The sequence below is a fragment of the Xiphophorus hellerii genome, chromosome 15, assembly GCF_003331165.1.
Source record: "Xiphophorus hellerii strain 12219 chromosome 15, Xiphophorus_hellerii-4.1, whole genome shotgun sequence".
NCBI classification, from domain to species: Eukaryota; Metazoa; Chordata; class Actinopteri; order Cyprinodontiformes; family Poeciliidae; genus Xiphophorus; species Xiphophorus hellerii.
This window is the reverse complement of record NC_045686.1, coordinates 21,364,327-21,495,939: the sequence shown is the minus strand read 5'-3', so window position 1 is coordinate 21,495,939 and position 131,613 is coordinate 21,364,327. Positions and strand designations below refer to the sequence as shown.

The window sequence follows — 131,613 nt, the reverse complement described above, 5'->3', positions numbered from 1 at the left end:
CCATAACACGGAGCTCAAATAAGTTCCTCGGCAACAAACTGGAAATAACGTCCCACTCATGTTGGATACGTATATGTCAATGGCTCATTATTCTGTAATTCTGAATTGTGACTGTTATGTAATAACGCATATGTGCCCTCCCCTGCCCCAGCGTGCTTCAAGTGAACTGTTACTAAAACTAGAGCATTACCGGCTCACGTAATCAATAAGGTCAGATGAAATACCAGGAAGTGGGGCGGGGAATGTTTTCCAATTAAAGGGGGGAAAAAAATTAAACCTGAACTTTTGATTAGAGATAGGAAATGATCTATTTTGAAGGTATAAAAGAGAAAGGTGATAATAATAAACCAACCAACCAGCCTGTGCTGACATGTTCAATCCTGGAAAAGTCTTTGTAAATCATTTCTCCCAGAATTGACCGACGATGCCCCATTAAGAGGCAGATGGAATGCACAGCGGCAGAATTGAATTATTCTTGGAGAGCCGTCCCCCTTTTTCCTCGTTTCATTCTGATTTGTGACTCCGCCGTCTGCCAGCTGAGGCACCCATCCCGCAGAAACAAAATGCCACCCCAAGCTCCATTTGCTGACAGGAAAGCCCGACTGTTTCCATTTAGAGCCATGATTAGGACCTGGAAGCGGCGTGGGGGTGGAGGGTGATTCTCCAACATCCCGCTGCTCAAAATGGCTCCAAATTCAAACAACAACAAAAAAAAACAACGCACTCAACAACATGTACCGTTTCATCCCCATATCATTCCTATTAATTATAATAAAATCTCAAAGAAAGAACTGGTCAATCCTACTTGCTCATTTTTTTCAATATTTGTTGTTCATCGCAAAATGTACAGCAGAACAAGAATATCCCACCTTTTCAGGTACAGTGAATGCAGCAGGATTTCAAGTTCAACTTAAGAGGACAGAAAGCTAGAGAGGCTGGAATGGTGTTAGCGAAGACAGAACAACTCAAACAATTTTTGTCTGTAGATTTAAATGACTCACCAAACAAATGAATTTCAGGCCTTTTTGTGCAGCAAAAACCTGCCTTTGTTTTTTCTTTTTCAATAAATTCCTGAATTAATGATTAAATAAGGGGTTTTTTTCTAGCAAACTAGTTGAAAATGATCAACCAGTACAATTCTGGCAGGTCATGAAGTATCTTGCAAAAGTATTGAAGCCCTTTGAGGTTTTTCACACTTTGTCACACAGGAGCCACAAACTTTGATGTTATATTTAGATTTAAGAAGAAAAGTAGGTTACCATTTTAAAGGGGAAGGAAAATAATACAAGATGTTTAACCAATGACAATATAAAAAAAGAGAATGATTTTTGGAGGCAAATTAAATGAATATTAAAATCTAATTTCAGCATTTTGCCTGCCTTACAGACCACAGAGGAACCCTGGAGATCTTGTTAACTAGCTTATTCAAACACTATACTCTTCCTACAGACAAAACAAAAGAAAGAATTTGATTACGGTTTGTGTTATGTTAGACACATCAATGCTCATTTAATGGTTAAAAAGTAACAGAACACACTAAGAACATCATCACTCTAATGAAAACTGTCTGAATACACCCACACATAACAGGAACAATATACACCTACAGCAAATATGCCTACAGTAATGGAAACTGCGTTAATACAATAAAATATGTTAAAAATACAATGTAAACATTACAACATTAAAGATTTAAATAGTTAAATATTACATATAAATAAATAAATAAATAAATAAATAAGCAGATTTTACTTCAAGTAACACCAAGCTGCTGCTGCTGCTGCTTTACTCAGCTGGTAACACACGCCCAACCACCACAGCTGCTAAATGTGACAAACGCCACATTGTGACAGAAGGAAACCAGAACCAACAACAGAACCCTGTTCAATAACCAGAGACAACAACATCACACCTCTTGAACGTTGAAACCAAAACAGAACCCTGACAACATCATTTGGTCAAACAACACCCTCCGGGTCTCCGTATTTATTTGTATGGATGTGCGTGGTGGAGCTGTTTGGTCTTGGCTCGTTTTGAAAGTCCAACCCTGATTGGCCGCGTGCACGTTCTCAAAGGCTCCAGCCTCCTGGGTAGATCTGGTGGTCCTGCACACAAAGGGAGTGCTGGGGTTGAACTTTGTGTACACAGTGTTCCTGCTGCTTTTAAAGGTGTTTTCACAACTAACAGGGGATCAAGATTGCAACGCTTGCTTCAGTTTCAGCTGGTACAGTTTGTTTTCACGCTGCGCTGTGTCAAACGAACCAAACTCTTTGAAAAACCTGTTCCACTCCTCGCCTGTGGTGGTGCTGCATCAAGAACTACTGAAGGAAACGACACAAAAACCTCAGAAGAAGACACTGAGCGCAACATTCTTATTCAACTTCCTTCTTCATGAAATGTAAACGAAAATGGAGTGGCATCAGATTTTAACGGTTGTAGGATTTCACTTTTGTGTTTGGCGAAAGACCACGAGCCATTTCTCACAGTAGCGCCAGGCTCCTATGTTTTGTTTTGGCTGTACTTACCCAGAACCGCACGTAATGCAGTTCTGGGTAAGTACAGTTCTGGGTAAGCTTTACGTGCTTCAAAAACGCGTCCAACGCTTCGAGTTCGACGCGTATGCACTTTGAATGCAGACGCTTGACATTTTGCTCTACACCTAGCGTTTCACGCGTCTGGTTTATGGTCAAAGTCTATGTAGAGGCGCGTCGAGGGCATGTCAGACGCATCAGCTCTAGCCATTTTTTCCATTGGACGCTCGGGAGGCTTCAAATGCCTCCACATAGACTTTGAATTTAAACCAGACACGCCTGACACTTTTGGTGTGAACGCACCATTAGCTATTTTGGCTAGCATCAGAGTTCAATAGCGCATTCACACCTCTCCAGACTGTGTAGGCAAACGGACTGGAGTTGGATTAAAGCGGATTAAACAGGGCTGCTGTGAATCCACCTAAAGAGCGTATGTTTGTTGGAACATTTTCTTATACAGTGTAAAATATGCATTCGATTTGAAAAGATTTTCAAACTTCACTTTGACGATTTTAAATATTTAAAGGCAGCTTTACTTTGAGCAGATGCCATCAGACTGGTAATGAAGAAGAGGATTTGTTTCTACTACATTTCCTACATGCTGCTGTTAATGGGGATTTTCATATATAAAACCTTAATCTATGTTGTTTCAACAGGGTTTTGATGCACCTCATTTGCACCAGACTATTTGTAATGAAGATGTGATATTTTTCTACACCTGCCAATTTCATTTTGACAACTTTCCTCTCTGATGTGAAAATCTCCCACACCTCCTGTGATAAGCCATCCCGGTTTTGGCAAATATATAAATGGCATGAGTCACAGTTTAAAAATGAAACTCACTGTGGCTCAGCTGCTCCGAGTCAGGCAGACGCATGAAGGATGGAGACCAAACTTTAACTTTCTGCTCCGCCTTCTGGGACTCTGAAAACAACATGATCACAAGTCAGGACTGGTCAATGCTTACATTCTGACACATTTTTATTTTCTCATTTCAAAACTTATCAGAACTTTACAAAGTTTTCAGTGATTTTGAACCTGTAATTATAGAGTTAAAGACCTCTATGAAATAATGATAGATATTTCTACAGCTGTCAGGGTCTAAACATAGAATCTGTTAAAATCAGGCAATGAATGAATGAATGAATGAATGGATGGATGGATGGATGGATGGATGGAAAAATACAAGCAGTATCTGGAAATGTTCTTTTATAAATTTTGTACATGAGTCAGAAAACTCACATGTACATCTTTAAATCTAACCTTTGCTCTTCTCTGTGGTGTCCATCGATGGTTTCTGCTCCAGGTTTCTGTTGAGAGGTACTTCCTGTTCGCCATCACTCCTGATAACCGGACAGGAAACGGCTGGATCAAGTCCACACATCACCAGGCCGTGGTCTTCAATAGCTTCATCAAAAAATGGACATAAGACAGCTGACCTCTCTGGAGTCCAATAAATAATCACTGTATGGCTGAATCTAAATGTTATTCTATGGCTCAGATGATTTACATATTATTTACCCTTTCTACATAAATTATCGTTTTTCTTTATACCTCTAGAGTTTAAATATTACCACATTATACCTGATGGGGGAATAGCTATAGATGCATGTGTTCTTCATATAGATATTAAAATATATACCATCTAACCTAGTGAAAGTATTCACATCATATTGAATCTAATCACATTAAGCCATGTCATAACGACAAACTTTAAATGTTTTATTGGGATTTTATGAGACCAATGTGGTGAATAAATGTAAAGTGGAAAGAAAACAAACAAGAATCCGACAAGTGTGCGTTTGTGTTCAACCCTATGAGTCAATACTTTATAGAAGCACCATCTGGAGCCCAGTGTTTTGGAGCAAATCTCTACCAGCTTTGCACCTGAAAGTGTTTTTATACCTGACACTTCGCTGTTTGCTTTCACTGCACTGAGTCAAACGGACCAAACACTTTGAAAAATCTGTCACCTTCCTCACCTGTGGTGGCGCTGCACCAAGAACCACCGAAGGAAAAGACACAAAAACCTCAGAAGAAGACACTGAGCGCATTCTTATTCATTAAGTGTAAACAAACATGGAGTGCTGTCAGATTTTCGCAGTTGTAGGTTTTCGCTTTTATCTTTGGTAAAATACCATGTGCCACTTATTCCACTAGCACTAGACTAGCACATTTGTTTTAATTGTATTTACCCGGAATACCGATCCGCTCAGCGTTCACATATGCATTCGAACCTCGTCAGAGTTCTCTTCAACCGAACTGAGACCTAGGTTTTCAGGCAGACCAGAGTTCGCTTTTTTGGTTTGCATTAAAGTTCAATTGCGAATTCACACCTCCCCAAATCAACTGGACTCTTTAGGCAGCTAGAGTTTGATTAAAGCTGACCAAACAAGGCCAGTGTGAATACACCTTGAGACTTTTGCCCATTTTTCTTTGCAAAATACCTCAAATTCATTCAGGCTGGATGGAGAGAGTCAGTGAACATTCATTTTAAAGTCTCGCCACAGATTCCAGTCCACTCTACATCCTGTGATCTATGAAACATTGAAATCTGGCTGTCCTGTTGGAAGAGAAACTTCTGTACCAGGCTTATGACATTTGCGACCTGAAACAGGCTTTGGCTTTTATGCAACTTTGCATTTAAAGTGTCATTATTTATAGAATAATGCAAAGTTGGTCATTTTAATGGACTTTTAATGCAACATTTAGTACAACTTTGCATTAAAAATGTCATTATTTACCGAATGAGACTTCATGACAAAAGTCATAGCCATTCATGTAGACTCCTTCATGTTCATAACAGGTGTTATGTCATGTTTCCATAACATGTCATAAACACGCATATATCAGTCTTATGCATATGTCAGTCTTATGCACACCCCTTCAAATAAAGTATTACCCAGGCTTTATTCCAGGATTGTCCAAGATTTATCTCTACCCAACTTCCCATAATCTACAACCAGCTTCCCTGTTGCCTGTGTGGGCCTACTGTCTAAAATCGCAATAAAATATCTTGAAAAGATCCAAGGGAATGCAAGGAATGGTACAATGTACAAACATATTCAATAAAATAATAACAAATCTACAAACACACTTATCTTTCAACACAGCTACCTGTTGACGTGTGAACGTAGCATTCCAGTCCAGGGCTACTCAGCACTTTGGTAGAGTGGTCCTCCGAGGATTCGGGTAAATCAGGCGAGGGCGGCCTTGTGAATTCGTTTCTACTGATATCAAAGAATAAGTTGAGCTCCTGTAAGACCCTGCCAAAGTGTTCCTTCATTACAAAGTCAAAACTGGTGCTTAGATCACAAGAGGGCCCATCAGAGTCAGTAGGAACAGCAGAAGACGCTGACTGCAGGTTCAATTCATCATGTGAGCAGAGAGAGGAATCATTGGTTGATCCGCTGTTTGGCTCTTTTTCCAGGTATGGGGTGAAGTTTGGGACATCATTAGAACTGGAATCACTGGAGTCAAACCCATTCTCTGTGCACTCCTTCTTATCTTCAAGTGTCTTTTCATTGATCTCGCTTTCTGCCACTTGCATGTGGTGTTCTTGTTCTTCCTGGGGTGTGTTCAGGAGCTCTGTGGCACCATCATCATCATCTGGAAAGAGTTTGATCTTTTCAAACGTGTCAAACCCACCGAGCACATCCTTGCCAGGAGTGAAGGCAGATGGGAAATATCTGACGCCATGGAGAGCGTTTTGAGATGGGCACGGAACGACTGCGTCAGTCGTAGGAGGAACGGTGTGGAGCGTGGACACATCAGGCATGTGTTGATCGTGAGCCAAGCAACCTAGACTTTGTTCTGGATCTTCTCCGTTATAAAAACTCAACCTGGTCTCTGCCCATTCACTGACATCTTGAATGGGAGACTCTTCCCTAATGTCGTCTTCAAACTCACTTTGCTTCTGCATGCGCTCCCCAGTTTCCCGCTCGTCTATATTTATTTCTCCGCCAACTTTTACCTTTTGGTTTTGTTCCTTGCCTTCAGTCGTCACATAGGTTACGCAAATATTGCCCTCAAAAGATTCACCGAGCTCATTTTCTTGTTTGTCGTCAATACTATTGAGATTTCTGCCATGTTTTTGTGTTTTTCCTTCTTTCTGGTAACTGTTGCAGTCTCCTTGTTTATTTTGCCGCTCCGATTCTAAATTCCTCAATTCGTCGGTTTCTGTTTCTTTTGGAGAATTACTTTGTATGAACCCAGCAACCTCTTCCACTTTGTCAGTTTTGCCGTGCGAGTATTCCAGCTCAGGCATCTCCATGTGGTCAGGGCTGACAGCAACTTTCAGCCGACTTCCCGTCGTAATGCAGATCTCTCCAGTTCCATCATCTCCAGCAAATGCAGGACTGTATTTGCCCTCATTGTCGGTCTGGTCTTGCATCAAGTTGCTTGTTTTGCCAATCTTATTTTCGTCTCTCTGAAGCTGCTCAGAGTCTGGAATTGAATCCAGTGACGCTCTGACTTCAGAACAAAGTGGAGAAGTTGCTTCAGTGTTGCAGACTTCAACTAATGGAGATAATTCTCCACCTGCAGCGCCGTCTGAGTTACAGAGCAGTCGTTCAACCTCCTCATCAATTTCACTCCAGATTACAGGGTCAATTACACAGAATGCGTCGGCCTCATTATCTTCTTCGGCAGCCTCTTGACTGATTCTAACAGCTGCTGGAATCTCTGCCTCTACCACATAGTTGTGATCCTTGAAACTCACATTTTCAGCTGATATGGTTGTGCCTGACACAAACTCACAGCAAGTAATCAATCCCTCAGAAGATTTGACAAAGGTATTGCTTCCTTGACCTTTTGTTTCTACGTCTGAGACATTTTCAGGAATCCGATGGTCAGATTTCTGACAATGATCCGCTTCAGCGTTTGAGCAGAGTGGGAGAGCATCTTGGAAGGAGGATGTGGGACTCCTCAGAGGTGCCTTCTCTCTCTTCAGATCACCCTCTACAGCATCCGCCAGTTGGCTGAAAGCATGACATAAATCTGTGTCAGCCGTCTGATGTGAACAGAAGGTGACTGCCTGAACGAGACTGGGTTGAGTTTGAGCCCAAGTCCCAAGATTCCCATCATTCTCGTCATTCTGAAGACAGACACCAGGATTTTCACCCTCGAGCGACTTCTCCAGCAGTTTACAGTCGGGAAGTCTGGGTGTGCTGTTGCTGGCGGGACTTAGCTCGTCTGTTTCGATAACAAAAGACTTCTCCTCTCTCTCGACACTCACACACACCTCATTTGACTCTGAAGTCACATGAGTAGCAGGAGTAACATCTGAAGGAAGTCCTGTAGGGTTTTCATCATGATACTGCCCACTCTCTGCTGTTATAAGGCCGTCGGTCTCCTGGAGGTTATTCGTCAATAGGTTGCTAATCGCATCCTGAGATGTCCGAAGCTGTGAAGAGTCGAACCCGCTGTTCCCGTGGAGGTCTTCTGTCGCAGCGCAGTCTGTCCTCGCTCGTTTTGGAGAAGGTGGTGGGAAAGTGGGCTCTGTTTGCAGACTGATTCCTAGGGGGATTGTTTCCATTTTCTTCCTGTAAGAATACCTAAAAAACAAACAGATAAGCAGCATTAACACTACCTTCGAGAACGGCAACACATGATTATTTTCTGTTAATGAAAGTACAGGAAAACTTTCTTTTTTTAGGAAAAGCGTTCAAACTTAAATGTATTAAAGGTTCTTCTTTTGCTTTGAACTTGTATATCTAGCACATTTGTTAACTTATCAGATGCCAAAGTTATTCTAAGAATCTCCTTGTGTTATTGTGTGCATTGTATCAGTTAAACATCAGTAAGTAACAGCCTTGGCTGAACCAGGGACAGGCTAATCTTACGTGGACCTCAAGTTAGTCTATAACCAGCAGTAAAATAACTGATGGCCATCATTTAAATACATAAATGATATAACCTTCCATCTCCTTTTTCCTCCCTCCCATTTCTTCAATAGTTTTCCTTCTACAGAGGCCTTACAGTGACACAAATCAGTCATATCAATAAGGTTTTTTTGTGTTTTTTTTAATACAATGCTATGCTTAATTATTTGAATAAATTGAAAATACCTATATCAAATTAATAAATCAATATTTTTAAATACATGATAAAGTTCTCAATATATTGCATTATAAAGTAACTATATTGGGGAATCCAATTAAAATTTAAATCAGGCATAAAAAATATTCTAAGTAATTTTTAATTACTTATAATAATAAAAATGTATTTTTCTGTCATTTTTAACTTTTCCTTACATAAGTCAAAAAGAAAAAACATGATACTGAAAAACATACTTTTTGCTTCCTATTTCAAAGTCAAAACTGGTGCTTAGATCACAAGAGGGCCCGTCAGAGTCAGTAGGAACAGCAGCTGTAAAAACTACAGCATGAAAATACAGTAAGGTGGCTGGGTTTTGAAAATACAGCTTTTTACTGTGATCTGAAATGCGTATGGAAAGTATATGGGACGTGATTGGACCGCTGGATCATGTGCGGAATTTACAGCTGTACTGTAAACTTTTAATGTACAGTTGCATTGTGGGATTTTTACCGGCTGGAGGCGAACTTTCATGGGCTAGAGGGCGGGGCCAACAATGACTTTCACCGGGTAAGTGTTGCAGTTTTGTGTTTGTTTGTGTAAGAAAATATATTCTATGTGGTTATATTGAGCTACTCTCACTTGTTTGCTAAAGCTAACTTCGGTTATTTCTCAGCTAGCATTATGTGCAACACAAGTGCTTTTTAGTTCAGTTCACCTAGAATAATATGCAAATGGCTATTTTTTGCGGAAGTTGTTTGAGGATAAGATGCCTCAACTGTTTTCTTTTCTCGCACACAGGACTGTCAACGGTAACGCGTTAGCGCACGTGATTAACCTGGACATTTTAATGCGTTAATGCAGTGGTCCCCAACCACCGGGCCGCGCAAGAAATAATGAACTACTTCCGGATCTTTTATTTTGAAAATCTTAAACCGGATTTTACCGGTTACGTGTTGCGCGTCAAAATTGAGCCAACTTGCGGCAGAATGAGTAACAAAACAACATCGGAGTACTGCGCGTACTGTTTGGCTGTTCACTAAGCCTTAAACTTGCCCAAATGTTTACAATGTACTGTTGGGGTTCCAATAAAATTTTGAAAAATATGTAACTTCAATATTTGACATTGATGGATCCCTTCCTTCCTTCAAAGGCATTTAGAATTTTGACTGCAAGCTTTACATGGAAAAGCTGGTAAAACATTGTTTTTATGACTTTGACATGCAGTTTGCTTGGAAACTTTGACGTTTGGGCCATTTTGTTTTAGTAAAGATTATTTAATTCATTGTATTCAATGTAATATTACCATGATTGTAAATGTATCAGTTATGTTTTTAGATCAAAGTATTTTTCACTTTGGTTGCAATGCTTTGACTTCTATGTAACAAGCAAATATTGCTGCTGCAAAATACTATATTTTGTTTTGCTTCAGTTTGTCAGATTTAAATTGACAGTAAAATAAAGCGATTTTAAAATATACATGTATATTTTTTAAATTAGAAAAATAAAACAGTTTTTGAGAGTTTGGTAAATTATGTTGCAAGTTCACATTTAAACTTTTAAAAGCTAGCAAAGTATGCAGTTTTATGAACTACTGTAAAATGACAACTTTTTGTAATTCTACTACAGGACCACTGTAATTTTATTTTTGATAAAAATGTGATGAAATCACAGTAACCATGTTATATAATTACTGTGCTATTTTAAAGAAATTACAGTAACACTAATTAAATTACAGTAATATAATAATAAAAATCACAGTAAAACTAATAAAATTACAGTAAAATTGTAATAAAATTACAGTAAAACTGTAATAGAATTACAGTAAGGCTACTCCAACCTTAATGTTATATGATAAATGTATTGACTAAAGGTGGTTGTAGAAAGCGTTGACAGCAACAATTGCACCACCTGTGATTTTGAATAGAATTACGGTAACTTGACTTCGGACATCTGCTTTCAAAGGATATTTCTGATTTTAAAATAATTTCACTTATCTTTGCTCACATAGAGTCATGGTAAAAAAAATAATAATAAAGAGACAACCTCCTGTTCAGATTTTTTGGGTATCAGGAAGATTCGGGCTGAACTTTATTGTTATACAATTTTAGACATACAGTATATATATATATATATATATATATATATATATATATATATATATATATATATATATATATATATATATATATATATAATATACCTTTGTTAAAATCCTGGAATAGACAGAATACTGTTTTTCGCACTATGATACTTTTTTGTTTTGAAAAAAAAAATTTAAAATTAGCTATCAATTTTAGCAAACCTTACAAGGAAACTCTGGCTTCATGCTAACCTAAATTATTTTTTTTAAAAATAAATGTCTGTGATATTAGTTTACATTTAAAGTTGTAATGATTTTATGCCCTTTATTCGGCAGTTAGACAGCTCAAAGTACTCACCTACTAAATGAGCAGTTTAATCTTGTCGCTAACCCCAGTTAGCTTCCTGGCTAACGCTCTTTTTGAGCTTTGCTGTCAGTGGCGGGAAACTGTTGCGGCTGCTAAAGAAACAACTACTGAATAATAAGCGGTCTAATTAGGCGCTGCTCCTCCGCCATTACTTTGACCCCGTTTCTAATACAAGCAGCGCGTGACAGTTGAGAAAATACGCTTATGTGGAGCAGAGAAAGGGCGAGTTCATTGTTAGTTCTTGTCCAGTGTTGTTGACAGCCTGTTTCCCGCTGTGTGCGGAGCCTATCAGGCTGATAACACACACACACCCCTACACACACCCCCACACACACACACCCGCTGAGCGCCTGTCTCCTCCTCTCTGTGCATCAGCAGCACTTCGTGTTCAGCAGCATCTTTCTGCGGATCTGCACCCCGTACTTTCTGACTCTCCTCCTCCAAACAGTGGAACAAATAGCAAAATTGGAAAAAAAAAAAAAAAGAAGCAGACATTAAAGCCGTGAGCTTCTTGTTTCGCGGTAGGAGCATTTCATACGTCTGAGGTGCTTGTTTTGTTTCTTTCCCCCCAACCCCCTCGTCCTCGGAGGGTTTTTGAGACCACTCCAGACACCAGACCGCCGGACTTCTCTCGTTGACTTCACATTCTCACAAGGTAAGAAAATGAGCGCTTTGCGTTTCTCGCATTTTTCTCCTCAAATTATTCTCTTGAGTGCTTCATGTATGCTGACATGATGCAACGCGGTGCGTCATCCTTTCTAATTTCCTGAGTGATTCATTGATTTATTGAGCACATAATTGCAAATAAGCACGCATCCACGTTTTATCAATAAAACCGCCATATTATACCTGCGACATTAAATCTGGAGGATATTTTTTGTGCAGACATCAAATAAGCATGACACGTCTTGTTTGCTTTACTCTTGCAGCCCACGCTCGCGCGCGCACGCCCACACACACACACACACCCCTGCGCACGGGAGTATTTTTGAATTAGCATCCAAAGTGAACAGGTAATAAGCATAGAGGTGCTTGAAGATGTGTGGATTCTCTTGGTTTATAATTGGCACTTGCATGGGGTGGCTTGGCGTGACATGGCACTGGATGGGGTGTGATGTGTGCTTGTGGAGCTGGTTTGTCACTGATGTTGCAATAGTGTGTGTGTGTGAAAGAGAGACACAGAGAGACAGAGAGATAGAGAGGCATGGGGGTGGAGGGTAGGGGGTGTCTCCTTAACCCACCCTCAGTAGGAAGCTACATTTCCAGACAAAAAGGCCTTCAGGATATTATAGCCTATCAAATTTGCCTGGAGTAAAACCTCAGACTGGTTCGTTGACATCTGATGTTGGATCTCTCTCTCTCTCTGTCTCTCTGTCTCTCTCCACCAGCACTCTGCACTCCTCTCAAGGTCAGCTCCTGTTGGCAAATGATGGGAAATGGGGTGGTGTTATGTAATGGCCCACTGCCCCAGCTCAAGGGCCGCTCTGCTGGCTGTAAAGCCTCCCCTCTTTTACGCTGCAGATATGTCATCGTCAGTTTTGCACCTGTCGCCTTATTCGTCCCATCTGCTTTCCTTCCAAAAAGGGTTCAAAAGGACCTGAACCCTCCAGTTACTCAGGTTTAGAGTCAGTGCAGGGTGTGATCGGCAACTGCAAAGTGCTGCAAAGTGAACTGGTGCGCTTCGTCACCCCAGCTTCCCCCCCCCATCCCTGTCCTTTCCGGGTCTGGCCCCATACTCAGGTCTCGTCCTGAAGCGGGCGCACTGGCATTTGCTGATGATGCACCAGCTGGTTCTATGTTTGTTTCCTTCGTCTCTTTCCTGTGGCATTCGTGAGTAAGTGGCGCAGAACATCACAAACGCATAGATCGAGACAACAGACGCCCAGGCCGGGGTGTGTTCACTGTTATTCAACAGGAGCGTCATGCCTCTGCATTTCTCTCGGATCGCACCCATCCCCACCTTCACTGCCTCTCTCCCCCCCACCTCCCGATTACTTTTGCATCACTCTTTATTCCACTGCGCGTACCCACTAGTGAGAATGCATCAGAAAACGCTCGGCGGAATGGAAAGAGGGAGTTTAGTCATCGTCGCATTTGCATGCAGCGCGTAGGGAGTTCAGTCATATAACATTTACAGGCTGTTTTCATCCCAGTGCTGGTTGATTGCATCACAAGGGTGGCGGTGGACGGTAACAAGACAGATGGGCGACTGACAGGGGTCGTAGGAAGCTTGGAAGAATAGCAATCAGCCGAGGTGCCAAATGAGAATGACAAGCAGCCCTATATGGAGGATGAGCGTCATCCATTTGATGGGTGTGGACGAAGATGATGTTTTAAAGTTGCCCTAGCTGTCCTGAATAAAATGTTTCAGTGTTCCCAAAAAATTATTTAAATCCCTTGAACCTTTTTTTTTACATTTTGTCACATTACAGCCACTAACCTCAATGAAGACAAAGTAACACATCATTATCACCACTGGTTCTCAATTGGATTTAGATCTGGACTTGGACGGGGCCATTCAGACACATGAATATGCTTTAATCTAAATCATTGCATTCTTGCTCTTGCTCTATGTCTTGCTTTGGGTCATTTTCCTTGCATGTCTTTTGCAGCCTCTAACAGGTCTTCTTCCAGGATTGCTCTAAATTTGACTCCATCCAGCTTCCCTTTAACTCTGCGTGTTTCGTTGTAACCTGAAAAAAAGGTGAAAAACTTGGTGCAAATCCCCTTGCAAAGAACTCAAAAAATACATACCTACGACTAATTCAAATCAAATATCCTGAGACAAATCCCCGTCTAAAGAGTGAAAAATAAGTACCTCAGCAGCACGAAAAATGTGATGCTGGGTCCATCGGCTGCACACTGATGCAGCACAGATGCGAAACCGTCTCTGCTGCTTGTTTGTTGAGCGAGTGACAAGCGATGGCGTGTTGAGTATTGCTCACATTACGATGTAGCGTGAGCGCTTTGTGAGGACATTGCGAACGTGATGCCACATGGCACCACATCAGACATCACAAGTCTGTATCTCCGACTAAAAATGCAACAGTTCTGCAAGAGGTTCACCTTATCTCTTGGCCGTTCTTGTGAGCCCTTAAAAGAAGATGTAAATTTTCCTACTGATAGGTGATCCGGGGAAAGGCCTCCGTGTACGAGTACAAAGAAAGACACGCACAGTGTCTACGTCATTTGTCCACATCTCTCTTAGGAGGTGTGCACACGTCCCGCTGCTGCTGCTTTCTTCATCCTGGACCTATTTTGAAACAAAGTGGTGTCTTGCACCTTCCTGTCAGAGGGCCTTGCATTTGCACATTCCCTGAAGGACTGACATTTGGTTATGAGATCACAGACTGACAAAGCAAAGGCAAAGGGTAGAGTTCAATCCACACTCATATTTGTGCAGTTCCAATGGTCTGGAGATATGGATGTAGACAAATCTATTGTCACCAAACCTAAATTTGAGTTCATCCATTGTATTTCGATGATCAAAGATGCGGTCCAGGAGGAAAACCCACATTTCCCTCCGTCTAGTGACATCCACCAGCTCATTCTAGGAGATCCCAAAGCGTTCCCAAACCAGATGGGATACATATGTTTCTGGGTTTTCATCGGGGTCTCTTCCTAGCGGGACATACCCTTAATCTCCAAAGGTAGATTCCCAAAAGGCATCCTTGTCGAATGCCTGAACTACCTTAACTGATTTCTTTCAACAGCCATCATCGTTTTTGATGTATCGCATTAGAAAAGGTTGATGGAAATGACAAACTTCAACATAACTTCCTCAATATTGCAAAAAAGGTTTTTTGCTTGTTTGAGGTAATTTTTGGCTTTTCTTAATGTGCTAGAGGGACATGGAATCATATTTCCCAAATAAGTTCTGTTGTGGTGAGCATTTAAGTCACATGACTCATCAGCTATTTCCATCGTTGGTGTGCATTAGATTTGCATTTCTTTCCATACATCTTCTACAGCATATAACATCGTCAGTACTTGTTGGCATGACAGAACAATTACAATTTGCCCGATAGCAGCACATTCTTGAAAACCTTTCTCTGTTTTTCTAAGACGTGTGGTCCATAGTAGGTTACAACCTCTATTTCCTGTTTATTACCGCCATGTGTAACTTCAACAGCTGATAAAAGTATGCTTTGCGTAGCCTGGTTGATTCGCTTCAAACCGGTAAATGGAAACATGGCTAATTTGCCTTTTCTTGCAACATTTTAAAAGTTCACTCAAAATATCCATGGCAATTGGACGGTAACAGCTAATACAGAGACTCCACCCTATCTCTAAGGCGGAGTCAAGCCAACTTATGACGGAAGCTCATTTTTGACTGGTTGTACCCAGGATCTCATTCTTTCTGCCATGATCCGTATCTCGTGATCACAGATGAGGGTCAGAAAGTAGACGGACCGGTAAATTCCAAGTTAACAGGCAAAATACTTTGTGCAACCCCCTTTTGCTAACAGCGTAGCATCCTCTAGGAAGAATCTCTCTAGATTAGTTATTACCAACGTTGTGGTTGGATTCGCACTGGGGTAGTTGTGATGTCTTAAGACCCTGTTTGCTATTTAAAGAATCACGTTGTGCCATGTATTCTTCAGAAGAACCTTCAGAAGAGAAACAGGGACACGTCATGACGGGTCCTCCACCATATTTAACAATGGGCATGAATAACTTTTCCACATATTCTACATGTATTTCACGTTAAATCCAGCTGGAGTGTTGTTGCGGAATAAAACGCTTACTAGTCTCGTCTGATACATGGTTCCCATTAAAAACCCAAAAGAGTTTGAGAAATGTTTACATTTGTGAAGGTAGGACAGATAGAGGTTATTCTGGCCTGTGGATGGCATGTTATTGGTATTATGGAGACCTGGATACAATCTTTTCCTCCTTCAACAGAGGCCAGTTGCAAAAGGAAACAGGATTTAAAAACATGGATTTCCAGCTGAATATTCCAAGATATGGGGCAGTGTGTGGAGTAGCGGTAGAGGTTATTGTTCTCCATGGTATGATTCCAGACCGTAGGACAATTTCTTCACGCATTTCCTTTGTAAGAAAAAAAGAGAACCAGTAGCAGTTCCATTAAAAACAAGTATTTCCTCATCCCATGAGGCTTCCATACATTTTGTTTTAACCTGGTAAACCTCGGTAGAAAGGTGTGTCTTTTATGCCATCATGAAGATGTTTAAGATACTATTAAAAATCTGTAAAAGTGGTCACTGAAAGAATGAATTTGCCTCTTCTACAATCCCCAAGCTCCAATTTAGGTGATTTTCACAGAGAAACCACAGCTAATGGATCGCAGGGTCAGTTATGAATGAGAAAATTGTACAACTTCCTCTGCTTTTTTATTAGCAACTGAATGCACATAGGATGCTCAGGGGGGTTGCATTAACACAAAGCTTCTTTGGCACCACTAAAAAACTGCACTTTTTAGAGGTTCAGTTTTTTTTCTTTCTTTGAAGGCGTGCACTTTTGTGTGTTTTTCTTATGTAATCTGTGCTTTAAGATGCATTGCATTCCCACGTAAAGGTCTTCTTCAAAAGGGTCACGTCTTGCCGAAGGACATAGCAGCATGCAGAGCAGGCTCAGATACCTCCATGCGGACCAGGGGCCTCATGCATAAAGTGTGCGTGCGCACAAAAATTGTGCAGTCCATATTTTACGCACAAGTCGGCATGTATAAAAATTAACTTTGCTTCAAAGTTTGCGTAACAATACACACACTTTTTTGCTTGTGTGAAAATGTGTGCCAGCCACGCAAACTTTTTCTGTGGACAATATCAAGCTACAAAGCGTCAAAATTCACCTAAATACACTGAAATCTGACGAGATTCAGTTATTTAGACCAGGAAGTTTCAAACCTGATGGTTTTTTTCATGGTTTTATTTATTTTATTTTTTTTTTACCCCTCCAGGGGGTCTTTTTGTGGGCTCTAGTGTCCCTTATATGAAAGTAGGCTGACAGGAAACGGGGAAGACATGCGGCAAATATCGTTGGGTCCGGGAGTCGAACCCGCGACGGCCTCGTCGGGGACTCAAGGCCTCCAAATACGGGTCGCGCTATTCCCTACGCCACCACGGCATGCCCCGGTTTTAATATTTTATTGTTTAAATGTAAACGATGAAACTGAACCTCATTCATCCTCAGACAATAACATAACACGCACACAAAATAATAAAAAATAAAAACACCTTGTGGTTTGTGGCTTGTGGCTCTGATGGAGAATATTGCCAATGGAAGGGTTCAGAGGGAGCGATTGATCAGAGGTCATATTGATCTGCTGGGAAATGTTGGTGATGGTTTATTAGCGTTTAGATTGCCTGCACTGATCATCCTGGAGCTCTGAGCAGAACTTAAAGAAGGAGCTGTGCGGTACCGGTACCAGTGCAGTCATCCTTCAGTCGAGCCGCCTGCTTTGTGAAAGTGGCTTTATGGACAGAAATCATCTCTATTCTGTAAATGTACAACTTCTGCACATGATTCTACTATTTAGAATAAACATCCACATTCCCACTCAAAGGACTTTCTGACACGCTGTCTGTCTTTAAATCCCTGCTGAACACGCTACTGTTCTAAAAGGCATTTGGACGATCTCTTTATTTATTGTTTTTTATTTAGATTTCTTTTTTCTTTAAAATGTGTTATTTTTGTTTTTGTGAGGTGACCGTGTGCCCTGAAAGCACATTTTACATAAAATATTGATTTTTTGTTATTATAAATACTTATACTACTACTACAAACAAGGACGTTGCCATGGTTATTGCGTCACATGGTGGCAGACTTCCGGGTATTTCTGCTATTTTACATATGTATTTATGGGAGGCGACAGGGCGGACCAGCAGCTGCGCTCTATTTCCCGCAAATTAGGATTTATAGAGGAAAGGTGCGCGGCCACGTGCGTGCGCACGCCTTTATGCATCCGATTTGTTTTGTGGGCCGCACTCTTCTAAATTTTTCCGTACGCCAAGTTTTACTGTGCACTCTTTCATTCATGAGGCCCCAGATGAGCCGAAGTTGAAAAAACGGCTTAACCCAGCCAGTTTGGTATTCCAAAGAAATCACATTAGTTATGCTTGTTTCACTGTGTACGATCAAAAAGATTTAAAAAAAATCTTTACCCCTAACAATTCAGCTATATTTATCGATATTTGTCCAAGTAAAGTATCAATTTTTCATTTGCGAGTATTGATACATTAAATCCTACTAAAATCCCTTGTGTTTCAACTTGCACATGTACATTAAAAATGACATGTAATGAAACCACTTGCTACAATTAATTGAATAATGAAATAGATAAATTCCATTATTAGTGAATTAGACAAAAAGGTTCCTTTTCTGCATAACCAAATACACAAAGACAGACAATTAACATTTAAACAAAGCAAATGTACAACAAAAACAACATTTATTACACCAGTATTATACCATCAGGTCAATTAATTTAATCCAAGTCTATGGAACAGTCACAGCGTGTCACCAAAATCACTCTGTCCCTCTAAAATCTTTCAGGAAGGGCATGCCGTGGTGGCGGAGGGGTTAGCGCGACCCACATTCAGAGGCAACGTAGCCTCGACGCGGCTGTCGCGGGTTCGACTCCTGGACCCGACGACGTTTACCGCATGTCTTCCCCCCTCTCCTTCCCCCTTTCCTGTCAGCCTACTTTGAAAAAGGGACACTAGAGCCCACAAAAAGACCCCTTGCGGGGCGATTAAAAATAAAAAAATAATAAAATCTTTCAGGAAATCTTAAAAGCGTACCGTTTGCTGAATTCCGTGATATATACCGTATCGTGAGCAGAATATCGGGTATCGTATTGTGAGGTTAGTGTGCCCTAATATATATATATAATTTTCAAATCAAAACACAGTACAGAACTGGTACTCTTGTCTATTACGAGTGGATTGTTCTCCATTTAAACTCCAGATTTATATGAATTTTATGGCCGTACAAAACACAAACCTGTAAAGGCTCTTGACATAACTTGTCACCAAAAAGCTACTGACTTTATTTCTCCAGCGGAGTTAAATTTTACGCCTCTATTTGCTGTGCTTGTAAACAGGGGGGGCTGTTTCTCATGATGCCTGGATGTTGTCATGAGAAACTGACAGGCAGGATGTAAAAGTCAGCCGAAAAGCGTTTCCAAAGCGGAGAAGCGGAGTCAACGCTTGATCAATAAAGGATCCCGGACACCTTGAAAGCGCCTGAGCGAAATGATTCATATCTCACAGTAACAGGTCTGCTGTTTGGCAGCCAACTTCTGAGTGGGCTGCTGTAGCGTCTCTGAAAGGTAGAGTCTTATTTAGGAAAAAAACCCGCAATTGTCCACAACGTATGAAACGATTTGTTATTCAGTGTACAGCACAATATAATGCCGCTATTGATTTAACCATTGGCTTACTGATGTGAAGGTGGTTCGCAACGATAAGCGTTAAAAAGAGCTTGATAATTTTCTTTCTGATGATTAACATTTTTTGAAGGGCAGTTTTGTTTACGGACACTTCATAATCTGTTTCATTTTGGGTTTAGGTCATTTCCAATTTACTTATTGTTTTTCTGGTTATTTAAAATATCTTCCACTTCCAGTCTGAAGTATTCTTCTCAAAGTTAAAGTTTATTGATTTTTGAGAGAGCAAACTTGCATTATTGCATAATAATTATCGTTGTACTACTAGAAAATGGTCTCAAAATAACAATATTATCGTTTATCGTAATCTCTTTTCTGGGACAATTTATTGTCCAACAAATGACAGGCCGATTCTTGCGGTTCATTGCCGCAGCAAGTTTTTACCACCATGCAGACAGATAACTGGCACCATCCATAAAGTGTTGGTCTTATCACGCAGAAGGAGGTCTGAAGGAGCGTCTCAGCAGAGATGGAGAGCGGGGATGTTCCAAAACTCTAACCGTATTTTGCAAATTTATGATAATTAGGGGTTGGGTAATGATCTAATGAAGGCCATAAAGTGGCAGGATGAGCACCAGGCAGATTGGAGCTGAGGCAGCTGCATGCAGCCGGCAGCAGAAGGAGGAATTAAGGAAGATAAACTGAAACATACTAGAGTTCTTCTGCAACTTCACAGTGGGGACACGCTACTTCAAAAGGTTGCTATTAAATCCGTTTGAACGGGTTCCATACACGGAGGGAGATATGTTGGACAAATAACTAGCTTTAAACAAAACTGGGAAATGAGAACGTGCCGTATTCTAAAAGTATTCACACCCCTGAAGTTTTGTTTTTGTCACTTTGCAACCATAAAGTATTAATTGTGAAGTGGAAGGAAAACGCTTTTGGACTTTTTTTTTTATATATACATACAGAAACCAGAAACATTTGGAGCTAAAGGATGAAGGATGGAGCCAAATACAAGGAGTCAATGGCAGAACTAGTATGAAATATGGCTGCAGCTCAGCGATTATTTTAGTCAAAAAAAACAAATTTGGCATATTCGATGGACTTTTCAGTTAATCACATAAGCTTATTTTATGCAATATGCCACTATCATTATATTACTAGAAAATAGTCTCAAAACTGCAAAATTATTGTTTTTCATAATAATTACTGGGACAATTTATCCTCCAGTAAAACTTGCTAAAGTTACAGGCCTACGTATGGCAAGACTTGAAAGGAGGCTTTTTGTTCAGTCTGAATATTAAATGCAAATCGTATTTTAAGTTATACTACATTGTGTTGCTCTAGCACATATAATCTAAACGAAACCATTTGACAAAATGTGCTCAAGTGGTGTGAATACTTTGGCAAGGTACTGTGAACAAAACACAGAAACTCAGTTTTGAACCAGTTCAAATAAAGTACAAAAATGAACAAATGAGGACCGGCAACTGCTCAAAGGCAGAAGCAGAAACTGAACGCTATGATGCAGGAAGGCCTAATTTACACCGTGTGACATTCAGCCATTCTGCCTCGTAATGCACTTCATTTGTTTAAAACGTATTTTTAGCGCTCTCGAGAAATCTCTGCTTGCAGCTTTGATGAATCGCTCTCCCAAAACCCTCGTACAGTAGCGCGGACTGTTAGCTCTTGGTCTTGCTCAACATTTGAATAATGCCTAACCTCAAACCTCTCTCTGTGTGTGTGTGTGTCTCTGTGTGTTTTTCTTGGGGCCTTCCCTTCTTCATTTTTTTGCTTTCCAGGGGGGAAAAAAATGGGGAAACAGAACAGCAAGCTGACCCCTGAAGTGATGGAGGACCTGGTGAAGAACACGGAGTTCAACGAGCACGAGCTGAAGCAGTGGTACAAGGGATTCCTGAAGGACTGCCCCACCGGCCGGCTAAACCTGGATGAGTTCCAGCAGCTCTACGTCAAGGTGCGGCTCCGCTCGATCCACCACGCCTCGCTTTGTCCACGTCCGTTATGCGCTCGCCGCAGAAGTGCCGAATTTGTGTTGCGTTTTAAACCCAGAGGCGTGAAAGCAAAAAAGATTTATTGAAAAACATATTTGACAGGAGTCTTGGTCTAGACAAGCAGTTCTTCAAGGAATGTCAAATTGGTTTGAGTGTCAGAGATAAGAGAGCTGTGGCGATGATAAGACGCAGTAGATGAATTGCGTGTTGAATCGAAAGCCTTGTAGTTGCAGGATGGCGTTTATAGCATAGAAGACTGCCAGCAGCTGGAGTGGGACGGCTGAGATGGCTTGTATGAAGATGAGGAGCAAAAAGGACGAAAGAGACTGAGTGGTGGAGCGGGGAACTCTGAGCACAACTTCTCTAAACTCGCTGTGTTTCCATGTGAGCAAAACTTTGTCAATATTCTGCTAACATTTTAAAAATATCATTTTGAAATCGCGGTATTTCCACTAAGTAAGAAGCGGAATTAAAATCACACGTGGATAGGTTTGTTCACGCTACCGGTCATTGAAAAACATGCTGCGCCATCATCCTCCTACCACTTCCTGTCGTCTTCTTCGTCTTTTCTGCCAGTAGTAACATCCGGTTGTTGATCACATGACTCGTGCGATACGAAAAAGGTGTTGCTGTTTTTGTGAAGTCTACAAATTTCGATATGGTTGGAAGCGCAACCATATCGAAGCGCAAAAATGTTTTATTGAAGAACTTTTTTTTTATTGCTGTGTTTCCAATTCTGAAATTGTGCAATTTTATGGTTGATAGAAACGCAGCTACTGACTCAATACTTTAGATCATATAGTTATGCAAATTTGAATTACAAAAATAATTTTGCTTAATGGAGACATGCTAGCTTCGAAAAAACTCATTTTTCGAGTAAAAGTTTTTGAGCTAGGATGAGGTGGTTTTTCAATCGTATCAATTTTAGTGTATTTTGCAAAATTGGAACAGAAACGCTTTTTCCACATCTTACGAGTCACGTGATCAACAACCAGCTGATGCTGGTGGAAATGATGAAGAAGACGATGACAGGAAGCAGTTGGAGGACGACGGCGCGGCATGTTTTTGACATATCGCGTGAACAAACTTATTTATGTGTGATTTTAATTGCGTTTCGTATTTAATGGAAACACAGCGATTGCGAAGTTGGGTTTGTTTGGCTTTAGTCGAGTATTGACAACGGAATATGCAACGGAAACACAGCCTGTGTCGAAGAATGGCTTTGACAGATTAAATGTAAACATTGGTTTGCAAATATGGCAAATATTATTGTTTATCGCAATAATTACTGGGACAGTTTATAAGAATTTGTATTGTGACAGGCCTTGTGACCAGCAGGAAGACTGCAATCGGTGCTCCTCTACTCGTATGGAATAAATTAGAAAATGGCCGCCGATTGTATACAGTGACTTAGATGGCTACTGAAGTTAATTTTTTTAACAGATTCCTAGGAGTTGCAGGAGTTATTTTTTTGAACTATTTGCTCTCACATTAAAGCTTTAAACACTTTCATAACGTGTTTTTGCACAGCTGGTTCATGCATGCCTGCTTTTAAGCTGCCCCCCCTCTACCTCCCCCTCTCCCTCTCTCCATGCTTCCACTCGCCCCCTCCTGTATCTGGGCAGAAATCCAACAGAGTCAGAAATCAGAGGCACTCCAACGATCATGCTCCCATGCTAATATGCATCCCACCGTATCTTATTCTATGGATTATTCATTTACACACACAAAAGGAGGAGAATCCTGTTCACTAAGATGACATAGGATTTAGACTAATATTAGGATAAGCATCCATGTGCGAAGCTATAGATTTACGCTGTAGGTGTTTACACATCTGGGACTAAGGCTGCTGCCAGATCTAAATAATGCGGTCATTATTCTTTCCTCCTGGCTAAAAGGATTATCACACCTGGGATCTTGTGTACCTTAATTTACTCTTTCACAGTCTAAAAGTACATTTGCATGCCAGGCATGTCTTTGAAAACCTTTATGCTATTGAAGGTAGCCTAGAGTTGACTTTAATCCACCCTTTGATTCTAAAAAAAAAAAAAAAAAAAAAACACTTAGAAAAGTGTAATAGGTTCGACAAAAAAGATCGATATTCTTATTTTTGTGATGCAAGAATCAATATCCCTGCAACAGAAATTGATTTGATTGAGAGTATAGGGCTCTTAGATTTCCCGGTCCAGGCTTTGTAACCTTGTGGCTTCCTAAAGGGTTGCTAAACAAGACAACTTAAACGTGTAGTCTGAAAAGAACTTTAAACCTGCAACTAGTTTTTATAAAAAAGTATGTTTTTTACATATTTTTATAAAACTGTCACCATGTCGTGACAGAATGTTATGAGACAGATCATTTCTGGAAAGATTGAGCTCCTCCGCCTCCTCACTGAGCTACTATTGCCATCTGAAGAAATGCGTCGCTCCTGACCAAAAACAACCAATCAGAAGCAGGAGGAGGGTCTTAGCGCTGTCAATCAAGCGTGTGTACTCACTGATGGCGGAGAAGCAACTCAGGAAAACCGTTCAAGGACAATTTTGTTTACAAGGACTTCAAAATTCATTGTATTTGTTGTTTATTTATTTTGGATATATAACGCGTCTTCCAGTTCCAGTGTTAAATGTTTATTAGAATTTAAAGCTTATTGATCTTTGAGAACATGGTCTTGCTTTATTATGCCAATATCATTCTATAACTTGAAAATGGTAACAAAACCACAATATTATCATTTATAGCAATAACTTCTGGGACAAGTTATTGTCCAGCAAAAATTTGTTATTGGAGCAGGTCTAGACATTATATATATCAGTAAATATTTGTGGCCTGTTAGTCCAGTAAGGAAAACATCCAGAATCAGTTGTTTTTTTAAATTATTTATTTTATTTTTTTCTTGTGCTTTATGTTTGAACTTCCTGAGAGTCCTCAAGGAAGAAAGCACTCACTGTAGTGTAAGAATGAGCATTAATCTTTTATCAGTGGGGCTGGGAAATGCATCGTTGCCGGAGGGGGGGTCTACCATTGCATAACACACACTTATGCATCCAGGTCACCTCTGCTAAATGGCAACTTTTTAGTAGAAAGTTTCAATCTGAGACAGTATTTACTTTAGAAGCATGGTGAACAGCACTTTTAGCAAACTGCAAATCCTTTAAAATTCCATTCAAATAGGAACAGTGGAAGAAAAATCACAAAAGAAGCAACACAGTTCAAATCTGTGAGAGGGCTGGGGGGGGTTACCGCCTATTTTTTGATTGCAGTTCATTTTGATGTTTCTAGACAACAATATATCAGTGATAGGGCTTTTTAAAATGTAAATAGCCAATAAATGGAAGAAGAAGAAGAAGAAAAAAAGTTTGCCTGCGACCTCACATCAGTGGGACAGATTGTTCCTGTGAAGAGTGACTGTGTGAGTGTGGAGTTGGGAATGCGAGAGGTGGGAGTGGGGGGGGGGGGGGGGGGGGGGGGGTCATATGTTTAGTGGGAGGGCGATGGAGGCGGAATCGCATCGGCAGAAAGTGAGAAGCAGAAAAAGGGGCAGAGGTGAGAAAAACTAAGCAAGTGAAGAAAAGTGTGGTTAAATTATTTATTAGTCATTAGAGCCACTGGAGTCAGAGAGCAGAGTGATGGCAAATGTAGAAATGAGTGCAAAGACACTTCCTGGATGAATATTTACAGCCCATCCACCGGTGACCAGAAGCTTACCACTCAGTGTTAGGTTGCAGATAGAAAAATAAAATAAAGGAGGAGTACATTTCTGCCAAAAGAATTCAGAAATTTTGAGATGAAATTTTTGACTTTTTGGGAATTTTCTGAGTTTGAAAAGATGAAAAATGTCTTTCCTAGAAAACATCTGGGATTAATCTTAAAATTTGTGAGATTTTTTTTCTTGCACATTTTTTTACTTTTAAATATTGAAATGTCCACGTTTTTTTTCTAGAAAACTTCTGAAATTAATCTTCACTTTTTTTTTTCTCTTGCAAATTTTCAACTTTTCAAACTGTGAAATTTCCAAGATTTTTATAGAAAATTTCTGGGATTTCTGTCAAAATTTCTGATTGCTTTCTAGCAAATTTTCTACTTCTCAAAGTAGAGCATTTTCTGAGATTAATCTCAAAATTTCAGGCGTTTTTTTTCCATGCAGATTTTCATCTTCTCAAACTCTAAAATTCCCCCCAGTTCTTTCTAGACAGTTTCTGGGATTAATATCACAATTTCAGATTTTTTTCTAGCTAATTTTTGACTTTTCAAATTAAGAAATTTCACAATGTTTTTCCAGAAAGTTTCTGAGGTTTTTTTCTTTTTTCTAACAAATTTCCAAATTTTCAAGCTCAGAAATGTCCACGTTTTCCCCAGGCAGGGTGATAGGAAGTGCTGCTTCCAGCCGGCGGTCTACCTGCAGTAAATGTAACTGTTTTGGGGATAAAAATAAAGCGGTAAAAGCAGGTGCAGCATGTCAGCTGGAAGTAATGGCCCTCTGTCTGAGAGCTTCCTTTGATGCGGTGCAACAAAACGTCACGTTTAGGCTTCAGTAGCTCCATGTGTTCCGTCATATTCAGCACTTTAAAACAGAAATGCCGTTTATTTCATGTGTGCTGAGAATCCGTACCGATAATGTTCACAAATTGCAGAAAGAACTCAAGCAGAGGACCAAAACAAAAAGAAAAACATGAGCACTTCAGAAAACCAGCAGTTAAAACACCCATCAGTTTGGTCAATTAAATGGAAATAGCACATTTAAATGCAAATTTCGTGGTTCAGAAGTCAGTACTCAGCTTTAATTTTCCACTTAGAACATTTCAGTATTTCAGTATGCCCGGCATAATCACCTAAAAGGTTGGCCATTAGAAAAATAATGATAGGAAAAGTGCATTCCTCATTTAAACAGATAGTGGTGGAAACTAGAATGGAGGCAGAGGTGATGGATGAAGGGAAGCTTTAGCTCTAAACCGCCATTCATCAAAGCGTCTTGGATCAATGGCCTGTGGAGGGCAAGCCCACTATGAAGGAGTTTGTCCTCGTTAGGCTTTATGGGATTTTGATGATTCTGTTTTACCACACGCTCAAAATGTGACATGAGTTTTCTATACCTTACCTTGAAGAATTTCAAAACATCCTGTTTTAGTTCATCTTATCTTAGAAGCCGCCTTGTATATTGTGCAGTGGTGGGACTCCGTGAACATTTTTCATGGAGTCAGTTTCAGAGTCTGTAACGGATGAATTCCATGGAGCGACAAAACAAACATTTTCAATTCCAAAACCCTTTTTGCTGCTATGTTTTTGAATGTGATAGGACACATTGCTGCTGCCATAAACAGAAACAGTTGACCAATAACAGGGATCGGAAATATTCAGGGAAAAAAAGCATCTTGGGAAAATGACATACCTAGTCACAGTGCTATTTGACATGCTAGTGGGTGGCTTTTGCAAAGCAGGAGCACTATTTATTTTCCTTTGCACTGATTGGCTCTACCTCCCAAGAGTAGAAATAAGGAAGGCTGTAAACATTAGCTTGTATTTTTAGTGGTAAGACAGGTTCCACTGCGCATATCGATGCACACTAGGGTATATTTTCTGTATGGACTATTAAAGGCACTATTAAAAAAGGCAATTATGAGAGTTTTTAGAACAGGTCTCAAAAGTTACGTAACACAGTTGTTTGTGAATAGCTAAAAAAACTCTGGGGTCGCGCTAAACTCCAATACCAGTCAATTGAACCAACTTAATATGGATTCTAATCAAAACAGCAAATCTAACTCTAGCAGAAATTGGATAATAATAGTGACTCTGGCCAACAGAAAGATGGTTTTCATGTTGTTACCTCAGCAGTCAGTTTTGGGGCTGTTCAACACTTATAGTTTAGTACTCGTTGGCAAAATGCCTAAGTTGTTTTTACTTCTGTTAGAGAATCCAGTTGCCAGTTTCACTGACATTATTAACTGAATCTAACCTCCAAAATCTAAAGGTTAAAGTTTGCTCAAAACGTTAGGTGCCACGATGTTTGTTGGTAGTTTTTCTAAGAGCAAGTTCTCTGCTCACAATTCCTGACCACACAGTCTCCAAATCATTGAAATGACCTGTTGCTCTTTCTGTTTCCCCTGTGGATTCCCACTTTTAGCGGTGTGGCTGGGCTCAAGCGGCGGCACAAAAATGGAAGTGAGCCTTCCGAGTTAATTCACACCCACCGTGTGAAACTTCGCCCTGAAACGCAAGCCTCCCTCTGAGCATTGACGCCTGAGAAGCTGTAGGTGATTGGATTGAGGCATATCTTAAGTAGAAATGTTATCCACATTGTGATTGTTGGGTTTTAAGGGTTTTACTAGAGAACGGAATGACTTTTGTTCCCCTGCGCTGCTAAAAAGGCGACAGCTGTAACCCTAAGCCCAAAGTAAACACATGCGCTGGCCTGAATAAAGATGTATGGATGGTTTCCGCTCCCATGCAAATCGCCTGCCGCGGCTTTTCATTGTTTATGGGTGCGGTGTGAGCGCCCATCTCTCCGCACGCCTGCCTCCCGAGTGTGAGACTCCCCGCGGCCCGCAGACAGACTGACAGACAGATCACAGGAAGGTAAATGGAGCGACAGAGAGACACTGACATCATCTGGCCAACAGCCACGTTTCTGCGAGGAAACATATGGGCCCTAATCACAGGAGACAAAGGGACAGACAGAAAAGTCAGAGATGCGCCGTCACACTGACATGGAACATTAATTATGAAAGAGGACTCGTTTGGAAACTCTTTGTGCATCATTAGGACAGATTTGGCAGAAGGTGTAGCGGGCCCCTGGGGGATCCGTTCAGTTTTACGGGAAGTAGAACTTTTTAAGCATCCTCTTATTTGCTAACTGTGTCGCTAAACACACAGATTAGAGCTAAATAACATCCATCCTGCAGGATTGATGTGAAAATTTAAAGGCACTGATGCACTGGGTGTCACTAATGGAATATGCAATGAAAAGAGACGAGGCGTGCATTGTGGGAAATTGGATTTATCAGCCTCAGACGGCATCAGGTGATCTGGAGTTTATATCATTTTTAAGGTGTTTTGCGCAAACTTCAGACTTGGTTAAAGCAGACATACACAAAGGGTTGATGAGTTCAACTGAAACAATACTTGGAAATTACTTGGTTATTGCTGTTTGCTTTCGAAGATTGCAGTTAGCACACGCAACACAAACCTGCAGACTCCTTAATATTGTGGTGTATTTATGTCTTTAATTTTTTAAAATTATAACTATTTATTACACCATTATTACAATTATCAAATTACCATTATGAACACAAATCTAAAAGAAAAAGTACGAGAGAAGGTAGTTTTTCTCAGTTTTCTTCATCTAAATTCTTCCTTTTTAGACTTTGAGCTAATCAAGAAAGAGTTAATTTTCAAACAGAGGAAACATGTAATGTCTAGCGAGATAGTTCGCAAGATAGACAGACAGATAACTAGCCCTATCTGGCAAGATTCATGGACAGCTAACAAGCTAGCAATATAGATAGATAGCTAAAAAGCTAACAAACACAACTAGCTAGCTAGCTAGCTAGCTAGCTAGCAAGATAGATAGATAGATAGATAGATAGATAGATAGATAGATAGATAGATAGATAGATAGATAGATAGATAGATAGATAGATAGATAGATAGATAGATGTGATTAACGCTTAATATTTTCACTGGATTTTATTTTTTAATATCAGAGTAAATGGGCTTTAGGGTTTGTGCATACCTGAGATTTCAGATTTTTGTTACAAAATGTAAAAACCATGTGTAATTTTACTTCTAAACCATTTGTGTTGGCCTATGCGATACAATCCCATTAAAATACCCTGCAGTTTGTAGTTGTGGGATGGTAAAATGTGAAAAGGTTGACTGGATATCGTAAGTCTAGAAACCATGTTGAGCTGTTATGAATGCGACAACGTTTAAAAAGGAGCCTCTGAAAGCCTCGATTACAAACATTCTTCCTCTGATTTTACCCCTCTGGCTGTCATCAGCCTCTCCGTGTCACTTTCTTACATTTTCCGTCTTTCATTTCCACACTTTTCCTCTTCTCTTTTTCCTCTTCTGCCCAAGTAAGCTCTTGGCTGGCATGCTCTAAAAATAGCTTTTGTCATCTCTGAAGCTGATGCCATTCTCCATCGTTGCCACAACTCAGGCACCCACCCCCACTCACACACACACAAGCAGCGCTGAAGGCTGAAGAATTGCTCCTGAAAGGCAAGAAACTGAATATTTTCTATTGACTTCAGAGGAAAGAAAATATTTGTGAGGTGCACAAGCGTACTAATTTAGCAACTAACCTGCCTCTGTTGCTGTTTGAACACGTAGAAAACTAACGGAGACAAATTGAATACATTCTGGACTAAATAGGAATTTGCAATGTTTACAGAGTACACAGGGAGGAGAATTTGACTCCGAATCAGAAGTCTGTCATTTTCCCATCATGAATATTCTCTGGTCTCTCAGACTGGATAATGGGTGTTAATTACTGAGCACCGCTGAGTTAGAGGTTGTAGATGAAATGGCCTCAAAATGGGCTGTAACAATGAACAGGGACACTCAAATGCAACCAGGGACAGACAGAAAGAGAGAGTTACAACGAAAAGAAAGGATTGCAACTTTGAGACAAAGAGGAAGCCAAAAGGCCAGATGGTTGGATTTATCAAAATTAATAGCTTTGAACCCTGTTGCTCTGCGGCCTCTTGAAAGTGCCTCCCTGTGGGCTGCCACGGCGTGATTCGATTATTCAGCAAGTTTCAGGGAGGCTCACTTCTGTCGTATGATTGCGTTCAGATGGACGGACTTTTTAGGTTTCGTTCTCAGGGGAAAGAGCAATGTCCATCATTCGATTGTCCATCATGACTAAGCAGAGAGTAGAGCTTCCAGTTGCACGAAACGGGTTTGGGATCCCGGGTTGCCGTTGGTGGTGGCAAGAATGATTGTCAAGCGGTTAGCATACATTCTGGTCAGCCATCCTCCACCCCATGAGAGCGGGACCTCTCAGCTTGCGTTAGTGGAGACAGTAAGAATAAATCTTGTTAGAATATCTGAGACACAAAATGTCTCAGATGTTCTTGCAATTTTTAGCTTCTTCCACCAGGTGTGCACATAAACAAGGCTTTTAAACTTTGAAGTTAGCATTCAACTTCTCTGCTTGAGTTCAACCCCTCACAATCCTGCGTTGCATCGCAATCTAATGCTTCCGTCTTCCTCTTTAGTCGTTTGCTTCTCAGCTCAGTATAAAGACGAGCTTTCCACGGGCTGCTCCGTTGGACTGATCCGTGATAATTGCATGTAATACCTCCCACACTTTTGCTAAGCCTTGAGCACCATTTAAGTTTGACAGTGTGGGTGATTAATCTGTTCAGATCTCACTTTTTCCTCCGCCTCCATTGCGGACCACTTTGTCCGTTCGCGTCACAACAGAGGGAGCTGCGACCAATTCCCTTTCTCTAATGAGGGATTTCTGGAGGGTCGACATCCTTATGCATGCTTTCCAAATGCAATTCCCTGCTTTAATTCAAAGAAATGTTGTTGTGTACTGTTCTTAACATGCTATTATCTGCATCAGCTTCCCCTGATCAACATACTGATTGATTTTGCAGATTAGACGAACGCTGTGGGATTAGACGATGTCTCCGTTCTGTGGCCTCCCACGGATTGGACAGCTGCTGCCGCTGACTTTGCTATGAATGAACCAACACTAGCTCCACAACCTCTTTTTACACTTTACAGCCAAGGTAGATCAGGGGCAAAAGTTTCAATTTCCGATTCTGTTGAGCGACATTTCACACAATCATGACGCGTGATGTAACAATTACAGAGCGAAAAGGATGAGAACGTAGCTATAGTAGCTCTTAATAGCAAATAGTGATACAAAATCCACAATGACAGATTTTGCTGGATGATAAATTGTCCCAGAAAGTTAACGTAAATGTTGTTGTTTTGAGACTTTTCAAGTAATGTAATCACTGTGGCATAATAATGGACGTACACCCTCTAAAAGATCAATAAACTTTCATTTCTAATAAACATTTAACACTGGAACTTGAAGACATTTTAAATACCCCAAATAAACAAACAAAACAACCAAATCAACAAATAAAATGGATGACAAAACTGTCATTTCAAAAAATGAGACTTATGAACCCGACTGAAGACTTTTGTCATCCAGTAATTAGTAGAAAGAGAAATCAAAATTATTGAGATTGTTTCAATTTATAATGTAATTAATTGATTTATTGCCTTTTGTGACAGGTTTATTGTGGGAAAAGCATCTTTCAAGCAATGAGTGCTTTTCAAACTTCGTGTATTACCTAGCTGTGCTGCCGACCTAGTGGAAGTTTGAATGCTACAGCTAGCATAATTTTTGCTAGCATCACATCTTATAGAAAAAGCACATTTTTAGCTGTTTCTTTAGATTTTTAAATATAAGTTTCTGTTTAGTAAATATAAGTTACTGTTTACAGTACAGGTGGAGTTTACATGTAGTGAAACCCTCTATCTACAGCAGTTTTCATCCCGATATACACATTCTAAATGGAGGTGCATCGTTCACAACAAATATTTGGCATGAATTCCTTCCCATATATTAATTGCTTTATTTCTTGACATTTATGGAAAGAAAGGAAACAGTTCGCCTTGCTCTGTGTTCGTCCCTCATGGGTGAGAGTAAATGTTTTTGTTAGGTCACTTTAGAATGGCTTTTAAATATGAAGGATAGTAGCCTGGCCATTGCTTACCTACACATTTCTGCTCAATTCTCATCTCCCTTCACTTGTTTTCTCCCATTGAAGTCAATTTCTTTGCTAGAACTTCTACCAGGCCAGTCAGTGTAAAGAAGAAGGAGAAGTTGTGAAGGATGGCAACAATTTTCTGTGGTGCTGCAGAATCGTAGTCTACCTGTGGTTTTAGCACTGGCAGCAGAGGAAGTGAATGAAGCCGCATTGGCTAAGCTTCCGAATATCAAATTATCATTAAAAGCCGTCTGGTTCGGCTCGGCACGTCTGTCTTCGCAGCGGGGGATAGTTTTTGACTGACAACCATCCTCTGTCAACAACCATCCTTGCCAAATAAACTTATGAAGTTTATCGGCAATTTCCGGTAAACTTCATAACGTCCAACTGGCGCATTATATACGTCACAGCCAAACATTAGCAGCTGGGTAAAATTTAAACCTTCAACAGCATCCATGCCTCCAGCAACCAACCAACCAATCAGATCCAACCAATCATTGGTTCTATAACCAATGATTGGTTGGAGCCCCATTTCTCAATAAGTGGTTGGATCTGGATCTGGTTCTGGACTCCAGATCCTCTGGATGAAGCAAAGCATAACAGGCTGGTTTTTACTAGGCTAGAGGGACAGGATATGAGACATCTTGATATCTTGATGGCGTGTGCTCCTGGTAAGACGTAATACAGTGACAATGGGAACACGCAAACATTTGCATACAGACTTATAGGTGAAATCTCTCCGATGCATGCAGAGACGCAGAAAGGATTGAGCAGTCATGATTAATAAATCCATGCCAAAGAGATTCGATGAGTCATGTGAAATGAAGGCACAATGTGAGTAATGAACCATCGTGTGGACACCCCGAGAAACGGAGGCTGTGTGTTGTGTTTTGTCCTGATGGTATTTCCTCACCGTCTCCCTTCCTCACACTCCTACATCTCGCTCTCACCTCCCTACCCTCGCCTCTTTCTTTCCTTCTCTCTATTTCTTTGTTTCTTCCTTTCTTCTGCCTCTCTTTTGGCCCAGGCTATGCCGGAGGGGCTCACATGCCTGATATCAGCTTTTTAAATAGGCCGTTTCAAACCGCGCGAGCTGCTGCCGTCTTTATCTGCCAAGCGCTCAAGAGACAAGCCGTTCCGGACACGCCGCTGGTGAGGGGAGATAAGCAAGCTGCTCTTCCTCTGTTGTTCTGCCTCACTTTGATTTGCGTCACTAAGACAGAGGGGTAGTCCTCAGGTCTACCTGCCAAACCCGACAGCCCAGCCGTGATTTATTTTCTGCTTGCTGTCATCTTGTGCATCTTTTTTTCTTACTGATTTACATCTCAGTCTGAAATGAGAACAACTAGAAATAAGCTCTGATGGAGAGTTGATTATTTTAAATCAATTTTTAGCACTAAATATAAAATTCTGTATCAGAATAAACAGTTCTCCACATTGCCCCATGTACAAATTAGTTGTATTTACTTCTCCATCGCTTATTCTCTCCCGCATGCCCACAACTGCTCTCCTCCCCATCCCCACACATGAAGCAAGAGTTCATACTCAACGCTGCCATCTGCTGGTGATTTGCCATTTGCTCTTTTCACACATGGTTATTGCTAGCAGATGGGCGTTTTGTAACCACAGATAACCGGGGTCAAAGAGGGGGCCAGGCCAAATTCCTCTTAAATCTCACGCTGAGTGACCAGCAGCTTTTCAGGAATCAGTGGTTCAGGCTCAATCCCATGTTCCGCAGTACAACACTGATGTCCAGGCGCATATCTCCAGGCACTGAAAGCAAATAATCAGTTATTATTTTGGGGGGCTCCTTGTGCAGACTTTGGTGTCAGAAGTGGGACTTTATATTTGCTATGTTTGACATGTGGAATACATGTAGAAACTATTCTTATCAAATAATATCTAAGAGGAAGGACTCTCTAAATCCAACCATTTCTTCATCTCAGATTACAGTGTCTTAGAAAAGGGAGGGATGAGCCTGGTTGCTTATGAAATTTTAATCTGCAGAGCTCCATAAGAGTATTAGGTACAGTTTGAGTCTGAGTCAGCGTGAAAGGCAGTGTACGTATTTTACATTTTAATTTGCACTTCAGCATTTTGCACATGTTCACACTAATATAGGACAACAAAATGAAGAGACACAATACAGCTGCCACTGCCAAGGATTGATGCAGCAAGCCACCTCCCTGACCAGAAACAAACCCCACAATGTTTAGTTATTTATAGTAAATTCATGCTTAAAGGAGTTTTTGAGCCAAACTTGTTCTTTGTGCTTCAAACCTCTGGCCTCTGACTATGAAAAAAAAACAGCGCTACTCCAGCACCAGTTTCCTGTTGGACCTTTTTCTCAGCTGCTAGGTGTGGGCTAATCAAACTTTGAAGTTTTGTTTCTTTCAAGAGAAACAAAATGAAAAAATGGTAAAAACTAATTTCAGGAGTTTGGTGTTGTTTGCAAAAATGTGTGCGTCAGATTTACTGGTGGCTCCAGAAACGCACGAAAACAAAGGTTCCGCCAGAAAACTTTTTTTTGTAGCTAAAAAAAAAAAAAAGAACAAGAAGAAGAAATGTATGTATTAACATATTGCTTTTCCCGGCAGGGACAACAATGCATTCTCAAGTGGGTTCGTCTGAAACCTTCTTCTCTTTTGGGATATGGCAAAAATGAACATAAATGAACATAATTCAACAATTATTCCCTGCTGTAAACCGTAATGGATTGAGTAGTAAAGGACAAAGACCTGAATGGTACAATTATCTCATCTCAAAACTGTGTGTCATTTCTCTCGTTTTATTTCCTTTATGCGTTCTTAAGGATGTGCGACAGACTTTTATCTCATTGTTGCATGTTTACTGTACACTGTTTAAAAAGAATACAACATTTCTATCAATGAGAAATTTCCTCAGTGACAAAGAACGGCTAAGTTCTTTGAGTTTGGTGTTTGGTGATAATCACATCATGACAAACACCCAGGCGAAAGTAACAAGAGGATGATTAAAAACGTATTTTCCAGGGCAAAAGGGGATTTGCGAGTGTGTGTGTGTGATTGTGTGTGTACCAGTGCAGACCCTACAGGCTTGGAAGCAGCCGCGGCTACAGATTTGCGCTGGCTCCGTTTCTGACGCTTTTTGGCTCGTCATTGCGGGTTTATGTAAGAGCTGACGTAGACAGACACTGTAAATGTGTCCCTGCCATGGATTATACGCATTTTCCCTCTCCCGTTCTCAACCCCTTCACCCTCCCCTCCCGCCATGCCCCTGCATTCTGCTCAATAAAGCAGCATCTGCAGAGTGCTCTTGACGAAGCAGTGTAAACACCCATATGCACAGGCAGCTCGCCCTGTCAGGAACAGCGCTGTATTTCTGCTAGCAGACTGCATTTCATCTGACAATATTGGAAAAAGGGTCCATGAAACATAAGGCGTTATTTACACCGCTCTCCGCCTTCACGGTGGGAATATGTCAGACGCGAAGTTCAACCTGCGGATGTTTGCTGTGAGGAAGAATAGTGCTGCTGCTTTGTATTGTAGGAGTTGTATTGTATTCTAAAATTTCTGAATAAAGCCCGACTAAAGCAATTACCATATTTTCTGGATCATAAGTTGTGTTGGAGTATAAAATGTTTAAAGCTGGTATGTTCTAATACTCCAGCTTTCAGATTGTTGAACATCAATCTGAAATTGGAAAAATATGACTCAACAAACCTACCAAGACATGGCCATACGCCTCAACTGCAAATGGAGCATTGAGCAGAAAACTCCACTTACCATAAATTAGTGCAAATTGGAATTACAGAAATAATTTAGGTTAATGGAAACCAGGTGATTTTGAAAAAACATGTTATTTGTTCAAACGTTTTCACGTTAGGAGGGGGTGGACTTTTCAGCCGTATCGAAATTGGTGTATCGCAAAACTGCAACGGAAACACATTTCACCTCATTTTGGTTTATGTACAGCAATAGCAACACGCTTGTGTCACTCCAGTGCCTCAATAAGACGTCAAAGTCTCCTCTGAAGGCTAATGGTATCGCTAGGTATTCCATCGCCACCATGATTTTTAATGACTCATCATGTAAACAAACTTATTCACCTGGGATTTTAATTTAGTTTCGTATTTAAAGGAAACACCACAGTTGTGAAATTGTATTTTTCCACATTAGCAGAATATCAAAAAAGTTTTGCGCACAGCAGTAATGGACACTCTGCTTGAATGGCAGCAAAAATCTGTCTTTCATTGAAAAGCGGCAAGAAGAAAGCTTGCCACTGTGATCTGGAATCACATTCAATCTGAATGACCTTGGTATTCTACAAAGAATGTGTGGCAACATGTGTCTTTAGATGTGCAAAGCCCTTAGAAACATAGGCTCACAAGACTTGGAACAGTACTTTCAGAGGACGATGATTCTACAAAGTATTGACTCAGTTGGGTGAATACAAATGCATGCAACAGTTTTTATTTGTAAAAAAAAAAAAAAAAAAAGAAAATTGGAAGAGTTTCATTTTCCTTCCAGTTCTAACACATGTGCTTAGTGCTGAACTACCACAAGCAATCCCAGTAAAACAGAATGATGTCTGTGGTTGCACTGTGACAAAATGTTATGGATATACCTATTTAACAATAGCATATTGCTTTTCCATTGCGTAACATTTATGTTTTTGTGACCAGTAAACAGTTAACAGCAGACAGCCCGTTTCCTATTTGGCACCACTCCTGCAACCATTTATCCGCTGGCCGAATGATATTGAACCATCCATTTAGTTTGGAAAGATAGCGGAGAGAGGCCATGCAATGTGTGGTGCTTGTCTGACCGTGTGTCTGCACACACTCGTGGTGTCTGCACGCACATGGAGGCAGCAGGTGGAACGACGTGGACAGGGACAGAATAGAGGCTCAATCCGTGAGCCTAAATCAGGAGCGTGGAATTGACATGGCGGCAGTCCAGAAAAGACATTATAGGACACTGACTGCATGGGTGATCACATATAAGGTCGCCCTGTTTGGCTGTCTGGCAGCTTGTTGAGCTTCCTTCTTTAAATTTTGTCATGTAAAGCAACAAAAGCATTTATTTTTATGTATTAATACTTTGCTTTATTTTGTATTTCCCTGTCTTTACATGTTAAGATTACATTTATATTGTTATCAGATCATCTTTTCATAAGAATGGTTAAAATCATTAGTGTTTTTTCATAAATTTAGAAAAGTAATTTGATGTAAGACTTTTGCGTGCTTTTGGTTAAAAGTACAATAAATGCTGTAGCTGATTACATAATCAAGACTTCTTTTGTCTTAAAAGATGACAAGTTAACTTTACCATTAACTTTACCAATATAATGGTAAAGTTCTTACCATTATATTGGAATTGTGGTGCTATTAGTGGCAGCATCCTGGAGTAGCGAGGCTACCTTAGCTCTGATTTGATCTTTCATGTTTTTTTGTTGACTCGTTGCACGTTTGGATAATTGTTCCCTCTGGTTTTGAACAATTAGCAGCTGAAAGTTTTTTTCTTCTCTTACTTTTTTTGTTTCAGACAGTTGTTGTAATTCATAACCGTGGCAACAAGGTAATCTTTTAGTCTCGATAGATCAAGAGAGTTGGAAAAAGCTGATGAGCAAGAGACGCCCCAAGTTGGCCAGTTGAACATCGACGACCCCTGACGTCAAAATTCTGTCTCGGAAAGTTGGAGGCTTGTCCTCGGCTCTGATCTGAAAAACAAATATGGCTGCCACTGTAATTAAATCAATCAATCAATCAAATTTTATTTGTATAGCACATTTCAGCAGCAAGGCATTTCAAAGTGCTTTACATCATTACAAACACAGAAACACAATGCAACATAGAATCAAAAACAAAGCATTAAGTCAAGTTCCATCAATAAATTTGTAATTGATTACATTTCAAATACAATTCTAAACAGGTGGGTTTTTAGTTGAGATTTAAAAGAAGTCAGTGTTTCAGCTGTTTTACAGTTTTCTGGAAGTTTGTTCCAAATTTGTGGTGCATAGAAGCTGAAAGCTGCTTCTCCTCGTTTGGTTCTGGTTCTGGGGATGCAGAGCAGACTAGAACCGGAAGACCTGAGAGGTCTGGAAGGTTGATACAACAACAGCAGATCTTTAATGTATTGTGGTGCTAAGCCGTTCAGTGATTTATAAACTAACAACAGTATTTTAAAGTCTATTCTTTGAGCTACAAGGAGCCAGTGGAGGGACTTTAAAACTGGTGTTATGTGCTCTATCTTCCTGGTTTTAGTGAGAACGCGAGCAGCAGCATTCTGGATCAGCTGCAGCTGTTTGATTGCGAGTGTTAGCAGAAAACCATTTCCTTCTGATGGTTTAAATCTCATCGGATCAGGTACATAGTGCTGTGGAGCTCATGTCAGAACATTTGCTAAGGTGATTGAATGTTCTAGATGTGGAGAAATATTTTCGGTTTGTTTGGCTGACTATAGTCAATAAACAAATCATAATTGTTCTGCGAATTAAAACTGAAGCACAGTTAAACTTTGAGATTCAACATTTAAGGTAGATGGAACACCCCATTATAAACACCCCATTTCTCAAAACAAGACATCAAGACATTTGAATTCCTCAAAATTCAAATGTCTTGATGTTGGAGATACTCCTAAAAATATCAGTGCATTTAGGCCTAAAAAGCTGGTACTTCAATGAACGCCGGCATTATGATACCAGGTCTTTACATACTTATAGAAGTGTTACAGTTGCACTAGTTAAAGTATCTGCAACAAGTAAGGATTTTACTTGCTGCCCCAAAAAAGTGGGGGCTCGAGAATGGTGGCTGTGTCCCAGAAGTCTTTTCCCGATGTTCCCAAATCAGCTCAGAGACTCTCAGCTCCTTTTTTTTACCTCAACATACCAGTTCAAGGAACATCAATCCCATTCCATCCTACCATCCCATTTCCACTAGATACCAAGATACCTAAAACCTCTGATGAAGGGGAAAGACTGAACCCCAACCTGAGCTTTGTTCCAGTTGAGAATCTTATTCCACCCTTTGTAAGCCAGCTGTTCAGAGATGCCATCAAGAGGAATACCTCATCCTTAGAAAGTGCAGGAAATGATAAGTGTACCGTTACATAACCGATCGATCTGATACTCAACATAATACAATCAGAAAAGTACCTCATATATGTCAGTGGGTGGGATGTTGCCTATAAATATGCATAAATGAGAGAGAGGGAGAACCAGAGGGAGTCATAACAAGGACCTGAAATAACTCATCGCTTTCAAAGTCACAAAATATCTCTTGGTTCTTAGATAACAGTAATCCAGTTAAACACAGTTCCCAAACTGAAACAGCATCTCGAGTGGGAAATATGCCCTCCTCACTTAGATCACAACCCACACACTCATCTCTTGAAGCCTTTAAGCCGTCACTAAGTCAGCTCAAGTGTTTAGCTCGACTTTCAAATGCAGATTTGGGAGGGTAGACTATGGAGATGGGCGTGAAAGAATAGACTTTTACGCAGATACGTTTTAATCAACCCCAGAGTCATTTGTCGCCATGATGGAGTTGAGGGTTTAGGTTGTAGCAGTAATCCAATCCATGGGAAGACTTGTGTCCTCTGTCTGTACCCTCCTTCCTCCACCCACCATGGCTTTTGGATCAGTGCCGACTTGCAGGCTGACTATAAAGGCTTCAATGTTCCAGTTAACTGCTGTTTGTTTTGGGGGGGGTGTATAAGAGTGTGTGGAGATTGGATGTTAAAGCAAATATTAGTTTCACAGAATATGTTTTGTCTACCCTCTCAATGACACACACAAACATGCCGAATGACATTAGCCATTGCTACACCCCGCCCCCTTGCATCTGGCGGTCTTGTTCCCTCCTAGAGTGGACAGAAGCGGTCTGGCATTTAGCCTGTCCTTTGATGGCCCGATCCAAACCACCACATTAAACAGCCATGAAAGCCAATAGGGGCCAGATGAGCAGAGGACAGAGACTTTCTGGAAGCATTAATCACCCGATATCCCTGGCTGTTTATTTGCAACTACATCAGGTTAGACGGTAAAGGGAAGTTGCGTGCCATGTAGTGTTTTTGTCTGTTTACTGTCCCTTTCTGAATCTTTTCTATGTTTTTCCTTAGTTGTCCATCCATTTGCTCCTCCTGGGCGGGGCTAATGAACCTATGTAGGGTCTGTACAGAGGATTGCGCCTGCAGGAAGAAAGCCACATTGCCTTTCTTCAGAGAGTGTCTCGTGTATTCTGGTGGCTTCCCGCTCAGTCCCAAAGGGGTTTTCTTGCTAAGATTAGTTCTTATTAGAGCGAACTTCGATCAGAGAGCCGCAAAGCTTCTTCTAATACTTGCTCCGTCACACTCGCTTTAGTTGGCTCCTCCGTCATTTCTTCACTGCCCTCTCTCCTCATCACTTTGCCATCCAGCACTGCCTCCCCCGCATTTCCCCTCCCCTACTGATGGTTTGGTTTGCTGCAGTAGCAACAAGTTGCATGGTTGATTCCCCCATCTGCAACGGGCGGCATCTCATTGAAGATGAGCGGTTTTGCATCTGTTTGAAACTGCCTAAGCCCCTTCAGCCTTGTCTTCCTCCCTTCTCTGGGATCCTTTGTTCTGACTGTTTTCAGTTATCTCCAACCCTCCGTACTTCTCTGCTGGGGGCGCCAGTTCTGCCCTCAGTCCTCAACCCGCCTGTTGTGACACCACACAATCTGTCAATGCTGTCGTTACTTTGGGGAGAAGAGATGGAAGTGTCGTCTTTGCCTTTTTTTCTCTGTGATTGGACTACTACAAACATAGGGAAGGACATAGTGTGGCATAGTGATGTGGAACCTATTGTTGTTTGTTTTTCCAACAATAAAGGCAGTAATGGCTGGTAAATCTACTTCACCAGTCATTGGCACACAAGAAACCAATTAGTGAACACAATATTTACTGTACTATTCTTGTTGAGAAAACATTTGTACAATAGCTTTACAACAACTCACCTTACTGAGTAGCTACTGTGTTTGGTCACATATTACCAAGATCATTTTGAAAAGTCATTCAAAATTAGGCCTGTCACAATAACAAATTCTCCTGAGCGATAAATAGTCCCAGACGTTATTGCGATAAACGATAATATTGTTGTTTTGATACCATTTCCAAGTAATGTAATGGAAATGTCATAATAATGCAAAAACGCATTCTGAAAGATCAATAAACTTTAAATTCTAATGAACATTTAACACTGGAACTGGAAGACATTTTAAATGTCCAAAATAAATAAACAAGAGCAAAAACAGAAACAACAAATAAACTTAATTACAAAGTCTCTGTAAACAAAACTGGCCTTCAAAAAAACTGGCTAGCTGAGACCAAAGCACCAGACTGAAGACCTTTGTCATGCAGTTTTTGGTAGAAAGAGAAAAGGTGAAAAATAATAAATAATGCAAATGGGAATTAGCAATCAGGAAGTAGCAGCACGACATAAAAAAAACTATTTTCGCCTCTTGAAACGTGTCTCTCTTCATATTTTCTGTCTTCTCCTGATGAAGGCCGAAGCAGCCGACCCTGATTTGTTTGCGTGAGACCTGTGAGAGCAGCCTCAGTCGGCTCAGATTGCCCATTGACTTTTTTTTACTAGAACGGTCAAGTGTTAGGTTATATCTAATGAATCGCTCAGCTTCACAGCGTTTATAGTTAGCAGCAGCTGAGCTGGGGCTCAGGGCTCTTTCACAGTCACTGTATTAACCTCTGACCCCATGTTCACAGTGCTGACATGCACTGATTGCACGGACAGCAGCACAAACAGGAAGTCTATTTTTTTTTTTTGCCAGCACTGAAACACGGCGAGCAGATCTACATTAAATATCTTTAAAAATTCGACTTGACTTTACACTTATTTCCACGAACAAACTGGAAGCCGTTTTAAACCATTTAAGGAGACAGCAGCGTAGGAGGTGGTGCTACCCGAAACAGGACTACAAAGATTTCTGTAGAATATGTGCTCAGTAATATATATATATGGAAAAAAATATAAGATGCTTGTACCAAATATGTGAAAAATGTATATTTTTTCTGTTTCGTTACCAGTTCTTCCCCTACGGCGACGCGTCCAAGTTCGCCCAGCACGCTTTCAGGACCTTCGATAAGAACGGCGACGGCACCATCGACTTCAGAGAGTTCATCTGCGCGCTGTCCATCACCTCGCGAGGCAGCTTCGAGCAGAAACTCAACTGGGCCTTCAACATGTACGACCTCGACGGAGACGGCAAAATCACACGGGTGGAGATGCTGGAGATCATCGAGGTATCCCTGCACGAAGGAACTAAAAAAAACTCTGCCGCATCTTAAGCTGAGTTCACGCACCACTTGTTCTGGACAGGATATTGGCGCGCTACAGGATCTGCTGATGTTTTACTTGCAAAGATAAATTAACTTACTGGTTCTGCTAAAAACTAGAACCCCAAATGGTTGTATCTGAAAGAAAACAACGTAACAAATTATAACTACAAATCCAATCAGGACGAAACAACAAGTCAATCTGGAAAACATGTCAATGTTTTCAGGCTGTCGATACAGATATTAGGGTTGGAATTAGGGTTGAAACAATAAATTGGATTAATCGTGATGAATTGTTTATTGAATTATACGTCAACCAATTGGATATTGATTGTCAACTATTTGCTGAAAGAACAACACAATCGGAGCGGTAATTAAGCTAAAACTGGAAATAAAAAATATATATTTTCTTTATTTTTGTGCTTTTGAAATATGTCTTTAATAGTTACGATGGCATAGTAGGGTCGTGGTAGAAGGAGAAAAAAGGAGTAAATTTCCTCCAAGCCTCCTCAAACATTTTTAGATTAATCTTAGAAATGATCTAGAATAAACAAGAACATTTCTGAGTTCCAAAGATCAAAAATGTGTTCTAAAAAAAAACCTTTGAAATTGTGAGATAAATCTATCAAAAACAGAGAAATTTTGCATTTCTCTGTTTCAAAAGTCAAAAGTTTTTTCTAGAAGGTTTCTGAGATTAGTCTAAAAATTTCAGAGGTTTTGGGCGGAAATTTACCAAAACCGCTCTAATAGCCTTCACTCACTAATAGGCTGTCGTACATTAATGACTGAGTGAATTAAATAAAACAATGAAAGGAATTCAAATCTGCCAGGTGTGTAAAATACTTTTAAACTTCCCCGTTTCTTCCCCCAGGCTTGACATGCTTGTTTTATCCACATGGGTTCGATAAACCCTCTTTCTCTTTGCCTTTTCCTTTCCTCTCGGCAGGCGATCTACAAGATGGTCGGCACGGTGATCATGATGAAAATGAACGAAGACGGCCTGACGCCCGAGCAGAGGGTGGACAAGATCTTCACCAAGATGGATAAGAACAACGACGACCAGATCACGCTGGAGGAGTTCAAAGAGGCGGCCAAGAGCGACCCGTCCATCGTACTACTGCTGCAGTGCGACCTCCAGAAATAGGCCTGGATGCGGCGGAGAGGGCGCCCCCCCCCCCCCCACCAGCCGCCACGGACTGCACAGAAAGAATTTCATGTTCCATTCAGTTTGCAGCTATTTCCACTGAAAAAAAAAAAAAAGAGAAAAAATTATATGCTTGGACTACCTTTCAATGGATCTGCTTCTTGTGTTTGAAACACTCGTGTGCATGAGAACGTTATTTGCTATGAAACAAAAAAACATCGACACACAGCATACAGTGGTGTGCGGGTGCACACACCAACGCCACAAAAACAACACCTGCAAACACACACACACACACATCTTTACATATAAACAACTTGCACAAATAATAACTATATATATATGAAGAAATATAAATATGAATATATACTAAATTATTTATAGATCAACTGCCAAAATGTGAAGTGTGCAAAAGTATTTTCCATTCAGTTTCATTCTACCAGAGCTTGCGCATCATGTGATGTGCTAACGTTGAATTTGCCGCTACTCTATTTATTGTTCCGAGTTTACCGATGCTAGCTGTGCGTGTTTCACCAAACCTGTCGACCGAACCGAACTCTTACGACGGCGTACCTTCTTCCAGTACCCCTCCCATCCGTCTTTTCAAATATTAGCTCTAGACGAGGCGGATTAGCCCGAGCTTTCCCACCGGAACGAGCCTGTACCGTCCACGAATACAGTCAATGTTGTTCATTTGCATGCCTTTAGGTTCTGCCTTAAAAGTCAAATTTCCCATCCGGTGATTGAAGACAGAAAGCCTTATCAACGCGACGCAGTGACTCTTGAGGGGAGACAGTTTGTTTTTGTTGTTGTTGTTGTTTTCGTTTTTTCTTTTTCAAAATAAATCAGCCTGCTGTACGTCCTCCTACGAGTATTCTTGTACGGGTTGTAAGCTCTGTGATCCGTTGAGACTTTTTCTTTGGATTGCTTTTAACTGTGGGAGCATGTTTCCTTGTAGATTAGCTGTGCTATATGTTGCTAAGACCTAAATATCCCCTGCCCGATGTGCATTTGAGCACACTTATCTCGTTACGAGTTGGCCGACGCCGAGCGATGAGGACTGTGTCGTTTTGGACGAGAGCTAAACTAGCAGAACTCCGAGGCAAACCCGATGAAGGCGACAGATTTAGGATTGAACAGGCTGGAGTTATATTAGGAAAACTACTCTGATTCAACTCTCTTTACTTATTTGTCACATTTAGTTCATTTTGGCTGACAGGTTGCATATCATTACAAGGAATTAAGAGTATTAAAGTAACCCAGAGGCGAGGTGTTTGTGGTGTTCCAAGAGGTCAGCTCTTAAGGTCGAGGTTTTCTGTTCAGTAGGTGTTTGCAACTTGTCCTCTTCGGCCCCTCAAAGTATTTCTCTTTTACCAATCAGTCTGATTTTTGTATGTTTTTTTACTCCCTTTGTTTCATACGTTCTACACATCGAAGTCCAGTGAAGTAGTACCTCCCAACGGTGACATTACTGACTTTGCTTGGCCCCAGTATATTCCAGACTTTATGTATTCGTTTAGTGGGACAACAGAAGAAAGAAGCAGATTTGGCAATAAAGATTTATCATGTTAGTCCATCTTCGTCCCTTCAGCAGTGTGGATTGTAACCCTGGTAAAGTGTCCAATCTAAACATCTTAGGCCTGATGATGTTTCTAACTACGACCCTGTTACTGCTGAGAGGTTTCCAAGTCAAAGGAATGGCAACAGTGTAAAAAAAAACAAAACAAAAAAAACAACTATTCTTTTGTAGCATGTATTGTGTCCCTGACGACATGGCTGCACTACTCCCTGTGTTGTGATTTAATCTAATAAAATAAACTCTATGGGCAGTTGTCTGGTCTGATAACTCAACCAACCATCCTTTCAGACAAACATCCACATCTGAAATATTTGGAATTTCCAGGAATGGAAAAGCCTAGTAATGCTTAATAAATGCATTAAACAGTTTTCACTTTGATTTATTGATTTGGTATGTATTTTCTTTGATGTTAACATTTTTTCTATCAGTATTTAGTTTTTAATTTAAGGCGATGCATAATCCTCAAGAACAGAAAATTGTGTTCTCATCACCTCGCATAAATGAACAAATTTATCCGTTCTTAAGGATTATGTATTGACCTTTATGGAATGAACTTATTCAGAAATAAAAATTTTTTTTAAAGTTCATTTTACGACCTGGTAAGTCTGTAGACAGCCTTAAATTTTGATTAAATTGCAATTGTTTCTTAAATTGGGTCTAAAACGCCAAACTAGCAATAAAGCTGCTATTTTTTTTTTAATCCAAGCGTCTCTAGAATTTGAACAAAAATTATGGATATATCACAAAAATATTATGTATTTTTGTGGTTGGTGAACTTGTAGCTAATAAAACATAACTATTCAAGAAGTACTGCAAGATTTTACACTCTAATAGTCAGAAATGTAACAAATAATGCTAAGTAAATTCCAACACTACTGTAAGCTAACTGAACATGAAATATATGTTATTTACATATTTCAACTTTTACTGTTACCGTTCCTTAATTCTTGCAGGAGGCAGTTTGTACTTCTATTTCACTTTTTAGACAATCTTTTTAAATTGAAATTCTTAATGTATAAATTTATTTGGTAAATTAGCCCACTTTTGGATTTCAGTTCTAATTTTATTGTAGATAAACTCAGGTGTCACTCATGTTATATGTCCTTTTTCCAAAAGGACATATAACATGACATATAACAATATGTCCTTTTTCCAAAAGGACATATAAACAATTATGTATTCTTGTGTAGAGTTTAATTTGAACTGATTTCTGGGTAAAAATATATAAACAAAAAAATCCTTCCCAAAATATATTAATTCTCATTTTGAGGATTTACATTTAGACGAGTCAAACACATAAGCAGAGTCCTCCTGGTTGCATAAAGCTCGCATTGAAGTGTATTGGTCTCACAGGCTTACTCGGAGGGCGACACGTTTACATAATTATATGAAGAGTGTGAGGAAAAGAAGGGAAACAGGCTTTTAGAAAAAGAAGCATTTATTTTACAGAAAAGTTTAACTCTACATGAGCGGTTCATGTTGACTCCAGCTTCCTGTTCAGAGAGATGACTAAAAAGATCAGAACCATTTCTGCTGAACTGGATGGATCAAAATAAAACAGTTAAATAGAAACTGTCTGGCTTCAATTTAAAGCAAGAGAAATAAAAGAAAATGTGTAAAATGGCATTATCCACAATTGTAATCACAAGCATAAACCAATCAAGGGGGGGAATAATTGTTTTTTTGTTTTTACAAAGAATGAAAACTGAAAGACGAGAGGCCTCGGAGACACTACTTCGGAGGGTCTGTGTTGATGCCATATTTCTCTTTTAAGAGCTTTAGTTGTTCCTCTTTCTTCTTCGTGTCCATTTTCTGGAACGCCTGCAAAAAACAATAACACGGAAATCCAAATTTAACTGGAACCAACGTGACGGATTAACCCTTTCCTGCACAAAGTGATTATTTGGCTTTGCTTGGGGACCAGACTGTGAAAGGCTGTGCCGCTGAGACGTACTCTGTTTGCATTGTAGTAGAGAACAACGAGGTAACGGTTGCAGACGTTGAAGCCCGACAGGTGGTCGCAGGCATTCTTGGCATCGAAGATGTCTTCGTACACGACATAAGCTGTTCCTCTGGTTTCAGGTGTGTTCCCTCTGAGAGGAGAAACAAACACAGTGAGCACCAGACCAACATGTGCAGTTTAATTTTTTTTTTTACAGCAAAACGTAACATGTGGAGAGGACGTCCTGGCTTAAACCAACAACGTTCTTTGTATAACAATATAACAGCAAAAGCAAAAATCTCGCAAGTAAAGCACGTGGGTGATTTGGTGATTTTTATCGTCAACGTAGGAAAACATTCCATCTTTACAAAAATATTAACAAAGTTCACTTTATTCCAAAAAAAATGTGTCTGAAACTGAGCTTACGTTCGGATTTGTCGTATTGGTCCGTATTTCCCAAAGATATCGTACATCTCCTCAGCTGTAATCTTGTAAGGAAGATTCCTGACATACAGGATTCTGTTCACCTCAGGAGGTAATCGGATCTGCAATGACAAGAATTTATTTATTTTTTTTCAGGAATCACAGAGGAAGCAACAACATTTAGACATCTCAGAGATTGTTTACAGCTTCTCAGGCCTGTACATTAGTTTAAAACAAAACACAAATGCATTCCAAACCATTTATTTGTACACTTTAAAGACTAGCAAAGAAACCAGTTTAAGTAAAATTGTAGCTCAAACAGATTATTACTAAATTTTTTAATTGTAGCTATCAGATTATTTCGTATTTTTAATGAACATTTAACGTTTTAAGGACTTGGTACCAACTTTGAGCAGCTCTGTTTCAAACTCTTAACATACTTAGAATTGATAGACTTTTGCCAAAATATTCCAAGCTTCTGAAACGTTTGTTTTACTGGTAAAAACACATAAAATTAAACACCTGTATGCGTAAACACCCATATGCTAATAATTAGCATTCATGTCTGACAGCATTTTTCGCCTCATATACAATTAGGAAAATACATCAAAGCTCTCACACACTAATAAAGTATTACACACTTCAACGTCAGTGGAACAAATATAGAAATCAGCACTGTAATAGTTTTAAATACAGTAACCGAGGCTCGTCTCGGGCGCTCTAGTTAGCGTGCTAACGGCTAACCGTGTGCTAATAATGAACCGGATATTAAGTATGTAAGGACTTAGCTAATAATTACATTAGTAGATTGGTTTTAACTTACGTTAGCGCGTTTCGCTGCTTGCATAGCCATGGTGGCGGGTTAATTTGAACAAAATACGTCGGTGAATAACAAGCACGCAGTGTTCTGGGTTTTTCTATCGTCGTCAAAATGGCAACAAGTCGCTGGTTTGTGACAAACTTCCGGTTACAAACTTAGAGGCGAACAACGCAGTGCTGCCCCCTGTGGTGCTGAAATGAATATACAGAATTCATCACACGGGGACTGTTGTTGCTCGTGGCCACCTTTTTGGACATACTACGTTGTCGAAACAGTTAGGTTTACACTCATTCTGACTTATATTGTAAAATATATGCAGATATATAAGTTAGCGACAATTATAGTATATTACTGTCCTAATGTAGTAATCCTAAATATGAGATATGTTTTTCATATCTTACTTTTTCCCCTATTGATGGGAAAGATGTTAAATTCCTATGAAAAATCCGAGCCACTGATTGAAACAGGTCATTAAATAAATCGTTAAACATGTCGTCTATTTATTTCTTTCGTTGTGTAATTAGTACATTGCTTAAACATTTCAATATTTATGTGAAAATGTATTTATATTTTATTTATTTACTTGCAGGTGTATATAATGAATTTCTTTCTATGTTAATTAAGATACGACACATACGGCCTCCAATGTACACAATCAAATTTTTAAATATAAAAATGTTATATCTGTAGCCAATTTTAAATTCTTTTTAAAAAAGAGTCATTTTCCACTTTTGCACTATCGTATCTTTTGCAGTTTAGGGGTTTTCGAACAACCAGACAAAAAGAAAACAACCCTGCAGTATGGCTGTGTTATTTCCCAAAATGTCCACTAGGTGTCTCTATATCTCATCAGCTTCACAAGCCATTACCTGGCCTTGAAAGGCTGTTTAGTACTCTGACCTCTGAATTAAAGAAATAAAACTGACACAAATGGTGACGTAGCCGAGGAATATATCATTATAATTTGGTTTGTATTAATAATAGGGAAGGAGCACAATAAACAGAAGCAGTACTTGATATATTTGTTTCCAACACTTTGGCAAATATTAGCTAATAGAAAGTATCAAAGCACTCTACAATAGACAGTGACAACTAACCTAGCTAAAGATGAGCTATGACAAAAAAATAAATAAAACTTCTAGATGGAATTAGGAGAAAACTAACAAGAATATTTATAAAATTACTGTATAATTGTGATAAGATGTGGAAATATCAAAGACTTTTGTGTGATAGGTGTAGAAAAACAAAATTAAATGTCAGTCAATGGAATAGTACATGCACATGACACTTTAACCCAATATAAAAGGGCATAAGCATTGGCAAGAAAAACATGCAAAGATGCCAATTTTAGAGGTAGTACTTCAATCATGCGTTGCCAGTGTTAAATATTGGTGACCGTAACCATTCACGAAAAAGCTAAACGTTTGGTTTTAGCATTTAAGAAAATACACAGCTCAGATATTCTCTCTGATGATGAAATATATTATTTCCTGTTTGAGAAAAACAGGAAATCCTTTAGCTCTGCCTCTAAACACATTTAAAGTGATAAAGAAAGATTAATAATGCTCGTCAGACCGCACCTGGGAAAGATGGTTTAGGCTATAAAGTGTTGCCACATATGGCAGATAAAACAGTTCATATTAAAATAGTGTAGAATGATTTGGGGAAAAGGGTAAATTTTCATCAGTATGAAAACAAGCAATAATTGTTCCAACCAGTGAAAGACAGCATTTTGTCACCTTGTTAAGGAAGGAAAACAAGATGGAATAAAAAAGAAGAAAATGTATTCACTCCACTCCAAATAGGAGATTTAGGTGTCACCGACACTACTACAACAGCCAAGCATCCAACAGGATACACACATTGTAACCAGACAAAGACAGTGGAACTTGTCCTGGTTCACTGCAATAAATACAACTTCCATACAGATCCTTTTTCAGTCACTATGAAGGAACCCAACTTCTGGGTTCTTGGAGGTTCAATCAGTTAACGTGTGCAATAAGGTTATTTCCTTTCTAAAGGCAATTAGATTAGTTAGATAAATCTAGTTTGGTTTTTTTTACTCCTTGACTATTTTCCACACTCCAGTCTGGCTGCACAGTGGTGCAATTGGTAGCACTGTTGCTTTGCAACAGGTCCTGGGTTCGATTCCCGGCCTGGGGGTCTTTCTGCACGGAGTTTACATGTTCTCCCTGTGCATGCGTGGGTTCTCTCTGGGTATTCTGGCTTCCTCCCACAGTCCAAAAGGTTAATTCTCCCTAGGTGTGAGTGTGTGTGTGTGCATGGTTGTTTGTCCTGTGTTGCCCTGCATACAGACTGGCGACCTGTCCAGGGTGTGCCCCGCCTCTCGCCCTTAACGATAGCTGGAGATAGGCACCAGCTTATTTTTTTTTTAAATAAGCGTTTGACATCTAACCATAAACTGATAAATGAAGGTAGTAAAGCTTAACACTAGGTTATATTTTTATAAAATTATTAATACTCACATTTGAGTAATAATGGTTTTTAAACTCATCGTTTATGTATATATACTGCTCAAAAAAATAAAGGGAACACTTTAAGTGTTAAACACCTGTTTAAGTGTTCCCTTTATTTTTTTGAGCAGTGTATATATATATATGTTTGTTTTTTTTACCTGAAAATTAAACAACGTATTGTTTTAGATTTTTGAACGCTATTTCATTTAACCTAATGGTATTTCCGGGTCACGCGAGGAGGAAAAAAGAGAGAGAGAAACGTTAGGCACGCGCTTGTGTGGGGTTTTAGGCTAGCGACCGTTAGCTAACGGCTGTGTGCAGTGAGGTTTGCTCATTAAACTAAATTCCTCTGGGAACAGCTAAACTTCTCACTGAGAACACAGAACATCGCAAGAGAAAAGCATCGTGACCGGACCGACTTTTAAAGCAGTAGAAAGTCCGGAAAGTTTCGACGTTGTTCACGTCAGCGCGGCTGCTCGTGGATCTGCTGGGCGGAGGTGGAAACGCCTAGGCGGCTTGTTGGTGAGCTACCGTCACTTCAGGTGTTAAGAGGATTGGACAGGTTCGCCAAAAATAAATAAACGGTGAGTTTATATATTGGAGCAGATACTTTTCGATTAATTGCGGCGAAGGCTTTGTGTGACAACTGGAAGACCGTTAATAATTAAGCGAACAACATGACCTGTTATGTTAACGGCCGTTTTATGTAGTAACTTAGCCAAGTTGCTACTGAAAGTAAAATTTGCTAACTGTATCGCATATGGCGTTTTTCTGACAAAAGGATAACGTCTTTGGGTAGTTCTCGCATTGATAGTTAGGAAAAACACAACGTGTTTCACACAGTTATCTGTTTGAAGCTCAAAATCATATATATTTGCATGGTAAACTAGTCTTGCTGTGGTCGGTAATAATGAACATGTGTCGGTGTTCTGTTGGTTTGGTATACCCTGTCAGAATAGCATACCGGAAGTCCACAATGCTATGCTCAAAGTAGCGTACCAAGGGTTATTAAGTTTTGATAGGTAGTTAGCATAGTCCTTCAAATACAATTACTTCAGTGTATCTCACTGAAACAAAATAATAATGAACAACAAATAAACGTTAAACAGTGGGGTTTATAATTTGACGCCTGCATCGTGTTGTTTTCTGTGCTGCGCATTAACACAGAGCGTGATATTTCTTGGGTATAGTGAATCATGGTAACACCCTGATCCAGTGAAAGAGGGGTTACGGAGGTCGACTAAGATGGCGATAAGACCAGACATATTAACATGAGAGCCATAGCTGTCTGAACAACTAATTCAAGAAATGATCATTATCAACAACTATCACAAAATATGACACTCATTTACATTCTATGAGGAGGAGACTTAAATGGCAACTAGAACTTGAACAAAACTTTTCCAAAAGGAAAAAAAGAGAGAGAGAATCCCAAATAATACCGTATATTAAATTACGAGAATATTGAAGAAAACCAAAGAAGTCGTCTCAAAGGAGCTTTCAACAACACAACTGGAATTTTATGAGCTTTCTGAGGGCAAAGCTAGGGGAGCATTTGTGAGGTGCTCCAAGTACTTCTTTAAATTGGAGAAGAGAAATTTTGAGCAATCATTTACTGGCTAACTTAAGACTAACAATGTGATTTTTGAATATCTGTATACAATTTTGAAGTATGTCTCAATTTTTTATGAAACATAATATTTGGCAGATGTAGAAAATGAAGACAGAACAAACACATTTCTAAGATAACAAACAAAACTGATATCGACTTTAAGGGAACTTATGATTGAGAAATTAATTTAAAAGAAGTTTGACATTCTATTTGCTCATTTAAGGATAATAAATTCTCTATTAAGGATGGCGTGAATTGTGAATTCTATTTTTTTTTTAATTGTAAAGAACTGAGCCCATTTTAAAAAAGTATGTTAAGAGTAGATACTGAGAGGTAAATTACTCCCAAGGATTGATTAAATTGTTCCCAAAATCTCTCAAAAATTGAGTAAGTAAAATATTGACACGAAAATATTTGCAAATATCTTTCTAAACAACTAAAATTACAATTAAAGGATATTAGTGAAGAGCAATTTAGATTTTTGCCTGGAAGAAGCATAAGCAACCATAGTTGACTAATTTTGATTAACAGTTTGTACTTGATGACTGCTACATTTTGTTTACTGATTTCAATAAAGCGTTTTATTCATAAGCCCCAAATTTATGTTAAAAAATATTATGATTTTTTGATTTGTAGATTATTTCTCATAGACTTCTAACACCTTTATATCAGAGCTGCCATAGCTCAGTCAATTTAGCGCACAGGGCAACTAAAATATTTAGTCAGGAAATTAGACAAGGTTATTCTTGTTAAGTCATATTTCTTCAGGTCACACAGATTATGCTTATACTTATTAAAAAAAGGGCATAATCAGTGTTAGAAACACTATAATGATATCTATAATGAAGTAGATATCACTAAAAAGATGTGTTACAATATATTTAAGAGAACTTGTTTACAGAAGATTACCTTTATATGAAATGTTTCTGGTCTTCTTTATTTGGAGAAGTTAACTAAATGCAGATTTGCTTAAATGGAGGAAAAAAGTTAGAGGTTACCTATCAAATTATGCACAATATATACTTCACAAAAAAACACTGGAAAGATTTAGACTTGATATCGACTATTATACATTCTGTGAACTAGACATGGAAACAGTTTCTCATTACATTGTCAATGTAAATATATAATTACATTTTGAAGAGGTGTACAAATTATAAGACAGAAAACTACACAGAGAAAGATGTTATACTATGCTTTGATGATAAGAGCATGGATAAAGACTTCATCTTCACCCAACTTCTACTGTGGTAACATTTCACAATTAAAAGAAGAAGTGGTCAACCCCCTGCAAGAAACTCAACACATAAATCTCCTCAGCCAAGATACTTGACTACAAAAGGGAATGAAAAGCATTTGTTCTCGACAAGATTAATGAGAATTTAATGTGTAATTTCTGTATTGATTTGATTTTGTTTTTCTTGTTATTCTTTTTTTATTCTTCAACACTGTTCCCTTTGTACTCATTGTACCCCCCGGCATTCAGATGTTTTTTGAATTTTTGATGAAAACAAATTATTTAAAAAGGGTGGGGGAGAAGTGAACAACGGTTAGTTCTCTCCGCTGTGGTCTCTCAGATAAAATTTAACTTTAAAAATTGAGTTTTAACGGTGGACAATGACTGCTCAAGTATTCGTAACAATTTTGGATAGTAATTAAATTTTCTTCTCATGAATAAAAAAATATAAAATGGAATTAAACGTTGAAAGTTAGATATTACCCTTTTAGATTGATTTAAACAATTTATAATTCCCAAATAAGTGAATTGTTTTTGACAGGAAAATATCCAATTATTTTATGAGAAGGAGCAGGACAATTACTTGTCCAATTTCTTGTGGGTTAACCATCTTTGTGGTTAACATTACGTTATCAAATCTAATCTGCTTTTGGCAGTCATGAGCTATTAATTTCAGATTAGCTCTTTGACCCATATGTAAAGATTCTGATTCAGTCTTGGTTTTGTCACCATGTGTTGTTTTGTTTTTTTGTTCACAGGTAATATTCAGTACCTGCACACCGGCACTGAGAAGGTGGCAAGTCATGAGCAGCTGCCGTCCAGGAAACTGCCACAATGTCTGCAATCCCTGGACTTCCTGCAAGAGGATCAGATGTAACAATGCTTGTAATCAGAGTTCACTTGCATCCCTTATGTGAGCTGGTGGCGTTCTGGGGAAAGTTTAGTCAGCAGAGATCAACAGATTATGAGATTCTGGCTGATGAAATTCAGTCTCATGGAGCTCTATTTAAAGACCTGGAAGGAAATCCTGGTGACCAGTGCTTAGTTCACATTGATACTACTTGGTACAGAGCACGCATTGTGTCCAGAAATGCTTCCAAATATAGTGTCTTCCTCATTGACAGAGGGATGACATACACTGGCACCACAAGCAAGCTAGCATGGGGTAAAAAAGAACATTTTCTTTTGCCCCCTGAAGTGGAGTTATGCATACTAGCAAATGTGTTACCACTTTCATCTGAGAACAGATGGTCTCCAGTGGCTCTTGAGTTTCTAAAATCTTTCACTGGAAAGTTAGTCAACGCACATGTGCAAGATGTGCTGGTGCCAGACAGAATGATTATCCTGAACATCCCTTGCATATCCAAGCAAATGTATGAGATGGGATTTGCAAAAAAGTTGTCTCCAGCAACCTTCCAGGACTTTCTCCACATGTCACTGAAATCGATCAATGGAGCTGAAGAATTGACAGAGGTGCAGCAGCTCTATTTGGGATCGGGTGAGCGACTACAGAAACAGGAACTATTCATGTATCCAGAGTTGCCAGGAGGAACTGTGGAGACCGTCACTGTAACAGAAGTGACAAATCCTCAACAGATTTTTTGTCAGTTGAAAGTTTTCTCTCACGAATTAAAGAAACTAACTGAGAAGGTTACGCAGAGCTGCGAGAGCAAAGTGTCCAGCTGCATGATAAGCCCAGACATGATTGGGTATCCATGTGCAGCAAGAGGAAGGGACGGTAGGTGGTACCGCTCTGTCATACAGCAGGTGTTCCCAACAAATAAAGTGGTGGAAGTGTTAAATGTAGATTATGGAACAAAGCAGTTTGTCCAGGTGGAAAATGTGAAACGACTTGCCACAGAGTTTACGAGGATGCCAGTTGTCACTTACGTTTGCTCCCTCCATGGTATCCTTGACAAAAAGGTAGGATGGACAACAAGTGAAATTGACTTCCTCAAGTCACTCCTGCTTCACAAGACTGTGATAGCCAAGGTTGAATACCGAAGCATCTCTGACCAAGTTTACTATGTTACACTATATGGTGATGACAACATTAACATGAACAGCTTGTTTGGTTCCAAAGAAAACTGTTTCCCAAAGTATGAGAAAACACTTGGAGATTATGCCCTGCCAAGTGGAGTTTATACCCAGCAGCATCCGGCTCAACCAGAAAGAAAGGCGCTACCTGCCCAACAGAGTGTGGAAGAGATTCCTGCTGAAGACCTCGTCATAAACTCCTCACATTTGGCAGTTGTTCATCACGTATCCTCCCCATCAGAGTTTTGGATCCAAACTGAAAACTACAGAAAAGATCTGGAGGAGCTGTTGGACGCAATGTACCATCTGTACCAAGATTCAGCGAATACGCACATGCTTATAAATCCGTCACTTGGCCTCTACTGTGCTGCACAGGCACAAGATGGTGAATTCTACAGAGCAACTGTGACAGAAGTTGGTGAGACACAAATCAAGGTGTTCTTTGTTGATTATGGCAACACTGAAGTGGTTGATGGGAGTAAGATCAGAATCCTCCCTGCTGAGTGCAGAAAGATGCCCCAGCTGGGTCTGAAATGTTCCCTGGCTGGTGTCAGACCAAAAGATGGGAGATGGAGTGAAAATGCTTTGGAATATTTCATCAAGACAGTCACAGATACAGAACTCATTGTGCGTGTGAAAGGAAGATACAGTGACAGCTATGTTGTCCAACTGATAAATCCTGAAGCACAGACAGAACAAGATGTTAATACACAAATGTGCACAAATGGCTTCGCTGAAAGAACTGAGATTCCAAGAGAACCCACAGTTAAAGGTGCAATGAAGCCTTCCGTTGTATCTTCAGCACCACTTACTGATGCAGCACTGCCACAGGTCTGTAAAGACATTGGAATCTCTTTCAGACCTACATTTGGTCTTCTAAACAATGAGAGAAAAATCAGTACCTTTAAGGAACAAATGTTTCCTATTGGAAGTGTCCTTGATGTCAATGTCTCCTGCATTGAAAGCCCAAATGATTTCTGGTGTCAACTGGTTCAGAATGCCGGATCTTTGAGATTGCTTATGCATGACATCCAGGCCTATTATGCAAACAGTGAGTTTGAGCCTAATGTAGATGCTGCCTGTGTAGCTCGTCATCCTGAGAATGGAATGTGGTACAGAGCTCTAGTCATTCGCAAACATGAAACCCCTCAAGTTGATGTGTTGTTTGTGGACTATGGGCAGACTAAGACTGTCTCCCTCTTTGACTTGAGAAAGATAAGTCCAGAATTTCTAACTCTCCACGGTCAAGCGTTTCGATGTAGCCTGTTGAACCTCATCCGTTCTACAACGGCAATTAATGAATGGAACTACAAAGCAAAGGAAAGGTTCCAAAACTTTGTTGAAAACGCTGCCTCCAACTTTATCATTTTGAAGTGCACCATTTATGCCGTCATGCATTCGGAACAAATGGTTCTTCACAACATTGTGGATCTAGAGACTCCGTTCGAGAGCATTTGCAACGCTTTGGCCAATCTCATCACAAACATTCCTCCCAAGAAAGCCTCTGGGCCGTCTTTTCGTCTGGACACATACTACTACTCAACGCACAATATCAAAACTGGCACAGAGGAGCAAGTCACTGTGGCGTTCGTAAACAGTGTCAGCGATTTCTTCTGCCATCTTGACAAGAATGCTGACGTGATGAAAGATCTTACAATGAGGGTGAACACTCTCTGCCAACAGCTTGAGAGGGTAAAGGTTCCAGCAGTCTTTGGAACCTTGTGCTTTGCAAGATACACTGATGGGCAGTGGTACAGGGCTCAGATAAAGGCCACAAGACCAAAACTACTGGTTCACTTTGTGGATTATGGCGAGACTCTTCAGGTGGACAAGTCTGACCTGCTCCCTGTCCCCAAAGAGGCAAATGACATTATGTCTGTGCCTGTGCAAGCAATTGTGTGTGCTCTCTCTGATGTTCCTACTGATGTTCCTAGTGAGGTAAACGAATGGTTTGAGAAAACTGCAACAGAATGCCAATTCCGTGCGTTGATAGTGGCTAGAGAAGCTGATGGCAAATTACTGGTAGAGCTGTACCATGGGAACACCCAGATTAATGCAAAGATAAAGAAAACATTTCAGATTGAGAAGCAAGAAGAGCAAGTTGTCTGCCAGAGTTGGAAACCACATCAGGCTCCAGCAACTCATGCACCAAAGATGGAAAGGACTTTTTCAAACCGAGCCATGGACAGTAAAGATTACGAGCAAGCCTCTAAAAAGAGCAATTTCTCTACCCCAAAACCTCCATGTCAAACGAAGCTCGATGGTAAATTCACTGATGAGAATCTGAGGTCTGCATTGAAATCCACAACTCAGAAGCACAGACCAGTCCCACAAGAATTATACAAAACTCCGTCTCAAAGGCAGCTAAACAGAACATTGACTAACGATGGTTCTGAGGAAGCTAGTGGTCAGTTGAGACCCAGAAAAGTGAGTCTCCCCCCTATAACTGAAAGGTTCATTTCAGAATCATCTGGCACAGATTCCCAAGAGAAAACCCTAGCTGAAAAACTCCCAAAACTCATAGACCTCCCATCAAAATGCATCACACCTGGCACAGTAGTGGATGTTTATGTCTCACATTGTGACAGCCCGTTAAGCTTCTTTGTGCAACATGTTAGTGAAGAGGTTGACCTAATCTCTCTGGTGGAGAAGTTGAACAGTCCAGATTCAACATCAAAAGCAAGCCCTATCAAAGATTTGCAACCAGGTGACCTCGTCAAAGCAGAGTTTGCAGATGATTTGTCCTGGTACAGAGCGGTTGTGAAAGAAACTCTTGAACATGCAAGGGCTCTTGTTGAGTTTATAGACTTTGGAAACACAGCAGCGATGCCAATTTCTAAAATGGAACAACTTCCCAAATCTCTTCTGCTGTTGCCAGTATATAGTACACACTGCATGCTAAAGGACACTGCTGTTCTTGGAGAAGAGAAGGTGTTTGAACCACATGTGGTGTCTGCCTTTAAAGAGGACATCGGCAGTTGTGGAGACAAGGTGCTCAAGTGCCAGTTCATCAAGCAGGTTGGATCTGTGTGGGAAGTCACTCTGGAAGATGGCGGCCTGGATATTGGGTGTAAATTGTCTACAGAAGGGAGTGGTTTTAAACCAGAAAAAGTAGTAAATGAGCAGAAGGTGCAGCATTTTGAGAAAAGAAAAGTGGAAGAAGACTCTGAGAAACCATTGCCGCCCTGCAGTTTTGGCTACCCACACCAAAAAGAGATTGAAGAGGGGCAGCGGCTAGAGGTCTACGTCGCAACCATCAATGAAGATCAGACATTTTGGTGTCAGCCTGCCGATTCACAGGAGCTCTGTATGATAACATCGGCTGTTTCAGAAGTTGAGAGTGCAGCAGATCAAAACATTAATCCAGATGCTCTTTATCTCGGAATGCCATGTGTTGCACTGTTTGCTGACGATCAACTTTGGTATCGCGCGGAAGTTGTTGATAAAAGTGACAATGAGCTTTCTGTCCTTTTTGTGGACTATGGAAACAAGTCACAGGCAAACATCACCAATGTCAGAGTGGTACCACCTGCCTTACTGGAAGTTCCAGCCCAAGCGTTTCTGTGTGAGCTTGAAGGCTTCGATGCTTCCCGTGGATTTTGGAGAGATGGAGCAGCAGATGAGTTGTCTGCACTTACAGCAGACAAGTTGCTACAGCTCACCGTCACCAGAGTAACAAGGACAAAAGGAAAACTGAAGTACGTGGTAGAGATGGAGCATGAAGGCCAGGTGATAAACAAAGCAATGAATACCTGCTGGAGCTACTTTGGAACAGAAGACATGCCTGATTCGGGTGAATCGGCTACTCCACAGCAGCTTGACTCAATCAACACTCTACAAGATCTTCTTCATAATGTTGCTAGTTATTCCACTTGTACAGTGTCTCAGGATGAGGAACATATTGCAGAGGAGCTCAACTTCCTTCCAATTGAAAACAGGGTCTTAAAGTTAGCCAGTAGTCCAAAGCAGAGTGAGTGTTCCGAAGACTCCAATAATGAGACTGTTGTTGAGTTTGGACAGGATGAGCAGCAGTCCAGTGAAGGGATAATCATGGTCTCTGCTGCCATGATGCCTCCTGAAGATATTTTCCCCTCTGATAGTGTCATAAAGGAACCCTTGCAACTTTCAGCAGACCTTTCAGATGAAAAAGACATTTTATGCTTGAGCGAAAACGTGATTGTGGTCACTGGCCAAGATCCCGAGGAGGAAAATACTTCAGTGCTTCATGCTGGAAAGCCAAATGATGGTTCTTCTCCAGGGGGCGGTGCTTCAGGGGCAAAGGGTGAGCTGGAGAGTGGAACTGGCAACAAGGAGACGCTTAGTACTTCCTCCTGTATCTTGGAGATGGACACTTTAAATGGTAAGATTCAACTCAGCTTTTTTCTGTCATGTAATTGCCACACCTCAATTATCTCTTGATGATTAAAAAGGTCCAATTTAGTCAATTTGCTAATCCAAATAACACATTTTATTTTATTTTTTAAAAAAAGAACATTTCATTAATTTCTTATTTTCCCTATTTTATCTCTTCCTCTTAAAGCTCCAGCAGAAGAAAGAAATGTTGCTGCCCTACAGGTTGACTTAATGACCTTCACATCAGAAGACACAATGGTAAATGTAGAATATATTGGGGTCACAGTGAATGGACCTGATGAAAGTTATCATTGTGTGATGGGGGAAATTTAAGGATGGATGAAATCTAACTCTTTTTCTGTAAAGAATCTTCAAGATGATGTTTTGAAGGAGACGACGGATACAGAATTGGATTCCTCAAAACAGGTATGTCCGACGGATGTAGAAGTCTGCTGTGATTTGGAATGACCTCAGGTTCACCTGCTTTAAGTTTTCATTTATTTTTTTTGCTTTATTAGACTGAACTGGCGCTTTCCTCAACTACAATTCAAGAGCAGTTGTGTGGTGAGTAACTTTAAGTTTATCATGTAACACAGAGGTGCTAGCTTCTTTGAAAATTGTTTATTCTACAGGGTAGCCATGAATCCCATAAAATGTCCTAAGATTTAGATTAAGTCCGTAATATAAAATTAAGGTCTGAAAATGTTTTTAGTTAAAAAAAAAAGGTTGGTCTTAAATTCATTAAAGACAGGTCTTAAATTTGGTTGTGAGAGGACTATTTATTCTTGTATATTCTATGTGGTTATTTTTTGTCCTGGGGCATTTCTCTCTGTCAAGTCATAATGAAGATGAAGACGTGTTTCTGAGTCAACTAAAGGAATGTGTGATTGTTGTCACAGAGCAGGAAACGGAGGCTGGAGAAGGCACCCTACGTGAGGAGGAGACATGCGTTTCTACAAATGTGCAGGTACGTTACAGGAGTGAGGAAGATCATCTGTTTGACTATTGACGAATTATAGTTCTGGTCAGACGTTGGCAGATAGGATTTGGGTAATGGAAGTCGTAATAGTTTGGGTTTCTTCTATAAGTAATTTGGTGCTCAGATCTTTGTTTTGCTGCTTTTTTAATTATGTGTACAGAGTCCATATTAAACATACAGGCTCAAACCCACCACCATTTTATTAAATGTCCGTCAGCAACACCTTCTGAAAAGATTCTGGCACAATATTTGGCCTTTGTCCTTAACAGAATTGGTTCCTTTGAGCCATTTTTCTGACACAAGCCAACTTTTAACTATAGTCTGAACAAGCTTGAAATTGAACCAAGAAGCTTAATGAAATCTACCATCAAGCTTCACTTGTTTTGGACTGTTTTCCTGTTAAACCACCCAGCTGTGTTCCAATTTCAACCATCAAGCAGCTGCATTACACCAATTCCTAGCCCACAGAATGATTCTGCCACCACCATGCTTGATGGTTGACACAAACGTCTTGGGTTTAAAAGACTCCATCTTGATTCCTCCAACCATACCTCTTGTCATTGTGACCAAACAGTTCTATCCAGAAGGCATTTTGTTTATCCATAGATCAACTGTGTTTAATTGAGCTTGAATGTGTTTTGATAGCAGGGGACATTTAACCAGATGTTCCTGGGAGTGTAGAAGAAAAGGGCACCTAATTCTTGATGTTTAATAACATTGACTTTATTTTGACTGTAATTCTACCCTGGAAATGTTGCGGTTTGACTAAATTATTTGGAAAAACCAGATATTTCTGCTAAGTGTTGCTTTGACAGTAACTGTAAATTACATTGTAACAAACCTACAAGGCCACAATCGGAGTCAAATCTTCATCTCCGCGTCTGAAAATGTTTCAGAATGACTCCGCGAGCGAAGAGGCTGCTTCCGCCCAGCTTGTGGACGCAGAGCCAGGTTTGCTAACGCCACATTAGACCATCTGTGAAGTGATTTGAGTCAGCAGTTGCACACTGGTGACTGACGCAGCCAAATATCTACATATCATTTTATCTCGGCAGCCCTGGTGCAACAATCTACCACGACCACAAGCGAAGAACAGAACTGCACGTTTTCCCCCACAGAGACAGTAAACGCAGACCTCTTTCTTTACTCGCTTGGCATGTTTGGCATTTTCAGGTTGGGTCACACGCCTTACTGCAATCAGGAAGTTGTGGAGGACATTTCATCACCTAGAGTTCATTTTGTATTGACTCTAAAGACGTTAGAATATTCTCAAACCTTAATCTCGGCACGAAAAAAAGAAAAAGTATCTTTGTGCACATGGAAGAATCTCTTTCATGTTTGAGTCATATTATATTTTGTCCCATTCTGAATTACAAAAGTATTTAATTTAATTCTAGTTAGCGGAACAAATCTGCTCTCTGTGTCACTGATCCTTGGCAACGTCGACGACAAAATCCAAACTAAACCTGGGAGAAAAGTGTGAAAATTAAGAAAACTCAGAGTTTTCACCCTGAGCTGTACGTTTCCATACAGAGCTTTAGAAATACCTCAGATTAAAAAACAAACAAGCCTCCAGATGTTAACATGTTTGAACCCTGAAAGGTGAATATCGTTGCTGTTTCAGGGTGAGGATCCTCATGTCTTGGCCTGCTCTTTGGACGAAACCCATCCAGCAGGTAGAACTCTTCATCAGTTGGAAAAGAATTTAAAAAAATGTGTTTCCTACAGCATCTGTTGTGCTGCTTGGATTCTAATTTTGCTACAAGTTTTTCTTTGGTTTGCAGATTCAGAGCAAACCTCTGATGAAAAGATAAGTGCAGCAGGTTGCCAGAGCCATGCCATAGCAGAGGAAATCACACTTTCCATCTCTGTGAGTGTCAACATCATGCGTACAAAGAGAATTTAAACTTTTCAGTTCAGTGCTGACTAATCAGTGTTAAGTGATTAGTCAGCAGTGGTGTAATTGTTTTCTTTTTTTTAAAGGTTTCTGAAGGAGATGTAGATCATATTTGTGACAGAACTGAGCCAGCTGAAGAGTCAGACGAGGTGAAACATTCTGCTGTTGCGCAAAATGACCGATTTACAGAGGGCGCCTTTCAAAAACATTCATACTTCTTGAACGGTGCTGGCATTTTGCTGCGTTTCAGCTGCAAACGTCAATGTTCATCAGAGGAGTTTAGTGGGAGACCTGTGGAAAGTAGCACAAAATGAAGAAAAACTTTTGTCTTGATAGATAAAAATCAGAAGTCGGCTTCATTCTTCCCATTTCACAATAACACGCTTAGCATAGTCTGTCACCAAAAATCTATTGATAACTTTAATGTGACAAAATGTGGAAATATTCAACAAAAAATGAAAATTTTTGAAGGCACCATATTCGATTGATCATTCATAATTACATTTAAGATATTCTGTTATTTGTTTGATTTTTCTTAAATTCTTCTTGCTTTGAAACAATAGGTGCAGGAAGACTCAGCGGGTGAGTAATAATTCAGATTTTCTAAGTAACACCAGATTAGTCAACATTTCTTAAAAGAAGCAGCTGCATTAGCAAGAGAATGTGAATAAAAATGTAAATTGTTCTAATTAATCGCATTGTTGACATGTTCTTTATGCACTGAAATTCACTAATGGAAGAAAATATGTGCTGCAGACATACAAATACATTCTGATTTCTATTGGAAACATTTGAGTGATGATTTCTCTCAAATACCAATCAACGTTTGCCACTTCGCAACATCCATTCCTGTTGTAATTCCGGAATGGATGTTACTTAACCCCATTGAATCCGAAGTTTCAAATCTCTGCCTGGATATTTTTGCTTATTTTAATTGTACGAAGTTCTTTAAATGTCCTGTGAGTAAATATATCTTGGCCATTTGTCCATAGCAACAGAAACTTTCAATATCTAGAAGTTACTTTCGTAATTTACTGTAATTTCACTCCTTGCTACGGCGGGAGTGAAATTACCGTAATATAAGCAATATCGGGTTTCCAGCCAATATCGGTCCCATTTCAGAAACCGTTGGAATTTTTCAGATGGCCCAAATGTTGCAGAATTGCAGTACTGCACATTTGGCTGCGTCGTCACCAACATGTTCGGCTTAGACGGGTTAATGACCCATTTTACTAAGCAGCCTCTAAATGGAAGCAATTTGATTTGGATAAGTTTGGAAAGCGATTTGCTTCCCTCCATTCCTTCTTCCTGCACAGAAAGTGTGTCAGGAATCACGGCGGCAGTAGCAGATGTTCCTCAGCACGTTGAGGTACCGTGCACTCCCAGCTCTGACAAGGTATCGGTTAGAATTCCAGTCCATTGCTTCATCTGATGTGTGATCCATGAGCGGCTAACGTGACCCTGTCTTTCAGGACAACTCGCCGTCGGAAGATGAGACCGTTCCCGTTAAAGGTAATGAACTTCCTGCTTTTCTTCTTCACGTCTTAAATGTGAACGTTGATCACATTTTTGACCCCTTTCATCATCTATTTCTCTACTTTTTCCCCCGTTCTGTTTTGCCAGCTGATGGGGCGTTACAAACCGACACAGATGTGGTAATGTATATCAGGGTTGTTTTTTTCTCCCCCTCTTAATTATGCTACGTGTTCTTTCATCTGAATAAATCCCGATCGTGACGCCATTTCAGAAGAACGTGGATGAAGAGTTGACGTGTTTGGTCAGCGAGAGCCGTTTGGCAGACGTCTCTCAAGGTGTCGGACTCCTCAGTCAAACTTCTTTAACAGACGTTTGAAACTCGCACTTTATTATGGAGCATTCCTTCAGTTTAATAAATAAACAATGCTGACATGTTTTTGCTCCGTCAGACTCGGAGCAAGATCCTGAAACGGAAACGGACTGCAAGTCTGAGGAAACGGCTCCACCGCTGAACGAGGTAAACGGAGGAAAGATGACAGAAACGCTCAAAGCTCGGTTTTACCGACGGTCTCTTTAAGTTTACTAGAACTGTTGAGGAGTTTGCTTTTTACAGAATTCCTGCTCCATCAGCCAGCTGAAGGCTAGTGTAGCTAACCGTAATAGAAATAAATGTCCGTGACTCTACCGGAACAGATTCAGCTAAATATTACAATGAGATAATCATGTTCAAACATTTGGCTGGTCCTACAAATTAACTAGAGCTGTCTGTTGGTGTTTTTATGTTCACAACTGGAACCTGTTTTGTTCTAGGAGTTTGATGACAGCGAACTCACAGAGGAATCTTTGTCTGCTGAGGACAGTTTCGGTAAGCAAAGTTCCCCAACGCTTGCTCTCATGTCTGTGGCAAGGAAAATTCACCAGAAGATTTTTGTTTTTCGCAAGGAAAAATAGCAACGAAGCAGAGTTACTTGACTAATATATGACGGCGTATGTTAGAAAAAATCTATCGTAGATAGAAAAAAAGAAATCAAATTTCCGCTGAAAAATTTAGAGCTTAATCTCAGAAGTTTTCTAGAAAAAAACTGGATATTTCTGGGTTTCAAAAGTTGAAAATATTTGAGTTTTTTTCTAGCAAATTTTTGAGTTTTCAAACTCTAATCTTTTTATTTTTTTAGATTTTTTGGGAGAAATTGACTTCTATTTTTTCTCTCTCTGTAATGGCCCTGTCATGTCCGACATACGGCGTTTCACCAGGACGATTACTCAATTCTTTCACCAAATACGTTTTACTCTTGAGTAATTTCTCGGTCGGTTACTTCTTACTTTTCCTTGTTTAAAAATATGTTGAAGTAGTCATAATGTTACTCTACCCACCACTGGTAACAACATTACTTCATTATTTAACAAAACTTCACGGAATTAAAAACTACTGCATAAGTGGAAAATACATAAATTTGTACTAATACCAGAGTTTCTGTTATATTTGTGTTCAGAATAATGGTCTAACGTCAAACTATATTAATCACTGTTTTAAATAGATCATATTTCTACATGGCAAACCGTTTACCAGTATCTGTAGTAGAGGAATAGAAATTTAACATTTTTTAATTTATACAGTTAACGAGTAGTTGGCACATTTTCCCTTATGATTTGAAAAGAATGCACACCAATAAAAGCTGTAGTACAGTTCAAGAACTTTACTCAACACACCTGCAACTTTATTTTATTTTGTTGGGAGAATCTCCTAATTCCGCTCACAATCACGCATGTTTTGCTTTCTTCTAGAGGCCCAGCTGTCAAAGATAACTCACCTCTGTCTGATCGTAAAGGACGGAGCTGCTGATTATTTTCTCGAGCAGCAACCGGAGGAATAACGGCCTGCCCTTCTTTTGGTTTTACTTTGTGGTCTCAGATTGAAGTTAATCAGCTACTTGTGTTCTGCTCTGAATCAAGCGGGTACAGATCAGTTAGCTTGTCTTGATTTCTATATATATATTTCTATATATATATATTTGACTCAGCAGGTTCTCCTGTTTTTCATTGTTCTGAGGGAAAAAAAAGTTTATCTGTAGGAATTTGTTCGTGTTTTTTTGTGATGCTAATTGGAGCACTGTTGCAGGAGAATAATTTGTAAAAGTTTCAGTATTTTTTCTTGATTCTAATTTTGTTGCACATCTAAAATACTTAAGTAGATGTTGGTTTGTGGAGTGGAAACAATTTCTTTATTTGTTGTGAACACATGCATGCTTTGAAATCTTTATTTTTTTGTGTGTTGACCCAATAAATATTCCAGGTCAGTATTGATGAGTGGTTTTCCGTCTTTACTTCCCTGAAACCAAAGAAAAAAACAACAACACTGGTTATTTAATAGAAGTTTATTTAAAACACGTAGATTATAGACGGTATGCGATTAAAACTTGTACGTACCATTCACCCATGAGGAATCATACTGAGCTGCAGCACATAGGATCTTACTGTAGGCTTTAGTGTTAAAAAAATTAGGCCTTTTTATTTGGCTGAGCTACTAATTAAAACCAGTTAGCATCAGATTATTATAGCTTAGGACAAAAATCTAAGTCGAGATCCAAACAAATTGCTCAAAATACTTGGTTTTTACTGAACAAATATGAAACTGCTAGCTAAAATAAAAGATTTCACCAACAGTAAAAGGAAGTTCTTTGTACGTCAAGGCCTCTTGATACAATCAGCGGTACACTTGGTGATTTGTCCTGCCTGCTTATGAGGTAGACTGGCTTTTCTCTCCTCGGCCTTGTTCAGAGGAACCGGCTTCAGCTGGGAGAGATTCTGGGGCACGAGACACCCATCAGGGTGTTCACATAGAAGACTGGGGCAGAATTACATTGGTTCCTGGGATGAGGTTTTCGTCTTGCCCGTCAATCAGAGGGTCCCACTGATTGAAATCCTTCTCCAGACCTGCAAAATATGAAAAACATCCGGATGAGTCTAAAGTTTAAGGCCTGAAAATGTCTCAAATTCATGAAAACAAAAGAACTATTATGCTTCCTTGAACAGGTTTTGCCCCAAAGCATTCTTAGATAATGAGTTTTCGCTCCGATCAGTTCAGCTTAGATTGAACAAGCTGTTTTAGGGGTTCTTGTCACTTTAAGTCCAAATAATTCGCTGCTGGCCACGCCCCCCAACTCAAGGTTTACACTGCCACGTGGAAAAGACTGCATAACAGATACGCAACTTTAGAACTGTCCATCTTTGACCCTGAAGTAGTGAAGCCTCCTACACAAACAAGAATACTACAAGTGGTTTCTGGATGGTAAGTCAACAACAGAACACTTGTATTTTCCAGCAGCCATTGTACAGCACATACAGCGGTGAAACCAGCTGACCAAATGTGCCGGGGCTCCGCTTGGGTTGCTATGAGACGTAGATGAGACGTATTGCCTGATTGTGACTAAACATTTGGGAGTTTTTTGAAACCGTTCGCCAGATAGCAAAAAACATGAATTTATTGCTCCCAAAAAAATAAAATGGCTGGGTGTTTTGCTTTCCTTTTTTTTTTTTTTTTTTGTAGGACTTTTCAGTTAAGCAAAGGTTTGGCATAAGTTTTTGTTTTTTCTTTTGGCTTATATCACTTGGCAAAAAAATGACTTGGGCCGTTATTTTTGTACGGTGAAAATGTGCAGTACAAGAAGCAAGAAGCTGGTGTCGAGAGCCACAGTCAGACCACAGATATTTCAGTTTATTCTATACTTGACTGTACTGCTGCACAATTCCCTGTATTTATAGTTTTCTTCTGTCTTAAATTTCATTGAGGTGGAATTAAAAAGTCTGAAATTTGACCCGCTAGTACTCTGGAGACATTGAACTGAGGCTTTTAGCTGGACCAGGTGGGGGTTTTCTTACGAAGATGGCGTTGCAGAAAGGCCAGAGTTGCTTTGTTGGAGAGGTCTATGGCTAGCTCCGGGTCGATCTCCCCTTTCAGCTTCATCAGCTTCCCGATCCAGTTCCCGGTCAGGAAGGTGAAGTCTGGAAAGCTCTGGTGAACCGTGCCTCTGTCGGAATATGAGAGCATTAACGACCAGTTTATTATATCACTATGACTTGCTGTGTGTCCTCCCCGTACCTGATGGTGATCATTTTCCTGTCTATGACAGTACAGTCCAACTTCTTCATGCGGCTGATGTTTCCCGCCCACTGGAACTTCTCAGAGTTGATGAAGAAAATGGGCTGCTTGACCCGAGGAAAGATCTCGTCATCTAAAGGGACCATCCAGGCGTCCAGAGCTACGCCGCACCTGATTGGAGGGCAGAGTTTTAAAGCTTGCAGCTACGTTGTAACCACAAACTGCAGCGTTTTTATTGGGACTTTCTGATGAACCAACACAACACAAATGCATAAGATGAAAAGTGTACGCAGTTTTCAACATATTTCAAATGCAAATCAGGAAAATTTACTGTGGCCTGTAAGTCAATACTTTATAAAACCAGCTCTCTGTAACTAGAACCTGACATTTTTGCCCATTCTTCTTTGCAAAATAGTTGCAGCTCAATCAGATTAAACGAAATTCTCAATAGTTTTTCAAATTTTACAGCATATTCTCAAGCAGATTTAGGCTGATGACCACTAAAACATGAACATGCTTTGACATTGTGCTTTGTATGTTTAGGGTCGTCGTCCTGCTGTAAAACAAACATACAGGTGACTTCTGCACTGGATTCTTTTGATTTATTTTTTTTTAGCGGCATCAGAGAGGAGGTCTGAATACAAATTCCAAAACGTGTCATTCTACTTGAACATCATTTTGGTCAAACTTAAAAAAAAAAAAAGAATCCCACTAAAACACACGAGTGTTTCATCGTTACATAAGATGCAAAAATGAAGAGACGCTGCTGCTTCTAAAGAGTACTGTACAATATTGTGTAAAGAATAGAAGATAGAAGTAAAGAGAGAACATACTTGAATTTAACCTCCTTGCACAGGGATTCAATAACAGTGGCGCCGCCAAAGGAATGTCCAATCACTGCTGTCCTGCACAGGTCCATGGAGTTCTGGTGCCACAGAGACGAGAGGAAGTCATTTAAAATGAGTTTTTTTCCCAATATATATGAATTCTACTTGAATTCAAGTGAGTAATGATGTTATAGCTGCTGTCTTTATTGTAGTTCTGACACCAGAAGCTGGCTTATTTTGGAAGATAGCCCACAAAATGACCAACTTTACTAACTTTCTAAGCTAACGCTATTATCAGAGCAGCAGCTAGCTAGGATGCCCCTTTAAATGAAGTTGCTTTCCATGCAGCTACACTGCGACAGATACAGCAAGATCCAATATTTCGTCTGCTAGAATATATGTATTTTTTTTCTGTGGCCATAGCTACGTTAGCAATACCTCCAGCGTTGTGTAGTCGAACGGCGTCTGCAGAACGTTCTGCACCGCTACTCCAGAGTTCATCTGGGTGAGTTTGTCCAGAGCCAGGATGCATTCGTCAGCTCGTTGCTTCACCTGGAAACGGTAACAAGATGGGATCAGATCAAATTAAATAAGTATCATAGAGCTTCATGCTCCTACGTTGTCGCATTATAACCACACAGCTCTGTGTATTTCCCATCTCAAATAGTGTTTTAAGTTTAAAGGGAGAGCAAAATGCTACATGGTTTTCAGAATTCTGAGGCAATAAAAATCCTTAAGGTGTTCATTTGTATTTAAACACTCCGATTCTATTTGGTAGAACCACTATTTCTGACAAATTTGTTTTTCTCCCAGAGATTCAATTTTTTACCTTTTTGTCTTTTACAGAATGTCCGAGCGTCCTTAAAAAGTGTAAAATTAAGGCCTTAAAATGTCTGAAATTATTATTTTTTTTAATTAAGTTGGCCTTTAAGATGTCAATCACAGGCATGGGAGGGCATTTATCGTATCGTTTATCATTTATCGCGATAAGTGTCTTAAGAATTCTGATTTATTATTGTTGCTATAAATTCCAATTAATGCTTAAAACCGACCAAACACGCTCTTATTGTCACGGTTGATTGTTTAATTTCCTGCACTGTTTGTCCAATGAATTTGAAAATATAGTTGCCGTGTTCAGCTTAGTGATACAAATCACACTCCTTCATGTGACTGGTGTCCTAAAGAGGCACATGACAAACGAGAATGTTAGTCAAGAGCAATATTTGTGTTTGTGGGGCTATAATTTCTGACACAGTCGTCAGTCATACAGACTTTATTACATCAAGTCAAAGACATAACAGATAGTTCTAAGTCACTTTATCGTTATTACAATAGTACCGCAAAATATTGTGATAAAACTTGAAGACCCTATTGCCAGGATTATATGATTTATTTCCTTTTATGTCATCTCCTGTACATTTTTCTCGTGCGACATTTCTGTGAGGCCAAGATTTGAGTCACATCTTTGTAGATTCTTTGACACGATGCGGTCAAGGATACCGCTAAATAACTGCTAACATGCTTCTACTAGCTAGTTAGGTTTTTTTTGCGTCTATGGTGGATACGTTATGCGAATTTTTCACCAGTTTGTTGGATGACCTTCATACGTTTCTGTGGAGAAATAGGCCATAGATTCCATTATTATTACTGTTGATGATGGTCTTAAGAAGTCTTAAATTTGCGTTTGTGAAACCTGTAGAAGCCCTAATTTAAATAGAGCTAAAATTCAAAGGAAATGAATACTTTTGAAAATGCACATTTATGTTGAGTGGGCCTGTTACCTAGAAAAAAAAAAGAGAGACAGAGAAAGGATGTGGTTATTTCACTGTAAAGCCTGCTTTGTGTGTTGAAAATTGAGAAGTGATGAAATCCATCAGTGTCCGGCCCTCTCTGCATGACGTTGCAGATTTCAACTGACCTGCTTGTTCCTCAGGGGGAACTCGCTCTCGCCGTGCTTCAGAGCTCTGTAGTACATCCACTCCCTCAGCAGGCCGTCTCGGTCCGAGGCCGACGGCGGCTTGGGCCGGCTCTCCTGCGTCGGCCCGGGTTCCGTCTTCTCGTGGTAGTAAAAGGTAGCCGAGGCCGACTCGTCTCTACCGGGAGGGGAAAACGCAAAATGGACGTTGAGGGAGAGAGAAGAAGAAAAAAAAAAGGCGGAAAATGAAACCGTTGAGGGTGTTTCTGAGAAAACGGACCTCGCTGTATATGGTTGGCTTAAACGCAGACGTCCTAGTGGCGATGATGTGTCTAAACCAATCAGATGGAGATAAAGATCTAAAGATGATGTCACTGTTGGCTTTAGCCATCATCTGATCAGTACCAGTTCTGGAGACTACTGTAGAACCTCTGGACATGGCGTTCCAACCAAGGATTCTTCAAAACATTGCACACAACTCTGAGCATCCTCTTTAACAGACTGTTTTACAGCAACAGTCAGAGGTTTCAATATGAACTGCTGTAACACAGACTGCTACAGAGGATGATTCCTCCCAACAGCCATCAGCGTCTACAACAACTTTTTGAAGAAACACTTGAATGATATGAGTTACATTTAATTTCCCTCTGGGATTAATTAAATGTTTGGTTTTATTGTTTGTGTTAAATTTCTTAGTACAGCAAACTGTAACTGTATTTAATTCTAACAAGTCTGAGAAAAAGAGGGTTTTATGAGATTGTGACATTCAGCAGAAGCAGATATCTAAACTTCCTTTATGGGACTAGAAAAAAAGCAAGTCTCGGTTTCAGGTCCGTCTACTGAAACATCCTGTTTTGAGGTGAATTAAAAAGCAAATCTATCTTGAGATCTGCACATATCTGCGCGAGGCTTGGCCCTCGAGTTCAGGCTCGTCTCTTTCTCTTCTCCGTCTCGGGGTTTTCTGTCGCAATCCGAGGCGGAGCGAGGCGGCCGCTGGCTGAAACACCCGAGTCGCGCCGCAGACTTGTGACAAAGCGAGTCCGCTGACGACAGGCCACGTGTCGGCTCCGCGGCTCCTGCCTTCAACCCGGCCGCTGCCGAGGCCATTATGCTCTCCTCCATACGGTCCCCTTGTCTCTATACTGAAAAGAAAATGTGATGAGCTGGGCCGGACCATTGTCTGCGCACCCTTTCCACTCCGACTCCACGGGCAAACAGCAGAGGAGGGCCGGCCCTCTCTGCTGTTTGCCAGACAGAATTTCTTCAAAATGAAAGAATCTAGGTTTGTATTTCTGGGCTCCGTGTCGTGAATGGTGATAGGCTTTGGGGTTTTTTTTACTGGGTAGCAACAAAAAATGTCAGTTAAAAATGGAAAAAAACGTGTGCTGTGACAAACGAATTGTCTCCTTTTAAAAGTTTCAGATCAAACCAGTAAATACCATAACAAGAAAACTCAGTGAGTGCAAAAAGCATGTTGCGTTTATGAGGCTTCATCAGTGAAGGAATTTTGCCATAGTTGCCTTTGCAGAATTATTTTTAATTTAGCCACATTTATGGGTTTTTGAACATGGAGATGCCTTTTGTTCTTCCCCCCTTCAACCAATCAGAGGTGGAATTGCTTTTGACAGTGTCCTATACTAGCACCCATCTTAAAAAAGCCTGACCTTTATTTATTTTTCCACCCCAAAAAGTCACTAATATAGTAACAAAGTCGCTACGTTAGCAACAGTGGGATGACTACTTCATGTTTTTATTTATTTATATATATATATATATATATATATGTATTAATTGGGTTTTACATTTATGTCTTGATTGATCAACATTCATCAAGACAGGGCTTTGGCTTCCTTTGCCCCCTTTTTGGAGGAGCCACTGCTAAAATAATATATTAATTACAGTACTACAATTCTAATGTTATCCATAGCATTTGTTATTTTAATATGTAAAAAGTTAGCCAAAACAAAGAAGTACTATATTTAGTAATCGTTTTCATGTTGATTCATGTTGATTAGTTGAAGTAACTTTAGTTTTGTGTGTGTGGGTGTGTGTGTGTGTGTGTGTGTGTGTATGGTTGTTTGTCCTGTGTCTATGTGTTGGCCCACGATGGTCCAAGTTGGACCCCGTCTTTCACCCAACGACCGCCGGAGATGGGCGCCATATCCAGGTTGTCTATAGATGCTAACAGAACTAGCACGCTAATGTTAGCGTGTCAAGCTAACATTAGCTGGTTAGCAAGACTTCCTGCTTGTTTGGAAACTGTAGTTTTCACACATGGGTGGCGTTTGTCTGGAATTTTTCACAATTGGAAATATTTCTAAACAGCCAAATTAGCTTTTCTTTTCTTAAGAAAGCGAAAGGTGTAGCAGCCAGCTTGAATGGCAGCGCGCAGCGACATCAACTCATGTCAATTAACACCTTCCCCCAGCATCTGAGTGAAACCGAGGCTTCTTCAAACCTCGGTTCAACTGATCCATATCCGCAGTCAGGTCTGTTCAGGTAAAGTTCACGTTGACTAAATTCATCAGCCAACTTTATGCTCAGCATGGTGAGTTACCTGTGTTCCACTGACGCCACGATGAAGCCCTGAGAGGCCAGCTCTACACATATAGCTGAATACAAAGTCCTGGAACAAAACAGACAAATGTTCAGTTAACAGCAGCTCCACCCATAATGGGAAAAAAACCTACACACGGTGTGTACCTGAAGGCACCAAGGCCATGGGAGAAGATAACCACGGGACACTTCTCACTGGATTTAAACGGAGCATCCATGTAGGCGGGGATCTTATAGGAGCCTGGAATATTTAAACCAGACGACAATAGTGTGGAATTAAGAATCAGTGGGTTAACGTCCCACTAATTCTGCTCGGCAACACATCTGAAATTACAGATCCAAGTAGGAAAAAGTTTATAGCTGAGCTAATCCCAACTGAAATGAAATGAAGCTGAAGTGTGAATTTTAACTCACTTCTGCTTTCAGATTCCCCTCTGATCTGGTTTCGATCAGCTGCCTCCTCCCCGCAAACCATCAATCCTTAAACTAGGCCTTTCTGAAACGCTGATGCTTCAGATTTCATCAGAAATTTGGTGTCAGATTTCTAATGAAATCTGAAAAACTGATTGTTGTGAGGTCTTTTAGACTACTTCTTCTTGTCAGACAGATTCTAATTAAAGTGACTCAATGTACAGATCCGAGCGTTGGTTTGCTAAATTGTAAGAGACGTTGTGAATAAGAGTTGCACTGTAATTTAAAAAGGGAGGTAATTACTTTTTCACACGTTTTTTTTACTTGTAATAAGCGAAATTAGATACAAATTTGGATTTAATCTGGCCATTTTTGATAATAAAATTAAGCGTGATGATTGAAAACCAAACTAATAGTAAGAAAAGGAAGCATGATGCACATCTGGAGGATGTGTGTGACTGCTGGTATTCACCAAAGAGGTATTCGAAAATCTTTTCGCTCCAAGTTCGGTTGATTTTCATGAAGTCGGCCAGGCCGTAAAAATACTCCATGTTCGGGACCCAGTCGGGCTTCTCAGCTTTCTCCGTCTCCTGGCAGGGATAGTAAAGCCGGAAGAAGCTGCCCTGTTAACACACACACACGCACACACACGACTCACTTTACATCAGCGGGACAACAAAAACATTCCATTTCCTCCTGTAAAACATTACAGGAGACAATAATTGTGTGTTTGCTGAGTTATGTGAGAGCAGGGCCAGTCCAGCTGACATCATTCCGTACAGCTCTGATAATATTCCTTTTATAATTAACAGAAATGAAGGCTTCCAAACATTCATCTGTGTAATTAATCTATATAATGTGTTTCACTTGGTAATAAAGTTTCTGAAATAAACTGACTTTACAATAATATTCTAATTTATTGAATGGATTTGTACTAATTTATGCTTATTTTTTTTCCTTTTGAGAAGATTGGATCATGCAGAAAAGTGAAAAATAACATTTTCTTTTTAAACTTTAACCTAATAAACAACCAAGTATTCCACAGTCTGACCACTCTGAAATGGCTGCTTAGTTTGCATATGCCTTTGGCTGGCCCCGACTCTGTTGGAGGAATACCAGAGAACCGTTTTTTGCCTATTTAAATCCAACGCCCACTCCATGTCCGCACACACAGCTGGCCCTGTGTGTGCGGACATGGAGTGGGTTTTGTTGCCGTCTGTCACCTGTGCAGTGTGGTCCATCATGAAGTCGGTGCAGCCCACGTGGTTGGGGCCCTTCGGAGGAGGGATCCCCAGGTGATTACTGCAGGAGCTCCCCATGGCAAAGAAGCCTAGCGTGTACCTCCACTGTTCTGGTAAAAGACCACGATACAGATGTGGTTAGACGATAACTTGCAAGACCAGACGAAGATCAAACTAACAATAAACTCTTTTAACTTCACCCTAAGTCAACAGCTTGGTGGTTAAAATTGGAGAAAATTATTGAAACTGGTTTTGGACCGGATAAAATTCAGGGTTTCCCCCCAGTGTATTATAAGCCTGGCGGGCCACCAGGCTTCAATTGGTCCCTGCCAGGCTAAGCATTGTTTATTTATTTTATTTTTATTTTTTTAATTTAACCCTCGTGCGATCCTAACATTCTGTTTACTCCCCTTGTCCTATGGGTCAAAAATGAACTGCCCTAATTAAAGCACCAAAATAAAGCAGATTAATTGAATTTTAAATCCAAAATCTATTTTTCATAATGAAACAATCTGATATTTATCAATTCAACTCGATTTAATTAATTTTTTTATCATGTATTTTGGTTACACAATACAAAAAGACGAACAACAGCATTAAGACACTTTTTTCTTTCAACCACAAACCAAGTGTTGTAGCAGTTTTCTTTTACACAGTAAAGGTTTATTATTGTAATTATGGAAATGTGAAGTTATTACTTCTGAATTAATTAGACTGAAAGGGGAAAAAAAGTCAGCAATTTGGATCTTTGTAGTCAACGGTTTATTCCTTTAGATTTTTTTTAGGAAGTGAATTATAAAAATACCTCTTGTAACAACAAAACATAACGCAGCTTGATTTTATGGACAATTTAACATCAGCTCTCATCTCATAATTATATGAGATGTTCAACACAAGAACATTTCCTGCTCAACATAAGGTGTTGAACATAAGATGAAGAACATCTTCAGAAGATGATGTTCATCTCCTGAAGAAGTTCTTATGCTCAGCATCCTCAACACAAGATGAAGAACATCGTCTGTTCAACATGAGGTGTTGAACTTATAAGATGCTCTTATGTTGAACATCTTCAACATAAGCCGAAGAACATCCTATCCTTCTCACCCCACGCTGAACTAAAGATGAAGAACACCCCGCGTTGAACACAAAATGTTCAGCACAAGATGTTCAAGAAAATCTTCATAGCGTGAAGATGTTCTTCACCATATGAAGACGCTCCTACACCATGTGTGACCACATGTGATTTACACATGTGGTCACACATTTCCACATGTGATTTCCACATTTCCACATGTGAATCACATGTGATTTACACATTCTCACAGGTGACTCGCATGTGCTCACATGTGAATCACATGTGATTTACACATTCTCACAGGTGACTCGCATGTGGTCACATGTGAATCACATGTGATTTCACCACCAAACGTTCCAGAATCACACATATACATGCGTTTTCACATTTGATTCACATCTTTCACACATCATTCACACGAAAAAGTTGTGTGAACCACATGTGTGCTTTTCATGTGGTAACATGTGAAAGTCACATGTGATTTTCATGTGATTTTTTTTGTAAGGGTATATATATATGTATATATATATATATATACACTGCTCAAAAAAATAAAGGGAACACTTAAACAGGTGTTTAACACTTAAAGTGTTCCCTTTATTTTTTTGAGCAGTATATATATATATATATATATATATATATATATATACGATAAATTCGATTTTGTTTTGTACTATTATTTTTCTTGGTATTTCACAACAAATTACATATATGTATATATATATATATATATATATATCACGTGATTTTCGTGGGATTTTTTGTAAGGGTGTTAGGCTAACGGCTCTATGTCAAGGCAGCAGAGACGGTATTCCACAGTAACGTTTTACTATTAATTGTTTTTATTGTTTTTATCCACCTCTTTTGCTTTTCGCCGCTACTCTTTAAATCTCCATCTGACTGGTTAAAAAGCCATGAGAGACGTTGAAGACGGGTATATCATTTAATGATACAACATTATTTTAAATCATTTAACATGTTTGTTCTATCATTCCACATCAGAAGAATGAAGTGTGAAAGTGATTTTTTTTTTTCTTTTAAAGTTCCGAATTAAATGACAGTGATGATGTTGCACCGTGGACATGGTGACACCGCGACCTGGCAGTTTAAGTAAAGACTGACTGGTTCTGGAAACGAGGGTTTTAAACAGCATTAACAGACTTTAACCTTTGGTCTCAATGTTCCTGTATTTGTCCCTTGACTTTGTTAATAGCGTAGTAGTAACTCCGGTGTCAGAAGCTGTTGACTATTTCGCAAAACTTTATGTCACAACATCAATGAAGGTGTTCAGTCGCGAGCACAAAGCTCGCGCTGTAGTATTAAAGTAGTGCTTACCTGTCTTTGCCCAGTTGTAAATTCTCTTCACCGCTATCTGCACAAACTCTCCATTAAAATACATCGACCTTTTGTCGTTTTAAAACACTGAGTGAACCCGCGCGCTAAGCGGCTGACACCAAAATCATGGCTAGAAAGCGACAAAACAACAAGAAGGCCTGCGGCAGCTCCGGAAATCTGGTTGTCCCCGGCTGCTGCCACATCAGCTGTGCATCATTATTGTGCGGTTACAGGCATTTGTTAGCAGCAGCGCACCTGTATGAGTCACTCGGCGGCAGCTAAACCTGTTCGAGTTTGACGGTCTGCTGCTGCGAGCCAAACTGGGAGCTAAATGGGGGCGGGAGGGTAGGCATCATTTACAAGCCAGCGAGACAAGCGGGGTGGGGCTATGTTTCTGCTGACCGTCTATCTGTGCTTTTCAGGGTCGTTAGTGGACACTCACTTCAACCATGTATGTCATATTAACGTAAAACTCATAGGACTGTGTCACCCGGCAAACCCGTCCATTTAGGAGAAAAAGCTGTCTTGCGCCGCTCACCCGTACATCCAGTCAGGAATCGCGCCGGCTGATTGCTACGGATTCGACATCAGTTCCCAAACAATAAAAAAGTCAGGGAAGTTGTGTTATAAGACTAAGCATAGACCTTCATCCCACTGTTACTGTGACAAGACTTCTAGGAATGTCGTTTTCCGTTCTTAGTAAAAACGATGGGAGAGAGGGCATGTAGCCATGGGACATTGTTTAGATAAATATTGAATTTAATTAAATTAATCTTTGATTTTATTCGGTTATCCACGGTGCTTACTCTGGCTCGTCTGGTGGAATTATACTCCGTTTCTGTAGGGGGCGGAAGAGAGCATACATCACGAGCGGAGACTGAACAATGTAACACAAAATATTAGCAGGTTAGCTACGAGGGCTAAAATATAGCATTTTTCAGTCCTAAATTCTCTTAAAATGAAGCTGGTGAGTAAATAACACAAATATTAAAATAATACACAACGCCATAGCGGCTTGAGAAGAGGTCTAGAGAGCTTTAGAAAGTAGCATTAGAAGCTAATCCATTCACTGTGGTTAGCCAAGCAGCTAACAACAAGGCTAATGAGTGTACTTTCATTGAGCCTCCCATGCTGTTTGATGTAGTGAAGACTGGAAGTAGTTCGTTTAATAGTCCTATAATTGATATTTCATATCCTTGCACCGACAAAGAAAGCTGGTTTCTGTTCAAAACACTTAAAAAGCAACAGTTTGTTGCATCTTTTCTGGGGTTGTGTTGACATTACCCTGTTATATTTTACAATGAAAGCCTCCTGGTCCCCTTTTCCTCTTTGCAGTACTGTCTGTCCGGTCACCCAACGCTGCCTTGCAATGTTCTCAAATTCAAATCCACCACCATAATGCTGGACTGTGGACTGGACACCACCTCTGTCCTCAACTTCCTGCCTCTTCCTCTGGTGCACAGGTAAGAAAAAAAAAGTGATATGACTGGGATGTATTGATTAAATACTTTTTACATTTTATTTTATTTTGTATATAATCAGTCCGAGGCTCTCCAAGCTTCCTGGCTGGATCTCAAAGGATGGGAGCATAAACCTGGAAAAGGTAAGAGGAGTTACAGGATTGAATTAGTGTAGCGTACAGTGAAAGGTTGTAAATTCAGTTGAAAAAAAGGTTTTACATGAATAGTTTTTAAGGTACAGATTAAATAAAAGTCCTCTTCGTCCTCCCAGGAGCTGAAAGAATGCGCCGGCAGAGTGTTTGTGGACTCCCAGCCCGAGTTCTGTCTCCCTGAGGTAAATAATCCAGCCAAGATGATTGTTATTAGAAGAAAACGTGGCTAGGGTTTAACCTAGGCAATATGCACTGTACACTGCTGCATCATCTGTGTTCTACACATCACTGTAAACACCTGAAAAGCAAATTTTGCTCTTCATCTTGATCTAATTCTTGTTGATTTCTCTCCCACAGAGAGAACTGCTGGATCTCTCCACCATCGACGTCATCCTTATCTCCAACTACCACTGTATGATGGCCTTGCCCTACATCACCGAACACACCGGATTCACAGGGACGGTGTACGCCACAGAGCCCACCCTGCAGATAGGAAGGCGAGTACGAAGGGCGCTGAAATGGATGGAACATCGTTTGCTGTTTTACTTCATTTGTTAATGACAAAAGAGAACAATTCAAGAAATAGAGAATTTAAATTTTTTTTTTTTGTAGCTTGTTGCTTTTGATTTTAGTTACAAATCTCACCGTCAATTCTGAGCTTGCTCCTTCGTCTTACATGTAAAATAGTTTTAATATACCGATGAAGTTATTGACGAGTAAGAAACCTCGTTTCCCTGCAGGTTGCTAATGGAGGAACTGGTGAACTTCATGGAGAGGGTTCCCAAAGCTCAGTCTGCCACCTGCTGGAAGAACAAGGAAATTCAGAGGTCTGGAAACGAAACGCAAAAGAAGTAGAAAAAGTTCAAAGGGAACTAGTTTTGTAGAATTCATTTTTCTATGCTTCTCGAGGCTTTTCCTAATTTTCCATGGCCTGTTTTTGTCAAGCAGAAATAAATCCCCCAGCAACTCAAATAATAAACACACAAAGACTTTAAAAAAACCCCAAAAAAACATATTGAATTTCTTGTAGCCTCTTTGGTGCTCTGTAATCTTTGGTTCATAGGATTCCATCACTGACTTGGAGTTTTACTTTATTTTTTTAAAACCAGTTCAGTTTCCCTGGTTATTTACTGATTTTGAAAAATAATTTTAAAACAATCTTGGTTCAGTTTTTCTTTTGTCCTTCCCTCAGTTATATGAAGTCTGCTGAAACCATATGTTGACAAATAGCCCCACATCAGGATGCTCCCACCTCCAAACTTTGTTGTTGTTGTTTTTTTTTTACCATGCTCTGTTAGTATTTTAACTTGAAATGAGCTTCAGCATGATTTTTCTTCAGCAGTGGAGTCTTGTGCAGAGCGTTCTGCTTGAAAATGACTTTCCAGCTCCAGGTCTTCCTTTCTTATTTTTTGTCTTTCAACAAAAAAAAACACTTCGGGGTTGTGAAGCCTTTTAATAGACCATCGGTTGATGTAAGTAAACGACGCTCTTCCACATCAGGATGCTTCCTGGGCCGCTGAAGGACGCGGTGGACGTGTGGACGTGGAAACGGTGCTACAGCATGCAGGAGGTCAACTCGGCGCTCAGCAAAGTGCAGCTCGTCGGCTATTCCCAGAAAGTGGTAGGAACAACTTTTCACTCAGACAAAACCTCACACACCCACATCCTGAAGCTCATTCCAGCTTCTTTAAACAAATTGTTTGGGTGATCGACGTCAGCCGGGCTTGCTCGTCGGTATTTTTAGTTTTTTATACGTTTATTATTTTTTTCCTGCCTGAAAGCCATTTCAAATGTCAGAGTAGTTGAAATATTCAGCTGAGAAATGGGACGCCCCTTCAAAAAGCAGATGTTGGAAAGACAATAAAATAATGGGAAAACAGTAAAAAAAATAACCTCTTTACAGCATGTTGAGATTAGAGATGGACCGATCCGATATTAATATCTGTATCGGGTATCAGTGAAAAGGGTAGCTCTGTTCAGTCTAATTCTATGCTTTGTGCTCTGAGTGACGTGATGGTTTATCGTTTATTTCACATCATATTTAGAATTCCTTATTGCTTGTTTCTGAAACATTTGAAAGAAGGTAAAAAAATGTTCATGTTTAACCAACGTAGTCAACCTGTTTTTGTCAAGTTCTTTATTATTTATTTTACGTTGGCTGTTATTCTCCTAAGTGCACTGACTGAACAGATTAAAGTCGTTTTTACATGTTTGACCAAGCTTGTGAATATTTTAGTGTATTTAAGTGTGCTGTACTGGTGGAGACTTATCAAATAAATTTGTAACTCAGTACGTTACAAAAAACGTTTTAAGCACAGTTCTATATCAGATCAGACTTCAGATATCGGTATTGGAAGTGAAAAAAGGGAATGGGTGCGTCCCCAACTCAGATATTCTGTAACATATTTCGGAAATACTGACAAAATATAAAGCATTGCAGCTAAACTTTAGACAACACTGATAATTAGACTGACTGATACCAACGCTTGCAGAAATTTAAAATACTTTATTTTTTTCCTTATGCTAAAACACAACAATAGATAAACCGAAACATTTCAGTCCATTTGAATCTTCTTTCTGTTGCAAGATGTTTTAACACGGAATTTCCAGGCCACAGTTGTTGTTTTTCTCGTATTTGTTTGCTGTCCTGACCCTGACTCCGTTGTCCAGGAGTTGTTTGGAGCCGTGCAGGTCTCCCCCTTGAGCTCCGGCTACTCGCTGGGCAGCTCCAACTGGATCATCCAGTCGCATCACGAGAAGGTGTCCTACGTGTCGGGTTCTTCCCTCCTCACCACACATCCGCAGGTAAATCCCTCCTCTGCACTCAGAGCCTGAGGAAGAAATGTTTGGGTCAGTGAGGAAACCTGCATTTCACTTGGGGGATTTAAAAAATAAAAAAAAAAGTTCTAATTGCTCTAAATTGTGGTAGAATCTGTCGTACATCATCATAAAACACATTTTATGTCTTGATTCAGTAATTAACTGAAAATTGTGAGGGAAAAATATTGTTGATTGGATCAATTGACAGAAATGTGTTGAGTCGGAAACTTCCAATTAAGTGCCGTCATTTAATTATTTGCACCTCGGCACATAATTAATTCTATCATGATGTCTTTGCAATGATTGCTACAAATATGGACTAAAACCCAAAGCAGCGGCTTTCATTTAATACTTTGTGGATTTTTTTTTTTCTTTTTTGACAGAAAGTAAAATGGAAAGTTGAGCGGTCCACTTTGATTATCATCAGCTTCCTAAAATAATGGTCCAATTGCAATTTTTTTAAAATTTTCTTCAACCAAAAAAAAATCACCCTCTTTTTATTGCCAAAAGATGATTTAGGCAAAAAAAGAAGAAAAAAAAACTCATTTTCGTCAAAAAATGACGTAGGCCATTATTTTAGCAAGGTGACATTATGTCACTTTTAAAGCACTATGAGGTGATTGTGCCTTTTTAATAAAATGATTAATGTAGCTGACAAAATCATCAGTGATGTAAATCAAAGACATCCACTGCGCTGTCGTGTCAGTGAATGTGAGGAATGCTTTAAGCTGCTTCTTTGCCTCTGCAGGGTTTTCCACCAAGAAACACTACAGTCTTAAAAAGTCTTAAATTCATGAGTTGAAAATTGAAGTCTTAAAAATGTCTTACTTTTTTTAAAAAAAGGCGAAGTGGCCTTAAATACATTAATCACAGGTCTTAAATTTTGTCGTGCCGGACTCTTTAACCCCATATGTGCAGCTTGAGTCGCGCGCAGACATCTTGATTGAATTCTGTGACTCAAGGTGGTTGAGGCTACCGCTAACTAGCTGCTAATATACCCGTGTTAGCTAGCTATCTGTTTTGCATCGATTGTAAGTAGAAATGTATCACCAGCTGACTGGATGAGTTTTATTTTTGCCATCGCCTCACTTCTGAGGCCAACCTATACGATGCCAGGTGCATTCTGTGCAAACAGAGCCATAGGCAATGTCTTACTCTTTCAGCAGCATTGTGTTTCTTACTCTATAAGAAACACAATGCTGCTGCCAAGAGCCACAAACAGAGCCAGAAAATTTCAGTTTTTGCTATGCCTGATTGTAATTCAGTAGAATCTCCCAACCATTCCCTGTATTTATAGTTTTTTTCTGTCTTAAATTTCATTCAAGACAGGTGGCATAAAAAAAAGGTTTTAAGAAGCCTTAAATTTCTCTTGCCAAAACCTGCAGATACCCTGTAACAAAATCAGGGTGTAAAAAGAAGACTGTTTAATGTGTTGGTGAATTTAAAGCAAAACTGAAGGCAGTTTAATGTAGTTTAAAGCGAGGGAAGAGGCAAACGCCACTGATTTTGCGTCCTCACAAAGACTAAACCACACAGTCACAGGGCGCTCTGGTAAAGGGGACGTGTGCTTCCTGTTTCTTTTCCCAGCCGATGGACCAGAGCTCCCTGAAGAACAGCGACGTTCTGATTCTGACAGGCCTCACGCAGATGCCCACCGCCAACCCAGACGGCATGCTGGGAGAATTCTGCAGCAACCTGGGTAGCTTAAAAATGTCCAGAAGAAACTATTTGCCTAACTTTTTTTTTTTTTCACTGACTGGAGCTTGTATTTGGGTTTGGCCCCGCAGCCATGACGATCCGGGCGGGAGGCAACGTGCTGGTCCCCTGCTACTCCTCTGGAGTGATATACGACCTGCTGGAGTGCCTCTACCAATTCATCGAGAGCGCCAACCTGGGGACCACGCCCTTCTACTTCATCTCACCCGTAGCCAACAGCTCCCTGGAGTTCTCACAGATCTTTGCTGAGTGGTGAGCAGCTCTTCCTTAAGATCTCTTTATGTTTTCTTCATTACTTCTTGGTCATTCTTATTCCACTTCTTTCTGTTCTCACTTCAGGCTTTGTCACAATAAGCAAACCAAGGTGTATCTTCCTGAGCCTCCTTTCCCACACGCAGAGGTAATTTCCACCTGCTGCACCAACAATGATGCTGCAATTTCTGACAAAACAATTCCGTCAAAGTGGCCTCACATGCTGGAATATTACAGCTGGAAAAACAGCTTTCTAGATCAAAAATTTGAAACCGAGGTGACACTTTTAAGATCCAGGAATGTCGTCTCCTCTGGAATTTTCCAGATGCTTGAGTTTCCACTAGTGCAGAGTTTGAGCAACATTCCCATCAGGTGACTGTATCCGTTTGATTGACGAGGTGTCAGCACATCCTTAAAAAGTCTAAACATTTCTTTATATGTATCTAAAATCGAGGCCTTAAAATGTATTAGATTCATCGTATAAAGTAATTTGGCCTTTTAATATAGTTACCTTCTTAAAATAATGGCCTAAGTAATTTTTTGAAGTTTTAGGTGAAAAAACCCCATCACTTTTGGCAAAAACTTATTTAGGTGAATATTTTAGGAAGCAGGGTGGTATATTCATCACTGGTCTTAAATTTGATCATGGAAGGACTAGCTAACTAACCGCTATCTAGCTAGTTAGTTAACTACATTACATTTTGTCATGGAAAGACTATTTAATGTCATATATTTTATTTTTCATTTTAGTTTTTTTTTTTTCATGCGACTTTTTGGTCAGGCAAACGTTTGAGTCGCACTCAGACATCTTCGTTGCGTTTTGTGCCTCGAGATAGTTGAAGCTACCGCTAACTAGCTGCTAATGAACTCTTGCCAGCAAGCTTACTAGCTTTTCTGGCGTCCATCCTGAGTAAGTGGGAATTTATCGTCAGTTGCCAGGGCCACGTTCAGACATGTCTGTAGTGGTATAGGTCTTAAATTCCATTTATAATAAGTCTTGTGTTCCAGCTGATCCAGACCAACAAGCTGAAGCACTATCCCAGCATCCACGGAGACTTCAGCAGCGAGTTCCGCCAGCCCTGCGTGGTTTTCACCGGTCACCCCTCACTGCGCTTCGGCGATGTGGTTCATTTCATGGAGCTGTGGGGCAAATCCAGCCTTAACACCGTCATCTTTACAGGTAACTACCACACAGATGCTGAGGAAATAGGAAAAAAAATTTTAACATTTCTCCGCCATGCAGAGAAAGTGCGGCTGGACGCCCTCCGGCAGTTCTCATTCTGCTTACAAAGATTTAGAGATTTTATTAACCAATCCAACTTGATCTTGAAGCTGATTTTATTTTATTTTCTTCTTTTCCTTTCAGAGCCAGATTTCTCCTACCTGGATGCCCTGGCTCCGTACCAGCCGCTAGCCATGAAATGTGTTTACTGTCCTATTGACACCAGGCTCAACTTCCATCAGGTTTCAAAGCTCCTGAAGGAAGTGCAGGTATTCAGTTCACATCATCACATCATTGATCAAATGTATGTGCTTTCTGGAATAGTAAAATGTGGGATACTGTAGCACAGGGGTGTCCAAACTTTTTGCAAAGAGGGCCAGATTTGATCAATTGATGATGCCCGGGGGCCAATAGTTTGTTCGGACATTTTTAACTACAAAAGTGTCATGCAAATACACTCTGTTATAAAACAATTTTCATTGTCACAATTATCTTTATCTTTCAAATGACAAAAAAACCAAATATAAGCCACTCAGGCAGATGAGAACAACTCTAAAAACACAAATTCTGCTTTTCTTTCATATCTGGAGAGTCAGATAACATTGAACAAACTGTATGAAATACCTTAAATTTACATGAGTTTAAAAATATCTTTGCCTCAAGAACATCTTAAACAGGAGTTATAAGTAATGCAAAGTTGTCTGTTATTATTAAATCTTAAAACAAGTTAATTTTGCTCTTGTCATTTAGAATATCTTTCAGAAAGTAATAGTTTGTGTCACATCTACAGGTTCATAACATCAACAGTAATAACCAAATCTTACTCAAGAGTTTAATAAAAATAATGGCCATAAATCCAAGTGCACAAATGTTCTTTTGGCTTTTCACTGTTGATAGTGACAGACGGTTATCGTTCAAAATACTCAATTTCATGTCCTCAACTCTCAGTGCCACACTGTTACGTGCCAGGCAAACATTCGCAAATTCTTGCTTCTTCTCAGGGCAAATGTTCTCCACCATTTTCATAACACAGTCTTTGATAAATGTACCTTCAGTAAAAGGTTTGCCATGTTTAGCTATTAACATGGCCACTTCATAGCTTGCTTTGGTGGTATTTTCTTTTGACTCAGGCCTGCGTGAAGAATTGCTGTTGTGATGCCAGTGCAGCTTGGAGCTGCTTCACTTTTTCAGCACGGTCACTCCCTGTTAGCTTGTTGTATGCGTTAGCATGTTTAGTCTGCTAGTGTCTCTTTACGTTGAACAAGGCAACCGTCTCACAAATTAGACAAGCACAATTGCCTTGATTTTCAGTGAAGAAGTATTGTAATTCCCATCTCTCTTGAAAGCGGCGGCCCTCACTGTTAACTTGTTTTCTTTGCAGTGGCAGAAATGAGCAGAGAGGGGTTCGCTGCATGAAGGCAGACTGATAGTATTAAAGTGGTGCTGCCACCATTTGGTGAAAGGAGGAATTACAGTTTCAAGTTTTATGATTTATTTATTCTGTTTGACAGTGCAGGCGGGCCATAAATAATACATTATAAGACCGAAGCTACGGGCCGTATGAAATCTGACCGCGGGCCATGATTGGCCCCCGGGCCGGACTTTGGACATGCCTGCTGTAGCAGAAACCTTAACTTTTGATTATCAGACCAGTGGAATAGCAGTAGCAGCAGGTCACCGGATTTTGTGTTTATTTTTATGTCTTTTTTTTGCCATCAAAATGACTGATTTTGTGATGCTGCTTTAGAAATATTTGCAAGGAATTTTACAATTATTTCTAAATATTTTTGCAAATATATATTGCTATTTGCAATATATATATATATATATATATATATTAAACTCCTTCAAAAATATACATACAGACAGAAAACAATGATGGGAAAAGAACAAGAAGTTATTTTTGTTATTTAAAGAACTTAAATAGTCAGGTTTTCATTACTCACCACTTTAATCACTGACTGATAAGGAAGTAAGAAATACTGCCACCTGCAGGTGAGAGTTAGTAGTCGCTGAAACCAGATGTTCTCAAGCATTTTTGTAGAAAATTTGCAATTAACTCGTAATTATACATTAATGCGAAATAATGGGGGCGATCTGTTGATTTTGCGTGAATTTCTGCGTTAGTGGAATTGCGCAAAAATAACTGTGGGTAAATGTGGCAAAACAGAATATGCCGAAGCTGGCAGGTGTTTCAATAAGAAGAAATGAGGACAGGAGGGGTTAGAAAGCGGCTCTGTTAGGTTAAGATACAAGTCATGATTATTTATTTATTATTGTTCACTTAGGTTATCAGCTAATGCTAGCTAAGACTTTGTTTAACCCACTTTAGTTCAGTCTTTGATGATACTTGGCTCAGTCTGTCATGTATGCATAAAAGTATGCATACACCTTCAACTTTTCCACATTTAAACCAGTTTCAACCAAAAACTTTACTTTTACTGGGGTTTTATGTGAAAGTTTAACCCAACCATAGTGCGTAATTCTGGAATGCAACAAAATTGATAAAAAGCTGTGAACGTTTCTAAAAGCAACCGGACAAATAGTCGAAGCAGATCTGAAAAACTGGCGTCAGATGTTGGTGTTTTCTGATTCCTTTTAAAGATAGATATGCAGTCGTCTAATCTAGAGGTGATGAATGCGAGTAAAAAAAAGAAAGAAAAACAAATGTTGCTTCAGCAATTTGACACATCTCATAAAAAATGTTTTTGATTGATTTTACTTGTTTAGACTTGCCCTAAAACACTCTGAGTTCTGACATAGGAGAAACTATAAAAGCAAGAAGACCAAGGAAATAAGTTGCATCATAAAAAGGGGCGCAATAAGATTTCTCTTATTTTCATTTAGTCTGAGAGAGTTTTGTATCAACCAGTGTTTTTTCATCTCAATGGCAATATGACTGAGGCTGCAGTGAGTCAGATGCATCCAATTGGATAAATTTGGATGTCATCTGGATAACAAGGAAAGGAAATATTGTACTTCCTGATCCCAAAGGCAGGACATACAATGAAAAACAAGATGGGGCCGAAGATCGATCCTTGGGGTGCACCACATCAGATGGGCACCGAAGAAGATATAGAGTCTCCTATACTTATAAATACAAGCACATCTCAAAAAATTTTAATATCGTAAAAAAAAAGGGTTTTTTTTGTTACTCATTTCAAATAGTGAGTATATTTTACAGATTCATGACATACAAAGTGGAATATTTCAAGTCTTTATTATTGTTGTTATTTTAAGATTATGACTTACAAAGTATGTCAGTATATCACAATTCTTAAAAATGATGTTGGACCAGAAACAGATTTATGATTTTCTTGTATCAGTTTCCTTCCACTTCACATTTAATTGCTCCTTTGTGTTGACCTGTTACATGAAATCCCATGGAAACACGTTGACGTTTGTGTTTGCAACAAGACAAAATGTGGGAAAGTGAACTGTCCGAACGTGCGTCTGTCCTTCAGCCCCTCCATGTGGTGTGTCCGGAGCAGTACACCCAGCCTCCTCTGACGCAGTCCCACCGTTCGGACCTGATGCTGGAGCTGCAGCCCCCTCCCATGCCTTACAGGCGCTGCTCCGTGCTCAACCTGCCTTTCAGGCGGCGCTACGAGCGAGTCTACATCCTGCCTGAGGTAACCCTGACGTCAGTTAGAGGAAACTGACATCCAGTTAGAGTCCCTCTCTAGCGGGTTTTAAGTCCCGGAATCCTGATTCTTCCTCTTCTAGCTCGCCAACTCACTGGTGCCCTCTGAGGTTAAACCCGGCGTCTCCGTGGCGACCGTGTCGGCAGTGCTGCAGTCCAAGGACAACAAGCACACGCTGCAGGTGAGGGCCGCAGGATGTGCTGGAAGTGTTTGGCGTCCCTGGAGTTGGCTGACATTTTTCTCCCAAACCCTAACCCTGCCAAGTCGGTGCCCAAAGCGCCTCCTGTGGCCCCCAGCAAAAAGAGGAAGCGGGTGATGGAGGAGCCCCCTGTGACGATGGCGCCCAAACCCCTGCTGAGCGGAGCTGTGCCCCTGGAGGCTTTCCTGGCCACCCTGCAAAAGGTCAGAGTGAATGTTCTCTTAAAGGGGCAGTATCATGTAAAAATTAACTTTTTATATCATCTTATGATGCTATTCCCTCATCAAAAACATACCTGAAGTGTTGCTTTGATTCATGCATGTTTGAAGTCCTTTAATCTCCCATGGCTGAGCTCATTATAGGAGCTGCTTCTCAGCGAAACGCTGGTAAAAAAACGTTGTTAAAGGGTTAATAGAGGAGGCATGTGATGACTAGCTGAAGGACGGAGTTTCAGAAAGAGCAGAAGTTTCTTAAAGAGACAGAGGTCCAATTTCAAAGCGCTACATTAAGAAGCCAAATGTCTTTTAAGTTATATTTGATATTTATGGCATTTTTATAACATAGCTACTTGACTGCTATAAACTGGCCAAAGTGCCTGGAAAACACAGAACAGAGCCCCTTCAAAACTGGGCTCAGTTCTCATTCCTGTGCGTTTGGTTCTTTTGTGACGAGCAGCACGGGATCACAGAGGTCAAAGTGGAGGAGACGGCAGACGGACACATCCTCCACCTGCAGGCCGAGGACACCCTGATTCAGCTGGAGGAGGACGGGACGCACATCGTCTGCGACAACAACGAGCCGCTGCGGGCCACGCTCAGAGACCTGGTGCTGCGCTTCCTGCAGAAACTCTGAGCGCGTCCATCTGGCCTGGTCTCCCTCTGCTGCAGCACAAACACTGGACTGGGGAGGAGAAATGTCGTATTTAACTGTAGTTTTTCTTTTTTGTTTGTTTTTTTATGAAACGTGTCCAGATCCATTATTTTGTATTAAATAATTTCCCAAACATCTTGTGCGGTGTGTCTTGAGTCACTGCAGTGTTTTGGAGGCGCCGACATTTTCACGTTTTGTTTTTACAATATTTTCTTGCCTCAATCAGTCAATTGGAACCAAAAAATTATTTTTCATTCATTGGTAATTCACATTTATATAAAGAGTCAGAGCCCTATTCTCGTGATTGATCCTACATGTTTCTGTGTTGCTTCAAATAACGAAAACATCTAAATGTCTTACATTTTTTAGACATTTTTATATCAACTACATGATACTGTATTATCATTGAGCTACTCTAAGCTGTAGTTGGAGATATATTGTTTGCTGCTGGGCATGATAATTTATGTGGCTAAAAAAATATTACTTTTACATCAATTTATAAGTTCTGTGAAACTTCTCTAGGAAATTAGTTGCCATTTATTTTTTGGAGCCTCAGAACCAGCTCAATACCGATCCACATTCTCTGGCTCAGCGGTGGACGATGCATCAGGTGAGAGAAACACTCACCTAGTATACATTTCATTTTTAGCTATAGGAATTATGCCTAAGAGAATTTAATCAGAGTAAGTCATAAATATGTCTATTTCCTCCATCTTAGGTCCGTCTCCATCCTCTGTACCTACCGTCTCATCTGTGTCTGCAGCCACTGCTGATCTACCTGGTAAGTTTAGAGACAATCAGAGGAGAACCTTTCCTTCTCCAAAAGGCGAGATGGTCGATGTTTTCATTATCATGATTCCTACAGGCAGATATGGAGAAAACGTCAAGCGGAGCTCATGGACTTATTCAAGAAGTATAGATGCACTCTGTTGCTTTTTCTGCATATCATTTTTCCACAAATCCTCAACTGGCAACCAAGGGACGGCGCGATTAGGTCAACATAAGGGGCACTGCTGAAACTGATTGTTCATTTACATTATTTCAGTATTTCCTTTATATTTTTGTTTTATTTTTATGCATCCAAGTTACTTTGCTGTTCTTGCACCACACATCATTTCTGAACATTGCTGTTGCCGTTTTTTGGAACCAAAGATAATAAACCAGACGATACTTTTGTTATAAATGCATTGCATACCAGGTTTATTGTTACTTCTACCATCACTTGCTTTTAGCTCTGCATTCTCTCTAGATTTGGTGACTTTCTTGTGACGTCTGGATCTAAAAAGGAACAGTCTGGAAGGAACGCCCTCCTTCAGTTTTTAGTGTTTCGGTTTTGTTCTGCACTACAGGCTGACTGTTCAGATCAGGTGAGCAAGCAGAAACAGCACATTTTTCCTGTCATAATAGATAAAATAACACAGAACAAGAATGTTTAGGTGCCTTGTGGAACACCATGTGTTCCAGACAAGCTGGAGCGAACCAGCGCAGCTGTTTTGTTTCCTTATCGTCTACAGCAGGCTTCACAATCCCAGGCTTATTGCAGTAAAAATAATTTCACATTGAACATTCGTAAAAATCAAAATTCATTCGTGAAGCAAGAAGAAGAAGAAGAAGAAAAAATCCCACAGTAAGAGGTCATTGTTTTAAATATTACAACTAATGATGCAATGTGTGCAACCCCCGAACAATTCCTAGAAAATAAGCAGAAGTGAAGCATTTTTAATGATCTACATGACTTCCTGTTTCCCGTTCTATTTCAACTATTCAAGATGGGAAAGACGAGAGATCCTGCCATTGGAGCGAGACAGACGTTCGTTAATTCTCTAAAGATGCATCTATTATAGCTGCTTGTGTAAACCTGCCCTCAAAACAGGAAAAAAAAAAACTATCTACAGATTTTTTTTAAAAGACCCAAAACGCTGCTACTCTTCAAAACAGGAAAAACACGGGAACATACTATTGCAGTGAGGCAGCTGTTTATTTTCACACGCCAGGAAAAATGTGACGCTAAAATTAAAAAATAATTACATTTGGTAATTATTTTATTTTTAAAAAGTTATTTTAATTAAATGAAAAACATTTTTTTTTTAATTTGATCAAAGTTAAAAGTAATTCAATTATTTTGGGATAAAATTGCAGAAATGTAATAAATTCCAAATTAATTACATTTATTGTGGTAGAAATGGGATTAAATGGCAGAAATACAAAAATTAAACATAATTGAATTATTTTGGGGAATAAATTGGATAAATATATTGGGGGGGAGCAGGGGTAAAAAAAAAAAAAAGGACATCAACTAGAGACAAAATTATATTAAGGAAAAAAAAAAAAGAAACGACCAATAAACAGTTTGATTCAGAGTAATTCTCTGGAGCCCCAAAGTCCCAGATCTGGGGTGTCCAAAGTGTGGCCCAGGGGCCATTTGGGGCCCTTAGGATGAATCTGGGCAGATTTATCTCACTGGACTATTGATGGGAATACTCCTAAAAAAATTTCTGTGAAATTTTTATCAAAACAATTATGCGAATATAGAATAATGTTAAAATGGAGAACTTAAACTATTCATCTTTTCATAACCACATTTTTTGTTTTGATTTCATTCAAAATTTTGTGACTACTTTTAACAGTTTAAACAGTTTTAACAGTTTACAGTTGCAAAAATTCCAAGACATGGCTCTGTAACACTCTTGAGAGCTGAGCTAATCCCAGTTTATTCATAATTTAATAAGACGGGGGATAGATGGTAGACTGGTTTGGATAGTTGACTCACGCGCAAGTCAAAAATATCAATATAAAAACAGCCTTTTCAAGTTCTCTCTGTCAAATATTAAAAGCGACCGTCAGATACGCCAGAAACAGAGCCGACTCGTCATCTGCGTCTGAAAATATTTAATTGTTGCAGGGTTAACATGTTCCTAAAATACATTTAACAATAGGCTTTAAATGTACAATATCTTACAGTGTACTACACGTTCATTTCATAATACAACTGTTGGAGGACGCTCCAAAACAACATATAAAAACACTCTTCCTTCGGCGACAAAAAGAGGAAAAAAAAAAACAACCCAAAACGACAAAGACGGATGCAACAAATTCAAACTGCCACAGTTTGTCCAGGAAATAAGTCAGAGAAGAAGAAGAAGAAGAAGAAGAAGAGGCAAAGTGTGTTTGGTGCGTTTCAGCGGATTTTGGCAGAAAAACACAGTTGGTAGACTTTGTATGTAAATCACAGCAAAAAGGTTGGATTTCTTTTTTTTTTTATCATAATGCATATTAGTCCCTGTTCCCTCTTTATGTAGTGGAGCTACAGGCAGCGCATCTGGAAGGTTTCAACATGTCGACATCATCATTTTGAACTGAAATCAGTCTGAATTTAGGGAGAACCAAGTGTGGAGAAGAGGCGGTCCAGATTTCTGAAGGTAACATGGAAGGAAACCGTGGCGATGTTGATACACAACTCTGTTCCTTTAAGCGTTACCCAAAGGAACAGGAACCTAATTTTGATTTGGCAAAATTAGGTAAAAAAAAAACCAAATAGGAACTTTAAAGCCGATATGATTTGTATTTTTGGACTGGTGTAAAAGGTTCTGATTGTAATGCATAAAAAAAACCCAAAAAAACTTTAAAGCGTTTGTTTACGATGGCGTATTAAGGACATTGTAGACAGAAAAAAAAGAGTAAATTTTGAGATTAATTTCAGAAATTTTCTAGAAAAAAAATGGCAAATTTCACTGACTTTTCAAATTCTGAAATTTAAGGGATTTTCTTTTTTTTAAGACAACTTGTGAGATTAATCTCAGAATTTCTGAGGTTTTTCAGAAAATCAGGGATTGATCTCGGAAATTTTCTAGAAAAACTGCAATTTTCTGAGTTTTTTTTCCCTAGAAGATTTCCGAGATCGGTCTCAGAATTAGCTTTTTTTTCTCAGACGTTTACTCCTTTTTGTTTTCATCTTCAATGGCCCCAACACGCCGTCGGTTTTATTAGCACTAAACCGGCTGCATAACGTATTCAATCTGCCTCGACAGCTGATGCATCTCCAATCATTGGCAGTGAAGCAGGGGACGGGGAAAATGTGGACCTGATGAATGTATTTTCCGTCTTCTCATTCCTTTGATGTTTGTTACGCTTTCTCTCTCCCTCTCTCGTTTTTTTTTTGTCCCTTTTCCTACTTGGATTCCTTCTCGGCGTCCAGCAGAGCGGAGCGGATGCCGAGCTTCTTCAGCTCGTCCACCAGGTCGCCGTTCTGGTGCATCTGGAGCAGGATGTCGCAGCCTCCCACGAACTCGCCGTTGAAGTAGACCTGAGGGATGGTGGGCCAGTTGGAGAACACTTTGACTCCTGTTGTTACGGATCAAAGTCCAGACAGAAACACGGAGATCAGTCACCAAGGGAACAACGGAGGAATGAGGTAAGACGCTCCCGAGTCACGACGGAGAGCACTGGTTAGCGTTAAGGCCGGACGACCTGGTTTAAGAATATAATCTACGATTTATTAATTTTTTTTATTACACCAGAACCAATTTTAAACGGGTTTCTTTTCTAAAAACAAATTTAATACAAATGACAGAAAATATCTTCAAAAAGTGACTTTTATTTCAATCACCCCTTCTGTGAGTTGTACAACAGAGTATTAGGGCTAGGCTACAATTTATTTTTTTATTTAAACAGAAAATTGTCTCAGAATTATGATTTTAAAAAATGGTTTTAATGAGGGAAAAAAAGCTTCTAGAGTTATCGATAAGATCAGTTCTCCTGATTCTTTCTCCAAAACCGAGACGCTTGTACTGTCGTTTCAGCGTCCTCCTACTGACGGGCGTTTGATGCTAACTTGTTAAAAGATAAAGTATTTGCTCATTTGTAAACTAGATGCCCGAAGTACAACTTAGACTTAGACTAGACTTAGACTTGTACTTTATTGATCCTTTGGGAAGACTTCACAAGACGCTCGACGTTCCTCATGTTAGCTTTTTTTATTTTATTTTGTGCTGCAGTTCTCATAAGGTTACTACTTCATTCCCCTAATAATACAACTTTATTCTGGTAATATTAAAACTATTTGGACTTTGTCGTACAACTGTGTCCTTGTAATATTCTGACTTTATTCACTCAATTTAAAAAAAAAAAAGAAGGGTGTGATGACATCACTCTTGACTTATGGGGGGAAAATAATAATAATCCAAATTTTCCAACAACAGGACTTCCCAGTTTGTACCACTAAGTGGACATTTTGCTCTCCGGTCATATTTTTATTCGCTATCCACAGTAAAAACAAGTCTTAGAATGACATTGGCTGAAATGCGGCTCAGAGAGGAAGAAGCAAGATTCAAAAATAAAAAAATTATTAAAAAATAGACTGGACACCTGAGGACACAAACCCAACTGTGAAGTACACAATCTTGGATCGATGCCTCTCTTCTCAACACTGGTAATTGGATTTTAAAAGCAGTAAAGTCTCTGATCTCATCTTTGTTTGGAGCCACACCCTGTGGTGCTGCTGCAGGACGCTGATAAAAGCCCAAACGTTTGGAAATACAAAGAGCTGAGCTGATCTCCGGGAGGTGACAGTCTGGTTAAAATGGACGCAAAAGTATCAGCAGAGACATTTACAGTCTGGCTGAATGATTAAGAAGCTGTGCCTTTAGCTAAACCTCTATTAAAGATGCCAACTTGTTGCTCGGACTCTACTCGTCCCAGCTTACTGACCTTCTCTGAGCTCCTGGTCTTCCAGAACGTTGTAGGACGAGTATTGGTCCACCCCATGCATGCGGAGGATCTGGACCACGGCGTTGCTGAAGCCACACATGGGCTGTGCCGGGGTCCCCTTTATAAACACCACCACCTTGTCCTTCTTCACCATCTCACCAAGGTCCTTCTGGAGGTCTGCCGCCGCGCACAAGAACCGGGCCGAGGCCGCTCGCACAAGTCCGTCGGCTGGCCTGAGAAAGCTCACGGCCGCGCCGGACAGTATACACCTAGCTGTGGATCTAATTAAACTGTTCATGGTGTTTTTTGCGCGGTTTTTATCTGGTCTTGATAAACAAACGGGTCGCACACGGACAAGTTGGGTTCTGTATGAGTGGAACTCACAGGACAACATAAACGTCAAGCTTCATGGGCGGGACCTGGATGCGGATTGGACGGCTGTAGGCCGCTAAAGTTTAAGCTGAGCTTCTATTGGCCAAAGCGAACGCCAGTCAGAGCGTAAAAACGTCAACAACGTGGGCTGCGTAGGAAATTGTTTAAAATTAACTTTAAAAAAAATAAAGTCAATCAACAATCACATTTGCATTCTTGTACTTCATAATTTATTTGCTAAAAAAAACGAAATTAAACATTTTTAAAAGTCACTCATGGAGCTTTTAAGAGCTTCCGGGGTGAACTGGGCAGGACGGAAGAACTCAAAGGCAACTAAAGATGGCGGCGCAGACGCATAAAAATAACAAACCGGGGAAATCAGGGGGGAAAGAAGCTCAGCCGCTGATACTCCCCAAGACTCCGGCGGAGGAACAGCGTCTGAAGCTGGAGCGGCTCATGCGGAACCCCGACAAAGTCGCTCCCATCCCGGAGCGGCAGAAGGAGTGGGCCCCGCGAGCGCCGCCGGAGTTTGTCCGGGACGTGATGGGCTCCAGCGCGGGCGCAGGCAGCGGGGAGTTTCACGTCTACCGCCACCTACGCCGCAGAGAATACCAGCGGCAGGACTTTCTGGACAAAATGGCAGCGAAGCAGGGCAAGGACGTGGACTACCTGAAGAAACTGGAGCAGAACCAAGTGGAGGCCGAGGAGCGAACGGCGAAGCGAAGGAAGAAGCGAGAAAAGCTGAAGCTGAAGAAGCTGTTGGCAAAGAAGGCTAAGATGGAGGGGAAGGAGAAAAAAGATGGAGACGAGGACTCTGACAGTAGTGGAGAGGAAGAACGGAAGGAGGAGAGTGGGGAAGAAGAGCAAAAAGAGGACGACGCTGAGACCCCGAGCTTCATCATGGGGAGGAAATGAACAACCATATGAAAGTACAGTGGCAGGAGTTAGCCTGGTCTCTAAGCAACTTAACACCTGCCCGGACCATAAATGGTTGATTGAGTCAGGAGATGGAGAAACGTATTGACTGGATCCGTTGTACTGTTAAATACAGAACTCCCTGAGTGGATTTTAGCCAATCACTTGATTCGGTTTGGACACGTGATCACACTCGCAAAACTGTGAAGCTGTTGGGTTTTGCCTAAATTGTTTGCTCATGTTTTGTTTTAATAAAAAAATAAAAAACTTTAATTCTATGTTTCCATTCTTTGCTCTCAAGAAGGGGATGGAGGATTATTCACATTCGAAATGTGCTTTTTCTTAAGGTTATGACGTCATGTCTGTGTATTTTGCCGCCTTGTCGATCGGCCCCTGGTGACCTCTATCACCCGTGGGAACAGCAAGGCTGCAGAAAGCGTCTCAAAGGATGAAAAGGCGTGGCTTCCGCAGGCTTGGGAGTCCCACGTGCGATGTTCCTTGGACAGACTTCCTGCTTCCCACGGAGGAGGCGGTCCGGCTCAGTGGCCGCCACCTTTCTTGAGGCAGGTAGAGTAAAAAAAAACAGGCAGCTTGATATTGTTTGGGCCAGGAGAAGCTATTCCTGTCAGACACTGTCTGCTGTCACAGTAATAGTTTAATACCCCATCATTATTCTCACTTTAATTCATATCCATCATTTTTAAAGGTGGATTTGCTTCAGCGTAGAGGCGGAAGGTGCTCCACAGTTTAAACTAAGTTAAGAGGTTTGTGTCGGCACCGTCTTCCTTTAACCGTGTCCTGCACTGAGGTTTGTTTTGGTCCCAAAGTAATATTGGTGGGGATAAGATTTGAGGGAGTATTTAGAAGATTTCTTGATATACTTGCAATAAGCGGTCATATTCAATAGATCAGAATTCTGATTATATTCTGATTTATTGAAAGTATGATTGTCAGATTAATCATACTTTTCGAATATAACAATCTTTAAGCAAGTATAAAGAGTTATTTTACTCGGCCTGGATTTCTGGATTAAAGAAATGCTATCAAAATGTTTTTGCTAGCTGTACAATAAATAAAGGCAAAAAAATATATATCAGTTTGTGTGTGTTTCACCTATACAATGTGATTCATTTAGTGAATTGAATTACTGAAATTAACAAACTTATTGAATATAATTGAGATTACAAATGTCTGATTTTACAATGTCAGTTTTAAAATCATATTTATGTATTTTAATGATGGACATTTCACCTTTTTCCCCAAATTGATGAGTTTTTCAATCTAGGATAATGTCCAAGTTTATATATATATATATATATATATATATATATATATATATATATATATATATATATATATAATATGAATGCATAAATTAAGTTAGAAATTAGAGTTTTATTGGTGGAAATGTACTCCTCCATAACCACATTATTGCTTTTTTATGTATGATTACCCAAAAGCTTTGTTGTAAATATGACTGCATATACACATTGAAACTTTAGATTTTGCCATGTTCACATAAAACACAACAAATGTTTGGTTTGATGTGTTTTAAAACTGTTTTTTTCTTCTTCTTCTTCAAAATAAAAAGCCAATTTTCTCTCCTAACAATAAATAAAATCGATTGCGATCTGTTGCACATGTTTCGCTTAATCATAGCATAAATCCAATTATTCTGTTTGGACCACGGTTGGACCCATCCTTGCTCCACATTATTAACCGGTCTCCTAAATGGCTTGCTCCCAGAAATTTTGGGGCCTTGACTTTCAAAACTGCCACATCTCACGCAAAACCTCAAGTTGTTAAATATTGCAAACACTTTCAATCCAGCACGGACAAAATGAAAACATAACCAGCCACAATATGCCTTGTGCTATTATTCTAACGACGATGTGAACTTTCGAGTTGAAATAAATTTCTGTGTTAGTTGAGACATGAGCGCCTCGGCCTCCGTGTATGCTGACTCGTCTCCTCTGTTAGTCAGAGGCACCACTGCGGCGGCGTCTGCAAGTTTTGAAGAAACTCTTGAGTCGCTTCTTTACATGAAACATGAGAAGAGCCAAAAGCACAGCCTTGGGGTATCCCTATTTTAAGTAACCAATTTTAGGAGCCACTCTTCTAAATCACGCCTAAATCGAGATGTCTTGGTAAAATTCCTTTTGTCATGAACAATTTTTGATGTAGCTCTGACAGCAATAGCAGCGAGTTTTAATGAGAAACTTAAAAAAAAAAAACAACTTCTAAGTTAATCTTTGATTTGTAAAGATCACATTAGCCTGGTGGTTTCACAACCCGAGAATTAAATGATTGTGTAGTAAATTATTCGATTATTATTATTATTATTATTATCCAGTTTCCTACTAAAATTCCCAGTAGATAAATGGGTATAGACGTCTTCCAGAAATGATGTTAGCAACATGCATCGATTCTTCTTCGCATAACTAGATGCCCAAGAAATTTTGTTTGCTGGCAAATGCACCTTGTTTTTAAGGCGCTTAAAAACCGTCTACGCCCGCTAATTCTCCAGATTGTTTCGAACATGCTCAGACAGAATGTGGTAACTAAAAGGCAATAAATCAGAGATCAAGTTCTTGTGTCAGTCTTAATTCCGGGTATGTGGTGAAGCACAGTGAAACCAGCTGATTGCTTTAATTTTGTCCCACGGAAAGATCCAGTGAAATCTGGCAAACGCCGCTGCAAATACGACTCCGTGGACCGCTGCCCGCCAACAGCGGGGAGTTTGTGTTGTCCTAGGGGGGATTTTGGCTCGGTGGGAGGTTTGGGCGTGCTGGAGCAAGCTCTGCTGTCTCACTTTGCCTCACCTCAGTCCTTCTATTTATGAGGAAGTCTCAGAGAAGACTGCGGATGTGTTCAGCTCTTGGCCCACCTCTTGTCTCCACAATGGATCTCGAGCAAACAGAGTGACTGAGAATGCAGGACTTACTGGATTCACAGAGCAAAGCAGCAACGGCGATCAGTGATCACAATGGGCGGCCTCAAGGTAGGATGTGTTTTAGTGATCCATAAAGTTATGGATCTAACTTTCTACATTGAAATCGAATTGCCCTGTAATCAAAAGAAAAAAACATACAAAAAGGTTACTTGTTGCTATTTTTCGTTAGATTTCATCCCCGTTATAGGCTTTGTACCACCTGGTTGCTCAATCACCTGCCGTGTTCTCATTGGTTAGAGGTGTCGTCTTCTCTAATCGTTGTATTAGGAAACGTTTTATTATCGTGGTTGCACTACGTCCCGCTTCTCCTCTCTCAGACAGAAGGAAAGCCACGCAGAAGAGAACGTTCACCAGATGGATGAATGTGTTCTTGCAAAAGGTAAGGCGCGAACCATGAGACTTTCACTTCAAAGCACTTTTTTACAATAAAAACGATTATCCACAGAAGCTTTGGTTTCTGTTTATTTCCAGCGAAATCCTCCCCTTGCAGTCTCCGACCTGTTCACGGACATTCAGGATGGCAGAATGCTCATGGCGCTCCTGGAGGAGCTGTCTGGCTGCAAACTAGTAAGAACTCCCTCATACTTTTCATCTCAGAGCCACAAAAAAAAAAAAAGTATTTTGTTGGAATAGAGCAACACAAATTGGGGGTGTATAAAGTCCAATATTTTTGCTTCAGTCAGACTGAGTTCCCATCTTGCCACATATTTAAGCAAGAATCTTGTTGACTTTGACTAGGTCATTCAATTAAAATCGTTCCACTTTTGCTCCAGTTGTATGTTTTAGATGAATTCAATCTTTTATTTTAGTTTCAAGTCAGTCACCAGCTGCGTTTCCGTTACAATTGTGCGCAAAACTTTGTCGATATGCCACTAGTGTCGAAAAAACACAATTTCCCAATTGCTGTTTTTCCATTAAATAAGAAACAATTAAAATCACACCGGAATACATTTACTCATGGAATAAGTAATTAAAAACCATGCGGCTCTATTGTCCTCCCACCCCTTCCTTTTGTCTTCTTTGTCTTTTCCACCAGTAGTAACATCCTGTTATTGATCACATGACTGGTGTGATGCAAAAATAGTGCTTCCATTGCAGTTTTGAGAAATACACAACTTGTGATGCAGCCGAAAAACGTGAGCTTGTTCAAAATTGACGTGTCCATTAAGCAAATTTATTGTAATTAGCTCCACCCATCCACTCCTGGCATGCTGCTGAAGAATAGCATGGCCACATTATGATATGGCCACCACCATGTTTTAGGTGGTGGCCATTTTGTTTTAGGGTACGGGTGGTGTGTTCAGTACGGTTTCAACTAAACAGAGCATCTCCTGCCACCTGTTCACTGTATCCTGTGGGTCAAACTCCAATAGCTATAGATTTCCACCAGCAACTTCTCCTGGTAAGAATCAGGACTTTTTTCTACGCTTCGCTCCGTCCGGAGGGTCTGGACCTCTGGCTTTTCAGAAACGACTGCTTACTGGAGACCCTGGACTCAGCTGAAATTTTAAACGATTGGATTTGCTTTTCAACAATCACTAACGTTTGGCCATATGTAATGTGTGAACTCAACCGTGAAGGAAACTACACTGTGAAATTGAACAACATCTTTGCCAGCAATAAAATGTCCCAAACGCTTCTCTTGCTCCAACTTACAATTTTCAATAGTAGGGCAAATCCGGACTGAACGTCTTTGTTCACTTCCTCTGCTGTCATTGCCAAGCTGCAAGCATAGGCAGAATACAATTCTAAAAACAGCACAGAAAATCAACGTCATCGTTTATAACTTCTGTTTGCTGATTGGGCTGATTGAAATTCTACATTGAAATCGAGCTCAATGGGAGAAATCTCAGATGGAGCATTGAAGGGAGATGAGAATCAAGTAAAAGGCAATGGCCAGGCTACCAGAAACAGCTTTCTTCTTGCCTCTCTTCCGTAACTTGCGGAATGAAGAAATTTTAGTTGTCATGTCAATAGTTTCTTCCTCTTGAGCTGTGTGTCTCAGCAGCTCCTCCACAGTTACCAAGGGCCTCTTGGCTGCCTCTCTGATATTTGCCATCCTTACCTGTCCTGTCAGTTTAGTTAGACGAGAACGTCTTTTAACAATACATTGAAAATAAGAAAATGTTCCATTCATTTTCTTATTTTCAGAATATGGACTGATCAGACCTCTGGTGAGATGTTCTAAGCTTGTGATGTTGTATTGTAACATTAAACAATATCCCATCTGCTGTGGTCCTTGGTCTTCATGATGCTGTTTGCTCTCTAATAAACCTCTGAGACCTTCACAGAACATCTGCAGACTATTTCCTAAATGGTTGCACAGGATTTCTTTCAGGGATATCAAAGTAAGGTTTGTAAGATCTTAATAAAATACAACGAAGTATACAGCTCTAATGAGATAAATTGTGCAAGAATTCAGGAGGTTTGGTTACTTTTGTATTTGCCTCTTCACACTGTCACTTCCATGTTAGCTTTACAGGTATAGGTCTTCATCTCATCGCATTTTCAGACTGAACAACATCTCCAAAGCCCTAGCTTTCCTGGACGACAGACATGTGGGGATTCGCTCGTCAGTTCAATACAACCAGGTTCGTTGTAATCCACTCACTCACAGCAGTGTTGTCCCCCAGGTGAAGCTTCTTGGCATCGACGCCTCCGGCATCGCTGATGGCCTCCCTTCTGTTGTTCTCAACCTCGTCTGGAACATTATCCTCCACTTCCAGGTGAGCAGCTGGGTACCTTCATTATCCGTCTAATATTTTTATGTACACTATAGTTTGGCTCTTGGCCTTTTATGGGAAACCAAACAGGTGAAGGAGGCGACAGGAGGCCTGCAGAGACATTTGTCCTCCAGCCTGTCTTCCTTATCGCTGAGCGCCTACCCTTCCACCAGTGACCTCTCACCTCAAACCTGTGACAATGGCAGCTACTCCTGCAACACTCTGCCTAGGAAAGGGAAAAAGGCTGAAAGGGAGCCAAAGTACCACAGCCAAGCCATCAAGACTCTCCTGCACTGGGTCCAAAGATGCACGTCAAAGTAAGCCTGCGTGCAACCTCGATGAGTGGAAGAAAATTACAATTTTCCACGAATGTTTGAAGATAGCCATGAATTTGCAGGTACGGCGTGGATGTGGATGACTTCGGGGCCAGCTGGAGGAGTGGAATGGCTTTTCTGGCTTTGATTAAGTCCATAAACCCGGACCTGGTCAACCTGAGGGAGAGCTTGTCCAAGGAACCAAAGGAAAATCTCCGCCAGGCCTTCATGCTGGCCCACCAGTGTTTGGATGTACCCCCTCTGCTGGAGCCTGAGGGTAAAAACCAGAATGAAGACGTCATAAGAAGTCACGATGGTTACCACAGTAACATGAAGAATAGTTTATTTTTCTCCTTACAGACGTGGCGTGCGCCTCGCCGGACGAGCAGTCCATCATAACATACGTGTCGATGTTCCTGGGGGATCATTCGGTCACAGATGAGGTCGGCGCAGTTTGACACTTAGAGAAATACACTTGCCTTGAACATCTACCTTTTTTTTTGAGAGAAAAGCTGATTCTCCACACACAATTATTATGTAGGGAACATCCTAACATAACACCATAAGACTATCACCTATCACCTTTATCCAAATTTGTAGTAAAAGAAAGGACAAGGTAATTTTTGGATTGGGTGTGTTCTAAGAAAAATCGTTTTTAGTCATTATACAACATTATTCATTTCTAGGGAACTGTAGCATATTCTTAAAAACCATAGAAAAACCTTTTACATAAACTTTACACACAAAAAAGAAATTAGAAATTAGCCATCTCACCTAAAACCCGTTAATAATTGTACTGACTGCCACATGTAGGTGGTCAACTTGGTATAGTCCATAGATTGGACATCGGATAAGAACGGGGCTAAGCAAGTCTCCATTAAGTTCAAGTTACAGTTGGTGAAACCAGGACTGCAGTGCCTTGCAAAAGTATTTACACCCTTGATGTCACACTCTACAACACCTATGAGTGAACGTGTTCCTTTATTGCTAAAAATAATTCAGATGTTGAGAAATATGTTGCTTTCAGCTTGTATCGCTAATAGTAATTAGCCTGGTAACTGCACACAATGATTAGTGAGTTAGCATAGTCCAGAAAAGTTGAATCCGATCTCATCTCAAGATCTGACTTCCGAGGTAGCAAAAAGTTCCAGATGGATCACTGCAGAGAGCATTTTAAACCAAACTGCGATATTTTGTTATCATACCCGCATAATTTAGATTTCTAAACTTAACCAGTTTTTAGCAAAAGGCCCAAAAGTGTCTGTTTTTAAATGCTTTGTTTATCTTGCAGAGATGGTTTAAAAAGTTGTACATAACAACACCTCTGTCAAAAATTATGAAAAAAGAGAGAGTGAGAATAAAAAAGATTTTTTTTAAAGTTTCTAAAGTTTGAGGAAGCTAGGCCTGGAATCTTCCAAAGATTTTCCAAGCTATTCTCTGTTCCATCAGAAGTTGAACTCATTGCGAAATCCTGTATTCGGTCGTCTTATCGAAGCCACAGAATAATAATAAAAATAAAAATCCATCATTGCCTCCATCACATGACTCAAAATGTGCTTCTACATCACACAATCATAAGCATTTCCAAACACGCTGAAATGTGACTTTGCTTCATATTGCAGGGTCACATGGCACAGTTTGATTTTCACGAGATTCCCAGCTTTGCGTCTCGTGAACCAGTCGGCCTTGGACAGACCCTGGCTGACCACCCAGAAGCCCGAGCTCTGCTCAGAACCTTTGAGAAAAGCGATGAGCAACGACTGTGGAGACAATGGTCCAGAAAATCTTCAGAGACGTCCAGAGCCCACAACTCCAACATGAGTGGAAGCCCCGAAACTTCCTTTCCCTTTACTCAAAGAGCGTTAGAGCCACCAAGTCCGCTGGAAGCAGGCATAGCCAACCAGGATATTCGATCGTGGATGGATAAGAGTTCGGATCGAGGCTACGGTAAGAGAAGCTACGTTTCCCAGAGCTCCGAAGAAGGAATCTACAGCTTGTCGGCATTGGACTCAGACGAAGAGGACGCTTACAGCTACATCCTGGATCTGAATAAAGATGTTTTCCGACCAAGTAATCCATCGAAAAGACAAGTACCAAAAGTAGAAGAGGAAACAGCCGAGGAGATGGAGGAAGAGTCGAAACATCTGGCAGCGCTGGGGATGTTTAACGGAGGCGGACATAAACAAGAAGGACATCTCAGGGCAAACAGGAAGTTGGATTTGGACAAGATCAAAAGTATCCTTAGAGAGACGACAAACAAGAGGGCTGTGTTTGACTTGGAGCCAGAGGCCCAGAGAGGAACAAACAGAGACACTTACACTGAGAAAGAAAGCAACAGAAGGATGGAGAGTGATGGCAAAGAGAAAGATGGGTTTGACAAAGTTCAAGATGGTGGAGTAAAAGCAACTATTTTTGAAGTAGCAAGTTGGAAATATGCTGAGGAAGGAGGAGCAGAGCTCTCTGGAAAATTGGGACTTGCGAGTGAGAGAACAGTGGAGGAAGATTTGGGAAGATTAAAGGAAGGGCAGGATCTAAAGGAACCGAGTGAGTCAGAAGAAGCTCGTGTCGAGAAGAAAGACACAGGAAGTCAGAAACGTGGGAAATTACAAAGTTTCAATGAGAAAACTGCAGGAAAAATGTCCTCAGAAGATGCTGGTTTTAACATCCTGAATACAAATGGGGCTACAATCAGCAACACGGGCTGTGGAGCTGAAGTGAAAATGAAGGAAGCTGGTCATCTAATGAAATCATCTGATTACGGGTTCGTTCAAACAGAAGACTGGAGGAAACGGGAACCTGCGATCAGCAGGCTTGAGGATCTGAAAGCAGATCAGAGAACTACCCCCGAAAGCCTTCCTGATGACGTCCATGAGGGCGATAACAGTCGGACTGTGGCCTGCAGGGAGTCTTCTCAGTCATTATGGTACTGATTCATCTTTGCACACACCCTTAACCTCTTGATAAGTCCTAATCTCCCTTGTGCCTGATCAAAAGTCTGAATTCCGACCCTCTGCAGGGGCAAATCTTTGTGATTACATGAGAGAAATTATTGTAGTCATTTCTCATGTAAAACACCTCCAAGCCACAAAGTAACTGGTGTTAAATTTCACAGAGCTCTAAGCAAAGAGGACAGACACCAAAACATGCTCAGGAGAAAGTTTGAGTCATGGTGTTTCCAAAGGGTTGTGTCTGCAGATGGTATGACAGCAGTGTAGACCAGATCACAGAAAACGCCAAGGAATCTGCCCCAAGAGCAGCAATGTAACAGTGACAGCTTTGACAAGAAGGATTTAGAAATAACTTGGAATTCTCATAACAATGTAAACAAGTTGCTTAAAAATGCTTAATGTTGGGCGTGGCGGAGGGGTTAGCGTGACCCACATTCAGGCAAAACGTAGCCTCGACGCGGCTATCGCGGGTTCGACTCCCGGACCCGACGACGTTTACCGCATGTCTTTCCCCCTCGCCTTCCCCCTTTCCTGTCAGCCTACAATGAAAAAAGGGACACTAGAGCCCACAAAAAGACCCCTTGCGGGGCGATTAGAAAAAAAAACTTAATGTTCAGTCAGGTGCCTGTCCCTTTACCCCCTTGTATCATTTTAGCTTTGCTTGCTTTGTTTTTATCTGGCACAACAAGTTGTTGTCCGCCGTAGGATGTTGCATCAATTGCTATCTGCCAGGAAGATGTTTTGTAGTCTGACAATGGTAACAGAAGAAGTGTACATGTTGGCCACACGTCCAAATATTGAGCAATTAAAGTCAGACCAAGAGGAATGTATAACACTTTGTTGTCTTAGCCCTACTTACTCCCCACACAGTTGGTTACAGGGACAAGCAATTTCTGGTAAATTTCTCATCCAGCTGGCACATTGGGTAAAATCAGATCCAGTTATTTAAAACTTAGTCACACCTCCAGCGAACAATTGTTTCTCAATAGCCAAGAGTTTAGAAGCAAAGCGTAGAAGAAGGCACCAGGCTAGGGTGGAATAAGAAGTCTTTTTTATATATAAAATACATTTTTGTCTAGCACTAGTGGCTTTTTCCATTTTTCTCACAGTATGTAGACAGGAAGGAGGCATAGAGAAGTGGGGACGACATGTGGAACAGGTACTTGGGACAGAAATTGAACACAGGGCAGCCTTGGGGAGGACTATGGCCTCCGCATACGGAGCGCCCGCCGCTCTACCCACTATGCCACACAATGACCCTGAACAAAAAGCATTAAGAGAAGAAAATAGCACAAAAAATAAACCATAGATGTGATTACAGGATTTCCTTTTGACCATTTAGCTCCATAAATCAAAAAAAGAGAAATACAGTGATACACAGTGGCTCAGGCAGATGGTAATGGAATCGTTTGTTGAACGGAAATGGAAGTAGGAAGGGACGCACCTATCGACGCACCGGGTCAAAATGTGGGGATGAGATGGCAAAGGCGAAAATTGTTCTCTCAACTGCTTCATTATCCAAACCAGGCATTCAGTCCTGCTTTGTGTTCTTTCTCTGAATGCAATATATGAAATGAAACATAAAAGGCCCTAATGGAGCTCTCCTGTGTTTATCTGCATTCCAGGAACAACGGAGAACTCAGTCTTCAGTCTATAGCAGCCTGCTGTAACTCAACCCCATTAGAGCTGGAAGTCCTGCTGCTCCTGTGGATCTCGCTCTACTGCTACCTCATCCTGCCTCAGATGTACCTATGAGTCAACTTGGCTGTACAACCTCGCATCAAAAACACGCTTAATTAGACCAGTTTCCTCTAAAGGGGCAAACAGAGACTCTACGACTGGCCTGGCTTCTCTTCCGGTTCATTAAATTTCCCTCAGGGTCACATTGAAGGATTAGGTTTGCAGATTATTGCCAGCAGGTTTAACACGGTCATAGCTGTGGTAATCATTTCTAATAATCTGCTTGATTATATTGATTTCTAGTGTTCTCAAAGTGATTGTTGCTGCTTAAATGACCAGAACACCGTTGACGTCAGGGGCGGAGGGGGAATTTTCCTGGAAAAAAATGAATTCTTTCAGATGTAGTTGACATAACCCACCACATGGTGGCATCGCAGCATTACAGGAGCTGTGCATTAACCGGGGCGTTTGGTTGTCTGCTGAGAATCCAACATGACCTGCTGTTTAGTTCCAATCCTGAGATTATATTGATAATATTTAACGAGGCTATTACTAAAATAAACTGGTTTTGTCCACGTAACTTTACAGTCATTTAAACCTGTAATCAACCACATTATCTTCCTATAGAGATCCTAATTTACAACATGGAGGCGGGAATGTATTGGCGCTCATGTTGTAAAAAGCTGTGCAGTAAATTTATTTTTAATGCAATTGCAAATGGAAAAAAACGGTGGGAAGTAATTGTTTTTGATGAAACTATTGTTGGGACACTTATTTGTACCTCTAATAATAATTAAGGAGGAGAACGGTTCTTTGTTTGATGAACAATGAATGCCTAAACTGTTCACAGGCATCTGAAATGGGCATATTTCCATCCGAAGTTAGAAGTTTATTTGAAATATCCATAGAACTCTGTTTGTGGAGAACAACGGGAGATCCAGCTCAGCTCCGCATCTCTCCGTTACTGAGGCAGCATCTTAAATAGATGAGCCACTCACCTAGATTTGTCACCATGTTGAAATAGTATAATACATCTAGGACTCTTCATGCGTGCCAGCTTTTATTGGAGTTACTAACAGGAGATAATGATATCTTTTAACAAGGCAATTTAAACTCTGTTTCTCCTCTGAGATCCTCTGTCATAACGCTTCGTCTCTTATGTTGTGATGGAAACAGGTTAGGTTAACTTCAATAAAAACGTGTCCACCCGCTCTGAACAAATCAGCACATTTGACACTATTGATCAAGTTTGACATTTTTACCTTACAAACAAACAAAAACAACATCACAACTGAGAAAAATGCCACTAAATTTAATTAAGCTACTTTTTAAGTTTCACTTTATGCTTTCCGGTATGATGTTATTAGATTAACTGAGGTGGGGGTTTTTTCCCGTCGTATCAAAATTTGCGTATTTCGCGAAACGGTTACGGAAACACTCCTTTAGCATCACATGAGTCACATGGTCAACAAGCAGACGTTACTACTGGTGGAAAAGACGAAGAAGACGGCAGGAAGTAGGTGGAGGATGATGGTCCAGGATGTTTTTTTAATGAGCTTATTTACATGGGATTTGAATTCAATTTCTTGTTAAATGGAAACACCGTAATTGCGAAATTGTATTGTTTTGACAAAATAATACTGACAAAGTTTTGTGCAGATTTGTAACAGAAACACAGCTAGAAATAACTTTTCCCCTTAGGCAGGCGCAGACTACGGACCGGTAGACCGCTTTTCACACATCTGTACCAGGACAGTCTCCAAATTCAAGTCTGGAAAGATTTTTTTCTTAAACCAGAGAAGCGGCATTCAAACTCGTTTACAGTTTCTGTCTGAATGCCACTGCATGGGTGCAGGGAAACTTCACAAAATAAAGGTATGCACCGGTTGCATAAGAGCTCAAAATCCATGTTGACCAGAATGTGCGAGAGGAATGGCTATGCTCTGTCCTCAGAGGCCACCTGATGCACATTATTTGTTGGTGAAATTCTAAGAAACTAAAAACGGGCTCCCACTGTTTGCTCGGAGCTCAACCCAAAGGTCAAACGCTCAGCTCCGGAGATCAATATGCTTTCAGCACAAACAGCCGCCCCCGCACCGAGCCCTCACCACTTCTCCAAAGCAGGAGTGCGGCCTGTCTTCTGCCCAATCGGGCCGGGATGGCAAGAGGAGAAGCTAAGATGTCTGTTACATGTAGGTTAGCCTGTATCACAGTGCTGGGATTGCGAAGCCTCTCCTCAGGACACAGATGAGCTCTGCCAAACACTGGGAAGCTCCTTAGGATGCTGGTACGACGGGGTGTGAAGGCTGTACTGAAGAATCAGCTGAACACAACCTTAGCCTTTGGGCCTTACCAAGACCTGGCCACTGTGGAGCAGCAGAACATCCTGTTTTCACCGTTGGGTCTGGTATCACCTCTGGCTCTGCTGTGCAGCTTCTCTGGGCCTGAGAGTCGAGGACAGGACATGGAGGGCCTGAGGCTCATGGGGCGACCTTCATGTTGATGGACAACCCTCACTAAACTTAGAAGATTTTTTATCTCGGCTGCAGCAGCCCAGACAACCTGCCAAGAACATCAGCTTTAAGACACTGATGGCAGATCTGCAAGGCTCAGACAAGCTTAGGGTCAACAGTTTTGTGTATTTTAAAAGTTGCCACTTGGAATGATAGTTGAGGTCAAGCAATTCAACTCAGGTCCTGCACACATGGAGATGAGTGCCAAATATTTTTTTGTAGAAGATTAAGAAATCATGTGAATGCAACACTACAGAAAATTATGATTGCGTAATAGGACCATTGTGCTAATACGCAAAAAAGAGGAGGAATAAACTCAAAAATTCTGACATTAATCTCTGAAAATTTCTAGAAAAAACAGGGAAATTTCTGAGTTTCAAAAGTCGACGATATTTGACTTTTGCTAAATTTTCAGAAATGTTTTTGGCCGATTTTTTTTACTTTTTTTTATCTAAGGCCCTAATGATGTAGTATGCCGGGCCAGTCGGCGTTGTAACACTGCCAGAGAACGACACAAAAAACACTGGTGGCCTTTATTTGACATTAATCCCACAGAAATGGGGTAGAGAGAGAGAAGCGGCAAAAGAACCGGGAGTAGAACGGGGGACTGCCGCTACCAGATCTGTTCTCGGAATGCCTGCTCTAACCATTGCGCTACCCGACCACCTGCCACGTTTATTAGTGAGAGTGAGGCACGTGCACACGGGATGAAAAGAGAGACTGAACTTTGACGTCATGTTTTTTTTGTTTGTTTTTTTTTAAAAAAAGAGGCGGCTCCATGTACACACCGAAACATGAAACCGGCATTCTGAAGTGTATCTCTAGAACCCAGTTTCCTAAATAATTGTTTCTGGTCTCTCAAGATGAAAAAAAAAGAAAAAGAAGACTAAATACAGCTAAAATCGTCTCCGTGTGGATAGTGGCTCAGTAAATCAGAATACATAGATGACATAAATGTATTCACACAAAGTGATATATCCAAAGTGCTTATTTATCTTAAATGATACTTGCTTACAGATAGTAACATTTTCAACATAGAAATTTTATGTTGTGTCATTGCCTGTATGATGTAGGGAAGAGTGCTGACTTGACAGCTGTCCAGCTGACACTTATTGACATTTAGCACAAGTAAATGTCAATAAGCTTCTCTGCAACCAGAGAAGCTGGCTGGTTGCAGAGACCTGTATCTAGGCCTGTCACAATAAGTTTTCCTGGACAGTAAATTGTTCCAGAAGTTATTTTGATAAATGATCTTATTGTTGTTTTGAGACAATTTTAACAAATCTAGTGGGAATTGCAAAAATAATGCAAGAGCACAATATGACAGATCAGCGAGCTTTAAATTCCAATGAACATTTAACACTGGAACTGGAAGACATTATAAATATCCACAATAAATAAAACAACAAATAAAATCAAATTTGAAGACTTTGTAAACAAAATTGACCTTTAAAAAAAAAAAAGGCTAGTTGAGACCAAACCACCAGACTGAAGACTTTTATCATCCTGTTTTTGGTAGAAAGAGAGAAAAAAAGAAGAAATAGATGATAAATCATGCCAATGGAAATGATTGAGTTTGTTTTAATCTATCATGTGAATTAATTTATTTGTTGATTATTGTGACCGACCTCCTTGTATCCAAGCATATTTATGGAAAGTTTAGTGGAAGGAAAAAGGGTGGAATAATAATAATAAATAAAGCCAATAAGCATCCTTGAAAAGACAGAGAAGCAAAACCCAGTCAGGAGTTTGAGGAGTTTTACAAGATCAGAGTTTCACAAACACCACAAATAGATTCATCCAGTGGTCACATTCCTGATCCAAACTAGCATTACCTAAAATCTAGTGTAACATTTCTCAATACCTGTCTATGCCTCTGGTGGTGTACGGAACATGGGCCCACATTTCTGTCTTAAAAGTGTTTTTATTTTTATTTTTTCAAATTCCTGAGAATATTTTGAGTTGTTTTGTTATTAGCTGTAAACCAGAATAATCAGGAAAAAAAAAGAAAAGTTGATCACTCTGTTTGTAATAAATCTACATATGAGTTTCGCTTCCATCATGAGATACAGATGGATACAGATTACATAATGTTTAGTCAGTACCATAACACATCTTTATTGCATCTGTGTCAAAGAACAAAGACCAACCGAGCATCTGCTTTCTCATTAGCTCTTGTTTTTATATCCTCCTATAACAGTCGGAGGTCATAAATCTATGCAGCAGGAGTTTTTTTTTTATAGGTGTGCAACTTTTGTCTTTGCCATTTTACTGTCATATTTCATTCAGAACATGCTCTTCTCATTAATTAACCATAAATCAGGTCGGCAGCCTTTTGAACGCCGCCACACGGTGCCGCGGAGCCTCCGCCTCAACGCCACAGCCTCCGTGGAGGCCGCCATGATGTTCCTGGACGACTCGTCCGAGGCGATGATGCTGTACGACACCAACTGCTCGGCCACCGTGGTGCGGCTGGCCTTCAGGGAGCCACTTTTGGCTCGTATGTAACACTGCAGATCTTTTGGGGTATTTTCCCCACTAGCATTAAGTAGAAACTTATTGCGACAAATGGGAATTTTGTTATTTTGAAACCATTTCCAAGTCATAAAATAATGAAAGTATACCCTCTCGGAGATTAATAAACTGTAATTTCTAGCAAACATTGAACCCTATAATTGGAAGACATTTTAAATATTAAAAACAAATCACCTGAAACAACACGTAAAATGGATACTGACGTCTTTTTTTTTAAAGGGATAGTTTAGTCATGCTTACTCATTATTCTTTGGAAATTATCTTCAGACACTACCCATCAGTCAGATCTGATGGAAAGTGTCTATGAAAATCGCTTTTCATGTCTTGCCACTGATTCTTGATTAGATTATGTTCTAGGCTATGTTGGAAGCTTGAAATTGCAAGTGAAACTGACGGGACGACCTACTTTCTGATTAATACAGCGAATAATTATCTGGGTCACATGGGGGGGGGCATTCAAAGAGCATAAAGATCTCACTTTCTAATGGCCATATGGAAAATAAATAAATAAAATGATACAAGAAGTACTGTACATAGCCCTGACCTGGCAGAACACTTTGGATTCCACAGCCTTGATCCCGATATACACGCACAATTCAGAATGGGACAATCGGTGCTTTAAAGTTCTGTTTTTAAAGCACCTATTTCAGAACAAAATCCCCTTTACTTACTCATAGAAGACAAGAAACAGAAGCTTTAGTTTAATATGTAAAGCTTCTGGTGAGCGTAATATTTCCATTGCTGCTGGTAAAGCTATTTTACCTGCTGTAACAACAAACATGAGTCCATTCATCTCAACCATTTAAGCGGGTGCCCATAAATTCTCCGTTCTCTTCGGTCTTCAGCAGCCAGTTTGCCTTTTTGCCCCCTGATGAATGAAGCCGAGAACGTTCTAAACGAGCGCTAATTACTCTTCCTTCTACACGGGCCTGTTAAAGCCATCAGTACCTCTCGCAAGACCTCTGCCGGCGGATCCATTAACTCGCTGATTGTTGTTTTCACAGGAGGGCAGAAATCCGTTTCCCAAAGCTTCAGTTGAGAAAATCCTACAGCTTGGATTTTCCCAAATCCAAGCTGTAGGAGAGCATCGTAAGAAACGCTGGTGTTTCCTTGAATGCCGCCAACTCCTCCAGCGCACGGGAGAGGAAGCTGCAAGTCTATGAGGTTCAGAAGAGTTTGGAGTGTGATATCGCTTTAAGAACAATAGTTGGGAGAGTCCGGATCTGGAGAGAGGGCGAGGTGGACGGACGTCCCGCTGGACTTCTCCGTCCCCCAGAGGATCACCTTCGACAGACCGCTCGTCTTCGTCATCTACGATTACCCGACCAGACTCGTGCTGCTCCTTGGCCAGATTACCGATACAACAGAAAACGTCCAGATATGAAGAAAGTAGGGGTGCGTCGATTTATCAGTACTGATTTCCTTAATTTTGGGAGATTGGTGATCGGCCGATACTTACAGGTGAAGCTGATATTATCTACCTCAGCAAATGTCTAAAAATCCACCACTGTCCTCTTCTGCTCTGCCATGAGGGAGCTTTGACTGACAGACCAGGTTATGTCTGCATGTTCGCAATTAACAAGTCACCACACTGTTGCCAACTAAGCAACTGTGTTGCTGTATTTTTGCAACGTTTCAGGCAAAAATAAAATTGGCATCGGCCGATAAAGAACGGTAACCAGTGATCGGTTCTCCCCTGGAAGAAAGTGTGCTCTCTCTTCTGTTCATTGTGCCGTATTTACCTGCAAAACAAGAAAGCTTTGGGTTTAGCTTTTTCTTCCTTTTATTCCCCCCCAGCAGTGTTGCACTTAATAAGAGGAGAAAGCTACATTTCCAGAGAGTTCAGAGAAGTGAGTGCATATTGATTTTCAAACATTATGAGATGATTCACGGTTTATTCCCCCATTTTCGCAAAAATGATGAAAAGACATTCAAATGACTGCAATTTATCCCTGTGAAAAAACATAAAACATTTTCTCTTCCATTACAAAAGCATTTTCTCTGTTGTCTTCCCCCCCCCCAACCTCCACCACCACTCCGAAACCCATTTCCTCCCTTAACATCTCTTTATCTTCTTAGGCAATTATTGGGAAATTGCTTTGCCAGAGTTTCTAGGCTCATTCGCCGACACAAAACAGCAAAAAAAAAAAAAGGGCTGCTTAAGTAGTGTAACATTCTGTGGCGGCATTTTCCTGCAGCTTTCTGCCCCAGTGTGGCAACACCGCATTGATATTTACCTCCGTGAAGAGATGATGAATAGAGGACGGTTTGATGAAAAGGACGGCAGATCCATTCATAAGTAACACAAATGTCAGCCTATTAATCTGCGAGGCTTTCATTGGTTCACGGTAAAACCCTGGATCCAGAGCCGTGAGGATCTCGAATGGAGAAATTTCAAGATCAAAATTTATTTAGTCTTTTTTCTCAAGCCCTTTCAAGTGGCGCCTCTAAAGTGTTCATTTAAGCACATTAAAACACCAGTACAAGAGTTTAAGGTTAAATCTGTAAACGCAAACAAAATGTTTGTATCGCTATGTGAAAAAACTAAAATGCCCCCAATCAATCAATCAATCAATCAATCAATCAATCAATCAATCAATCAATCAATCAATCAATCAATCAATCAATCAATCAATCAATCAATCAATCAATCAGTTTATTCACTCGATTTAACTAATTTCATCATTAATTCACAAGAAGGAAAAATCTGCGTACTGCTTAAACCTGCCTCTTTTTCAATTAAAATCAAATTTTTTATGACCTTACGATAATTTAAATGAACAATATGAGTTTAAATCAACTTATGTTGCTCATTTAAATTATCCATTAAATTAACAATATATGTTGAAACAATATATTGTTAGGGTCACCGTAGTTCGAAAATGAAAAAAAAGAGGAGTACGTTTTCTCCAAAAAAAAAACTCCAAAAGATTTTGATATTAATCTCAGAAAATCTTGTGGGGGGAAAAAAACTTGGAAATTCTTCAGCTTCAAATGTTTAACTTTTGGAAATTTTCTGAGTTTTTTCGAGCAAATGTTCTACTTTTCAAACTCAGCAATGTCCTTGTTCTTTCTAAACATTTCAGAGATTTGTTTGCCAGAAACTTTCTCCTCCTTTTTTCGTTCTGGCTACGATGGGCCTTCTGCGCTGTCGTAATGAAACACAACCAAAGCAAAAAAAAAAAGAGAAAAAAATTTAATATGTAACTTGTTAAATTTTCTGAATTCATATACATTTCATACACTTTTTTGGTCTAACTTATTTTGTACATATTAAATACGTTTCTTAAATGCACATTAAGCTGAAATAATGTCAGAGGTCTTTTCCTTGGCTTCCAGGTTTTTTTTTTTCTTCAACAGTGGCGTTGTGACGCTGTTGTCAAATTTGAGTTATTTCAAGCAGTACGCTGTCAACATCATCAGGTCGTCAACTTCTTTCCCAACCCCATCAGCACAGTTCTACTTTACGGTGCAGTGATCCCAGATTCCTGGCAGTGGTTAGCTGTAGCAGGCAGATGAAGGTTGATCTTTTCTTTTTTTTATGTTAATTGCCATGATACGAGTTTGTTTTTGCTGCCTGGCGGCTCCTGATAAATGGGATTAAGCCAGACCTCAGTGTTAGCGTGATGCCAGGACCCTAATCATCGGCTGACTGAAGTCTGCCTGAACTCCCTCACCCATTTGTCCCTTCTGGGACCCAGTACTGTGTTGCTTTTCTCTGTTTTTTTTGCATTAAACGACACCAAACTAAAATTATTCTGCCACACTCACGTTCTCATATACTGAAACTAATTGCTGCCCACATCCATTAATTCTTGTTAAAATAAGTCAGGGCACTCGCCCAGGGTGGCATTGATAATGAGTGGACACAAGAGCCAGATAATAAACAAAACCTTCCAATTAGCTGCACCCTAAACAGGTTTCTGGTTGCTTTTATGCATATTTATGTCCTCTTCTTCCTGCTATGTCCAGTGGAGCATTATGTAGTGTGAACTGTAATGCTATATAAGGTAAATAATACAGTATGTGTCACACTGCTTCATAGGATATGTTAAAGAAATTTTTATATTGGGCGTCATTCATACAAGAACTTCTGTTACACACGTTGCGTAATATTTTGTGTTTTCGTTGTTTTGAATTAGTAAAAAAAACCAACAAAACAGCAACAATAAAACCTATTTCCTTTGGCTTAAATGATCAACTCTAAAACTTTTTTTTTGTCATGTGGTAAGACACAAGTTGTGACGTGCTTCATTTAAATATTCAGTGCTTCAGTGCGACGTGAATAAAAAAATTGGTGTTTACTTCTGCGCTCCGTTCATCAATAAGGACGTTTTCCTTTTCCAGAAAGCTGGCATTGTTGCTGTCTGAAACTAAATGTTGTTAAACTAATATATTTATGATAGTTATATGTGATACAAGAAAAGTACTGAAGTACTGCGTCAAGAAAACCTTTTGTTTTTAAAACTTTGAAATATTCACCTGGACGTTAAGACAATTTAGTTCAATAAAGAAACACAAATGAAAATTGTAGTCATCCACACGGCCAAGCCAAGCATTTATGCGGAATAAGGTTTTATGGCACAACGAGACTAGGACAATGAATGTTTGAAGAAGTCGGCATAAGCATTGCCAACCCATGAAAATAGCCAAATGTCAGGGCCGGTGGTGGCAACGTCATGCTGTGGGACTATTTTAAAGTGAGAGGAATGATAAAGGTGAAGAACTGCCAACACAGTTTTCAGCTTCACTATTGGTGGTCCAACAGGGCAAATGGTCCTAAAGTCGTATTAAGATGCTAAAAAAAAAAGATTCCAGAAGTTTCTGCAAAAAAAAAAAAGAAAAAAAAGGGTGTGGTTAAGGTTCAACTTGCTGCACTCCACTTTACCAGATATTAGAGTCAGTCAGAAATTTTCCCTTTCACCCTATTTTGTCAAAGAAAATCAACAAAAAATGACATTTGGCCTCTGTTCTTACAAACACATTTGCAGTTGGATGTTGCTTATACTTCCAGCTTAAGACAAAATGTCACCTTCCTAAAAAAAATTATGGCTAATAGACGGTTTTAAGTAAAAAGATCACTTTTGGCAAAATATGACTTAGGCCTTTGTTTTAGGAAGGTGACAATAAGTTGTTAAAAGCTTAAAATGAAGGAAAAAAAAGGCCCCTAAAAATATCTATATATTTCAGTGTAGACATATTGTGAGAGCAGTTTCTTATCTTTTATGTGCTGAGTGTGGCCTGTTGCATCAGTGGAAATGGACCGGTCAGATATCAAAGGACAGAGACCAAGGGAGGCTGATTCCTGGTTAATTTTTGACCAAACTGTCAGCCGTTTCTCTGAGTTCCTCTATAAAAACCGCGAATCTCTCACAAGCCTTCTGCTGCAAAGAGGACAGTAAAGGTAAGCAAGTCACTTTATGGACATCAGCAGTACAACCAGTTTAATCTTAAAAGCACATTTCAGTAAAATAAATAGCTTTGGATGCTTGTTTTAGCTGTAGGAAGGTGGAGTCAATTACCCTGCTGATTGTATTAATGTTGCTTCTTGGAAACAACTGCTTTGCTCTTCTGTGTTTAACATGGCTGACTTGTTTTCTCCGTGCTAGGCTCCGAGATGCGTGGTATCTTTGCTATTTGCTCTCTGACAGCACTGCTGCTGGCTGTGGCGCGAGCCGACCACCACCTCCACCATGAGGCCGTGAAATGCCATGCTATTTCCTCTCTCAACGCCGACTTCGCCTTTGCCCTCTACAGAAACATAAATGGTAGAACCGCTCCCGGAAAAAACATCTTCATGTCGCCCCTGGGCCTCTCCGCCGCTCTGTCCATGCTGTCCACAGGGGCCCGTGGCAAGACCCAGGCCCAGCTGTTCTCCGGCCTGGGCTACGCCGACTTAGACCAGGCACGGGTCAATGAGGCCTACAGCCATCTTTTCCAAATGCTTGGCCAAAGCCAGCAGGAGCAGAAGCTGGACCTCGGCAACTCTGTTGCGGTGCGCACCGGTTTCAATACTCTGCAGACGTTCCTGACGGACATTCAGAATCACTACAATGGCGAAGTCTTCCCAGTTGACTTCTCCAAACCCTCTGAAGCTGTGGGTGAGATCAACAGACACATTGCCACAAAAACCCAAGACAAGATCAAGGATATTGTGAAGGACTTGGACCCTTCAATAGCTATGGTGCTGATCAACTATGTCTACTTCAGAGGTAAGCCTACAAAACAATCCTCATTCAATTGACATATTTTAAGAATAGAACCATGCCAGCTACAACACTGGAGAAAATCCATCCATCCATTATCTACACCTGCTAATCATTGAAGGGTTGCAGGGGGCTGGTGAGTATCTCCAGCAGTCATTGGGTAAAAGGTAAGGTACACATACAGGTACCAACCATACACACAAACAGTCATACCTGACAGCAACCTAAGCAACCAAGTACATGAGCTCGCAATCATTCTATAATGTTTGTATTGCTCTCCTTTTCCTTTGCTGCATCACACAGGACAGTGGGAGAGGCCCTTCAACAAAAACCTAACAGAGAAGGCAGACTTCCATGTGGATGAAAACACCAAAGTTGAGGTGGACATGATGAAGAAGATGGGACGTTTCGATTACTATCATGACCATGACAACCACACCACCATCGTCTTACTGCCCTACAAGGGCAACACCTCCATGTTGATTGTTCTGCCTGATGAAAACAAAATGGAGGTGGTTGAGGGCTTCATCAGCAAGGACTACTTGAGGCACTGGCACAACAGTCTCTACAAGAAGTAAGAGGAAGATCAGTTCCGCTTGTTTTTCTTAGAAATGTGAACCATGGTGTTGAGGAACATCACGGCACAGTGGATGATGTATCAATTGGCAAGTGTTGCATAATTCAAGATCTTTTGTTCTACAGCAACCTGAACCTCTTCATGCCAAAATTCTCCATCTCCGTTGACACCTCGATGGATGAGACTCTAAAGGAAATGGGAATAACAGAGGCCTACAGTGACATGGCTGATTTCTCTGCCATATCTGAAGAAATCAAGCTTAAAGTCTCAAAGGTAGATTGTCGTCTGCATGTGACCAGTTTTTGAATCGCAACAAAGCGTTGACCGTTTCCTTTCCCCCTCCCTGCAGGTCTCTCACAAGGCTGTGCTGAGTGTGGATGAAACAGGCACGGAAGCAGCCGCCGCCACCACCATCGAAATCATGCCAATGAGTCTCCCCGTCGACATGAGGCTCAACCGACCCTTCCTGGTCTTCATCATCGAGCACTCGACGAGGAGTATCATCTTCGCAGGCAAGATCAACAACCCAACGGCTGCGTAAAGACTCTTGTGCCATGTAGAGCCGCCACACGCTCAACGAGTTTCAGCGGCTTCGGGACATTTATCCGTGTTTCGTAACGGCGATTATGACTGCACGATATTAAGTGGATCGAATAAATGACCAGTGAAGGGGAGTGAATAAGGCAATAGACCTACCTACAAGGAACAGGAATGTGCTTCCATTAATCCGTCTGTCACCATGAAACATTTGGTATCATTTGTCATCTGCCTCGGTTGATAAATGTCTTTCACCCGTCTTGGTAGATCATTCTCTCATTGAGTGTTTCAAGAGATGAATTAATGACTAAGACATCTGTCAATGCAGCATCGGCAGCATCCACTAACACATTAAACGACTTGTTATCGCTCTACTGCTGTTTCAACAGGGCTCAATGTGAACTGAAATAAAAACTAGCTACAAACAACTGCAATTTTAAGTTTTTCTTTCTGCTTTACTGCTTTCCATCAAGCGCTGTGTCGTTTACAGTGAAGGTACTGGGAATTGGGAGGAAACTGGATTTTTCCTAGGGACCAAAATGGAGCACAGACAAAGTGTCACTGTGGCCAATGTCCCATCTTATTCGTAAGAGGTCTGAATGTGGACAAAGATTGATTGACTTCCTCTTTATCCACCACTCCGTCAACCAGAGTGCAGATGCTGTCCAATAAACAAACGTGGCTAACAAAAAAAAAAAAAAAATCAAATGTGTGTACACTGATTGTCCATGTGGTGCTGCTTTGTAATTCTTTTTCCTCTGCATGGTCAAGCATGTGTGCACACAAACTGCCTGCTAATTGGAGACGATCATTTGTTAAAACCATCTGACAGGCACACCACATCCCCCACTTATTGGCATTAACATTATGAATTAACATTAACAATAGTCAAATCTAAAATAAATAAAAAAATTGAATGAATAAATTAAACTACTGCACTGGGAAAATTATTATTTTAAGGCTTTTCACACAATATTAATAGAGATATAAGTAAATGTGGTGGAAACTGTACAATTGATGCAAAAAGTGTAAAGCTTTTTAAAACACTAGGTTTTTGTGATGTAAAAAACCCCCAGAGATACTATGACAAGTCACATCAAAGCTTTTCTCACCTTTAAAGTGACAATTATCTTATACCTTTAATTCTGAGAAACAAATCTGTAAAAAGCAAAAAAAGCTAAACGAAGCTGCAAAAAGCCAGTCGGATGTGTGAACAACGTCAAACACCTTGTTGAACCATCTTCCTTTCAAAGACTTTGTGTCATTATTGACCCTATTCAGAGGAATGAGACAGGAAGTGGACAGAGAGAGACGGAGAAAGTTCCCAATGTTGACTACTTGCCCACCCCATCACTATGCAACGCATCGCCTCAAAGGTTGAAGCCTTTTTGATTTAACTTCTTTGATTGGATTTTCTCAACAGCCAATATCTTGACTGTTGATTATTTGGTCACTCATCCCTCCAAAGGTTCTCCAAATTTATAAGATTTTGAGGAAATATCTTGTCCTGAGAGCTCTTCTGGATGCCAAACAGATTTCTGTTAGATTTCCAGTTCCCAAAGGTGATTTTGAACCAGAGTCGCTTGTTTACACCGGAAGCACGACGTTTCCGATCGCCAAAATCCCTTTCCAGTTGTTTCCAGGTTGAACTGTGACGCAATCTGTGGCCATTTGTGGTAAAAATTGTTCCTTTTGATGGAAGAAGAACTATAAAAATACACAATATGCACACGGATAACTACTGGGCTTTTGTTACACTTTGTAAAATATGTCACAGTGAACATAACCTATACTTTAATGACATCCACCAAGATATTTCAACAATATTTGAATTAATTTCTTCAGTTTCCTCAAAAAACTGGGTTTGACCCATTCCCAAGAGAAGTTCAGTATTTTTCCACCTTAAATCTTTCCACTATTCAAAAAAATCACCAATCTCTTCACTTCACCCGTTGAGTAAGAGATTTTGAGCGGTGTCAGCAAAGACAGTATGCGTAACCTGATGGCCATCAGCCTCACATGTCTCTTTGTCCTTTGACCTGTCAATAGAGGGGCTACTGCTGGCCCTTTACACAACTGCTCCCATGGCCCTTTACACTTTGGCTCCCATGTTAGGATGCACACACACTGTTCTGCAAAGAACTTAAATGATAATAATTTAAAAAAATCTGTAAGACATGTCTAACTCTGGGTGAAATTTTAGGTTGTTTTATGTTTTGGGTTTTTTTTAAGTTTTAAAGGCAAAATTTGGAATTCGGTAAGAATCAAATAATGGTTTCATCCACAAGAATGCTTTTCAGATTTTGATTCAATTGAGTTTGGATTTTGTAATTAAACCCGCTAAAGCTAGTGTAGCAAAAAGCCAAACTGCTGGGTCCTATTTTCTACCTCACGCTACTGTGGAGACAGCAAAAGATGGAAAATGATGGATTATTTTTTTCTTTATTTCATATTTAAACCCCCCCCCGGGTGGGATGGAGCTGCATTGTGCAAACAGAGCAGCTCTTTCTGACTGGCTGCTTGTCTTTGTTGCTTTTAGATTTTGAAATCAAAACTCACATCATCCAGATAAATTAATATATTTGAAATGTATTCTTTTTCCCATTCAGATCCTTGAAGCTGGGACTTGAACACAACCGTTTTGGCAAATGTGAGAGTATCCATTTGAAGAAGGGTGCAGATCTCATTTTGAAAAATCAGAGAGAAATTAAGAAGTCAAGTTAACTGCTCCTCAAAATAAAGCAAGCTAAAAAAAAAACTTTCGATCTAAAACGATGTAAACCTAAAACGTGCAAATAAAACTGAACATCGAGTGAATAAGGAGAGCCGCTTCGGTTTGATTGACAGCTGTTATTTTCAATCAGAAGCTAGGATTGCTAAGCTTGGTTGAGAGAGCACATCGGGTTTTTATGTTGCTAAATTTCGTAACTTTACAGGTGGATTTATTGGAAAAGGACTCGGGAAGCAGAAGATATCAGGCTATATTAGATGTTTTGAAACAGAGCAAGTTATATATATAATATTATATAGCTTTTTTTTTTTTTTTTTTTGTCGTGTGGTCCACACTCCTTACCAGTTGGTGGCGGTAATGCTCACCCAACGGTTTTTGCTAACCGCCAATAAATTTCAACAAGAAGAAGAAGAACTTTAACGGTTCGGTGCAGACATTGCGGCTCTGTCAGCGTGTGTCATAAAAAAAAGTGAGTATTGTATATGTGAGTATTTTATGTAAAACATTATTTATGGTTCATATAGTTTCGTGTAAGGGTGTTAGGAACGTATTGTTTGGTGGTCAGTTGTTTATATGCTAACGGCTAATATAGCTGAGTCATGTTAAAAGCTAATTTGCATTACTACAAGCTACTTGTTCCGCTGTTGCTTTGTTTAGTCATTACTTATTAGTGATATTTCTTATTTTCTATCCATGTTCTATAGAGAACCACACAGATATCAAACAACTTTAAGAAATAAGACTGCGTTATCTCTACTGTTCATTCTAGCGACCACAAATATTAAAGCCACATAACTATATCTCCCCAAAACACATCATCATATCAAGTAATTTTTAACCTTATTATTCTTGCATACAACTGAAATCTACACTGTTCATTACAAATGTGCGTACATTTTTGTCAGTATTCCACCAATGTGTGTAAAAAAAAAAACAATTTTGCAATTCTGGCGTTTAAATAAGAAACGCCAGATTGTTTTTTCTCGAAATTGCCTTGCTTCCATTAAGCAAATCTGTTTTCGAATTGTCAAATAGAAACTCTGCTAATGTTTCTGTTGCAGTTCTGCGAAATATGGTTGAAAAACCACTTCAGTCTAGCGCAATTTAAAAAAAACAAACAAAAAAAACATGCTTTCCCAGTTTACATGTTTCCATTATGTGAATTTATTTTGGTCATTTAAATTTGAGCAATCTTATGATCAATGGAAACACAGCTCCTGTTGCTTTGTGTTAGATGCTCATAGTTTGCCACTATTTCATTGTATTCGCTTTGATCGTCTGTAAAATAACTTCTTGAATTCAAAGTGACGGCCCAAATTCAGCTCCCAGTTTGAGGAGTCTGTCGAACTCCTCAAACTCAACATACGTTGCCCCGAATAGATTCGTTATTTCCGAGCCCTGCGACTCTCCTCCTGGTGTTACAGAGCGTCTCTCTCAGATCTCTCTGCTCTGGTAGTTATTGACGCACGTGGCAGATCAAATATGTAAATGAAAGACAAAGGCATGCAAATGAAGACAAGGTGTGACACATGGTGAAGTGGGCATCTATAATGCATTTCCTGTTGTGTTTGGGACGCACGCGTGAGCCTGTAGCGCTGCTCTCGTGGGAAGTGACGGTGGGTGGGTGGGTGAGACTGACTGACGGACGGGGCCACGGAAGAAGATAAGAAAAGCATAAACTCGTGAGGTAGCCACGTTTTTTTGTCACCGTTTGTACCGACAGTCGGAGCACGCACCGCTGTGATCTAAAGAACCAAGAAACACATTCTGTTTGATCCCACGCCATGTGGTGTCATCACGCATACTGTATGTCGTTTTCCACGCGTTAATTATCTATGTTTTTTTCTTTTTTTTACTTGTAATGAAATGCAATCATGTGCTTTTCATTACAAAGGAGATTGAAGAATTCAGATTCAAGGTTTCTCACATTATCTGAACCTTATTATGTCGTCAAAATCAGCACCGACACAGCAGTTGGGAGGTTGAAGCTTGTGAATATCTCTGCATCTTGAATTTGTCATTAGTACGTTTGAAGACAGTTGAAAGGGAGGCAACAACAGACCTAAGAAACAAGTACGTTTCTGCAGTGACGGGACGAGCCAGGTTCCTCACATAAGTCATTGTGGTGTTGGGCTCACGCGTTACAGTCAGAACGGATGCAGACAGCCGTGACCTAAGGAGGGAGACCCAACTTCATCAATTCTGTTTGTTCGAACCAGCAGTCAAAGTCCCAGATAAGTGTCCAAACTTTAGGAATGCAGCTCTCTCTTCCTCCAAAAGGCTCCACTTAGAGCCTTGCATGCTATATCACTTTGTTTTATTTTTGTGTTTGTCTGATAAACTCCGTCTTGGCAGCTGGATTTATACGTGATAAACCGGAGCCGTAAGCGGCTCTTTCACAATGGCTTTTAGTCACGTGGACAAAAATAGTAAAGAACCTGCAAATTTTTTTTGAACATTCTATTTTATTTAACATTTTTACAGTGCACTTACAAATCATTTAAGATATGTAACAACCAACCAACACCCTACCAAACTGTACTGTCTTTCTTATGGTTAATATTGAATCTGACACTTTCCAGAGGAATGTAGTCTGATATGAAGATTTTCCACAAATGTATTGAAGGAGGCTTATCTCCCACCCATTTGCAGCCTACCAGCCTAAAATAAGCAAAAAAAAGAAAAGAAAAAAAGTACAGTGTCCTTGTGATTGCTAATTGCTGCTGGCTAGTCTGAAGGAGCCGAGTGGGGGGAGTTGTGGGGGCTCTGCAAAAATCTGCAAAACAGAATCGTTTCCCGGAGCTGTGTCTCAAAGGCGACTCTTGGTTCTTCTACGGTTTTACAAATCTGAATGGTTGCCATGGAGACTAAAGTAATTCTCAAACATTCATGAAAGAATCAAGGCAACACTCCAAGTATGTTTCTGATTAGGGGAATAATGGTATAACAGGATGTAAAACTAAAAAAAAAAGAAGATTTTTACCCAATAGTCGTCCTTTAATATTTTCCTCAAAATATTTACAACATCCTCCTTTTGCATCTCTTTAAGAATGTCAACACATTTCCTAGTAGATGCTGATCAAGATTATAAGTTGTCCTTTTTAAACCAATCATGTTACACTACTGGCTCTAACAACTTTTATTTAGCTGGACTGAAGGGAAAAAAATTGTTGTTTAGATCAGTGGTCCCCAACCACCGGGCCGCGGACCTGTACCGGTCCACGGACCAATTGGTACGGGGTTGTGCAAGAAAATAATGAACTACTTCCGGATCTTTTATTTTGAAAATCCTAAACGTCTTGCGAGTCAAAATTGAGCCAACTTGCAGCAGAATGAGTAACAAAACAACATTGGAGTACTGCCCCCCCCCCCCAAGAACAGCATCGGACTCGATACTTATGACGCGCACTCCCCACCTCCCCCGCAGGAAAATTGCGAAGGGCTGACCGGTCCGCGCAAGTAAAAAGGTTGGGGACCGCTGGTTTAGATGGTAAAAGTTGCAGAAAAAAGCAGTGCCCTAGTGTGAAATAAAACATTTTCTCCACTTAAAACTCTAAAAAAAAGTCAGTAGCCTTTCCCCTGACACTCCTAAATAAAGTCCAGTTGCCCTTTAGAGGTCACATAGTTGGTCAACAAATGGCTGCTATACAATAGTTGCTCACGTAAACATCAGAGCAGACCTGCATTTCCGCTCCTCTGTGCGTCTGAGTCGCGGTATTTATTCAGTCGTGACCGAGCGGTCTCTCATAATCTACATCTGCATGTGTTTAGTCAAGAGCGGCTCTATAAAACAAAGTGATGCTGATGGAGTGTTTCTTTCAACACCGGTTTACGTTCAGACTGAGCTTTATGCGCAGCCACACAGAAACACAGAGATCGTCACGGCGATGGCGAGTTACCAGGAGGTGATGCCGAACAATACAGCTGATTGTTACATGTTATGCAATGATTACAGGAGTTCATGATATTGTTATGAGTATATGGGACAATTAGCTATAGCCGTCGTCAGGTGTAACGTGTTATTTTAAATAAAGCCCCTTGTGAATGTAGTCATACTCCTTAAGGTCACATTTAGTTACATCATAACCAGGAGCTTCAATGGGTTTTAATGGGATTTTGTGTGACTGATAAACACAAAGTAGGATACATTATGAAGCAGATTATGAAACAATATCTGAAGCATCCAGTATCTACCAAGAAATGACCATGACTCTGGAAAAAGCTGCAAAGATTCACAGCTCAGGTGGGAAAATTTGTGAAGTAGCAGATCAGGGTTCACAGGAAGATAACTTAATTTCTTCTTATTGACTGGACAATATTCTAAAAGAGAGTTGAGACTGGGTCTACCTTCCAACAGGACAACAGCCCTAATCCTAGACATGCACCCAGAGCTACAGCGAATTGTGCTAACCCTAACTCTAGTCACAGTCCAGACTTAAATTCAATTGAGACTGTTGTTAATGTGCCAACCTAGCGCTAACTCTGCTAGCAGAAGCTAGCGTCAGATGAAAACAAGGTGTGAATCTCTTTCAAAAAACCATGAGAGCAAATCTTGGATACACAAAGTTTCTGAATTCATTGTATAAATCTGAACAGATAATAAAGTGTAGAAGTTTGGGTAACAATTATTCAGTTGTTCAATCGAAGGGCGAAAGAGGAAGGCTAAAGATGAGCTTCACTGGGATCGCTACTGAGGATTTGCTATGTCAGTCTTGAAAATGCTAACCTGAGCCTGTTGTCTAACAGTTTGACATGGAGGATTCAACGATTTCCTCGAAGCTGTTTCATGGAGCAGAGCTTTGGCTGAATGTACTGATGCATCTGTAAACTCTCACCGCTAAATTTCCTCCACTCATCCCCCGCCGACTAAATAGCTGCTCTTTACAGTTCTGCCAACCCCACAGACCGTTCTGCTGAGATTCAGTCATTATGCGATCACACAGTAGATGAAACGGTGAACGATGGTGATTTAATCAGTTGTTAGCAGGAATGATCAGGCGGCTGAATAACAGAGGAACTGCGTTCTGCTTGTTTGGACGACGATTCTTGGACAAAAAGCAGTCGTTTCCAGAGCGGGATGGCACCGTCACATACTTCTATTTATACCTAAAAAGATTCACTACTCCTCATACTTTCAATAATAGATTAACTCTAAAACTTTGCTGACATTTGGAGTTTTTTTGTTCTTTATCTGTTACTTGGTATTTCACGATCGTCTTCAGGGGACAAAGAGCGCTTAAATGAGATTTGCTGGAGCAACACAGTGTGAATGAGTTATAGGCAAGGAGACACCTAACAGCATTTTGAACACCTAAGAGCTAAGGTGTCGCAACGGCTGAGAATAAACGGCTCTTATTTTCTCCTCTCAGACCTTTCTGGTTAGCTTTCAATTCCTTACCGTGTTTCTAAGCAGAGACAGAGTCTGGGGTGGTAAAAATTCTTCTAGATTTTTCTGTTTTGCTTTTCTCTCACAATTTTACATGTTCTGGATTATCATAAAATAATTTAATTAATTAAAAGAAGAAGGCTATCAAAAAAACCTGCTTCCATGGGGAAAAGTAATCGCCCTAATTGTTAGATCAGAAGTTGACCCCGATTAGCGACATTTTGAAGGACGCTAGCTTTGCGAGCCACACCCTGGTTTCAAGTGAGAAACCACTTAAATAGAATCTACCTGACAGCATAAAGTGGGCTAAGCAGTCTAAAAAATAGATGTGGGCAGATTGATCTAAAATATCGACACCAAGTTGATATCAGTGTCGGATCGATGCTAACGTGGCATGAACGTTAGCATCGTGCTTTCTTTAGCTTCAGATTCCCTCTTGAAATTTATTATGTTTTTTTATTGTAGTTATTAATTTCTACCAAACAAAGATGTTTTCTTTAAAGTTATACCCTTTTTTTTAAATTGCTTATTTTGGAAAAAAATGCACATAACTTTGTTTTGTTTTCGATTCTTTCTGGTTAACACGTCAGTGTGTTGTTAAAGTATTTTGTAGACAAATTATCTCTGATGTTTTAACAAAAATAATTCAAAAAGCAAAAAATGTAATAGTCAGAAGTTTGATGATATAACAAACTTAAATGATTAAAAAGTATCAGTATTGGTATCAGTAATATGGCCCCTTTATATACGTGGTATCGGATCGATACCAAAATATGTAGTATCGCACACCTCTTCTAAAGAAGCAGCAAATGATGTCCTTCTCAAAGAAAATTGAAAATTCTTTTAAACTGAATAAAAATCTGAAATATGTTTTTAAATAAAAAGGTAAAAAAGCTGGTTGAAACATGAAATTATTATTTTTTCTGTTATTTTATTTGGTTGTTAAGCTCCAAACAGCATGTTATTTCTTCCTTTTTAATATGTTTGGAATTTTCAATTTAAAAAATAGTTTTTTTTTACTTAAAAGTTAACATTTTTCTATACAGTATTCTAATATTTCAAATTAGACATTTTTTGTTGCTTAGTTTATCTATTGAACAAATAATTCTTAGAGTGGAGGTTCTTGAATTTTGGAGCTTGTGGGCTTTACAGCTCTAGACAAGTTCTACTTATTAAGAATAAGGGCAACAACGTCTCTTTGGTTTGTAAATGTCCCTCACCCTTGCCTTAAACAACAAAAACAATTTATTTCCCCTATCCTTACCCTCTCAATAATTAAATCACTCTTTAAAAATGGCATTTTTGACTTCATATTTGTCGGATTAAAAAAAAGAAGACATTTGTTTGCTATGACATTTTTAGGTTTGGCGAAGAACCAGAAACAGAGGAAATCTGCAAATACCTCTTCACAAGACGGTTTATTTACATGGGAAAAAATGACATGACATTTTGGTTTCCCTAGAAACGGGCAAGATAGCATACAACATTATAACTTAACATCTGTTGTGTGACTTCAGGTCGTGAAGAATTATCATGAAATTAACATCCACCAAATAAATGTGGAGATTTCAAGGCAGGTGCTGATAATCTTCTTAAATGACTTTCTAAATTAGCTGTAGCATCAAGAGGCGAGTGTTTCCTGTGAAACCTTTCTTTTTTTTGTGAGTTTTTTTGTTGTTTCTTTTCATGCTACATGATGAAATGCTGCAGAGGGCAGTATGCCGGTGCGTTCTTCTCTTCAGAAAAACAACAGAGCGGTAGGTTGAATAGAGGGTGAGCCGTTCTAATCGATAATTACGTGTCATTTTCAGACCGGAGATGAAAGCAAATAGGATCAGCCTGTGGAGAGCCAAAGGAGAGATGTTTGTGCTTTTGGCATCCATAAAGAAGAAAGCAACAAATGCAAAAGCGTATATATGTACGTATTGCCATGAACTCTTTCTCCATTTTGTCACGCTGCAACCCAAAACATCATTGTGCTTTATTGTGATAGACCAAAACAGAATAGTGCATGTTTGTTACAATTAAGGAGAATACTAGATAGGTTTTCTAATTTTACAAATACTACCTGAAAAGTGTGGATTTGAATCCTGCTTTTTTATACTTTTCAGAATCAACTTAAACTAGGCTCACATCTGCAAGTTATCCAGGTTATTTACACTGATGTGAACCAGAGTTCACACCAGATTTTCCATGTTACAGCCGCAAGCATGAATATATTTTATTGGAATTTAATGTAAAAGACCAACACAAACACAAAGCGGTCTACAGTTGTGAAGTGGAAAGAAAATTATGGTTTCCTTTCAACAATGGCTTTCTTCTTGACATTCTTCCATAAAGACCCCGTTTATGCAGAGCACAAATGCAGTGCAGTCACCAGGCGGAAGGCAGAAAAATGGGTCTGAATACTTTTTTTTTTTGCCCACAGCAAATGTTAGAAATGTATTGAATCATGTAAAATTTTCTTTCCACGTCACAACTGCATAACACTCTGTTGGTCTTTCACGTTAAATTCAAATGAAATATATTCGTGTTTGTGGTGGTAAAGTGACAAAATATGGGGTGTGAATACTTTTGCAAGCCACTGTTTCTGCAAGTTTTCCATGTCTAGATACAAAATGTTTGCTAACTTGGTTAGATTGGAGGTAGAGGGTCTGCGAACATCGACTCGCAAATTTGCCTATTGGATTTACGTCTGGACTTTGACTGAGCCATTCTAACACTTGGCTATTCTTACTGCTCTGAGTGTGTTATTTTTTCAGGAAATTGCCTATTTTTAGTCTAAACGATTAATTGATTAATCTAAATAAGTTGACAATTCTTTCAGTAATCAGTTCATCACCATTAATCTGATTAATCGTTTGAGCCCTAATATCGTGTTTGTAATTTTACTAACAAGTTTGCACTGTTCTGTGTATCCCTGGGAAACAGGAAGTCTAATGTAACATAGCAAATCTGACGTTCCTATATCTTCAGATCAATAATCTCCAATAATGATGACCCTAAGTGCTTTCTGAAAAATGTTTTTATTTTTTTTTGCTGTACAATTTGTCCCTCACTGAGTAAGTGTACTCAAAGTAAAAGTTAGATTTCTTTTTCCATAAATGTTTCAGAGATACCACATCGAAGTAAGAATTTATTTTGAGGCTTTTTACCCATTTGACCAGGAGGAAATGTGTGTTCTCTGCTCAAACGGAGGCAGTTAAAGCCAGGCCTCTCTTCTGCATGCACACATAAACCTACAGGGGGCACTGTTGTGTCACAGCAGCAGCAGGCGGACGCTTCCCCATCCTCGCCATTGTTCACTTAATGCTGCTCTCATCCGAGTTTGTAA

General features: G+C 40.1%; 10 protein-coding genes and 1 non-coding gene across 13 annotated transcripts; 7 read left to right on the top strand and 4 right to left on the bottom strand.

Moving 5' to 3' along the window:
* Positions 1–1,299: 1,299 nt before the first annotated feature.
* Positions 1,300–8,358, bottom strand: LOC116734735 (uncharacterized). Its single transcript, XM_032586285.1, has 4 exons — positions 5,649–8,358; positions 3,795–3,938; positions 3,375–3,455; positions 1,300–2,105 (listed from the first exon to the last, which is right to left on the bottom strand). The coding sequence occupies exons 1-4, from the start codon at positions 8,110–8,112 to the stop codon at positions 1,987–1,989; spliced, it is 2,808 nt and encodes a 935-aa protein (XP_032442176.1). The 5' UTR covers positions 8,113–8,358; the 3' UTR covers positions 1,300–1,986.
* A 3,004-nt stretch (positions 8,359–11,362) lies between these two features.
* On the top strand, positions 11,363–45,504 carry vsnl1a (visinin-like 1a). The gene is made up of 4 exons (XM_032586298.1): positions 11,363–11,672; positions 21,179–21,351; positions 42,165–42,380; positions 43,360–45,504. Exons 2-4 carry the CDS (start codon positions 21,190–21,192, stop codon positions 43,555–43,557), a joined length of 576 nt encoding a protein of 191 aa, XP_032442189.1. The 5' UTR covers positions 11,363–11,672; positions 21,179–21,189; the 3' UTR covers positions 43,558–45,504.
* A 1,052-nt stretch (positions 45,505–46,556) lies between these two features.
* Positions 46,557–48,467, bottom strand: sf3b6 (splicing factor 3b, subunit 6). Its single transcript, XM_032586301.1, has 4 exons — positions 48,325–48,467; positions 47,505–47,623; positions 47,091–47,229; positions 46,557–46,957 (listed from the first exon to the last, which is right to left on the bottom strand). Exons 1-4 carry the CDS (start codon positions 48,352–48,354, stop codon positions 46,868–46,870), a joined length of 378 nt encoding a protein of 125 aa, XP_032442192.1. The 5' UTR covers positions 48,355–48,467; the 3' UTR covers positions 46,557–46,867.
* A 5,942-nt stretch (positions 48,468–54,409) lies between these two features.
* Positions 54,410–67,049, top strand: tdrd6a (tudor domain containing 6a). Its single transcript, XM_032586302.1, has 18 exons — positions 54,410–60,044; positions 60,225–60,295; positions 60,404–60,463; positions 60,556–60,601; positions 60,937–61,004; positions 61,913–61,967; positions 62,072–62,139; positions 62,641–62,692; positions 62,801–62,886; positions 63,000–63,062; positions 63,477–63,495; positions 64,230–64,309; positions 64,386–64,425; positions 64,537–64,568; positions 64,661–64,724; positions 64,839–64,906; positions 65,200–65,254; positions 66,175–67,049. The coding sequence occupies exons 1-18, from the start codon at positions 54,482–54,484 to the stop codon at positions 66,261–66,263; spliced, it is 6,579 nt and encodes a 2,192-aa protein (XP_032442193.1). The 5' UTR covers positions 54,410–54,481; the 3' UTR covers positions 66,264–67,049.
* pla2g7 (phospholipase A2, group VII (platelet-activating factor acetylhydrolase, plasma)) lies at positions 66,750–78,179 on the bottom strand. Of its 2 annotated transcripts, none has more exons than XM_032586291.1 (11): positions 77,849–78,179; positions 75,421–75,548; positions 74,670–74,820; positions 73,934–74,027; positions 73,788–73,856; positions 71,234–71,408; positions 69,754–69,867; positions 69,322–69,413; positions 68,489–68,659; positions 68,269–68,417; positions 66,750–67,323 (listed from the first exon to the last, which is right to left on the bottom strand). In XM_032586291.1, the coding sequence occupies exons 1-11, from the start codon at positions 77,910–77,912 to the stop codon at positions 67,223–67,225; spliced, it is 1,308 nt and encodes a 435-aa protein (XP_032442182.1). In that variant the 5' UTR covers positions 77,913–78,179; the 3' UTR covers positions 66,750–67,222. The 2 variants fall into 2 exon arrangements, with proteins under 2 accessions (XP_032442182.1, XP_032442184.1); XM_032586293.1 differs by having other exon boundaries at positions 75,421–75,543.
* Positions 78,180–78,467: 288 nt separating this feature from the next.
* Positions 78,468–90,323, top strand: ints9 (integrator complex subunit 9). Its single transcript, XM_032586290.1, has 17 exons — positions 78,468–78,815; positions 79,184–79,311; positions 79,391–79,451; positions 79,580–79,642; positions 79,818–79,957; positions 80,201–80,287; positions 80,961–81,081; positions 82,131–82,265; positions 83,868–83,979; positions 84,068–84,248; positions 84,336–84,396; positions 85,257–85,428; positions 85,615–85,739; positions 88,935–89,102; positions 89,197–89,295; positions 89,379–89,516; positions 89,989–90,323. Exons 1-17 carry the CDS (start codon positions 78,807–78,809, stop codon positions 90,163–90,165), a joined length of 1,977 nt encoding a protein of 658 aa, XP_032442181.1. The 5' UTR covers positions 78,468–78,806; the 3' UTR covers positions 90,166–90,323.
* Positions 90,324–93,057: 2,734 nt separating this feature from the next.
* glrx5 (glutaredoxin 5 homolog (S. cerevisiae)) lies at positions 93,058–96,361 on the bottom strand. The gene is made up of 2 exons (XM_032586300.1): positions 95,890–96,361; positions 93,058–94,524 (listed from the first exon to the last, which is right to left on the bottom strand). The coding sequence occupies exons 1-2, from the start codon at positions 96,281–96,283 to the stop codon at positions 94,352–94,354; spliced, it is 567 nt and encodes a 188-aa protein (XP_032442191.1). The 5' UTR covers positions 96,284–96,361; the 3' UTR covers positions 93,058–94,351.
* Positions 96,362–96,544: 183 nt separating this feature from the next.
* On the top strand, positions 96,545–98,263 carry prkrip1 (PRKR interacting protein 1). The gene has a single exon (XM_032586299.1). The coding sequence runs from the start codon at positions 96,601–96,603 to the stop codon at positions 97,174–97,176; it is 576 nt and encodes a 191-aa protein (XP_032442190.1). The 5' UTR covers positions 96,545–96,600; the 3' UTR covers positions 97,177–98,263.
* LOC116734755 (small Cajal body-specific RNA 13) lies at positions 97,545–97,826 on the top strand. Its single transcript, XR_004342260.1, has one exon.
* A 278-nt stretch (positions 98,264–98,541) lies between the features above and the next one.
* Positions 98,542–108,605, top strand: clmnb (calmin b). 2 transcript variants are annotated; one of them, XM_032586272.1, is made up of 10 exons: positions 98,542–100,177; positions 100,447–100,508; positions 100,601–100,696; positions 102,604–102,687; positions 102,763–102,855; positions 102,943–103,169; positions 103,250–103,443; positions 103,527–103,609; positions 104,789–106,089; positions 107,740–108,605. In XM_032586272.1, exons 1-10 carry the CDS (start codon positions 100,108–100,110, stop codon positions 107,867–107,869), a joined length of 2,340 nt encoding a protein of 779 aa, XP_032442163.1. In that variant the 5' UTR covers positions 98,542–100,107; the 3' UTR covers positions 107,870–108,605. The 2 variants fall into 2 exon arrangements, with proteins under 2 accessions (XP_032442163.1, XP_032442164.1); XM_032586273.1 differs by lacking the exon at positions 98,542–100,177 and having other exon boundaries at positions 100,488–100,508; positions 100,601–102,482.
* Positions 108,606–118,235: 9,630 nt separating this feature from the next.
* LOC116734731 (alpha-1-antitrypsin homolog) lies at positions 118,236–120,593 on the top strand. Its single transcript, XM_032586271.1, has 5 exons — positions 118,236–118,246; positions 118,452–119,054; positions 119,352–119,622; positions 119,751–119,898; positions 119,975–120,593. The coding sequence occupies exons 2-5, from the start codon at positions 118,460–118,462 to the stop codon at positions 120,164–120,166; spliced, it is 1,206 nt and encodes a 401-aa protein (XP_032442162.1). The 5' UTR covers positions 118,236–118,246; positions 118,452–118,459; the 3' UTR covers positions 120,167–120,593.
* Positions 120,594–131,613: the final 11,020 nt, after the last annotated feature.

Bases quoted from the DNA above. Each gene is read 5' to 3' on its own strand.
- LOC116734735 (XM_032586285.1), bottom strand. From the start codon at position 8,112: ATGCTGCTTATCTGTTTGTTTTTTAGGTATTCTTACAGGAAGAAAATG. The intron at 3,456-3,794 runs GTTAGATTTAAA...TGTTGTTTTCAG, and splicing joins CACCACAGAGAAGAGCAAAG to AGTCCCAGAAGGCGGAGCAG. The intron at 2,106-3,374 runs GTGAGTTTCATT...CTTTGTGTGCAG, and splicing joins CTCGGAGCAGCTGAGCCACA to GACCACCAGATCTACCCAGG.
- vsnl1a (XM_032586298.1), top strand. From the start codon at position 21,190: ATGGGGAAACAGAACAGCAAGCTGACCCCTGAAGTGATGGAGGACCTG. The intron at 21,352-42,164 runs GTGCGGCTCCGC...TTTCGTTACCAG, and splicing joins TCCAGCAGCTCTACGTCAAG to TTCTTCCCCTACGGCGACGC. The intron at 42,381-43,359 runs GTATCCCTGCAC...TCCTCTCGGCAG, and splicing joins AGATGCTGGAGATCATCGAG to GCGATCTACAAGATGGTCGG.
- sf3b6 (XM_032586301.1), bottom strand. From the start codon at position 48,354: ATGGCTATGCAAGCAGCGAAACGCGCTAAC. The intron at 47,624-48,324 runs GTAAGTTAAAAC...TTGTCATTGCAG, and splicing joins AAGCAGCGAAACGCGCTAAC to ATCCGATTACCTCCTGAGGT. The intron at 47,230-47,504 runs GTAAGCTCAGTT...TTCTCCTCTCAG, and splicing joins CCAATACGACAAATCCGAAC to AGGGAACACACCTGAAACCA.
- tdrd6a (XM_032586302.1), top strand. From the start codon at position 54,482: ATGTCTGCAATCCCTGGACTTCCTGCAAGAGGATCAGATGTAACAATG. The intron at 61,005-61,912 runs GTACGTTACAGG...AAAATGTTTCAG, and splicing joins GCGTTTCTACAAATGTGCAG to AATGACTCCGCGAGCGAAGA. The intron at 62,693-62,800 runs GTAGAACTCTTC...TTTGGTTTGCAG, and splicing joins GGACGAAACCCATCCAGCAG to ATTCAGAGCAAACCTCTGAT.
- pla2g7 (XM_032586291.1), bottom strand. From the start codon at position 77,912: ATGTATTTTAATGGAGAGTTTGTGCAGATAGCGGTGAAGAGAATTTAC. The intron at 74,028-74,669 runs GTGAATACCAGC...TAAATATTCCAG, and splicing joins GATTTTCGAATACCTCTTTG to GCTCCTATAAGATCCCCGCC. The intron at 68,418-68,488 runs GTACGGGGAGGA...ATATTCCGACAG, and splicing joins AGGAAAATGATCACCATCAG to AGGCACGGTTCACCAGAGCT.
- ints9 (XM_032586290.1), top strand. The intron at 79,312-79,390 runs GTAAGAAAAAAA...GTATATAATCAG, and splicing joins CCTCTTCCTCTGGTGCACAG to TCCGAGGCTCTCCAAGCTTC. The intron at 85,429-85,614 runs GTAACTACCACA...TTTTCCTTTCAG, and splicing joins TAACACCGTCATCTTTACAG to AGCCAGATTTCTCCTACCTG.
- glrx5 (XM_032586300.1), bottom strand. From the start codon at position 96,283: ATGTTGTCCTGTGAGTTCCACTCATACAGAACCCAACTTGTCCGTGTG. The intron at 94,525-95,889 runs GTCAGTAAGCTG...CCGTAACAACAG, and splicing joins AGACCAGGAGCTCAGAGAAG to GAGTCAAAGTGTTCTCCAAC.
- prkrip1 (XM_032586299.1), top strand. From the start codon at position 96,601: ATGGCGGCGCAGACGCATAAAAATAACAAACCGGGGAAATCAGGGGGG.
- clmnb (XM_032586272.1), top strand. From the start codon at position 100,108: ATGCAGGACTTACTGGATTCACAGAGCAAAGCAGCAACGGCGATCAGT. The intron at 103,610-104,788 runs GTCGGCGCAGTT...TTCATATTGCAG, and splicing joins ATCATTCGGTCACAGATGAG to GGTCACATGGCACAGTTTGA. The intron at 106,090-107,739 runs GTACTGATTCAT...TCTGCATTCCAG, and splicing joins GAGTCTTCTCAGTCATTATG to GAACAACGGAGAACTCAGTC.
- LOC116734731 (XM_032586271.1), top strand. From the start codon at position 118,460: ATGCGTGGTATCTTTGCTATTTGCTCTCTGACAGCACTGCTGCTGGCT. The intron at 119,055-119,351 runs GTAAGCCTACAA...TGCATCACACAG, and splicing joins CAACTATGTCTACTTCAGAG to GACAGTGGGAGAGGCCCTTC. The intron at 119,899-119,974 runs GTAGATTGTCGT...CCCTCCCTGCAG, and splicing joins TCAAGCTTAAAGTCTCAAAG to GTCTCTCACAAGGCTGTGCT.